Raw genomic sequence first — 103,541 nt, 5'->3', positions numbered from 1 at the left:
TTCCCCTTAAAAAAAAAGAAGACTTGAAGCATTTGCATACTTTTTTTGCTCAGTCACAAAAATAGCAGAGTATGTTATAAATACATTTCATGCTTTCACAAAGCTAGTTTTGATTTTTTATTGTGCATATAAATACATATTTTGGGGAATGTACATTTGTGTTAAAAACATTTTAAGTGCATTTTAGAGCTACAAGTCCTCTGTCCATTTCGTCGCAGAGGCTTCATAACGTACTCAGAAAATTAAGTTCCAGGCACGCTTTTTGCATATCGCGTCTACCATTGCAGCATTTAGTTGTGAGAAATCTAATTAAACGCCTGCATACATCACTGCAGTATGTTATACGAGTACCTAGTTATCAAAAGCAACTAACTAAATGACAGATTTAAATAAGTCAAATCTGCGATGCTAATAAATAATAATGAAGATTTCAACCGGCTATATACTATAATATCAACTTATAGGGAACCTTGTATTAAATTTTCAATCTTTTGGACTCAACGAATAAGATTTTATTGACATTTATAGAATACAAACTAAAAAAAAATGAAAATTGTATGGTGTATTCCACATGCTAATATAAACATTACGTGAAAATTTAATATACCTATCTATCATAATTTGTTTGAGAGTTTCACCAAAATCGAATATGTGTAAAAATTCTCCTTTTTCAATTTTTTTCCCACGGCGTTTTTTAAAATTATTGAACATTTTAAATAATGATCTCCCCAATACTAAAACTATACTCACTTACACACCTGAAAGGATTCTGAAGTTGAAAATCAAAGCATTATTTCGACAACTTATCGTGTTTACAGACAAAAGAAAATGATTCGAACAGAAATTTACTAAGGTTATGCATAAAATTTAAAACGGTCTCTCGAAACGAACAAAAAATTCACAAAACAACAATGTGGCTTCCGAAAAAATCATTCAACCCATGATGTCTTAGCTACACTCCACACAGATATAAATGAATCAATAATTAAAAAACAACACCTTGCCCTAATTGCTCTCTACATAGAAAAGGCCTATGACATGGTATGGGTTCCTCACCTCAAAAATCTAAAAAATGAATGCAAGAAGAGAATGAAAGTCATCAATACGCTGTCCCACCATACATGGGGTTCGGAAAAAAACACTCTTATCACCATATACAAATTACTCATCGCATCCAAAATTGACTATGGTTCTTTAATTTACAATTCAGCCAACCACGACATCTTAAGCACAATTGACCCAGTTCACAATGAAGGAATAAGACTTTCAATAGGAGCTTTCCGCACTAGCCCAGTTTCTAGCATTCTTTGCATCGCAGGCGAACCACCTCTTCAGATCCGAAGAAACAAAGAAATCTTAAAATACGTGGCAAAAAAAAACCTTGAATAATGTGATATTGCATCACAGATATTCACCCCTTCTCCTAGTCTCAGAACACCAATGAAACACAAAAAAATCATTGATACATACACCATGCTGTGTAATAATTCAAACTGCATCATTAACACAGACACTTTCTTTGTTCTTTCCTTTTACGTCAACTCCCTACTGGCAATGGTCCCCTAAAATCAATACGCAGCTTCTCCATTTCAAAAAGGATAGTACCTCTCACACAACTATTATAGCAAACTTCAATGACATTTTACACACCGAAGTTCACGATTTTAATCATATCTACACCGATGCCTCTAAAACCTCTGACGGAGTAGGATTCGCTTACTCTACAAGCCACTTCTCAAAACGATTTAAGCTCCTCCCTGAAGCCAGCATATTCACAGCGGAAACCCAAGCTATCAAAGAAGCCATAATGTTCGGAGAGTCAACAGTATCAAATAAAATCTTAATAATCAGCGACTCTCTAAGCGCCCTTCTAGCCATCGAAGCACCGAACCCCTCAAATGAGATAATCTTTCAAATACACAACATCATCACATCGACCCATAAAGCAATCGAATTCATGTGGGTTCCCTCACATACAGGCATCCCTGGAAATGAAAAAAATGGATATACTAGCAAACGAGGCAATCACCTCATCCTCGTCCTCAACCATTACCACCCTTCCATACCAAGACGTTAAAAGATGTATAAATATACACACTTCCAATATGTGGCAAACATCCTGGGATAAAATACCAATCATCAATAAGCTATAATCATCACTAAATGGTACACTCAGCCCAACGCCACCAGACGATCCGAAATCATCAATAACAGAACAAGAATCGGTCATACCAATCTCACCCACATCCACATCATGAAACATGAAGAACAACCTCTCTGTAGCCAATGTAACGAACCGCTCTCAATCAAACATATAGTCCTAGACTGCCCGCTATATGTCAACGCAAGAAAAATCCTCAACCAACCTTCAACGATGGAGGAAGCTCTATTTGAACACAACACGCACTTGATCCATACCTTCTTCAAATCAAATCCATCGGCATTGACACAAAACTTTAATGTCAAGATAGAACTACACTGCTAAAAATACAATGTAAATATACAATATCACTGTAAAATCCACATATACCACAACTGTAATAAAATCTTAATTTAGAACTTAATTATTTACTTGTTTAATTTACTTATTAATGTAACCACAACCACAGGCTAATGACCTAGCTGTTGAAGCCTTTAATATCAATAAAAAAAAAAAACAATTTAAAACAATTTAGTGGCAAACGAAAATTAAATATCACAATAATGCATTATAATTGTGATTGAAATTAAAAATCCAACGTGCTTGGCACCCGCATACATGGGTGTTTAAAATCCAGTAGAAAAAAAATTAAACAAACGTTTCGGTGTTAATAACCGTTATTATTCGGGTTAATATTGCTTAATACGGATATTTAATAGTAGTTAAAGAAAAACATTATTTTTTTAGTTAGCTATATTTTTTAAGAAAATGTCCCAATATTGTAATTATAATTAAATAATATACTAAACAAATAATAACTATACAAAATCAAACTATAGCTATATAAAATGCGGTAAAACCTCGATAAGACGGAATCGCATGGGACCATGAAATGTTTCCGGGGTTTCCGTCTTGGTGAGGTTAAAAAAATTGAATTAAATTAAATTAAAGATTTCATATTTATATTAAACCACTTTTTACTTTGCCGTAATTTTTACGTATTTACTATTTAGTCAAAATTTGAACTTTAAATACTCATAAAAAAAATCGTGTCTAGATATGTATTTTTAATATTTTTCAACTACTATTGTTACAATGTGTTAGAAGCCTTGAAAAATAAATTTTTATCGATATTTATAGAAAAAAAAAACCAAAAAAGTTGAAAAATTAAAATGTCAGTAAATAGCTTAAAACAAATCTAAATATTTTGAAAATCATATAAAATGCCTATATAAACATTCAGAGAAAATTTCATGTATCTGCTGTCATTTGTTTTAGAGTTACACCAAAATAAGAAAATCCAATGTTGTAAAAATTTAAATTTCAAACGCTCATAAAAATTTAATTTGAATTTCTGTGGACATTTTTTTTGTGATAAAGATTGATAAACTTGTAAGGAATCTTGTATTAAATTTTCAAATCTTAAATTTAAAAGAAAAGTTTTTTATGAATTTCTAGTTTAAAATAATGTGCGAATTTTTGTGATTTTTACGTAATTTGTCAAAATTCAAACTTTGAATGTTTATAAAAAAAAATTGTAACTATGAATTTATTTTATTTTTCAATTGCTATTGTAACAATATGTTAGTGGCCTTGTATTAAATTTTCAAGCTTTTTTGCCCAACATTTTTATCGGTTTTTATCAATATTAATTTAAAAAAAAAAAACTAATAATGATCGAAAATTGCATATGCTTATAAATAGTTCAACTTAAGTTAACATTTTTTAAAAGTTGCATGGTGGATAGAATATACTTATATAAATATTCAGTGAAAATTGCATGTACCTATGGTTATTTGTTTTAAAGTTACATCAAAAACCAAAATCGATTTTGTCGAAAACTGATTGTGCGTAAAATTTTCCGTTTTCGCCTTAATTTTTAGTTTGTTTATTCCGATTATTTAGAAACATATTGATAGAATTTTTTACTTTTGACCCCCCCCCCCCCCCAAAGTACCAACTAGATTAATTTGCTTATCGGACGAGGTACTGAAGTCAAAAATCGAATCACTTTTACTGCCCCAAAACGTGATGACAGACAGAACAATAAAAAAAAATAAAAAATCACACATCATGGTAAAATCAATACATTCATCGCTCCGCTCAGAATCTAAAATTATTTGGGTTTCAGAATGTTTTATTCTGGTTTTGATTAATTCGTGTATTTAGAAAATAAAATCATTCGGGTTATATTGGTTTCTGGTGTTTGATTTTTAAGGGCGTTACGAGTTCCAATTAATTCTAACACAACTGCGTGGAAGACCCTGCAAAAATCTGAAAAATCATGATATGCATTAGCGTCATAAATAGATATTCATTTATAAATATACACGGAAATGGAGATAATTTAATATATTATAGCGATCAATACTTCTTAAAATTAGAATTTGGTTTTCACAAGCATTGAAACATATTTGTTAATTGTAAGTATAATATCATAGTATTGTATATAAATGTAGTAGTCAATACTCATCTTAATAATTATTTCTTTCAACTTAAATATGCCTAACTAATTTTGTTTTTTAGTCGCAATTTTTTTTTATAAATATATACCTAATTAATGATGATTGCATTCAATACATAAGATCATTTTAGAATATTATCAATAACGTCAACTGTGCACACAACCTGAACAATTTTAAAGAACGTAAATTAATATTATCCGATTATGATCTAAAATATGATGTAGAATGTGAAATGGTATAGTTATACATTGAAAATAAATTTTAACACTAAATTCACTTTGCTTTAGAAAAATATGGTAAAAACTTCTAAGTAATTATTATTTAACAATTTAACATCAATTTATTTATTTATTTATTAGTTAACTCGGTTTTTTTTTTTTTGAAATTTATAATTTGAAATATTTGAATTATTTGTTCTATGCAGTTGCTAGCAATCGATGACCGAAATGGTATGACGATAAGTACCTACCTATTTACTATTTAGTATTAAGTTGGTAGATAGTAACTTACAGAAAGTTGGAACAGATGCGCTATCAAAACTAGCGGATTAAATTAGTACTAAAATGTCCTCTGTAAGTGCCAAGCGGACTAGCCGGACACAAGACACAATGATAAGCTGAGAGTCTCGACTCTCGAGTCTCGACCTTATCTTCTTAGGCCGTGGTTTATCGTCAAGACGTCAATCCCTCAATCCTCTTGTTGTTGTTAGTCTTGGTCGTCTTGGATTCCCAGTCTGGCAGTCTCAACGTTAGTGAGTTTTAGAAATATCAAATTATATGTTTCAATTAATTAATAATTTGGTATAATGATAAATTATCTACTACCGAGTTCACTGAAAGCTTTTAATTATTAATTACCTACTAACTTGTATGTTAGTCGCTAAAAAACAATAATCATTTAGGCTTCACCGATAATTGTTTGACGAAATATGATATGCAAGATGCCGGTGGCTGAAGAAACGTTGTCGATATCTGATGTAATTGTACAACTCCAAGACTATAGCCCAACTGTAAGAAATTAACAGTACCTAAATAATAACCTTGGATATATTATTTCCATTTTTAACATCACTGTTATAAGTATTAATTTCATCTATATTTACAGATACCCGATTCTATAACTTCGTCTATATGTTCAGAAGCTGGATTTGAGACAGATGACCCTCGAATGTAAGTTAATAAGTGCTCAAGGCATTTGTACAAAACATTTAAACCTTTAACGCCTACCTTTGTTGGTTATCATTTGTCAAATCAACAGATTGAATAGGTCTTTCAATTTTATGTGTATTACATTCACTTTAGCGATCGACAATACATTTTTATGATCACCAATTCATAAAATAGCTAGTTAGTAATTTGTGGAATTATCATAAGAAAAAGGTTGTCAATAATTTTGGTGAAATATTAAATGGTTGCGGCTTCAAGTAGATTAAAAATTACTGGTCTAAACAATGAAATTAATGCATGTAGCCTTTCCAGTGATCAATTTGATGTCAAATTTTACAAACAATGCCCGAGTTATGTAGAAATGATCGTTTATTATTAATAAGCAAAATTTATAATAGCGTATGTGTGTTCATGAGGCTGAGTGCTATGAAGGTGCTCAGATTTTAGCGGTTATGGTACATCGGATTATGCTGTGATCTAGGCCTCCTTATAGTGCTGGACTGGAAGGGTTTTGGCCTACTATTCTTTATTAGCAACTAGCCCACTTACCTAAATTTAACGGCACAACTTAAAATAAAAAATATTACATTTTATTCAATAGTATTTTTACCTTCATCCAAATTTTATAAGGATTCAGGAACTTTTCTATGTTGATTACAAAAAAAATTTAAAATATATCAATACATAGGTATGAGTAGCAGTAGACCTCCTCTGCTGTCTGTTTTAACAAGAAAAAAAAAGTAGCAGTATGACAAATCAAATCTTTTAATCATACATATATTGATATATAGAGTGTCTCGGTGAATATACCCATTGCGATATCTCCCAAAATAATGGAGATATTAAAATCTGATTTTGTAATAAACTTACTTCATTGTTTAATGTGATGGTAAAAAAGCTTAAAAATATGTTTTTTTATTTAATTATTTACTGAAAATATGGACATTTTAAAATTTCATTTTCACTTATTTCCTGATTTTTAATATTTTTTTTCTAATTTCGAGAAAAATTGCATATTATTATTTATATATGATTATTCTTGATGATTGCTAGGCACACTGAAAGTGTTTGCCGACCGTACAAGTACACTTGTAGTGGTCACATGTTTGATAACACTGCAGTGTTAAATAATTCGCAATTTTTCTTGAAACTAAAAAAAAGTATAAAAAATCAGGAAATTAATGAAAATAAAATAAAATGTTGAAACATCAATATTTTCAGAAAAATAAACTCTATAAAATCGGTATTTTCATTTTTTTTTTTTTTTTGGAAATCATTAAATAAAAAAAATGTTTTAATTAAATAATTGTAGTACATATCTCTGCGATCTATACATTTTTTTTTTTCATAATCATAGTCTGCGGGCCACTGTGCTGTAGAATAGTAGCAAAGTGGCCCAGTCAAGCCCTGCTTCTCTATATATGATGGTGGTTTTTTTTATCTGGCGGCTTGCGTACTTGCAGGGTGGTGTTGTTACGATAGAAAATTGCGAATTTAAAAGGTCCACTGGTTCAGGATTTCTAATACATGCACCTGGCTACACAACCTAATCTCTATAGTTTTGTTTTAAACATGGTATATATTTTATAAATTTTGAAAGGTCAGAAACTTAATTATATTGTTATACATTATTATACACTATTGTTCTTATACAACTTGACATTTAAAATAGCACAACATTATAATTATAGTCAGTGCTGTAGTTCTAAGAAAAGCAGAGGGTATACTATGAGTTATAATATTAAACATTTATACTATCATTAGGTATCAGTGGTATCACTTTGGTAGAGAATAAATAACACAACACACATACATTAATTGTACAAATTAAAGTTAAAACTATACATTTTTTTCTAAAAAAATTTATTGAAAAATATTCTACAGTACATAATTTCCGTCAATCGCCGAATATACATATTTAATTATATACAAATATATAAATTATGTTTTATACAAATTGTCTATCTTAAGTGATTCTTAACATTCTTAGTTTTTCTATCAAAAATATTAATAATAATTAATAATCTAATGACTTTTATCTTTATATTATTTGGTAATTTCACTGCATCAGAAAGTATATGACCTTAATCAGAAGGTATACGGAGTTTATTAGAATTAATCAGAAATTATACCGCCGTATACCCTCCACTAAAGCACTGATTATAGTGTACTCTCTAGTTTTATATATCCTCAACAATTTTAACTTATACTGATATTCTTAAAATTGTATGACGCATATTTTAATAAAAAAGATTCATCTTAAATTAGCCAATGAATGCAATATTACTGAGAATCATTTTGAAAATTTTAATGAGGTGTCAGGTCTTTTTTGCCCAATTCTTTAGAAGTTATTGTATATTTCTGTTTACTTGCTTATTTAGATACACATATACATATTATATAATAATATACTTTAATAGAGACATTGTAAAATTAAAGACCATCCCCAAAGCCCAATCTCCTTCCCTACCTTGTTGAAACATTCTAATTTAATTTTTTATTAGTTACATTAATGCTATGGGTCATTAATTTATTTTTAAAATATTTTGTAGAATCAAGTTTCTATGTATTCATTTTAATTTTTCATATTTAATTATTAACTAATGTGCATTTATTTATTTTATTTCAGAGTTCGATTGATATCAATTGCTTCTCAGAAATTCATTGCCGATATAGCCAACGATGCATTGCAACATTGTAAAGTGCGTTTGGCTACCTTGCCAACTAAATCTGGAAAAGTTCCTAAAGACCGTAAATTCACATTAACTATGGAAGATTTAGCACCAGCACTCAATGATTATGGAATTATTGTTCGAAAGCCTCCATATTTTGTTTAATTTTTCTGTTTATTTGTACTTAATTATGATATTCTATTAATTACTATTTTAAATTATTAATTAAAAATTTGTATTCCAATCTCTATGCTGTAATTAAAAGTCTCTCCTTTATTCTACACATGTTTTATTATGTACTAATAATTTTAAATAAAATTAACTTCTAGATATTTTATAATAAAAAAAATAAATACATCAAAAGTATTAATATCATTTTGACATACTGTAGTAAAGGTGAAAAGTATAAATAAATAAAACTGTATAATAAAAACATATTTTATACGTTTTATGTTATTTCATTCCCAGATTATTTTTAGTTTGTACTTTATAACTGAATAAAATATGTGCTTGTAAACCTGTACAAAGGAAAATGTTGCATGATTATATAATAATAGACAGAGATTTATAAATTATAGTTTTCTCTTGTAATTGCTTATTTCATAAATAACTTATTATTTAAGCTATACAAGAATCTCTTAAGTTATTAAAAAAGTTAAACAGAAATAAGCAACATATTTTTGAGCGCATAAAGTTAATATTTGACAAAACATGTCAAAATTTGTAAATTATTTTGAGTTATAAATGTTTTATTTATATCTTAGATTTGAAAATTTAATAGTGTTACCTCTGGGTATCTTCCCTAATCTCATTACTCATATTATTCTTACTTGTCACCTATCAAACCTACATATTATACTAAGAAAATTTATAGATTGTAGATTACTACAAATAAATTTTTAAAAAAAATATTTGAAAATTGAATACAAGATTCTTAAATTTTTTTCTAAATTTAACAAAATAAAGTTTAATGGTAAGTTCAAATAAATGTTTTATGAGCGTTTAAGTTAGTCATTGAATATTCACCTGTAAATTAACAAGATCTCAGAACGATTTTCTCATTTTCTTGTAATTCGTAACTAACCTAACTTATAACCGTAAGTTCTAGGTTGTATTTAAAATTTATTCCAAATTTTTATTTCATTTTTTCTATACATTTTAAATATAGCACTTTTCACCAAATTTTTATATTACACATTACACACTTTGGGAAACACTTACTTTAAATTATTTATACCTTACAAAATAATAAATTTGTCATATTTAAATTATTTATCCGTTTTATAAAGCCATTTAGCATTACCCAGAGGCCAGAGAGTACCACGAGGAGGCGACTTCTATTACTCTCCAAAAATGTATTGTGTTTTTTTACAATTTTTGTACATTAATATAATTTTTATATAATATAAGAGTAGGTTTTTATAAAAACTATAAATCGTCAAAATTTTGTTAATATAGTATTAATAATAGAATAGTTAAATGACATTATTTATGTCTAACATATATCTACAAGGGCCGCTCAATATCTTAATCTTATCTTTATAATATTCGGAAACTATAAGTATATTATTTTTACAATAATGTTCAGCCGTCTACAGTGACGTATTTAACCTTTTTGAGGCCCTGGGCCATCATATTATAATGTGGCCCCTTCGATGAATGACCAACCCGTGTCGATTGTATTATTATTATGGGCGGTACTGGTTTGCGCACAAATACCAAAAAGACAACTTGTTTGGGCACAAAACTACCACTCTTTTGGGAACAGTTGAACCGTAATCAAGCACATGGTTTGGGAACAGTTAAAGCGTAATCAAGCACATGGTTTGGGCACAGTTACCTTTTATTATGATCCAGACTTAGGACTGTCTATGAATATAGACATAGGTATGGTTAAAAATGCATGTTAATACTTGCTTTTTAATAATAATTGTTAATAAATTTATAATACCTATGTTAAAAATGCATATAATATAATATTTGTTTGTGTAAATTTTAATTTTAATATAATATGATTGGTAAACGTGTTTTTTATTTTCCGTAAAAACAGTTTTCCATTATTTTTATGTATTTCATTTGGTCTATTTCGCCAGATCTATATCTTGTCCATAAGTTTATGCGATGTTCGACTGATTCTATTGACTCCTTACTCCTTATTTTCGTGTGCGCAAACCAGTTGTACATTTAATATAACTGTGTGCGCAAACGAGTTCCGATTTTTCAGGTAAAAATTGTAGAATGTGCGCAAACAAGTTGCAGCCATTATTATGACTATATTAGCGATTATCCTTTGATTTTTCTCGAAATAAGATTATTTATCAGTAATAAATATCGATTATTAGTTGGTGATCGTGGGGCCCCGGGCATGTGCCCAAAGTGCCCAATGGGAAAGAGATGCCTGGCCGTCTAGATAATATCGTTCTCAGTGTCATCTGCTCTTATTATTTTACAAAGATAAGAAGATAATAATTGTATACTAGCCTTGTAAATACATGTGAAGTTTCGTTCACTTACTAATCGAAGTGTTCCAGTGCGTTTTTCGACAGTTATTTTTTATTAAACATTGTTAACGATTTTATTAAAGCTGTAGAAGATATTCATATACGACCGAAAAAAGTAGTATTAAAGGAAATTGCTCATAATGACCATTGAGCATCAACATTTACTGTAAATGATATTAATAGGCTGAGAAAAAACATTTCTAATAAGCTCATCGTAAAAGTGTTATCCCACTTAATCCGACTGGCGACTAATATTAATGAAGTGCATACCCTTATTGGCACTTGGCACAGAGAAAATAATTACTACTAATACTATACTAGAGGAGAGTCGTTTTCATAAGTCAACGATAAAAATAATAACAATAATAATTGGATGCCGATTTAATTTAACTCAATCGTGGAGGAGAAATATTCAAAAGTGTAGTTTAGTTTTTTTCTACAAACACGAATCTTCAGAAATTGATAAGTGGATACGGTATATGTTTGGTTTAGTATTTTTAAATCCAGATGAAGTATCAAATTATTGTTTTGTTGTAGACCTACTAATCTACTATCCGACCGCCCAGTAAATAACAAATTAACAAATTACAGGGACTATTTAACCGATACTTACATCTCTGAAGGTAGTTTATTTCCACAGAGTTTTTGGGCATTTAATACGTCGGAATTAATGAGAACAACTTTTTTTTTTTTTTTCTGTAGTATCGAGAACCGGAGCGGGTACCGCGTTAGCATTGCTTCCACTAATTAATGAGAACAACTAATGCGTGTGAATCTTTTCATTCTCTTTTTAACAAAAGTTTTAATCATATTTCTTTACTAATAAGTGCCTGGTTAAGTGTAATTAATGAAATTCAAACTGAAGTATTTGAAGTCCCGAAGATAAAAAAATTGTATAGATTGACACTGAAAAAATGAAGTAAAATTCACAAAAATAAGAACAATTAACCGGTATGATTTTATTAAATCAATGTCAATTAACTATTCTATTTAATATTATATTATCAAAATGTTGACGATTTATACTTTTGATAAAAAACTTACTCTTATATCATATAAAAATTATATTAATGTACAAAAACACAATACATTTTTGGAGAGTAATAGCTAGAAGCCGCCTCCTCGTGGTACTCTTATACTATGGGTAATGCTAAATGGCTTTATAAAACGAATAAATAATTTAAATATAATAAATTTATTATTATGTAAGATGTAAGGTATAAATAATTTAAAGTAAGTGTTTCCCAAAGTGTGTATTATAAAAATTTGGTCGAAAAGTGCTATATAATATTCTTGGGCGAAAAGCGAAGGGTCATTTTTGGGCGAACGGGGTCTTGTCCGTCCCTAATCAGTACCTGTTTCCCCACTTTTTATATGTAAATTATAGTGCGGTTGCATTAACCTGAGATTTATCTTAAAAATAATGAATATAATATATCCCTTACCTCCAATAAAAATCCCTGTTTTTACAATTGAGCTATTGCTGACTGCTGTACACAACTCACGTCTCATATTGTACAAAAACGTACGGACTTTAAAATTATTAAGAAAGAATGGATACGGAAGAATTGAATTTAGTTTTATGAAAGGAAAATATTTGCAGTGTTGGGCAACGTGTACGGCACGAGTCGCAGTCATTCAAGGAGTTTATAAAAATAATATAAATATAAAATGTACCTTAAAGTTTATGTTTTGTAAGGACCGTGGTATTCATTTCAGTGTCTGGTTGTGCAGGGGATACGCTCAGCACTTTTGGGAATTTCCACTTTACCATCACCCTATGGACGTAAAAAGTTGGCTTTCAAATTTTTTCAACAGTTATCAAAAACTAAACTTACGTTGCAAGCGTGACAAAATACTATTAGAGGATGGCATTGAATAAGAAACAGTACTGCAAAAAGGTCAGATGCTAATACTCTACCTATGTGGCTATGTGTATAAGTGTATTGATCGTTGGAACTGTGCCTGCTAGAATATAGTAACTATACTAACTTAGACGTATAAACATTATATAAAGATAAAGTCATCAGTGTTTGTTCGAAAAACTGTTTTGATATAGAATTTAAAAAAAAAATGGTGAACACGAATCATGGCGCTAAACAGTAGAATTACAAATAACTTTTCTTTTAATAATAAAAATAATATTTATCTTTATTTACGAAAATAAATTTCCAATAAACTGTTTTTATATAAGTTATATAGCACAAGCATTACAACTTAATACTTATAAGCTATGATAAATAATAATTTACAAAAATTCAAATAAATCAAAAACAAGCAGGGGCAAAAATGCACTTTACTAATCCTCTCATGTTTTTCAATTTTTATTTTCAAACGGCTTGATTTTTTTATACTTACACTGAAGGTGCTAAAAACTTTTACTGGAAACTATTATTTTAGAAATTATAGCCTTCCAAAGTTTGCAATTTTACGATTATATGCATGCACGGCGCGCGCAACACTGGTCGGCTTAAAAAACATCATATTATAATTATATGATAAAAAAAAATCATAGATATGCGTTGCGCGTGGCAATATAAAGTAGTGTTTAGCTTTTGCGTATAAACGTAAAATCACAAATTTTAAAAGGCTGTAACTTTTGAAATAATAGTTTCCGGTAAAAATTTTTTGGTAAAATGAATTTTAGCCAAACCTAGTAAGTGGCGGGTCACTATAATGGATAATATTACATTTGAATTCAATGATATAATATCATTGCATATAAAAAATGATTTTGAGCTAAAAAGGTTTATCAATCTAGGATATTTTAATCAAATAATTTGTTTATTTTCAATTAATTCAAAATTTGAACCTTAAACGGGTTTTTTTTTTAAAAAAAACATACCTTTTTAGGTATGGTTACTTAAATATAACAAATTAAACATTTTTAGTTTTTAGTTTTTCTTATAAAATACTATCAGCATCTTTGAGATTTTGAAGAATATTGAAATAATTTGAACTTCCAATATTTACAAAAATAAATTCTAACTGTGTATCTTTTATATTTTTAAATTACGATTATAACAACTTATGGGAAACTCTGTATTATATTTTCAAATTGTTTGACCTAATAAAAATGTATTTATTGACAATAGAAAAAAAAGTCTCGCATATACTTAAATGTGTCAATGTCTTCAAGCATAAAATAGCTCAAAATATTTGGGTATCACGATCGGATTCTCTATAGTTAGGTCCTGTCTCTTTGATAAGATCATTATAAGAATACGTTTTACAAGCAGATTCTACTGTATTCATTAACAATGTCATGCTCATTGCTCAGCTTTTTTGAAAGGGTATATGAAATTTATTTACAAATAATCTGAACTTATGTATACAAAAGTCAGGCACAAAAAGTTGTATGTGTTATAATGTGTAATGTGTAATGTGTATTAATAATTATTTTGTAAATTTAATTTTAGAACAATTTGTATTTTACATTTAATTTTTCTTATGATGTCTATAATGTCCTGTATTTATATTTAAAAAAAGTGTTGGATCCCTGAATTTATATTTGTATTTGTTAATTTGCCTTGATAGTTGTTAATTTTGGTAAACATAAAATTAAGTTACGATCTCACTTATTAAACATACCTATATATACTACCTATTTTATATTAAATTATAAATAAGACAATTCCTAAAAAAAAAAAGGCAGGTAAGTCGTGGATGTAGCTCTGCTGTACTGCAGTAGGTTACAAGTGGGTTACTGTAATGGATGGAATTAAATTTGAATCCAATGATATTATATCATTGTATACGAAAAACGATTCTGAGCGAAGATGGTTTATCTGTCTAGGATATATTATAGATTATTAAAAATTTTCAAATCTTAGATTTAAAAAGAAGATTTTTTATGAATTTCTAGCATAAAATAATTTATGAATTTTCGTGATTTTTACGTATGTTGTCAAAATTCAAACTTTGAATCCTTGTAAAAAAAAATTGTGACTATGAATTTATTTTATTTTTCAACTGCTATTGTTAAAATGTGTTAGAAGCCTTGCACTAAATTTTAAAGTTTTTTTACCGAACAAATAAATTTTTATCGATATTTATAGAAAAAAAAACTTAAAAAGTTGAAAACTTAAAATGTCAGTAAACGGCTCAAAACAAATCTAAATATTTTGAAAATTTTATCAAATATAGAAAATATCTATATAAACATTCAGAGAAAATTTCAAGTATCTGTGGTCATTTGTTTTAGACTTTTAGAGTTACACCAAAATAAGAAAATCACTAAATGTGAAATCCAGTGGAAATCCAATGTTGTAAAAATTTAAATTTCAAATGCTCATAAAAATTTAATTTGAATTTCCGGTGGACTTTTTATTTGTGATAAAGATTGACAAACTTGTAAGGAATGTTGTATTAAATTTTCAAATCTTAGATTTAAAAAGAAAATGTTTTATGAATTTCTAGCTTAAAATAATTTGTGAATTTTGATAATTTTTACATAATATGTTGTCAAAACTCAAACTTTGAATGCTTTTAAAAAAAATTGTGACTATGTATTCCTTTTATTTTGCAACTGCTACTGTGAAAATATGTTAGGAACCTTGTATTAATAAATTTTCAAATCTTAGAATTAAAAAGAAAAACTTTTTTGAATTTCTATCTAAGATAATTTGAACATTTCCGTGATTTTTACGTATTTAGTCAAAATTTCAACTTTAAATGCTTATAAAAAAAAATCGTGCCAACGAATTTTTAATATTTTTTAACTGCTATTGTTACAATGTGTTAGAAGCCTTGTATTAAATTTTCAAGCTTTTCTACCGAACAAATAAATTTTTATCGATATTTATAGAAAAAAAAACTAAAAAAGTTGAAAAATTAAAATGTCAGTTAACAGCTCAAAACAAATCTAAATATTTTGAAAATTTTATAAAATATATAAAATGCCTATATAAACATTCAGTGAAAATTTCAAGTATCTGCGGTCATTTGTTTTAGAGTTACACCAAAATAAGGAAATCGCTAAAAGTGAAAATCCAATGTTGTAAAAATTTAAATTTCAACTGCTCATAAAAATTTAAATTGAATTTCCGGTAGACTTTTTATTTGTGATAAAGATTGAAAAACTTGTAAGGAATCTTGTATTAAATTTTCAAATCTTAGATATAAAAGAAAAATTTTTTATTAATTTCTACCTTCAAATAATTTGTGAATTTTTGTGATTTTTACGTATTTTGTCAAAATTCAATTTTTGCATGCTTTTAAAAAAGAATTGTGACTATGAATTTATTTTAATTTTTAACTGCTATTGTAACAATATGTTAAGAGCCTTGTATTAAATTTTCAAGCTTTTCTGCCCAACAAATAAATTTTTATCGATATTAATTTTAAAAAAACTTATAATGATCGAAAATTTCAAATGCCTATGAATAGTTCAACTTAAGTCGAAAATTTTTGAAAATTGCATGGTGGATAGAATATACTTATCTAAACATTCGGTGAAAATTTCATGTATCTAAAATTACATCAAAAACCAAAATCGATTTTGTCGAAAAATGAGTGTGCGTAAAATTTTCCGTTTTCTCCTTAATTTTTAGTTTGTTTTTCTCGATTATTTAATCGATGATACATTTTTCATTTTAGACCCCCCAAAGTACCAACTAGATTCACTTTCTTATCGAACGAGGTACTGAAGTCAAAAATCGCAGCATTTTTACTGCCTCAAAACGTGATGACAGATACAAAAAAAAATAAATAGGTTTAATATATTGGATCGGCCATCACATGGTAATCTATACCCCTTTTTTATTGATTACGGAAATAGGTAAACAATAGAAAATATTATCTACCTATCTTTAGTTCATGTAGGTATGTTTTTATTTGTTTTTTTTTTTTAAATTATTATTATTATTAGTTATTACTTATATTAAGTTTGCAAGTCTGGGAAAAAATCATATCATTTTGAAAAAAAAAAAGATTCGCTATAATTGTTTTTTTACTGCTAAAACCTTTCGCAACTTATTCTTCGTGATTTTAAAGTTTGCGATTATTTTCATATAAATTCTTCTTTTTTCCGTTGGACTTTTCTTCAGATAAGGAAGGTGGCCGCTGCTTTACCTGGGACTAATACCAGCCGTCCGTCGCGGGTGTACCTACAACAACACTCGAGCCGATCGCCTCGCGCATAATCGAGGTCAAGGGGGCACATCAGCTGCGCGCGATCAGCCTGCGTACGGACCGCTACCGTAGTTTGTACACGGTGGCGTCGCCGCGGACCTCTGCTCCTGAGTATGTCGCGTTACGGCGGCGCGGACGGCGGGCCTAGTCAATCTGTAGTGCCTTGGCAGCAGCGTTGCGCAATCACAACACACGCGCGCGCCGAACACACACGGTGGTGCACACCCACACACTGAAGCGTAGAAACACGGCCCCGCGCACGCACGCGCCGAACGGCCGCACACCATGGCCACCCCGCGGTGGACGTGCACGGCATAGTGTCTGCAGCACGCGAGTATAATACGAGTGCCGGGCACGCGTTTGAAACGCTTGACGATACAATGCGGCTCCCGTGACAACGGACCGCCAGCCGCCCGTCGGCTACGAACGCTACGACGACGGCCGCATGGCGCCCAACAAGAGCTGCAGTAGGCCCATATTCGAACTCGTCGTGAGTATTTCATAGTGTATTCATATTGTTATAAGTGGGAGTGGTGAGACCTCAGTACCCTGTGGGTCAAGTCGAGAATCCTGATGTCTGCATTCGGTTAACACCAATAACCGACTCTCATAAATTATGTCATAATATTATTTCGCTCGCTTCGTTTGAAATTTACTTATCATCTATTACATGGGTATCACACGTTATGTATTGTAGATTTTGTAGATTTAAATATAAATAGATAACTTATTTGCCGTCCAGACTTTAGGTACATTATGATGTACAATCAGTTTATACAATATTCCATTCGTTGCAATTTAATTATTTATTTCATTTATTGTATTTCGATAAAGTTTCTTACTCGTACATAAACTTTTTAAAATACAATCTTCACTTGTTATATCGATGTATTAATTACTAATTATTTTTAAATCTATCGCGAAAACTAACGCACAAGCACAAGTTGACGTTCACCTTTAAGCTATGTAATAGGTCAACTTATTCGAAAACACTGCGATATTTGTTATTTTAAACGCGTATTTTACATATTTTTCATAATTTACAAGACGGATAAAAGTTTATAGGTTTTAACACTCATGTGACGTTTTCTTAAATATTGTAAACTTATAGTATATGATAGAGCATACAAATTCGTCATACGTTAGCAATATTTAATTGACCAACAAAGTATATTATTTATATTATATTGAGCTGTCTCCTAAACTTTGAGTAATTATCTAATAGACTTTTTGTGAAATAAAAAATAATAAATATCAACTTAAGCTATTCTCTACGGCTCGCGGCTTATATTTGTGTATCACAAATATTGAAAACATTAAATTATAGTATAATTATATTATAACTTCTTACAATAATGGTAGTATTAGCTTGATGCTTGAACACTATATAATTTATATGATGTATATTTAAGATCAATTTATTTATTCTTCTTAAATCAATTTGCTTGGAAATTACAGAGAGCTTTTTCAAGAACCAATTAAATGATACTATTTTACAGTTTTGTAAGCCGATTCCACGGTCGGTTTTGAACTTCCCTAAAATAGCAGTGGCCAGTGGGTACCAATTTTATAGAGGTAGTAATAGAAGTATTACAAAATTGCACCACAATCACCAATGATTAAAATTAGGCGTATAAAATAGTTTCTTTTATTTTCAGTCGTCGAATGTAAAGTTAATATACATGATAAAAATTAACTAATTATCAAGCATAATACAGCAGTATCTGAGGCTATATAGTATATGTGTTATTATATTTTAAAATATATATAATTATCTTTCTGTAAAAAGTGAAAAATCTAAAACTATATACTATAAAGATTTAAGAGATTCCTTCTATTATGCACAACTGCCTCATTTAAAATAATTATTAATGTACATATTATAATATAACATATTTGTTCAAATACATCGTATAATGTTGTAAGTTGTAACTCATGTAGAATAATGAAAAAATAATATTGAGTACCTAAATAATTGTGAATCAGCTGACATCCCTCAACCGAGTCTATCACATTATTATCTGTTTAACAGAGTGACAGGGTATTATATAAATATAATGCCTATATGCCTATATTATATGTCCATTGAATAAGTGCTAAATACAGTCTTAAGACAATGTGCGCAGATATTATATGTCGTTTTTTTTCATTTACTATCAATCTGAAATTAATCAATTCATTATACAACTCAATGAAATGAATATCTTTCGAATTCCTATTTTTCAGATTAATTTCAAGGTCCTTACAATATACATTTTATTAAATTGTCATCATAATATATACATCGTAATTTTATAATACGAAATAAAAACCCAAAATAATCTTTGTAGGATTCGATTTTTTTTTAAATGATTTTCAACTGAACTAGTTGCTTGATCTATAACTAGTAAGAAATGTTCTTGTTCTTTATTGATTATTTCATCGTTTCCTTCATTGTGAAAATTTTTCTTTTTCTTTCTTGATAGGTTTTTCTCAAATACTGGTTCAACTTCAATTTTTTCTGCCAAATTATTAGCAATAATTTTAGCATTCAAAGATCTTGATTCTCTGTACAATTTCAAAAAGCTAATAAACTTTTTAAAATTGTCATTTGAAATATTAATATCTGCATCTCTCCCTTGTAAACTTTTACTTATTATGTTGACTTGAACTACTACCTATGTCATACCAAATTATTATAGACTTATACTGTATAAATTCATTGTGCCTATTTCACTAATTAAGGATCTATCAGCACTTTTAGCAATTGAGTCATTAGCTGTTTCTAATACTTCTTCTAGTGAATATATTATATTTGATAATTAAAATCGTAGCGCTTTAAAACAATTCACTCGGATTTCCCAACGTGTTTCCGACCATTGTTTGACTGTAAAAATACTTCAAAATTTTTGAAAATGTCCCAACGATTAATTGATGCGAAAAAAATTGTATATATTCGTTGTACTGTCACAATAAATTTTGATGCCTGAAATTAATTTTTAGCTGCGTCTCGGAGCACTAAATTTAAACTATAAGTAAAAATACTCTTGGATTTTGATTGGTTACTCGTGTTTGTATCATAGATAATAATATATTATCTATGGTTTGTACCCCTTGATATTTATACCAAACATCATGTTTGATACATTGTCGTATGTTTGCCCTCTGCAGTTCATAATGTCAATACCAAATTAATTTCATTTATCAATAAGAACATTAGACAAATTTAATCCAGTAGTAGATTGATCAGGGATAAAATGTAGAAAGTATTCTTGAATTTCTGGACTATGGGAGTTGTCATCATTCATATTAACTATTCTAAATAAAAGAGATAGCTGTTCATTGTTAGTTGTTACTGACGTCAGGAGTGCAATTCATTATGACAGAAAAATATTTAGCCTTTTTAATATTATTAATGATAATATTGTTTTTCAAATTTTTGTTGCCATTTATAAAATTAATTCCTTCTAAATTTCATGCCCTAAATAATGTACATGGGTTTCATGGTTTTTATTCGTTTTAAATGTTCAAGCAGTTTTTATTGCGTATCTATTACTATTGTAGCCGAACAACTCGATTTTCCATACATATATAATATTAATTATGCTATTATTTCTAAAAATAATGATTCACAAATCCTTAAAATTAAAAATATTAATATTACATTATAACTAAATAATTTGTAAAAATTAAATGCGTTTTTCAAGTCAACTATAACTAAATTGATGTATTTTCTAATAAAAACAGTTTTAATTTTCTGGCAGTATATGCTTACAATATGATATATGAAAATGGAACATAATTGCGGATACAACTGTAAAAGTATTACATTATAAAAATAAAAATCGTGACGTTTTGAGGCCAAATTGTAATTTAAAAATGGTAACACCCTTTAAATAAATTGCGAGTGAAAAATACACGCCATAAATATTTAGTAAGCAAGTATACAACTTTAACTTAATTCAATATAATTATATATTTACATAATATATACATTTCTATATTTAGACTTTTCCCCCTATCGTGATAATATATAATGTGCCTTCATATAATATATTATACACCTTCACAAAATATTATAAGTTATAAATTATAATACATATATCTAAAGCAATATGTGCTATATGAACAATTTCATTTAAGTCTGCTCCGGCTTGGTGTGATAAATTTTATCCGTATTACGTTTCTGAGAGTGTTTGGCGATTTGCGTTGAAAGGACTGATTCTTATGCATTATTATAATACACCTAGCTATAACCTATACGACAGAATCACGAAAAATCTGGCGACGCGTGTGCGCTTGGTATTTTCACGGCAGAGTGATTGAATATCATGATGGGAATGTTAAATGTTTGTCACTCATAGTACCCATAAATCATGAGCGTTTGTACTGTTAGTAGCAATGCAATTTACTATACTACTATAATAAATAAAAAGTACATTAAAATATGTATATACTGGGTGGCCTATTTAACGCAAGACACTCCTTATTTCAAAAAATATTTATTTTTTCCATAATTTTTAGTTATTAACAAACAATATTTTTATAGTTATCGCTTATCAACTCCTCCCTAACTAGGTATCGAGCAGTAGATTACTTAAAAAGTATTATAATTAAGGTAGTAACTATAATATAAAATATACATTTTACATTTTACATTTTATATAATTGGAGATAGTTATAAAATCCGACACCGACCCCCTTAGTAACAAATGTTAAAAACATTAATGTTTCTTACATTAATACATTATAATATAATTATTATATATTATTTATTTTATGTCATTATATTATAATGACATAAAATAATAAAAACTAGAATCATTTGCGTAATTTCAAAAATTAAATTACTTAGGATAATATGCAGTTATATTTGAATACCAAAGTTTTGGCGGCCAAAACTCTTAGAGAGTACTAAGTGCCAGAGGAAGAAGAAGAAGATATTTGAATAAAATACCTACATGTACCAATCCATATTTTTTTACAGGGTTATATTTTATGATAATATACTAACTATTATAATGTTTTGCTCTCTATAATGAGTAAAAAGTATTATTATTCCAAGCACATAATTTGCCGCCGTAAAATAATATTATTGTTTCATTAGATGCTACTGCTGTATAAATTGTAAATATTTTTTTTCTATCTGTAATAAATAAAAAATAACAATATTGTAAATAACAATACAAATATATTAAGAGTGTATTTTAACAAGTACCTATTAATTATTAGTTATTATTACTTTAAACTTTTTACTACATTTTTTAATCCTTTTTTATACAGTTCAAATATCAAACGTAATCTAAATTGTTTAATGATTATTAATATAGGTACATTAACACAATAAATTATGAATTTTTCATTAAAAATTAACAAACAGATATTAATAATATCATACAAGCACGAGATACCTAATAGATACAATCTACTTTGTTTTTAAAAGAATGGTATAATAATACATAAATTATTATGGACAAAAAAAACCATTACTAACTGGTAGCTATAATTATAGGTAACTTTGTATTTTAATCATATAATATTTTTATATTTTTTTTTGTATTGATCATTTACAATTTCGGCAACAAAGGCCATTAGTTATTTTATTTTTTACATTACGTTTGCTTGAATGTTTAGATTTGGTTATAAATATTGGTTTGTTTGAGGAAGTTAATTAAATCTGCGTTGAGTTGGTGATTGGCTCCAAGGGCTGCATCGAGGTTGTGTGATATCCCGTGTTTGATCCTTTCTTGATTATACTTTATGCAGTCCGATATGATGTGCTTGATAGTGAGATTTGTTCCGCAGGTTGTGCAGATGGGGGGTTCCTCTTTGGCCATGAGGAAACCGTGTGTGATTCTAGTGTGTCCTATCCGTAGTCTATTTATTAATCATATAATATATTATGCGTGTATATGTTTATTTATGAACCGCAAACACATTTAATAAAACAGTTGATAAATAAATATAATTTTATATTCACTTTTCAATCTCATATACTCCGTATTTCCAATATTGTAATTTAGAACGGATTATTGATTTAAACACTATACTTATTATAAAAATTTGCCTAAATTTTTTATATAGTGTTATTGTTAGCCGTTAGGTATTTATTTAATATTTATAAATAATTTAGAACAGTAAAGTGCAATATTAAACATTCATTTTTAAATTTACATGACCAAGGTTATTTCAGTCCCTACCTATGCATTTATAATTAATTATTGTTAAAATGTATAGGTACCTACCCAGTACCCAACATAATAATGAGATGTAACTTTTAAAATATTTCCTAACAGGTACAATATAATTTTATTGAAGGATACATTTTATATTGTTCACAGCATCATATATGAAGTTGAAATAAATGTTAATATATATTAACAAAAAGTTACCTAAGACACTAATACGTTTTTATTTAAACAAAAGTGGGTTTATTAATGATCAACAAATGTAGTTTGTTGAAACTGCAAAATATATTTTTCTGGGTGTAGTGTGGCATGGGGGGCTAAGTTGTCTATGTACATAAGTAATAATAGATTATTATAGTGAATTGCTTAAATTTATATTATGGAAAAATTTACTTATTGAAGCAGTGTTCTCGTTTTTGAGGGCTTGGTAGAGTGAAAGAGTGGTTTTGAGTATCTTGATGCGAGCTTTAATGAATTTGGCAGATTTACAAGTATCACATCATATTGGCGCTGGTTCCTTATTGATAAGATAATCATGTATTATTTGAGACTGATGAAGTGATGAGGAGTGACCTATTCTAGTACGAGACTACGATTGATGATCGCTTATTCTCCTCTACTAACGTACTATATCATGGATTATAGAAGCTATCTATATATATATAGCTAAAAAAATAACTTAATTTGATTACTTGTTACATTATAGTTTTGGGATATAGGCTGATACGTTTACTTGTATGTTGTATACCTGTAGGTACTTACCGTATACATCTATAATATTGTCCAATATATATCCATCTAAATAAAATATTAATATTAAAATACATGTGACGTTTTTATGCAATATTATATTTAGTGTGTATATCTACGTATTCATATTAATAACTGACAAATATTTGTTTTTATGTTTAATTTTAATATTACTGACATTACTGTAAGTAACACTTTAAATAATGAACATATGAACTATAAGTATAGGTTAGCTATTATTTATTTTGAGAAGCCATAGTAGTGCTTTAAATCAATAAATAGAATTTAATATTTACACCAATATTATTATTATTAAAATAATCGCTTTTAAAGTTTGGTCTTTGTACAAAATATTTATTGTTATATATTTATATATTATGTACACAACGGGTAATGTAATTTGTTATTGATGATGTAAAATGTTTGATTAATGCGAAATACTGCAACGAGTATGCCTATATAGTATATATATATACCTATACCTATATATAATTATACAATATATATTATATATATATATATATATATTTTTTTTTTTAATATAAGGGGGAACCCGCGGAAGTTTGGTTTTTGGGTGTGGGGTGTTATGGTCGTAGAGGTTATTTGAGTACATTTAGTTTATGTAGGTTTTTATGTTGGTAGGGTTGTACACGTGTTTGTGTAAGTGTGACAAGGATAGTACAATGTATTACAGCAACTGTATCGAAGTTAAATTATATTTTATAAGTAAATACTTAAAATATCGTCGATATTTTCGTCCCCGTATAATTATGTTGGTACCTATACTCAATTAAAATAATCCATAATATTATAGGTAATATGCTTTAATAATAATAACAGTAATATGTAAAAAATGAAACAACTGTATAGTTGTTAGGTACCTACATCAGTATAATAATTGAATACTCCTGTTTTATCATTATTGTTAATTGTTATAAAGCTTATAAATTCAAAAAGTGGATAAGTACCAAGTGGGTAACACTCTAGTGTCTAAAAATGTGTGAATTGTGCGCATAAAATAAAATAATAATATGCTTTAAAAGTTACACATACCTACAAATAATGTTTTTAAATTTCAACAAAATAACAAAGCAACTTCATGCAATGAAAACTACTCCATCAAACACATAATCGTCCACTGCCCAAACTTCAATGAAGCTATAGGAAACACTTCGACATCCCCGACAGTTTGTACGAAGCAATAATTAGTCCATGTTTCACCTACCATAATATAATCTTATATTTAAAAAATATCAATTTGCATAATAAAATGTAAATTGTAATTATGTAAAATTTTTGTAAAAAGCTAATAACCTGTGTAGTTGATGCTTAACAAAAAAAAAAAAAAAAAATAACAAACAGATATCCTTGATTTTAGTATGTAATTTCATCTAAACTTAAACTTAAAATGTAGCTACCTATGATACTTATGAGAATACTTTTTTAGATTCTGAGCAGAACGATGAATGTATTGATTTAACCATGATGTGTGTGTTTTTTTTCTTTTTTTGTGTCTGTCATCATGATCGGGGGCAGTAAAAGTGCTTCGATTTTTGACTTCAGTACCTCGTTCGATCAGATGCAAAATATACATTTTTATAGAATAAAAAACTAAAAAATTTGAAAATTGAAGTAGGTATGTTTATAAAATGATAAAATGAACATTTGATGACAATTTTAATTTCTTAGGCACCTAATATTTGATACTTACATACCTAAATTAGAGGTTAAATTAAAATTTAAGAAACTTATGTATTAATTAAATTATTTTATTATGATCCATTTGATGAGTATAATTACACTAAGTCACACAATGAAAAACTATAGTAATTACGTACAATTTAAACTAAATATATGACTATATCAATATAACGTTAGCCTTGCAAATTAATTTTTTATGCATGCCGCTAACGAAATAACAAGTATTAATACTCCAATAATTATTGCTTATACTTAACTTATAAATTATTTCAGAAAACATTTAACTTTTAAGAAAAGATTTTATATCAATCACTTATTATTTTTTAAATTATTCCAAACCCACCTAAGTTTTAAACATGTACAAACCTACCAAATTAATACAATATACACATAAAACATCCTCATCGAATAGGTACCTATTAAAATCAAGTAATTAATCCTAATTCCTAATGTTAAATAGTAGCTTTGTACTGAGTAGGTAGGTACCCAAAATTAGATTATTATGTACATAAATAATAATTTATTAATAAATTAAATGTTCAGAGGATTGGGGCGTTGGCAGTCGTATATTATTTCATAATTTAAATTGAATTTTTTAAATCAAGATGTAATTTGAATTTGAAAAGTGGAACTATAGTTCGTAAATATTAATTAGGTAACGTCTAAACTGTAAATGTATTTACTATTATAGTAGTATACTTGTAAAAACTACAAATAAAGAAAAAAAATGTATTTGTATTATTGATTTAACTTAACAACTATATCTTATAAATAACTTGGTGCTCAGCCGTCTAGGTATGGGTATAATCATGGCCTATGCATATGACATATTCACATCATAATATCGACAGTGTGTTCCTTGACTTAATATTAGCTTAATAGGTTGCTCATATTGTATCATTATGTATCTAATTATATATACATGTATATGTAATTTATATAATATGTACTAATTAGCAATTATTCATATAAATAAACAAAGTAACAATTTGTAAGTCATTATTGTTCTTGCTTTCTTGGTCTTGTATTGTTGTATATTTGAACCTTGCAGTCCTTGAAGTATTAATAATTTATTAATATGTCTTGGTGTTCAGTAAAATACTGTGAAATAAATTAAAAAAAGAACCACAAAGATTCTAATGTACGGTTTCATAATTCCCAAAAAGTCCGGTTTTTGAGAGTAAATGGATTTTAGCATGTGGCAAATCAAATGTGAATGCAAAGTCTGGTAAATAATACATATTGTTAACTATTTATTGTTTATAGTTTATAATATTCATACAAATATATATTAAACTTTTAAATACATAATATAGTCTTTAGTAGGTAGTATTTATTATAATATATAAATTTTAGTGTCGCTTTTAAGCTACAAAAACTTGTTCTCTCAACTTGTGATGTTAGAAATTTAGAATATTATGTTACAAGATGTTTTCATTTTAGATTGTGAATCACAACTCACAAGACAAATTAAAAAATACGCGGGTATTGATAAGAATTCCTTCCGGCTGACGTCATCGACATGCGTATCACGGAACTAAGATCATACCTAGTTATTTAGCCATGGGTATAATATTCTGAATTTCTTACTATATAGTATATACATATAGTTACTACAATGTTTATTAAATTATTTTCTTTTATAAAACTTAATGCGCTATCTGTTGGTGTAAGCACGTTGTATACAATAGTTTTGGCATTATGACTGTATACAGAATATTATTTTAAATGTAAAACAATAATATCATATTATAATAAAATTATGAAATAATATTTTTCTCGTGTAAACAACATACTATTTACATATTTCTAACTCAATTGTTTTATTGTTAATTGTGTTATTAATCCTTTATATTAATATAAAGCGATATAACTATTATGATATAAGTGTACGATAAATCGATAAACTATACAGCTCAATATCGCGTTTATTTAATAACATAATGTTTGATATTGTAATCTCAAAATTGACAGTAGATTAATCAATAAATTATGTTAAAATTACAACAAGTTTATCACTACGTATATTATGTAACTGCAACTATGAACTATAATAACTTATTGTTATTTGGAGTTATTTAGATAGGTATGTATAATAGTAGGTACTTGAATATATTGTTGGGATAATGGGATGGCTAAATATTCCTTAATGTATAATTATTCGTATAACAAAAAAATCTAGTGAATATTACTAATAATTATTTATTGTAGATAACCATAATATTTTTTATTTTTATCTCAATAATAAGTTCAATATGGTTAGACGGTCAGTACAACATAACTATTCTAGAATATTACAATAGATATGTGATTCTGTGTCTCAGTAATCACTTGATGATTTTTGTGTATTGTGTTAAATGAACAAAATAAGTATAGCCATAAAGGTAATTGTTAGAACAAAAACATGATTAAAATATTAATTTAGTATTTGTGTTTTGTAACATAGTATTAAGATCGTCCCTAATAAAGAGAATATTGCTAAAGAATTAAGAGGACGTAAACACAACATTGGCATTTGTTGTCTCTGTAGACTGTATTATATTACAATAAGTCTGTAGCATAACAAATTTATGTTCGGCAGATCATGGGTAGAGTCGCTAGTTTAAAAATTAAAGAGAATCGAACTCTTTTGAAACTTAATGGTAAGAATATAATCAGTGTTTATAAGTGAGTTTTTTACAATAATTTAGTTTTGAAGTGTATTATGAGCATTTTTAATCTATGCTATACTATATAGGTACGTAAAATCCGACGATCGACGACGGAGACAACAAATTCCAGTAGTACCTACGTCCTCTTAAATTAATGGTTATATAGGCTTATAACAGTTATAACTACTTTACATTTTTTTTCCCGTGTTATACTTATAAAGTTGTCATAGTGGCTAGGGTCATTCAGAAGAAGAGAAATGAGACCATTTTGACCCCGGGTCCCGTTTTTGTGACAATTTAAGTCTCCTAAAAAGTTCTAGATGGAATTGACAGTATAATATTAATTATTAATACACATAATATGTTTTACTCTGTGTTATGGTTATCTAATACAGCTTATCATTGCTAAAATCTTTTTCTTTTTAAAATTACAATTTTATTTCGATTAAATTATACAATAACAGCATAACTCCCAGTACCTAGGTATCTTTAATGTTAAACATTTTAAATTGTCATTTGTTTTATCGCCGTCAAGAAAGCAAATTTCTTTGAAGAAATTCGTTGTCGCAATTTTTTCTATTCTCTATAATATTCCGTCCAGTGAGATAACACGCTACACACCAGTTCTACACATCTCTCGCATCACTGGGTTACCCTTTCACCCATGCGCACACCTATTATATGCACGAGACTATTTTTTAATTATATCGTGTTATCATGATTTAGAGATCCGGGATTTGTAAAATATTATATTATATCTTGTCATGTGGAAAAACAAGTAAAAGTGTTAAGTACTTGCATTATAGTTATATTTATGAATTATGTACATTGTTAACAGCTGGTAAAATAGGTTAATAAGTCACATACACGAAGTGATGATTTTTGGATTTAATGTTAGGTATCATGAAGTAATCTAAGTAATCTAAAGTAATATTTTAACTAAATGGACTATATTTTATAAAATTAAAATGGGAAAATGGGAAAATGAAAAAAAAAATGTTGTTCGTATTGTATATTAGGTATATTAATCTGATTATTCATGACTATGAGTTACGTAATGTTTTATTAGTACCAAAAGGCACGAGAGAATCATATTATGTTTATAAAAATAACCGACCATAATGTAATTTAATTTTAATGAAGGTTGGTAGTTTTTAACCCTTTTTTATGAATCCCATTGCTTTATATTGAAAATAATACCTACCTCGGCTAATACGCACGTTGTCACTTAAAATTAAAATCTAAATATTTATATTAATATTTCTATTCGCGGGCATTCAGCGGATACTCTGAATAATATGCATACAACTGTTGGAGTACCTATATATTCAATATTCTGTATGTATAAGGTAAAACACCGTATACACAGGCGTTATTATGTACTTAATTTTTTTATAATGGCAATGGCCGGACTCAGATTATTTTAGAGGCGCAGAAACATATAATGAATGATGGTTAGTGAATAAAGTATGTGTTTGCTCTTATAATTTATAGTTTTATCTTATATCTTAACTATTAAATGTTATAATTTAGATACCTATACTACGCCAATAATTGTCCTCCACGTGGAGTACCAAATGGCAAATGGGACTGGTGTAATGGTAGAAAAGAAACTTTGCAGTGCTCTAGTGAATTGTAATCTGATATTTGAATAATACTTCAGCCATGATAGCAATGGATCGTGATTCATCAAAGTCTATACAGGGTTAAGAGCTAGGACGCTATACACACATATTTGTGGTCTCCATTTTTTAAGAGCATAACATAGCAAATTTACGTTCAGCACATCACGTTTAGCTTCGTTAGTTTAAAAATTAGAGTGATTCGACCTATTATGAAACTTGATGTTAACAAAATAACAACATTATCTGTGTTTGTATGTGGATTTTTTACGATGGTTCAATTTTGTAGCAGGTTAATATGCGTATATAAAAAAGTTTATAATTCACTTAAACCCTTATTAGTTATCGTAAGAAACCAACATACAAACACAGATAATGTTTTTAACCTCAAGTTTCATAATAGGTCGATTCACTCTTATTTTTAAACTGACGGAGTTAAACGTGATCTGCTGAGCGTAAATTTGCTATGTTATGTACTTGTAAGACAGAGATAACAAATGGTTGTGTATAACGTCCTATCAATAGTGCAATAAAAAGTAATTTGTGGTAAAAACGATCGATGGATTTTTCTAAATATATTTAATTTTTAATTACAATGGATAATATTATTATAAACTAATTAACAACATATTTAAAAAGTATTAAGTTGGCCTAGTTTTGATTTATCTACATTCTATAGAATATTTAATTAATGTGATATAGAAGACAATTAAAATATTGAATCAATCGAAATTATAAATGGTTGTAGCCTTGTAGGTAAATGTTTAATATTACGTTCGTTGCGGTAACGGCATTTATTAATTTTGTTTTAAAAAAACCATTATACTCGTGCCTCGTATTAAATCAGTAATCCTACACAAACGTCAATAAAAATCAACAGATATTATGGAAGTAAAAAAATGATTTAGATTAACATTATGATTTCAATAATCATCTCGAATTGTTTAATTTTCATCTTGATATTATGCATAAATTATATATTTTATAAAACTATAAAAATAACCAAAAACAAATTCATTGCTGGTTGCTGCTACTGGCCTACTGCAATAAATATACAGCTATCGCATATCTAATGTATTTCATGACATAGTTTTGTAATTTGTTCATAATATTTTACTGGTATTTTTATGAAACAAGTCGAGCTATTGAATAACTTTGATTAAGGATAAAGGCACTACAATCTTTTTTTTAAGTTTACCTACATATTGCTAGGTTAGCAGTTGGCATATAGATCATAAATTTGCACCTCCTGTCAATATCACACTCAGTTATCAATTATCCCATATAAACTTCAAATATTTTTATCAAGAAATTGTTTTGCGTGAATTATCACGGAAGTCTGATCCGGTCATCCGGGTGTATTGGGTGTAATATTGCAGGTGTAATCCACTAAGCATGCTCACTATTCCCTTCTCTTTCTCACGATGGAATCCTTTAATACTGTATTTATTATAATGCTGATTTTTGGAGTTCTTGTAGCGCTTGTAGGTATACGTACCTTATATAATTTAAGAAAAAAGAATTATTGATTACTTTATCATATAAATTATTGGAAGAAAAGTTTGTATGGATATTCGACACCCAAAACGGCCAAAACTTCTTAAATTTTATTGAAAGTCTAAATATTTTGAAAATACGCTTTTAAGTAAATTTTATATATTATATAGTATTTGAAAATTCTGAAAATAAGAATTTTAACTAATTACTCGACGAAGGAAATGCAGGTATATTGTATGATCAATCAATTGTAAATACACTATCGATCCGGGCGAGACTGAACATAAGAAAAAACAATAATAATAAATAATATAATAATGTAGGCAAAAAAATAACACAAAAATCTAATAAAAACAAACACCGTGGCTGCTGTTTGCGTATATAGCAATAATAACAAAAATAATAATACGGTCGTGAAACCGCGCCAACGTGTATTAGATACATCTTATATTATTATAGGAGTTTGACCCCGTTGACAGCTGAAGTCGGAACGAGAATACGCGAGTACCTAATATTAAAAGAACCAACGCACTATATAATATATAAGCGGCCGTGAATATAATAAGCGTACATTACACATCACTGATCACTCGGTTGGGATGTAAATTCGTACATAGGTTTTAATGTGCAATAATAATAGTGCTGCGAACCCTCCTTCTAACCATTATTAATATAATGATATATATTGTGCGTACGCATACCTAATACCTATCGTACCGATTATTTGAATTCGGTTATAGAAAAATGTTACACGCTTACGTGCCTGCTAAATAGAATATACCTACTACAATAATACCTTAATATTATTATATTATACTGTGTTACTGTATACCGAATATAATTATTCTACTATTCGTTCCTCTCTAGTCTCTAATCAAAGATTTAGGCATAATGCTAGACACTAAACTACTATTCAACTTCCATATTATTAATAATCCAAAATTACAAGATAAAGCTGTATCTGTGATTCATATTATTCACTGTAATTGCTCCGAATTCAATAATCTTTTAACTTTCAAATGCCTCTATACTTACTTCACTTATCTGCTCTTTATTCGAATATTTACTGATAATTTTAGAAAATAATAACATTGAGTATAGTAACTAACTTGAAAAAATTAAAAATATAGTCTTTTACTTTATATGCTATAAATATCGTATACGTGATGTAAGCATCAAGAATTCTTCACACGCTGGTTACGAAAACATTCTAGAAATCTAAAAATGGATTTTTTAAAAGCCCGTAGAGTTACTGCTTATATAACTTTTTGGTTTTTTCTCTCTTCAGATTATCAAATAATGAAATCGATGACTCTGTAAATCTATTAAGCCTGATAAACTATGAAGTAACTATAACCACAAGTCACAACAATCATAATAATCACCAATTTTATATTTATAATTTCTCCTAAAGCTATAGAAAATATGTCTTACCAGAACATTAATATTTAAAACTTGTGTAACAATAATCTTGATGTTTATAAATAATAATCTATTTAGGTAAGTTATCCCTCGTTTCTTCATATTAAAGTTTTTAATTTCACTGTTAATACTATCACATAGGAGGTCATTAGACAATAATATCCATTGACTATCTTTTTATGTAGGTATATCTGTTAGTTATATTGTTTTTATTCTATATTTTGATCTCGTATATCGCTAAATCACTTACTAAACTTGACATTGTTACTTATTAATTAATTATTACTTATATATTCACTATTGTTATGATTACTACTGTTCTTGAAATTGAACAATTGTCCGCAAAATAAATAAATAATATAGAATACTGCACGTGTTATACACATCATATTTTATATTATTATATTATATTTTACGGTGGCCCTCTACGATTTTTCAATTTTGGTTTCAATAAGTTTCACGCAAACATTAATCAGTAATCTGTATAATAGTTAGGTATTATAATATGTAATATAATGTAACTATATGTATATATGATTATCGAATACCACCATCTTATAACCATATTATATTATTATGCAATAGTATTTATGATGTTTCGATTATGATAATATTTATATTATTTTACTGTCCGAGTACATATTAATAATAATTGGTATAATGTTACCTAACGATTTTAAAATAAACTGCACCACCTTTAACTATACCACAGGTGGTTCAAATTTCGGTTTGAAATTTGTTTTTTTACTCTCTAGTCTATACCATATTTTAAATTTCTAAACCTACCAGGAATCAACAATTAGTAATATTAGTATTCTTATAGACTAAAAGTGCTATTTTTGAATGTAATGTAATTTGAATAGCGATTAAAATGTTATGTACTATATTTTTATCTAAAGAAAGTAGAGACAAAATAAAAAAATCAAGGTTTTCATATAGATTCATAAAAAACAAAAAATTATCGTCTACTGGTCGGATAAAGCTTTCTACGGGACTTAATTTGATTACCATCCGTGCCCTGTATACTGATTAAAGCGTGAATCCAAAATATATTAGGGAGTTAAAATGCCAGCTTAAAAAATGTTTTCAAAAACGATATTAGTTTTTGAAATAATGAGCGTTCTACGTTAAATGGGTCACCTGGTATATTATTATATTGTGTGTACCTACCTTTAAACCATAATATTTGATACTGTTACATTATTATTGTGCGTATGTGCAATAAACCATAATATTCGGGCACTACGTGCGGTGGCCGCCGTGGAAGGCACCGCGCCACCGGCGGCTGCGGCGGCGCGTCGCGCACAAGTACTTGCACCACGCACACACTACTATTATACCACTTCCGAGATAACACACGACGGCGGCGGCCGCGTCGGACACCGGTCACTCAGCGAGTGTCGGACGTTCGTTTGCCCGGATCGGTTTTATTTACATTTACAGTAATTATAATATAATAATATTTTTTTTTTTTTTTACTTTTTTACACTGCAAGAATCGTCGTTTGTCAATTTTTTTCATATTTCGCCGAGATAATAATTGTCATAGTATTGATGTTTTAACGAGAAACGCACGCCAGTAACGAGAACTTCGTACATATTTTTGAATTTTTTTATTGTTAACGTGTTGGTGTTCTTGATTTTTTTTTTTTAAGACGAACACGCGTTTTGATCACGACGCTATAATATAAGTGTACATTTAATATTATTATTATATTACACATCGAAATAGTTCTGGCACACGCAAGACACAACACCTAATAATAATAATTATGTCTCTCTGGGACTCTGTGCGATCGCGCCGTAACCGTCGTCGTGGTGCATCAGCGACAACACGGTGAACGTTTTGTACTGTTGTTGTTTTTAAAACGACCTGAAAGTTGTGCGTGCAAAACACCGCGTCTCAGATAAGCTATTAACCGTAATTATTACGGTTATAATTACAACTTATCGTCGTCGAATAAAATAATTGATCATCGGCCACGAGTTCGCGTGTACCGTTTACGACCCGCGCGGAGTGCCGAGTCGACGACAAAATGAACAACTTTATGGACTATTTCGTGACCAAAGAAAACTACACTAACCGCGGACATTGGGCCAGGGCCAGACACGTTTCCGAGGTAAGCTATAGGGCCATAAGGGGTGCACCGACAGGACGTCGCTAGAATAATTTTACGAGCGTTAGGGGACGACGGCGGTCTGTTCTGTACGACTCTCAAGTCTGCGTTGAATTTTATATTAATATTTATTGTCATTTGTCTTCTTTGTCGTCGTCGTCCAAAATAACAACAACAACAATAATATTCCAAGACGGCGGCAGGTGCCGCGTGTGTGCGCGTGTGTGCGCTTGTACACTGACATCAGAGTAGTTGTATCACACATGTGTGTTCGCGCACTATGGCCACTATGGCTGTTGCGCGTGTGTACGACGGCGGCGTGCCCGATCCCGTTACCTTGGTTACCGCCGTATACGGGAATCGTCATCGTTCTCCCGGCGACGTTGCCGTATTGTGCGCGCTGAAATCCGAAACCCCCCGTCAGCGGTGGAGGTTTTCTCGGATCGCGCGCGCGCGCGCGCCCTCCTCCCGGTAAGTCGTCGGCGGGGGCGCAATATACACGTGCGCGTTGTTTACTCGGACGACGTTCAGCGCACTGCGTTTGCCGCCCCGTTCGCTGTCCCGTCCCGCGGTATGGCTCGGCGGTGGAGGTACGATGAGAATTTTCGTTCTTTTTGTGGAATCGTTCCAAACTTCCACTTGGTAGAGAGAATAGAGCAAAGATTTCAAAATACTTGTTTTCGTTACGTCGGTGCTTTTTATTGTTGAATGCTTGAGCGATAATCGTTATATGGTTATTATATATATATATATATATAAGTCTTGGTTGTTACAAATGTACCGATTAGCATTTAACCGATATCATCGTATTCATTTCTGATAAAGCAAATATTATTATGTGCATCGTAAACGTTTTATTAAAGTGTACCTTACATTACCTAGTCTTATTATGTAATTATTATGTGTAAATATTTTAAATTTTAAACGTGTACTCATTACTTTTGGTGTCTAGTGAGAACCACTCAACCACGGTTGGGTATGCTTTGAGTTAATGTAGTAAACCATCATCGTGTTGACTCTTCGGGGAATATATTTTGTACTGGTACATCGTGGTATCTAGTTTCCTATTGTTTGGGACGATTTGGGTAATAAGTAACTTTGTTCCGATGAAACGAATGTGTAACGAACAAAAGTATTTTTTACTAATCGTTCCATCGACGTACTCGTAACTCTGTAACGAATCTGGCGTAGCGCATTAACGAGTAACCAATCACTTAAATACGCACGATGCACCTTGTCGCGTTCGAAGACCCTGCTCTTTCGATCTGAACAGTTTTGAGTTCGCAAGCGATTGATCGCAGAATTTTATCAAACTTATTTGACATCGATAGGTAAGTCTCACGTGCAACACGCGCTACATACTAGTTTTGACGATAACGCGCAGAAATCGCCATCGCTATCGCATTTTCGCAATACCTTTTTAATCGTTTCTATAGAGGGGATAGCATTTTTAAGCGAATATACATTAAATGCAGCATTTAATATACCTAAACTGTAAAATAATATCGTTTTTAGTGTTTTTCTCTAGCACTTCATTCACAATAATAGATACCTACTAGAGTTAAATTAGTTTGAAACACTTGAGAATGGAGCTTAATGCATTTAGATATAGTTAAAAATGTCATGCCTCTCCTTAATATTTGGCTTTCCAAAATTATTACAACTAATTATAAGTCTTTGAAAAAAAAAATATATATATAAACATTATATAGGTACTTAATGTGTATATCAACCATTTTCTAAAATACTGTTATCAATATGGGTGGTCATCGTTTCCGCCAGAAATGTGATTTTCATTTCCACCTAGGATCGTTTCCGTCAAAGTGAAAAAGGTTCGATTTTCGTTTCCGCCAAATCTATTTCTACTTATACAATTGAGATGGTGTTTGAGAACCCTTAGAATCTATTTCAAGTGCTATCGATCATCGATGATGTATATCAGGATTCGGGATAAACCATTAGATATTGAAAATATAATTGATTTCACGCGTAATAATGCCTACCTATTATAAATAAATATAACTCGATCTAATTTATATCACGTGTAGATAATGTCTACGTTATCGAGATCAGCACAATTTCACGTATATTTTAATCACATATTAATAATAAGTTTAAAAAAAAATGTATTTTCGAATGTTCATATCAATGTATGTTTCTAAATAAGCCTTAAAAATGTAAATGCTACAATTATTCGAAGTAATAAATAATTCACGGAATTATCAGAAATATTTGACTATATATTTATTAAATACATTAATTTGATTATGATCAACTTAATTTAATATAAATTTAAATTTTTGGAAATTCAATCACAAAATAAGGTCAAAAAATGTTTTGGGGATCAATGGAAACCGCCTCCTCGTAGCGGATCTAGGATATCCCTAAATGGTTTCCAAACTATAATTCAAGAATCAATACTGGTAATTAAAAACAGATTTGGCGGAAACAAAAATCGAACCTTTTTCGGTTGGGTGAAAACGATACTTGGTGGAAACGAATATCAAGATTTTTGGCGGAAACAACTGATCCCATCAATATAACTTCAAGTGACATAAAATAATGTAGAATAATTTTGCCTATAACCATGGAAAAAGTGTGACAAACTAAAAATATTACAAAAGCTAAGCCATTTTTTTTAAGATTGTATTTATTGATTTCTGTCTATGTACCATTTAAATGGTAAATTAAAAATGTAATGTATTGTAAATAAGGCAGCGTAACCAACGAATTCATTTCAATTGAGCGTATTTTTAACACTAATGGCTTTTGTACAACCAAGTAACTATAATACCAACTACTAACTATAGGCAACTAACATAATATTATAAACCGATAAAATCAGACAGTATCTATAATTAGTTATTGTTTATTTGAGAGATCTAACTATCTAAGATTCCCCAATTCCCCCTAATAGCTAAGACAATTAATGCCTACGCGCTCGCAACCACTTGATCCGAGTGTTCCGGATACTGCAAAAGCGTCTACGAATGTATTATAATATGTTTCTTCATTAATAATTTGTTAATTATTAGGGGTTTTTTTTTCGTAACGCTTAATATCATTTCATAATTTTCAGATCAGAGTTAATCATCCTCTCTTGACGCATAAACGTGAATTAATGTTTTATTTTTAAAGAAAAATACCACTGTTGAGACTTTGAAATCTGTGATTTGTCTAAAAATATTACTTACCTAGTTATTAAATGGCTTTTTAACAAATAATGAAAAATTTCAATTATAATGTTACTGCAGTAATGTATACTGTATGATCATTATTGGTTGATATAGTGTTTGGACAGAAATTCTTACTTATTTTATATACACCTAGCATGTTATATTAGCTGATTACGTTTTCAAAAAAGTTGAATTTCTTTTTCAAATCCCATTAGTTTTAGAAAAAATTAAAATGGCGGATATTTTCATTATACCTAACTATTTTAATAAAATGCAATAATTAATTGTTATGATCTTTAAAAGACAAAATATCTGTTCCAAAATCTATTACATACGTGCGTAAAAATTACCAACCTATCCTAAACGGACCCTCAGCTAGTATTATAAAAAAATAAAAAATGTATAAAATATAGAATTATATTTATATATAAAAAATATACTATACTAGACAGTACTACAGTAGATACATACTTTTAATGTCATCTATATTTATTAACTAGGTGTTTACACTATGTAAGTATACGTAGTAAGTACAAAATTTGTATTTAATTTTAGACTGTCGTTTATAGTCAGTAACAAATATGCAGAACTGTAGAAGGAAGAAAAATGTATAAGGTTTTTACCTTGGAGTCATAAATATTTAGTATAATTCCTATAATTTTCTCAATTATTGGAAAAAACTAACTAAAAACCACGGAAATATTGTACGTGAAGATTGGAATTGCAATTTAATTTATGATATTAAAATTAGTATTTTAATATTTTATACAAACATAATATAATTTTGAAAAGGTTTTGGCTCTTTTTCGAGGTATTTATTGTATATATTATTCTTAAAAATTTATGTTTCCTGATTCACACTACCTAATTTGCCCAGAATCATTTTTCGTATAATATGATTGTATTTATTTAAAATTCAACACATCTATTATTACTATAGTGACACAGTGACTTAAGAAAATGACGAGGTACACTCAAAACCACTATAACAGAATCTAGATGCCCAGTTTTTTTTTTTTTTTTTAGGTATTTCGTTGAATAATGAATACTTAATCAACTAATTTTAAACAATCATATGGATATTAAAAATTATTTTTATAGTGTCCGTGAGGATAAAACCAATCTAGTTTATTTACGTCTGTTAATGTTGCCAAAACGTTTTTTACTTTAACTAGGGCAACAAAGTGTGTTAAAATTAATTGCATGTTGCATTTGATTTGTTTTCGATTCCAAAATACTTTAAAAAAATAAATATTGTACAGATTTATGTGATAAATTGTTTAATTTTTTTTTTAATTTCATACCTTTATTGTTAGATTACATAACATATAACATGAACTGTATATGTATCACATGACTATTAAGTTAGATCTTACGATCATTCGAAGACAAATATAAGAAAGTTTCTATAATTTTGGATAACAGTTATTTACATTGTCACATATTCACATTGCCACGTTGGAAGCCAGTATGATACTTAGTAACCGTAACTTGGTTTACCCATAATATAATAATAATCATTGACTATTGTACTCATAAACAACAACAATAATAATAATTTTATTGCTAAAATAACAGAACTGAATAACAATTATTTGCAGAATACTCTTCACTAAAGGGAGAGTTTTTTTAGTGTAAAAGTATTAATATTCATGTTTTATACATTTTATAATAGAAGAAAAAAATTAAATGGATGTAAAAAAATATTATTTAATCATAAATATTTAAGAATTATCAATATTTTACTCTGTTAATATTGAATAATATTTCTTCTTTATACGACTGTTTATGAAATTATCATTATTTTATTTATTTATCTGTTTATTTACAACAAGTCATAATATTACGAGTAATATTATAAAATTATCATTGCCTAATTCCGTAATTCAAAATTGTTTTAGTCATATTATTATTATATTGTTGTTGTTATTCACTCATGCCCAATTTAAGTACTTTATTCAGTTCATAATTCATATTAAATTTAAATAGTATAAATTAATATAGGATATTAGAACAGTTATGATTACATTAATTACTTTAATGAATTTAACTTTAAGTTAAAGTCGAGGCTATAATAGTTAGTAGTTAATACTCAATATCTATACAAGTACATCTATAGTATTAAATCCTGTACTATATTATAGTAGGTACCTTTTTTTAGAATAATTTTATACAAATATGTATGATTTACCTAGTTTTTAGGTTTCTAAATAGTTTATTTTGTTATTATCATGTTATTATAATATTATTATTGTTATTGATTATAGAATAAATCTATAATCAATGTTATTTTATGCATTTTCGCAAAAATACTGTACCTACCTACCTTAGTAATTTAGAAGTCACGTTGTATATCCGTGGAATCATAAATATTTTTTTAAATTTAAATTTTCAGTAAAAAAAAAACTAACTATCAAAGTTTCTTCTATGTTATTACAGCAAGTGTAAAGACAGAAAGTGATAATGTAATACTCATACGTTACTGTAAATATAATATATAATAATATTAATATAATATAAAGCAAGTATGATACGCGTAAAACGTGTATAATAGAGACTTATTATTGGAGTTATACGAATCAACTTTAAAAAGGTTATCATTTATCAAGTTATCGTGCAGTGTTGATTTCTTCCGACATGAATGTTTTGATTTTTAACACAATATGCAATATAAATATGATGGCCCACGATTCACACGACATGACGTCTACATATATATAATACAACGTATTTGAAAGCTCGCTTACATAATATGCAGCAACACGTGAATTCGAAAATTAACTTTATTTTTCAAATACTTCGTGAAAATTAGCCATTGTAGCTTTTAGCAAACAAACGGACCGTATTGATTTCCAATTGCCGGATGTAAACGTGACATTTGACATCCCAGGAAATTGAACTTTTGGGACTCCACCCTTAAGTAGGAGGTGTACATATATAGTATATAGTACATTTATTATGTATAATATATATTGTATAAATTTTACTGTTCTGGATTTTACAATTAATCAATTTTCTTTAAACTGATTTCTAAATATGAAAACATGAAAACATGAAAACTAAAAACTTATATTAGAGCTCGTTCATTAAAAGTGACACTGGTCGTGCCACTGATATGCCAACTATTTCATTATGTATTTGAATAAGAGCGTTACCCAGTCCGACTTCTAATGCTTAGAAGCCTCAACAGTGCTAAACATTAATAATCGATCTATTTTAATCACCATTGTTTATCAACTACCTACCTAAGTCACACAATGCATATTATTACCGATTGGGACAAAGTAATGAATCTAAATAACAACGTTATAATTGCTGGTGATTTAAATTCAAAACATACTAATTGAGGCATACATTTGCCGTGTCATAAATTCGAACGGTTTATACAAATTGCCAAATACTGAATACACCAAACAAAATTAAGTAAATTACTGTAAAAAAACTACCTAATAAATAAGCGCTGCAGGTATATGATAACATTACTAATATCATGTTCAAAATATTTCCTGCAAAAGGATGTATCTGGCCACATATTTTTACTTAACTTCAACTAAAATTCAATTTTTCCAAAATTAAGTCTAAAGAATAATAAGTAATAATTAATGAACTTTGGTTCATTTACTTCATAGGTAACAAAAACCTATAAATTAAATCTTGATCATAAAATCACCGTAGTCGTAAATTTCCATAGTTCACTAGTTAGATTGACAGGCTCAATTCACTTCGATTTACGTATACGTTATACGTCATATGTCCACCACATTTATGATGCTTTAAATACGATTGTCCATAATATGATCTTTTTAGTTAATTATCATTTATCATCATATAACTATATAAGACAGTATTAAAAAACCATCTAAACAATTTTTGTTCAATCCAATCATCTTCTCTGTATATTCTCTGCTGTCAGTTAAATAGGAAAAAAATGGTTTTAAAATCAACAAATTACTTAGTCCCAAATCCAATAATCCAGTTATTCCAAATTTCCAAATGCAATTTGTGAATGAAGCCTCCCGACCCCTTATTTTCGCTTACTTCTTTCTAACAGATAATTAACTGTTAAATAAATGATAATATTTTTATTTTCGACAGTCAAAACAGTTGGTGTTCTTCAAAGACCCGTACTTGGTCCTAGTTTATTTAATGTCTATATAGCTGACATCCTGTATTAGACGACACACACAAATTGAGCTCTTTTTAATGATGATACAACAATCTACACTGAATCTCGTGACATATAGAGGCAATAATAGTCAATTTACAAAATCGATTGTACATTTTTATTAACTTGGTGCAGTATAATAGGAAAATATCAATAAATCCCTAAAAAAGTATATTATGCCGTTTTGTTCAGTTAACGCCGTAACCTGAATCCACTCGCCCAATTTTAACAATGTTTACCGATCCGTTAGAAGCCAGCCGTTAAGTATTTTGTCGTAACGTTGGAAAAAGATTAATTTTGCGGCGCACTTATCATTTTAACGTCAATAAGTTTATCAACGCTTAGTTCTCCATTCTAAACAGGAATCCCACATTATAGGTACAGAAATAATTGTACTGCGTCCATTGCTTACATATTACTCATATTAAATTATTTTTTTATTTTTTTTTTATTAACACGAAATATACCCTCGGCGACGTAGACCATTGGGTTACAAAATTTAAGTTCATTGGGTTGTATTTACATCGACAACTATATTATTTTACAGTATTCATATTTTATTTTGTGGTTCTGCCTCTGTGATGAACTTGATGGTAGCTGAAAGTAATGAACTGTTTTGGCCGAGTGACTCCGATAAATTTTCTTGAATGTTTGTGGCCATTCTTGATTCGGAGTATGCACGCAATTGCATATTAAACTATTATTTGGAAAAAATTTGTAGAAACTCACTTAAAAAACACCAAATATTTCAAAATATAACCTTAAAAATAATAACAAATACTCCATGGCTTGTGGGAAACCTAAATATACACAAATACATTGAAATTCCAAAACTCCAAGACTATAGCTATATAAAAAATTTGAATGAAAGTTTCTTCAAGTTATTACAGGTTAAATGTACGACGTACGTGTACTAAACCATCTTAAAATAGTACCACCACTCCAATGCCTCCTAACACGATAGAACGTCTTCATGACTTAATTATTTAAACGTATATTATAACATGAAGCTACTAAATCACTATTAGTCTCTACTCTCTACTCTCTAGTCACTACTCCATTATAATGTATTAATTTTAGTTGTCTTAGTTTATAAAATGAAATATGTATGTATATTTATTATACCTAGATATAGAGATACCGCATAAAAAAGGTAATAGTAAACATTTGGTAATACAAATAATGTCAGTACATTTAACTTAATTTAGGCTAAAGTTTAGCTGCTAAACAGCAATCAATCGATTTTAACTTTTAGTAGTATATATATGTTTCAAAATATTTTATACTTACAATACTCATAATTACTATACAAAGTATCATATTATGAATGTGAATGAAAGAGTGATACAATAGACACACAAATGATTGGATAAGCCTATTATAAACTATATAGGTAAGGAAAAACAAAAATGTTGGAATTAATACCTTTGTGTTTACAATTTAATTTATTGTCCTTCGAAAAACTGTCAATGTTAGCTACGGGTGTATATTTATTGCTGTTTACTTTCTTTTATGGACTGTACACTTTTTTTGGCAAGTGTATTATATTTCCAATAAAATATTTTTTGAACTATTTTTGTTTCAAAGCACTAATTAAATCTTGGCCTCTTAACAATTTACAAATTTAAGCACTTAAAACTTTTAGGTGGCTAAATACAATTAATTTATATTTTATAATTATTATAATGTAGGTATGTTGAAATTAAGTTTTACATAAATAATAAATATATCGTAAAAGTATATTATGATGTCAATATGTCGATATAGGTTAATTTCCCTATAACACGTAGGTATATGTAATTACGTTTTAAGTTTTTCATTAATTATATTGATATATTTATAATAATTCTTCTTTGCAGTAGTACAGCATATAAAGCCATAAAGGGTAGAATCTTATAAAGTTATTAATTTAAGATTCTTAATATATTACTGAAGTGTAGATGTTTTAGACACAGTGATTCCCAAGTTCTTACAAAATCTAGGTAGTGTTAATTTTCAAATTTACGGAATAACAGCTAGTGTGTACGTAAAATTTTTTTAACATAATAATAATTATATTTACTAGATTATTATTATTATTGTTTAAAAGATTATAGTTGTTAAATTAAAGGTGTGTGTCATTGTATTTATAGGTTTATTTTATTTAAAAATTTTAAAAGTTTACACTATTTAAAAAAAAGAATTTCAGCAAGTCTAATACCTAATTTGTAATAAAATATAATTTATTGCTTTTCCATTTATAATTAGCTTATAAAATAATATTTTGTTTGCATTTACGTCAATATTATGAAATAAATAATATGATATTATTTAACAAAATAAAATTATAGTTTATTATAATATTATTTATTTTATATAAGTATTTTATAAATACTGCAATAATAGTATATATATTTTTTCTTTGATCTTTTTTCCTTTTCTACATTGCATATATCAAAAATAATTATATTGTAATATTGTAAAATGTTTTGTAAATTGTACCTTAATATAGAAGTAATATTTAAATATGTAAGCTAATAACCTTAGTTATTGAGGCTTTAAAGTAATAAAAAAAATAATAATAATATCCACAGCATATTTGTAAGTGTCTCTGAAATCATTGAAATATTTTTAGAATTCGTTTATATATAAGTAATAAATATAGGTACTACTTATTTTGTATTACTTCGAGAATCCAATAAATATCGATAAATTTTAAAATCTATGCAAACTTTTTAAAATTTTAGATAAACTAAAATAATTTTATGTTATATTGTTATAAATTTATAGAAAATTATATTTATATAACGTTAAATGTTTATAGTATGTATAATTTAATAGATTTTAATAAGTATTATTGACGTTTAGAAAAATAATGAATTAACATAATATTTTTATTTGCTAAACAGTATATTTGTCATTTCCACAAAAAAATCATTCAAATTATAATTATGCATATTATTAAACGAAAATGTTTTTTTTTTTTTTAAATACATGCACAAATTATTATGAAAAAGTATTTATAGTATTAAGAAATATTCTTTTTCAAATATTCTCAATTATAATAGTTAGGTGCCTACAAGTTTTACTTAAACTATAATTTCTATTTGTTAGATATTTAGAATACAGTAAAAATGTATAAACTAATTAATTTTTGAACACATTTTTCATTATCAGTTGAGTTGTATTTTTATTTGTTTGTACCATTTTGTTATTGGATAATTTTTTTTTTTTATTAAGAAAAATCCCGGTATCACGGTATCAGGGTATTAAATTATTCGTTCAATGTCTATAGATAGAAAAAGAACTGATAATCACATATTAATTACTGTTCGTTTCAACATTCAAATATATTCATTTCTTTAAGGTTTCTATAGGTCAATGGTTAAATAAATTCAGCATGCCTGTTTACAGATGTACATATTCTAATGAGCTTTTAATAATTATGATTTCCGTTATAAATTATAGTTCATATTTTATATTATACTGCTTGTTTGATTAACTACTTATATAATATAGCTTACATTTACCATGACGTAGACGTCATACAAAAATCATAAAATGAAAATTACCATGAAAAAATGTAATTAAAAGATAATAAAAAAATATAGATTATAATAACTAATTTATTTAATGTTATGTGTTGAATGTTTTTAATTTTTTTTCTTGTATCCAAAACATTTGAAAATTAAAATTAAATATATTTTTCATTTGATATATAGTGAAACTATTTAGACTACCTAAGGTTACATTTTTAATTTTTTAAATTATAATTTAAATTACAATTTTTTTCTCATATACAATTTGTACTCACGAATATCTTTATATCTATGGAGGGATTTATTTATTGTTAAATTTTCTCTCTGGTTAAATTTTCTGAATTCTATGAACATTTTAAATATTTTATACGCGTAAATAAATACACAAGTAATAAATTATATTATTTGTCTTTTATCTAGTTTGTTGCAGCGTATGAGAGTTGAACGCATATAGGTAATAAAACATTCATCACATCAAAAGACATAATTTAAAGGACGCTAGATGCATATTTTATGTCTCCGTCTTATAATTGCGTAATATATAGCAAATGTACACATAGCAGATCACGTTTAACTTCGTTAGTTAAAAAATTAGAGTAAATCGACCTATTATGAAACTCGATACTAAAAAATTATCTGTGTTTGTTTGTGGGTTCTTTACGATAACTTAATTTTTAAGTGAATTATGAGCATTTTTAATTTACGCTTTTTTATATACACACAACCTGATCCAAAATTGAACTATCATAAAAGATACACATACAAACACGGATAATGTCGTGAACATCAAGTTTCATAATAGGTCGAATCACTCTAATTTTTAAACTAACGGAGCTAAACGTGATGTGCTGAACGTAAATTTGCTATGTTATACTCTTATAAGATGGAGACAACTAATGTATGTGTGTATAGCGTCCTCTTAATACATAAAAGCTTGATTCGAATTGATATTATATATACATATATATATATATTCAAAGCATATTTAGAATCTTAGTCTGTATATTTTAACTTTTTACTATTTTCTAATTGAATTGCTAATAATCTCGAACTGCAGTTATTTAAATTGTATGATCGTAAACCCGCTCAGCCAAATGCTTACTAGTTTAATAAATTGTCGTGATCCTTTAAAGTTACATTGAAGCGGTATTAAATCGTAAATAGATCCATATGAAAATTGAAGATGACAATATAGCAGATTAGCTGCAGATAACCTTGAGCCTTAGCCATTGAAATGACCCAGGTTAAATTCCCCTTTAATAAACTAGCCGAGTCGTGTAGTATTTGCGCAGTTGGGTTTTTGTTTATGCCCATACTTATTTTATTTTATTCAACAAATTTTTGTATGAAAACAATAGTGTACGATTTATTAAAACTATCAAAATAGATATTAGTTATCATTATATAAATAACGATAAATAATATTAAGTAGGTAGGTACAAATATTTTAACGATTTATAGGCTTAATATGTTGCATTATTTTGATTTGATAGAACTAAAAACGAAGTGGAACAATATTATTTGATTCCCTATATGTTTCGTCCTATTTTTAATTGTTTATGTAAATTGTGGCCTAATATTTTTATTCATACGTATGTTACGTCCAAGGATATTTTAGAAGAATAATGGTTAGATATATTGGTTTTGCTATTTATGTTGTTTATGATGATAAAAATACCTATTATCAAAATTTAATCATCGACAGTAATTGATAAAAATGTGTATGAATATTTGATAATTTCCGTGCAAAGTCTAAACGAATAATTTGTTTGTTTGCAATTTTTCATTTTGCTTCCTGACTCTTCAAATTAATATAATATGTATAACAATTTACATGTTTTTTTTTTTTTTTTTTTTTTTAATGTCTCCTACGTTTCCAAAATACCCAGATGATTAAATTTACTAAGCTTAAAATTATTACGAATTTACGATTTTATTTCTCCAACATTCATATATTATCGTTATCCACGTCTCCAATAATACAACAATAATATTATATTATTGTATAATAATATATTATACAAAATGATAAAATGATTAAATGAATCAACTTATTATAAATATTAAGTAGGTGTCATAAAATAATGTTATATACTTATAGTGTTAAATCATATTAAGTTATTTTATGTTTGTGCAATACAAATTCTACGAGTCCTCGACGTATATAATACAATTACTATAATAGACGTTCATTGATATATAATTTGCCAATTTAGGCAGCCATACCTACCTACTTTATATAAACTAGTTAGTTGAATTAATAAAGATCAACAAGTTTCAAACAAAGTTCATATTGTATTTTATGAGCAAGTACATATTATACTTAATAAACCAAGAAATGTATAGCACGATAAATTGCTATCTATTTTTACATACATTTAAGTTACCTATATGGCTATGTACTATGTGTCAATGTATATAACTTTATATAATTTATTAAATTTCTTGCTTGATAATTTTATAATAAATTGTCAAGGTTTCAAAATATTCAATTGTTGAAAATTATTGAAATTCTTATATTGTATTACAATAGACACCGCTTATAAGATCATATCGGGATCAGAACATAGTGAGTCTTCAACTTATTGAACTATTTGTAGGTGATTTGTGAAAAAAATTAAGGAAAATTGTAATAAATTACCTATTGACTATTTTGCTTCTTTTACATAGTATAAAATAAATATGCAACAATAATTGCGATTAATAGTTAAATTAAAAGTGGTTTTAAACCTTTTTAACTCGTGACTCACTATAATATAACGAAAAAAGTGTTCATAACTCGTGTCACGATTACAATACCCAAATTTGAATCTCTACCGTTCTACCGGTTAAAAATCGCTGGTATATGGCATAATTAGAAATCAATAATTGCCAACTGAAAAGTTTATTTTCTATGAATTTTCTTATGATATTTAAACCTCATAACTTTTTTTTTATGTAGGTATTTGAATACGTGTGGACTGTTTCAGATAATTTTAATTCTGATTAGCTATATTGAATCTCCGCGAGTGTTATGATAGACGTCTACTGTATTTGTTTTGATGACTGGTATATTATGATACGTAAAATACAATATCACTATATTATAATATGTCGATGTATGTTATTATTTTTTTTATTACTTATAAGTAAGGTTTTACTGTTTTAGTTGTACACAGATTATGTAAGACTAATATTTTTAATTTTAGCATTTTTACATTTTGTACCAATTTTCATTATTTAAATTAAATAGTTTAGGATCAGTTAGGTTGATCAGTTTGAGTTGTTTAAAAATATTTATGTGTTTATTATTCACGTGTGATTATTATTCGTCTTCTATAGTCTCTGAGATTGTCGGTGATGGCATCAATGTTGTACGGTGTCTATATTATTATAATATCTACTTATATTAATGTTCAATTTAAAATAAAATAGGAGAATATTTATTTTTCTAATGGTAATTTTATGTTGTATAATATACGATGTATATTAATTAGTAAATAAAAGTTGCACTTAAAATGTTCGATAAAAATTCACTTCAAGTCTTAATAGTTCACAGATAAGATTACAGAATAAATTTATTTAATTTTAGATAAAAAATGTATTCAAAGCAAATACAATTAATGATTTTCATAAAATCATTTCATATTTTCAACCACATTAGAATATTATATAAAGCAGATGAATGGTATTATAATAAGCGCCTAGGCACTATATAGTCTAGTTTTTATTTAAAACGATAATTCTAACATGACAATTTAATATCACAATCGAATATACGATGCTGAATGGAGCTGAATTGACGAAAAATATTATTTAATTTATTAAATTATAAACACATCAAAAAACCTCTTAGAATGAGTTTATTCTAATAAAATATATTATTAAATGATGCTGTTAAATCAATATAATTGTAGGCTGCAGCCTGTAATCATTTTTATATAATCATTATGTTATCGATTGTTTCCAATATAATATTATATTAATATTCATCACTTCATTTAATATCATTATGTTTTCTAACTCCATCATTGATGCGAATTGCTGAACTCGGAACTTCATAAATAAACGAAATCCCATCAAATCAGTACTCGTCTAGGTGTACTTCATCTATTCCTTTTTTCCTACAATTTAAAATTTAAAATCAATAAAAATAATCGAAAAATGTATACCTTATAAATTATACAACTATCTTATAAATAAAATATTGTTATTGAAAAAAATCATAATTCTGTTTTAATCATTATGTCATTTTTATACACGCTATATTGATGGGAAATCGAATTTCAAGATTAAAAGTTCACCGCCTTCAATAAGCCAGCATAGGGGGGAAGATAGTTTGTGAATGTTTTTTTTTTAATTTTGTCTTCAGTTCAGATTTATTTTTTTCCAAAACTTAGTGGTCTTTTTACGAGGAAATTCCCTTAGTTAAAAAAATATAATCGTTTACTGACTAGTAACGTCAATAATTATCGATATCAATGATATCATTTATTATTAGTGTTATGTAGTTAATTCTAAATTTCTATCATTGATCATGGTTTAGGTTATTTTTGAATAAATATCGAAATTGTAACGAATTAGAAAATACGATTTAGTGAGCCATCTATTGGACTTACATACAGACACATAAGACATTATAAAACATCGTCTAGAGCGCAGCACGCATTACTACTTGCCATTATTTAGATAATTCTATTAGAATATATGTTGTAGTACATTGTCTTATTCTGTGGTACTACAATAGCTATTGCATAATATTGCATTTACAGTAATATTTTTTTTTATTCAGAGTAAATTCCATTTAAACACGATACTTAATAATCATTTTCGTGTTCAGTTTGTTTCCTCCGAAATGTTATGTTTATAACATTAAATAAACGTATTAACTATACCTCTTGACACCGCAAAGATATTATTTATATAAATATATAATACTATGATAGAATAGCATTATTAATTACACCTGCATAAGGTAGGTTTAGTGTAGTGTATGATTTTTTTTCACAAAAAATGTAACTTCATGATCAAACCCCATGGGCATAACTCGTAACAATAAATACTTGAATTGATAAAATATTTAAATAAAAATTATTTTTAATTGGAGTTTATTGGGTGTGTTTTGAGCCCCGTCAAAAATAACATATTAATTAAAATGTTTAAAGTTTTAATTAATTAGTTTTTTTTTTTTTATGTAACAATATTTCAAACTCTGAAATCCGTTGTTATTATTTTATAACATATTATCACGCTATTATGTAATATCAGACGGAGAATAAAGAAACAAAAGATACGAAATAAAATCATTTGTATATAAGATTATAAATTATAATGTTATATATTTGTATACCATTATTATATTTATGTTATAACTCAATAACCACCATACTAAAAAGTCATAAAATGTACAAAACGTATTCATATCCATCAGTATTACATTGTAGGTATACATATTATACAAATATGTAATTGCATGTTTGTTCCATTTAACATCATAATTTTTTTAGATATTATAATTTAAAACATATAATATTGTAATATGTTTAAATATACATAAATGTTTTGTTTTGTTAATTGCTTATTATTTTATTATTATGATAACTGATTTCCGAGGTGAATTTTTGCTTATAAAAATACATCCCATACATTACTTTTTGCTGATTCTGTTGAAATTTGCTAACAATCATTCTAAGAATTACGAGTACCAGGTATATATTATAAAACAGTTATTCGTATTTACACACTTAAAAAAATAAAAATAATTTTTGTAATTTCTATTGAATTTTTTCTTGAATTTATAATCAAAATCATTATTCAGATGTTATAAGCATGCATTGCATTTTGTTGATTTATAATTGGTATTGGATTTCATATTTCATTTTTATACCGTACCCACCTATTTATATATTTATAAAATCTGACGTGGATCAAACATAATATAGCCAATTTAATAATGTGTACACTATACTATTATAATATTAATATTATTATATTTGTCATTTGTCATGTTTATATAATATGATTTATACTACAGGTAATTCACATTATACTGTATTATTATACTGAAATATTTATAACTGTTTATAGAAATATAGGAATTATAAAATTTGAAGTAGGATAATCCGTTTTGTATAGTGAAATATTGTACTATTTTCACCTATACGCATGGTATGTAATATATAATTATGAGTATTTTAAATACACATTATTACAATTAAAAAATCACAGACTTATCTAAACATTGTATAAAATCTACGTAATAACACGGCTAATATACTTAGCTGCGAGTTTGGAAATAAATAAATTCATTGTTATTTTAAAATTTATAAGTTACAACGCAATATTGAATCTGATAAACGTAAATTGTCTATAGAAATGTGTAGGACGTAGGTATACCCCAAGGTGGATATATATATATATCCACCTTGGTATACCCATACCGTATTCACTTGTACACGTAAATAACACAATAATATGTAGGTGAAACATGCCTTATACTATAAGACATAGACTTATAATAGTACCTAACTGATAGGTATTTCTCTAATTTATATGCATTAACATTTGAATATTTAAATATAGTAATAGTTTTTTTTCTTACTAAAGCACAATATATTAGTTTATAATTTATTTTTAAAAACAACCATGAACTTGAACACATTTCTTAAAATAGAAAATTTTAATATAATAAAATAAAGATATTATGCATTATAATATGTGACATAAAATCTCAATTGTATGTGAGAATGGAGCTACTTTGGAGACGCTATTAAGTTAGTATAATAGCATGTAGGTTAATTAATTGCATAAATTGCCTGACCGCAATTTTCGGTGTTGGTTATACAATTTTGTGAATAGCATATTATAAAAAATTTAATTTTTCATTAAACGTGTATATGTTTGAAACTGCATGTTTAAATTTAATAATAATATAGGTGCATCATAATTATTTTAGAATACATAATATAATGATGTTTAATAAATTATGGCATGCAATTTATAAATGTAAAAGGGGAAAAATATTTTTGTCAGACCTATTACTTGTTCTTAAAAACTAATTTTTCTCTTTCGAAATCCAATTTTAACTACAAAGTACGATTCGTAACAAGTAACAAGTTATATAAAATACTAAAATCTTTTAATTTGTTCTAAACAATAATAATTTATAAGTGTGTTGTGTAATTTTATAATTTGTTCAATTCGTCAACTTTATTTAATAGACATAGTATTTCTCAATAAAAACATTGCGATTAATTAAAATTTATGTGAGTGGTGATGACGTATGTTAACCTTGATCTTTGTTCACTTGGTAAGAGAATATTTCAGCTATTATAATACCTATACTGCTATATACAATATACATTATACAATAAATCGGTTTATAGTTGTATATATATATATTAGTATATTACACTATCGTCACTATCATGTATGTAATATATAATATGTATATTCAACAATCAAAACGTTATGAAATTTTCGTAATTTATTTAGATTATTTATCCGTTTTTATTGCTCGTTTTAATTATTATTTGACACTTTAGTGTTGATACCGATTTATATAGCACGTCGCCTGTTATAATAGCTGCTGCAGGTTATTCATTCCTCACATTAATTTTATTGATATTAGTATATTTATGTATATGATTATATTAATATGAATAACGCAGATTATTATTTACTTTTTATTACTAATCTATTTAAGTATACGTAGCCATTATAATAATAATGATGATGATGTTCATTCATCAATTGGATATTATTGTTTACATATTAGAATTTTAATATTGTTTATTATTGTACCATATACTATATTGTATATTAAGAGGATATTCCCGCTATACTCGCAATGTGTTACAAACGTACAACATATAGCAAAAACTATTTTACGCGGGATAGAACCACTCAGACTGTAGTCATAACTAGGAAACGAAATTTTCTCACTAAAAAGGAGAACATTTACTGTGCAACATCGTTTTAATTTTTTTGATATCATAAACACAAAAAAAGTTATTCAAGTTTGAAATAATGATTATCTTTTGTCTGCAATATCGAAAAAATAAAAACAATGTTGCACAATAAATATTCTTCTTTTTACAGTGTGAAAATTTCGTTTCTTAGTTATGACTACAGTCTGGAGTGGTTCTATCCTGCATAAAATAGTTTTTTGCTATGTTGTACGTTTGTAACACATGCGGGTAAACCTCTTAAGTATATTGAAGGTATACACATTGTTTAATATATATTTTGCATAATATTATAAAGTTACTTCTATAACATATTAATAATAATTCAATACTTTTGCTATTACTGTTTTTGTGCTAGATGTCAGTATAAATGATTTTGTCATCGCTATACCTTTTTAATTTCACATATAAGTAGTTTTTTTTGAATATTATGTAATATTCGGGTTGGTTGTTGGATACATAATAACATTGAACCAAGGTGCTTATTATATTAAATCATTGTAAACGTCTGATAACTTGAATTCAATATGCAATGTTAAACACAAATTATATGAATACAATATATCAAAATAAAATAATATTGTATTAATATTGTTAACCTGCAGTGAATTTATTCACCTGTATAGTACGCTGACCTTCATATGATTGATATGCAGTAAAAGTTAAACATTTTTTCTTGTATTAAAAATGGTTTTAGGATGTTGACATATGTAAATTAATAAATTATAGTTTATTAAAACAATCTTTAGACGTATTTATCTATACTAGGTATTAGACATATACTATACATTTCTAAAAATTGCTAAAAATTATAAACTTAAATTGAATATTTATATTAATTTTTAATACTAAAATAAAGCACCTAATTATTTTTTTTGGCTCATTTCGAAGTTTAGAACAGAATACAGATACATTTAGTTACAACATTTTATCAACAATTCTGCATAAATCTTGTGTCTACAACATAATATATTTCATACAGTTCAAATATAATTATATGCCCTGTAAAATTATTAAATAATTAATTGTAACTGTAAAATCTAAATTTTGTAGTAAAATTTAATCTGCAGTTTGTGTAGTTCAACACTTGCATATTTTTTTACATTCAAAATACTAAATTTAAACCCTATTTTTATCTTGATATGATTTTAATATATTATTTTTATAGATAATTTATTGTATGTAATCTGTTCTATAACAATCCAAAATTTTGTATAATTTCAAACATTTTCCACCTTATCTCGTACGTAAATTTATACAAGTTAGAAGTATATGAACTATTTAATATATTTTATATAAAGTAAATATATGCTTTTTAGCATAACTTTTAACAAAAAACATTTAATCATTTTTATAATAGTTATTATTTTAAATATACATATACCTATATTGTTTTTATTGACAAAATGTACCCTCGGTGATATTAGGCCATTGGGTTACAAGGGTTATTATTTACATCAACATATTTATAAAGTGTTTATGTATTTTTTTTAAGTTCTTCCTTTGTGATGAACTTGTAAGTGGCTGAGAGCGATGATCTGTTGTGATCGAGGGATTCTGATAAGTGTTCTTGAATGTTTGAGGCCAATCTTGATTCGGAGTATAATAGACATTCGGCCATTATGTGTTTAATTGTTAGATCAGTGCCGCATATTGGACATATTAGGGGATCAGTTTTACTCATTATATGGTTATTATGAGTGATTTGTGTATGCCCGATACGTAGTCTAGTTAGGATAACTTCGAACTTTTTAGGAAGGTATGTTGGATGTTGCCAATCTTGTTTTATTTTGTGGAGTTTTAAAATATTTTATTGAATAACAAAATATAAACTATAATTGATCAATCACATAACTTAGGTATTTTTATTTATTTATTTTTTTTTTTATGAGGGGGATGTACTGATGTACATGTTACTGAAGATGTTCTGATATTATAGGGTATAACTTAAAACATAATTTTCAAATTATATCCAAAAATAAATTTGAAAATGTATTAAGTAACTTAAACAGTAAAAAGAATAGTAGGTAGGTACATTTAAAGTTAAAATGCTCTAAAAGATATAGTTTGTATACTATTATAATATTTGATGAGTTATCAGTACTAACCACAAATGAAAACATTTTATTCTATTTAGGGTGATATGACGTACTTATTTTAAATCAGAATTGAAAAATCCGAATTTAATAAAATTATATGTAATCTATTTACATAAAAATACGTACCTACCGTAGTGAAGATTCGATTTTGAATTGGGTTATTTATTGATTTATAATTTAAATATCCTTAATTATTAAATAACTCCAAAAAAATACATTTATTTAATCAATATTTGGAATATGTTGGACCATGGGTGAAACTTGGAAAATTTTTCTGGATGGGAGACTAATGATATATACAATAGTTTATGACGAAGGACGACTCTGAATGTTTTTATTTATTGTTCTGAGCTTAACCATAGGGTTAATAGTCGCAGATATTAATAGAAATATTAGAATCTACATTTCATAAAGATATTTTATCAATCCATTACCTATATATAATAATGAATAATGACGTAATATCATCCTTGATAAATATTGGAAATGTGCAAGCAAAAGGTACCTAATATAACATACCTATAATTGTTCTTAACAATTTATGCAACTCTATATATATATATCTTTGCGTTATAGGTACTGAATACTGATAAATATTTTATTACAATATTTATCTAAAACACTAAAACTATCTAAGAAATTCCTATATTTGTACCATCTTATACATTTAATGTAAGCTTATAATATATTATTCTACTATTCTATGTTCTATATGCATATAAAGAAAAAGATGCAGACACACACAGTAAACATGTTTTATTTTTCAACTGCATTAGTACCTACACTATGGTATGCGAGTATAATAAGAATATATTGTTCAAGACAAAAGTATAATTAATTATGTAATAATATAATATTATTATCTATATTTTAATTAATAATTATTAATTACCCTTTACCATATTTTAAACGTGTAAATGTCCATTCCTATTAGTGGGTAATACGTTAACTCTCAAGTCTCAAGTCTTAATGCACGTTATTATCTTTATTCTTTATGTTTGTTTTAAAATAAGCTAAATGTTCACGTGCAACAAAAATGCAATATTTAATAAAAAAAACCATCTTCAAATTATTGTGATTTATTAATTAGGTATATAATTATAGTAGATTTTAAAGCGCTTATAAATGTCCTGGTACAGCCATAAAAAATGGTTACACAATCGATAATTCAACTATTGATATAGATGTATAGACTATAATACCATTTCTATGTTAAATTATATATCTATGCGATTATTCATAATGCGTAAATGTCACTAAATGATATCCATGTCTATGTGACCATTTACGGTATATTTTGTTTTATAATTTAATGTAATTTTTTCTTAACACTTAAATTTTAGATATTTGTCAAATATACCATGTATTATATTGATATCAACGTATGCATTGGTTTTGTATATTTTGTATGCATAATGTATATAATATGTATATATAATTTATTTGGTTTGTACAAACTAAACTATATTTATTCATTATTGACTTGTAGATAGTGATTATTGGATCTCATACGATTTTTTTTTCAAAAATAGGAAATACATGTTTTTTTTATAACCTATGACTTTATTTTAGAAAATATTACAATCTATAATAACTAATAATTATGGTAGAATTGTGTAAAACTATAAAAATGAATAGAATAGATGGCTGGAAATCTCCCATTAGACTCATTAGAGACACCTATTGGTTTTATACATTTACATCATATAAAATTTATAATTTATACAATTTCAAGGCACCAATTTCATTTGAGTCGCCTGGTTGGATTTCCGGGTAGTGCTGTTATGGCAATGTTCCTGATGAGCTGGTTGAGGGTTGATTCTAGTTTTGCATGGAATCGTATGGAGTATAAGGTATAGCAGTTTCATTGGCGGATGTGAACCATTTGCAGAAAAAAAAAAATTATTTATTTTGGGTACAGCACGTTTGCGCCAAAATAAAAACGGTATGTTTTTTCAGATAGTCCATTTGTACCAAATTTACCTGGTATAACAAATTATATAATCAAGTTCTATATTTTTTTCTCAAATAATAATTAATACAAATTGTTTTAAAAAACTATATACTTATTACTAACTATTATAACTTATAATAAATAATAATAGTTAATAGTACTTACATATTTTTTATTAATTATAGTAAACTAATATTATTTTTTACAATATTTTCTTCTTCTAATAACAATCTATTAGGTATACAACTAATAATATCTTCCTAATCTTTATTGTAATTAAATGCAACTATTTGTACGTATTCATAACGCGTACCCCACTGTATCCTGATCGTATAACATAATAAAACTGGTATAAAACTTGTTTGGGGATGTAGTGGCCGGGCAGATTCAGGTGTCGGTTGAGACGCGCACCGTCGCGTCGCCTGTTCGAATCCTGATCATGGGCGGCATCGCTTTCCGTGGAGTTCACGCTATCTGGAAAGAGAGGCTGCCGCCCCCCACCCGGGCAAGGCAAAAACCTATGGGTGCCCATTCGAAATTCTCTGCCAAAAACACTCACCTTTTCCCTCCACCACCATTAAAAAAAACCTACAATACCACCCTCATCCCAACGATGGCCTTTGTTACCGCTGGTTAATAACAAAAAAAATTGTTTGCCTTTCAACGCAATAATATATAAAGCTTTAAAATCTATAGACTAAAAAAAATAACTTTACTATACTTTACAGACACGACGTCTTTAAAATTTAATAAATAACCAAGTCATTAATTTAAAATGTTTAAGCAGGTAAATTTGGCGCAAATGGACTGTACCCAAAACGAATTAATTTTTTTTTGGTACAAATGGGCGATGCCCTCATTTGAAAGAGCAGATTTTTAGGTCAAAGATTGCATTGTTTGAGATAAACCATGGCGTTCCAGTGATTATATGACACCAGATATTCTGAAAGGCTTTGAAAGATATCTTATTTGATATTTTAGCAGAACTCCATATTACTACTTCGTTTACACACAGAGTGGTTATAGGAGAGTTGTATATGGTATGAGTTAAGGGGTAATATGTAGAAATACCTATGTACAAAAACTAAATATAGGTTAGGTATATATACTAAAAAAAAGAGAGTGGTTCGTAATAGATAATAACCTACTTAAATAATATATTGTATATAATATGTTACATGATGTTAAATTGATAATGATATTGAATAAACATTTTATATGCAGATAATATTAATTTATTAATTCTTAGAAATATATAAAAATATTTAAAATTCTACGTAATATATACGTAACTACGTAAGTAGCATATTATTTACTAATATTTTTACATTAAAATTATTATATAAGTAGCATATTATTAGCATCTCGTATTATTTACCGTTCATTTATATTTTATTTTAAATAAGCAACTTATGTCAAGCTAGGCGCGTCGCTAGGACACAAGCAAGTCGTGCGTTTTTTTGTCGGGCGGCATATTATGTTAATGAAATTGAAGCCAGCAAAATTAAATAAATATCGATAAAGAAGATCGGCATTAAAGTTTCCCTTTAGTGTGAAAAATATCTGACGACGGGCCTGTGTCGAGCGACTTTTTTTTTATACGACACGTAACTTGCAATAATTTAACTTACTAATTTACTATACTTGAAAGCGATCATATTTAATAATTCGCTGTTGCAAGAAATGATTGACAAAAGATACATGCATATTTAAATTTTAAATTTTAAATGTGGTTTGACGTAAACATATTACTCAGGATTGATTAACTTTTTACTATTATAAATAATTAAAGACGTGCAAAAATGTTGACGATTTGAAATACAGTTTTTAATTCTTATCGGACAAATTTTAGTGTTTGTACCTAAATATAATTCAACGGTTCTTAAAATTTTTTTAAAAATTAATATTACCTTGTGTATTCATACCCTAACAGGCCTAATAAGTAACAGCCAAATTATGAAATTCCTATTATCTTTTGTTTAGAAAGAAAAAACAAGTTTTCAGTATTATTTTTTTGTTTATTTAATGTACGTACCTACATTATTTTTGTTTTGTTGTACATGCATGATCACATTCATCCATTACTTTAATGTGTTTATTATGAATTATCATGTTTGCGTAAATGAGTTAAGTAAATATTTTTTAAATACATCCATACATTTGTTTGTGTTAGTGAATTGTAACATCTAATTAGATTTATTATCTAGAAATCAACAATATTTTTTTATACATTTGCGTGACCTACGTCATATATAGTATATATGCGCATATTATAATATATGATATTTTATGAAAAGTATTCGAAATAAATTTCTTTTAAAATTCAAATTGTGTTAGTTGCCTATTTTTTAAATTTAAAGTTCGAAATATTTATAACAATGTACATATTATAATGTATTAACGAAATCAATTTATGTCAAATTGCTGTGACTCTAATTATTACGAACAAAGTCAAACACAAATGCTATCTAAACCCTCAAGTTTTGTAGCAAAAATTATGTGGTTGGGTTTTTTTTTTTAATCAGCTGAACTCGTGAGCAGTAACATGGGCGTTATTGTATTTTAGTACCAACATAAAATATACAGATCATATCCAATGCGAGTAGTATAGCAGCAAGGTGCCAGGGGTGTGTATTAAGTATGAATTGGTAGGTAGTCTGAAACAAAACATCTTGAATTCCGAAACACAATATCACAACATGTAGACAGTAGACATCGTCTGTGTATTTGAAACGACTGTACCACATAATTTGTGAGTCGGGTAACGGCGGGGATGGATTATCTCCAGTCTGATCGGCCGCGCTATAGAAAATAACAACCACTAAAAAGCGAAATCCTACTTCGAAAACACTGCAACAATAGCTTCAGAGACAACCACCACCGTTGTTTCGATCGACCGAGTGTAATAATAAAGTAGTAGGATCTACCTATACATATAACACTCCTATAATTCCATTGGGTAGGTAGACAAAGTATTTTATCATAATATCGTATAGTACAATAATATAATTTTATGTTGTGACGTCGGACAACCCTATAGGCATACACCGTGTTCAGCGAGAGAATTAATGAATTCTGCGCATCCCCCTGCGTTACTCTACTACAGAAACCGGTTCTGCTATGACTGTGCGTCGTCGTATGGGGATGCGCAGAAGAGCTGATTTCGGTCGGATCGCCGCTCGTTCTCTCGCTGAACCTCAGTGTCTGCTGGTATGTACCGTGTTGTTAAAAAATCTGATGGAAGAGGTAGGAGTGAAATATAACTTAAATCGTAGTATTAACATCGTTTACTACACTTAGGCTAGATGAAGTTGACGAGGTGAAGTTTGGAAATATTTGTGGGGAAGAAGTAGCTGAACCGTCGAATTTACACATATGCATAATAACTCCCTCCGACCACTCCACTGAAATATTTTTAAATGGAATTCATGATCCAAAAACTACGATGTGTGTGTAATATCACATAATCTATCAATATATAATATTATCACATGTATATACTCGTAGTAAAGGAGATTAGTGTGTGTGTGTGTGTTGCTGTGATTTATAGACTCAAAAACTATGCACCGTCGATTTTAACGAACGTTTCAGAAATAGTTTCAAAAGGTTACTCTTAAAGGGTAAAAATTCCATAAAGGTTTAGAAAGTAGTTGAAACTACGTTCGTTAGGGGGAAGTGTGGGACCGAACGGCGAACAAATTCCAGGAGGATTACCCACATCGGTGGGAATTGTCCACTAAGCGCGAGGTACACTGCCGGAGACGATATACCCGCGAACTGATTAAACTAAAACAAAAGTATTCAGAGCGCCGTATTAATTGTTAATTTCTTTTTCGGTTAGGACAATTTGGACGAATTCGTGTAATAAAAAATGACAATATTATAAAAATATTAACGTTAAATTTACGACCTAGTTAATCGATCTGTAGCGCCCATTGGTCGTAGGTAATAATAACTGCCGCCTCCACCAACAATCGATGGAAAATTACAAACGACCCGACGGGGAAAACGCGTACTCAAACAACGTCGTATTACAATTTCAGACATGTTGAAATAAATTATTTATAACATAAATTCTATAACGCGATGAGCCCGTTGGTACTTGGACGATGTGTTTGAATAAGCAAAATAATAATAACGACGGAAGTGGACGGTTCACAGATATCGGCGGCCAGAGTCGTGACGTCACCGATAGATAACAATATGGCTGTTGCTCCGCCGGCGCCGTCGTCAACGCTCTACTCGACGCCGTCCTGCGTGTTGCACACACTTGCACGTCCCACCCGGCACCCACACCGGTGTAGTAATAGTGTACACCGCGTGTACTGCCGCCGGTCCACCGACGCGGCCGCGTCAGTGAGATCGGTAGCGACTAGCGTTTCGTGTCGCCGATCGCTGGCTGGCTGGCTCGGTCGCTTTGTGGACGCACGCACGCACACGTATCACTGCGCGTGCGCGCGCGTCGTTCACACAACGGTTTCTGTCGCCCGACCGACGTCCCGTCCCCGTGTGCCCGTCAGTCGGCCATGGTTTCTTGACGTGCGAGTAGGCTGCCGCGCTACCACAGCCACAGCACACCACCGCTGCACACTGTGCGCTCACACACACACACACACACGGTTCCTCTGTTGTGTATTGTTGTAGTGTACCACCACCGCGTACGTTCTTCGACGCTGCCGCCAATAGTTGTTAAATATTTTAATTTTTGAAAAATATCTCAAACCGTTTCGGTTCCGCGAACGCGACGCATCACGGGAATTCATTTCGTTTTTCACCGGCACGAGCGGTGACGGCAACGGATTTAACAACTTACGGTGCATCGTTCGCAATCCTTGTACGGGACACATCGTTGTTACGCCACAAGGGTGTGCTACTGTTTTTTATCCCCCCGGAGAGCACACAATCGTACCCGTGTATACGGCTCGTTTGAAATGTCTACGTGCCAGACGACGCCATCTTACTGTCGCCATTGAAACGCGTCGGTGTCTGTATCGCGCGTTTGTGTTTCCTGTCCACCCGACGCCACCGGTCGCACCGACGTCTCGGCTGTCCGGCTTCTGTTGCTGTTCTGCCTGCACCTCTTTAACACCGCCGCTGTCGTGTCACTTCAAGATCCGATTTTAGTGGTCGTATACGCGTAACGTCTCCAATCGCCGCCATGTCTAAGGTCAGTTTGAAAACGCGCCGTTACCATCGCCGTTGGTGATGGGGGGTGGGGGGGGAAGAGTGATATGTCATCGATACGACGATGTTTTAATCGGTGTGAGGCTCTTAAGATTTTTTTTCAATACCCAGTTCGCTCTAGTTTTCAGTGTACCATTACTGTGCTATTGATATCGATAACCGAATCAAAAAAAACGATTAGATTTCTGAAGGAGGGTCGTCCCGTCTTTCGCTTCCCGCGTCCCATCTTCGCCGGGCGTGCGTGTCGTCTGAAGGATACGAAATTTAGGGCGCTCGCATAGGTTGATCTTTTTTTTTTTTTTGGCTCCCGGTCAATCCAAACCGAGTCCATTGGCCGTTGTTGGGTTCGGGTACTAAAATTAGACGGCGTGGCATACGCCAACCACGGAACCGGTGGAACTAGGTAAAAAAAAAAAAAGTATACCTATTGACAACCGTGTGTGTATCGTATAATATTTACAACCGATTTTTGCGACCATCCAACGCCACCCGCATCGTGATAACAGTTATCGCGGTCGAGACTACGAATTTTTTTCGCGCGAGTGGGCCGTCAACGTCGTGCTTTCGGTTAAGTGGGTTGGTGGGCGGGTGGGAAGTGAAACGGTGAAAACACCTGAGCGACGATAATAGTAATAATAATATGTTCCACGCCATTTGTTTGTATGATATTTTGGTCTATCCAACCGACAATGACGAAAACAACAATAATTGTTATCATAATAGAATGTCTAAGCCAGCATATAATTACAACTGGCTTGCTGTCACCCAGAAAACCATGCGAATATAATATTATGTGATCTAGTATTCTAGTTAATGTACAACATAATGATTGTGGTTGCGATTTTTTTCAATATTTACGATACAATACGTTTTCAATATGATAATATTCAAGTATTTATCAAGCATGAGACCAGTTATACCGTCCTATCGCTAAATTAACTGTAGCTATTTAATATTTAGTAGGTTACGGTAATATTATAATATGACGATTTCATTATATCCACGACAAATTGAAAACCCTTTGGCGTATCCATGATTACGCTTATCAGTTATTAAATCAATGACATCTATTCGAATTATAGGTCGAGTTGAGGAGACCACAGGTATCGTTAAATTCGAAACCATTGATAAATCGTTACATTTTTTAAACAATTATGTTGAACCAAAATTATTCAAAACTGTATTTAGGTTGGTACCTATTATTGTTTTTTCTATTAAGTAACTGATTTTTTTAAAAGCCATAGAGTCTTACGACTTATTATATTTATCACTAAATCAAAAAAAAATTGTTTGAAGAAAAAATATAATATATAGGCGTGTCAAATGATTTTGTCGCCAGGGGAGGGGGGCGTGGCCGAATTTTTAACATGTACTATTTTATCATTAAAAATATGATTTGAGGTTACTGTTTTAAAAATATGTAATGTATAATAGTTACCTATTTGTTAAAAATTGAAATTCATTTAATTATCGATTGATAGTTTTTAGTTTTTTATGGAAAATTTCATTGATGGGATTCAGTTAGTGGAGGGATGTGGAACTCGATAGGTATTTATGACGTGTATCACTGACTACTAAGTATATACATATATATATATATATACACACTATACTTTAAAACTAGCTTTTTTGTTTATTCTTTTATGCATCAAATTCTTCATTAAATTAATTTAAAATAATTGTCCTCTTATCTACTATATTGCTTTTGAATAGATTGCATCGGCCAAAAGATGTGCGTATACCCGAATTACCGACGTCAAACATGTTGGTTTATATTTATCTTTGAGTGGGGATGATGTGTTTTAAGCCATTACTAATCGTAAAAAACATGTTTCATTGAATATTTTTCTTCAATTTTCTTTGCCAATTACTCAATTATTAATCAATAAATATTGACACCATTAAAAAAAAAAAAAAAATCATGCGAGAAATAAATATATAGGCTTTATTATAAATTTATAGTATACTTAAAATTTAAAATTATTAAAATTACATTTGATTTTTTATAAATACTTTGTTTATTATTTGGTATTGAATTTACGAAATTGTCTGTATAATATTGTATAGGATGTGAAATGATAATTTATCGAGTAATTTATTCATCTATCTCTCGATCTACCTATTCTTGTTCCTTACATGAACTTCTTCGAACTTAGACCATTCATATTTTATTGGACAACGAATTCCACTGGACTTAATTTTGGTGGGTGTAAATAAAAAATAATATTTTATTAATAAGTAATAAGAATAAGACTCAGGGGTGGCACTAGACATTTATTTCTGGGGGAGGGAGGCAGGATCCGGGCAAAAAAATTTTCGGTGGGGCAAATATATATTTGTAATTAGTTTATTATTGCTCTATATTTGGATTTTCCATAATACTTTTATTAATGGAATTTATATTTTGGTATATCGGCTATTAAAGGCATTTATTGTAATCATATAAATCAGACACTAATGTAAAAGAGAGGAGTAGGTAAACTGATAAAAAGTAAAAATTTGTATGGATTTTGGTTTTATATTATTTTAAACATTACAACATAATTCGTCGATTATTATGGATGGAGGCAAATTTATCTACAACTATATCTAGATATAAACTTTTGGATATTCTTGTTTCAATTTTTAATATAGCAACAGATGTTAGTTTTTCATTGAACATATGGTTTCTTAAATAAGTCTTTATTTGCTTTGGACTTGAAAATGTTCGTTCCACTCCTGCGCTTGAAGGTGGTATTATAATAGCAATTTTGCATAAGATAAATGTTTCTGAAAAAGCCATTTTATAGTTGTCCAATAGTTTTGCGAAATCAAGTATAGTCTTTATTTCATAATTATTTTCTTCTTTTTGTCTTTTTATTAATTTTGGTAAAAGTTTTAATTCTAATCTGCGCCATGACCGTGGTTTAAACAGTGAAATAACAATACTACCACGAATAGCAACTTCTCCGAAATTATATTACTCCAACATTGTGATAAGCAGTTGTCCCATAATTGATAAATTATAACCATATTTAATACTCCGTGTGGTGTTTAACTGCTAATCGGAGAAGAGAAATTTCACACAATATTGTGATGGGTAATATAAATATATAATAAAACATAATCTTAATCAAATACATATGAAATAGATGGAATATAGCGAGAAAATGGTATTATTAAATACTTGAAATTTAAATTTTCATTTGGTCTCAAACAGGTAGGGCAAAGGTGGGGCTAAACCAAATTTGGGTTGGGCACTAGCCCCACATTGCCCCCCCCCCCCTTGGCGCCGCCACTGGCTGAATAACTAACTATTTGCACCCATGCATTATGTCCCAAAATACTTGGTATTTTTTTATACAAAATGGTCGATTAACATAATATTTTTCAAAAAGTATAAATCGAATAATATTCTTTAGTCGATTATTGACTTTACTATCAATTAATTATTCATTGGTCACTACACAGACTAAGTCTGTAGGTGTTGATTATGCACATCAAGTCATCATCAAATTTATTCTAGAATTTCCCAGTATTTTCCCAATTTTGAGTATTCCTATTTCAAGCATCTTTCTGAATTTAGAGAGACTTAGATTATTCAAAAGCACATAATATTTTTATATAAGTAATTATGTAAGAGTTACATTTTGAATAATAATAATTATCGTAATTTTTAGTTTACCTTTACAACTGTCTGTATTAGCTAAAAAAATCATTAGTTTTCTAATTTCAATAATTTCATGTACAATACTTATCAATTCAAATCACATGTTATAGGTTAGTAGCATGATTTATCACATATTTTATCATTTTATTAGTCATAGGAGATCAGTAATTTATTTAGAGGTGAGAGAAGCTTACTATAACCTCGTGGTGAAATTTGATTATTTATGTATCTTTTGACACGGGCGAGAGCCGAGAGAAGCCGGATCCGGCTTCGCGTATACAAATTATTGATTCAGATTTATCGATAAAAATATATAAGTACGATGTACGATTTACTTAGGTACCTACTATTTTACTACTGGTGAATCAGTGAATAAACTCGATAAAAACTTCTACATTATGTTTTATTCTAACCTAACCTTATCGACATTTACTCGGAAATTCGGCAATTAATGCAAGTAATAATTATGATATGTGGAGCAAAATATATTTATATACTTACTATTTTTTTTGGTGAACTCACTTCCGTTTAAATATTCAAAGTCCTTATTTATGTTACAATATAGGTTCATACTATAAGCTTATTTGTGTAATCCATATTTAAATATTTGATACCTCTCGTGTAGATAAACTGTGCTCGTTTATAGGTAATAAGATGTAATTATAATATATTAATTATAGTTTTTAAAAGATAAGAATGGAAACCTTTCTAATACTATGAAAACTTGTTTGTGTATTGACTATTGAAGAACTTGAATTAAATATCTATATTATTGTGCATTCTTTGAAACTATTCTTTGCAATTTATGTAGAACATTTTTTCGGTTACGTCTGTATTCGTTTTCCTCCGATGCCATGATAAGACTGCGAAAAATTAAAACAATTTTACAATTTTAACCGTCATTATTATGTATATTATATCAGTCATCAGTCCATTGGTGTGGCGAACTTTATTAAGTTATGAGGCATAGTTACTATATTGTCAGACCCACCACCCACCCCACCCATCACAAAAAAAACATTGAACATTTTTTTTTTAAGATAAAATATATTTATTCATTTAAATAATAATACTTTTTTTAACACATCAGATGATCTTTGAGGACACCCACCACCCCTCAAAATGAGGCCGTGCCTCAAACATAGTCCTTCGTTACGCCACTGTATCAGTCAATATTAATTTGAGATACGAATGGGTATATAACAATTTCTTTTTGTATTGCAAGTAGTGAATATTGATTGTAAATAAACCACTGTCAATAAACAAATTAATAATTGCTTCGCAGTAACACTTAATTTATTGTCTTATAATTTTACGAATACAAAAATTTAATTGATGTTCAGCATGATTATCTAAAGTGAAATGATAGAGTATCAATAAAATGAAAATTAATATTATATAAATCGATTTCAATTTTTTTATTTGTGTCATGCTCTGAAATAATAATAATAATAATATCAACCTAACCTATAGTGCCACACTTTTTTTTATTGAACTGACTTCTAAACGAACTGCTAAACGTATTAGACACTTATGTAGTTATATAATATAATATATTATCTTAAATTATTTTTCTCACTCGATATACAATAAATTGTATTGTCTGTGTTTGTGTAAAGAAAATCATTTGTTTTTCGCTTTAAAAAATAGTTTTAGACATCCCATACATTTTCGAATGCATGATAAATTATTAAGCTTAAGCGCATAAAAACAATCGTGCGACGCAACTCATTTTTCATGTAATGCAATACTTGCCTTGTATGCGTATAGTGCACTGATGTCGATACTCAGAATATTAAATTTATGTTTATATCTTTATTCAGTACCTCAATGTTATTGGTTTTTTGTTTGCTTGCCATTATAAATTATATGTATGACTTCCTCTACCTAATCTTGATTAAATAATATATGTATATAACACATTGGGCTAAAAAATTTCGAGTTTTTTTTATTATTTATAAAATAACGGTTAATGAAAATACCTTTCACATTAATCTTAAATTATTTTTGAGAAGGTCTCTGGGCCAATTTCGATTTAGACGTCGGGTAGGGTTGCCTGGAAGAGATTTTGAGCGTGGTTGAGACATGAGTTGGTTTGAGTGGCCTTGCATTTTGAAGTGGAGTCTTTGACAGAATGTGGCTGCAGGAAATTTTGAGTTATAATCGAATTTTATAATATGATAATGTTTATCTTTTTTCCATTGATTATTATTTGTTTCTATATCATCATTTAAATACTTTTAAAATGCTGACGTTAAACACTACTATATTATCTAGGTGTAGAGTATAGTATTGGCGTTAATTTCGACAAACATTTATTACGACTTATACCTGGCCTGTTAAGTAGTGTTTCGACATTCTTGAGTTACAACATTGCCGTTCCTTAATAGTTACTGATCAATAGATGTAGATAAAAATTTACGTTTTAAACTATACATATCGTTTACCTATACAAGTTTTCGGTTTTTTTTCAAAAAAACCATAGTTGACTAAATATTTTACGCACAAAAATAGTAGTGCGTTGCAGTTAATATGTGCATCCAACCAGTTTTGTCAGCTAGTTGTCAGCCTAGGCATTCTTTAGAATTTCAATATGTCCTAAACCACTTTTTTATTTTATATTCTTAGATAACGTTCCCAAGAATACGCTTCAGATGTACATGATTAAATATATACCCGTAAAATTAAATATGAAATAAAATCATTATGGCATGAATAAAATGAAATATCGTTAACGACTTATAATAAATAAATATTAAGTAAATGCGGACAGGATGTATGGAAACTGAATGTTTCTGTTGTATAGTTGCAAATATTCGTTTGACTTTACTGGTCCTTGGTTAAAACAGTTATTGTTGTCATTATACGTATTTTAAAATCGAAAGTAACAGCACATTGTATGTATCAGATTTTGGTTACCTTATGTCTTATATAGTTATCTTACTTTGATTTGTTTTTAATTTCTATATAGCGAAGTGATCGTTCACTTTTCGAAATACATACCTATTATAATATGATTATATAAATACATAATCAAAACCGTATAGCCACGATCAAAGGTGTCCAAATGTCCAATTTTTTTTTTTTGAATTTAAATTGGCTATTATTTCAAGAATAATTTTATGTTATCGTCTAATCATCAAGAAATATTGTATTTCCTTTCCCAAAAATCGTTTTAGGTACAGCTTTTTAAAAATGTATATTATAATTAAAATTATTTTTAAATAAAAGTCAAGTTAAAAATTTATGATTTTAAAATATGCAAAAATGTGAAAATAATTATTCTTTCCCTAATAGGAATGGAATTATTAAAAAAACATCACATTGTTGTAAAATCACTTTGTTAGATATTTTTTAATTCTTTTTAACATAAGTATTATGATGATAATAGATAATATGTTTATACCTGGGTATTTCTGACATTTTATAAAGTTTTTTAATTATCTACTTCTAATTTTTATTTAACCTCTTTCCAACTTTTGGACACTTAAGTACTGTTTCATAGAATTGTAGTTGCTATATATTATATTAAGTTTATATTGAAATTAAGCAAGTTTTAATCGGTGTTAAATTTATATATCAAACTAGTTCAGTGCCGCACATAAAGATATATGTAATAAAATAACTTACTTAAAATACTATAAGAAAATTCAGTTTTTTGTATAATTCAACTTCGAATTAAACTTATTTAACATTATGGTAATAAATAATAATCAAACATAAATGTAATAGACGTTCTAATCATAATATACTTCGTCACAAAATAAATCGATGTCAACGCTAGAATGTTAAAGTACCTAACCATCTTCATGGTTAATTTTCAAATTATAGTAAATCTCGAGAAAAAAGTCTGGAGGGTGGAATTTTATGTTATTTTCAAAATAATACCTTATATAGGATTTATTGTAAATTAATAGCTCTATAGGCTGGTTTGACAGACCTAGATTTATAAATATTCAATCGCTACACAGTGAATTATACTTAGCCACAAAAATGTAGGTGCCTCATATTTCTGTATAGAACTATATATTTAATTCATAAAAAACAATTTTTTATAATCAGCTGTATTAATGTTCAATAAACCAATAGAGAATAATGATTATTTTATCGACTCTGTGTACAATCTCTTCTTTATCTAGTACCTGTACTTGAAAAAGAGAAATCTTACTTTATTGTTGAGGCGATATTATTCAACGTTTATTGTAGATACTACATGGTACAAATAAGCCTTAAGCGTATTGTTAGACTTATTTGAAAATTATTTCTCTACGTTAGTTTAAATTTTGGAAAGATTTGGGGCGCTTTGATGTAGGTACTCACTGTCATTTAGATAGATGTTTATACTAATTTCTTTTAATCGGGCTTTGTCCGGGTTATAGGGTAGATAGTAAGTACATACCTACTACATTACCTATTACACAGGTACAAAGCATTTGGTAATAAGTATGAAAATAATATTAAGCTGCAAGACAGCTATTAATTATCATAATAAAATTCGAGATAGTAAAACTTAAATTGAAAATTGAAATACCGTAAAACGTAAAAACATCAGTTGTTGTTCCATCTTATATAGTTATTCACGGTAAATATTTATTATTAAAATCAAACTGAACAATTTAAATGGAAGTAATAATTTTTATAAAAATTAATTGTAATAAATTAAATAAATTGGAGCTTTTTTCTAGAAAATATTTTATACAAACTTAATCGCATATAAGTATATTTCCCGGATTCTTGTTTCCTAGGCACTTTTAATGCAAAATTAAATTAATTTTTCATTTAATTGAGACGTTGATCAATGTGAGCTTTATTTTTATGTAGATAATCTATTTTTGAAGGTCAGTGAAAATCTATTCATTGTTACTAGTACATTTATCTACCTATATATTATGTATGATAATAATATGATATACCTATTATACTTTTTACTTTATCTGATTACGGTAAGTATACGATGTTAGTGGTTTTCCTTGGCATGGCTAGATGCGTCCGGTTGATTGCAATGAAAATACTTAAACTTATTTATTTACCGTCAAGTGGCCTCTATATAAGAAAACGCGTTGAGCATAATATGTGTATACATATAAATATAATATATTGTTTATAAAAATTAGTGTCTTAAGATGTTCCAACTTTGTAAAATAAAATTCGTATAGTATCGTCCTTGATCAGATTAAACACTTTTTTCTCATAAATCGGAGTCATTTGTCAAAGGAGTAACACTTTATTGGCTTAATCAATACCTAGCCAAGGTTGGTGCCAAAACGTTTATTAGTTTAATAATATTATTTTAATATAAGTTTTTAATTTATTTATTTTTTTACCTACCTATCTTTTTGAAACTTCACGTGACCGGTTTAAGGTTTAACTGTCAGTCTGACCCACAGACCGTAATATAATATTTTATGCAACACGGTGTAAAAGAACACATTTTTTCCTCTTAAAATTAAATTTTCACAACGTTTATTATAGTTACTCTTTAGTCTTGCTTTTAAGGCCATTTATGATTGATTTAAATTGTATTTTGTTCAAGTATAATTCATGATGAATTGATGACTATATCTTTTGACTCAGTTTAATATTATTTTCTATGCTGGTACCCAGATAATTTAAGTAAATTAATCGTATACAAATTACAAACACAATTCGACATTTAAAATACTGGTTTTCGTCCTTTGAATGACTTATGATATAACTTAACAACTCTATTCGTTATATTATTATGCGCTGGAGATAATTTATAGTTTATACAATTATACCTGAATAATTGATGCAAAATATGTCAGTCAATACATCTTTACGAGATTAAATGTTTTGTTATAGGTTTTTAAATATTTAATATTATTCAAATAATATCATTAAAAATTTTGCTCAATTAACCAATTTACATTTGTTTCAAAAATAAAAATATTCAAATTTAGTTAAAAACTTGTAACTAAAAATGAATTGACCGTCTTGTTTATGTTAATTCTTAATTAAATAATAGGTACATATGTTATTTTTAATTAAACCCGATTTTGAATTAAATTATATTTTATTAAAATTATTTTTCTCGCAATCATAATGATTGATAAAAGATGAACCTGTTAATGAACCTGTCTTACAATAATTTACAACCCAAAAGAAAACTGAAAGAAATTTGTTATTCTTTAAGTGTAATTCATACCATTAAAACGTAGAATGTAGGTTATAAATATTGTGTTTACCTGCCAACATTAATTACTGGTATTTATCATACATATTTGTAGAAAAATAATTTTTCAGGCACGTGTCATGATGGTCATTACTTATTAAAGATTATTTACATTTTCGATCGCTGCAGTGCGTAGTATAAAACATTTCCACTGTAAATGAGTTATGTAACCGAGCTCAATGTGGACATAATATGATATTGTGATGTGTTGATGATAAGTTGACGATTTTATCATGCGTTAAATTACCACGAAGTTTTAGTATTGCGCGCAGTCCGTGTATTTATTTGATTTCTTAATGAGAATACTCCAGCGACTAGGTTCTGCAGTTTTTCAACGCGAGTAACTCGATTTCGCCAACCGACGACGTGGTTATTGTAACGAAATAGAATATTGTGTTATTACTTATTATAATATATTATATTACCTATGTGCATAGCATTCCATGCCATAAAGTATAAAACGATGCCAACCAATAAACCAACTCCCACGCACTTATATTAGGTATTATACATACAATACATAATAGTGTTGGAAGTAGAACTGTATGTCTGTCTCATATTATACATCAACATAATAATATATGTATCATGTATGTATAAAATCATTATTAAAATAAGATGATAATAAAGATTTCGAAACAACGAATATTATACACTTTATATTATATCGTTTCACGTGCACACTATCAGCAAGGACTTTTTCAATGGAACTTGTCTGTAAAGAGTTTTGTGCTTAATCGTCGCATAATAATATAATATTAATGTGTAACATTAAATTTATCACGTATCAATATTGTGCAGCGGTTGTTTGGTTGGCTTAGGTTTATGAGGGATTCATTAAAAAAAAAAAAAAAAACATGCACGCTTAATTGATAAATTATTTGTCTTGAAGAATAATTGTCAATTGTTAATGCATACCTATCTTTACAGGTACTTTAATTTTTAATTATTGGAACGATTAATCCGTGTTACATATTATGTTTTTATGTAAGTGTAGATCAAATAATTAGAATAATTTAAGTGAATTGTTTTTTTTCCTAGGTAGTTGTAAATAATATTTATTGTTTATCTGTGGTATATGTCTTTAAGTGGCAGTAAAATGTTTCTTAGAGTATAATTTGATTTTAAAAACCTAAAACGTTATTATGGTTTGAATTGTACAATTGTATAACTGCAGTCGTATCTACTAAATTACTTAAGTCTTGAATTTTTTATTTGAATACAAATAACCAGATTTTTACAATAGAAGAAATCAATAGAAAAATTATTTTCATACAAAATCTTAACAACATGTTCTATCATATTAATTAATAATTTCTGTATATTATATGTTTGTTTAATATATACTTAAATATATAAGTATTTATTTAACGCTTTTATTTTATATTTGGTGACAATTTTCAGTTAAAAATCCATCTAATGTAAAAAAAAATGTAGATAGTTACTTAGTTTTGACGAAATATTTTACTTAAATAATTTAAACCTAGACAATTATAAAATACAATTAGCTAATTAGCTACACATACCATAGTACGTATAAAACCAAATGTCATTATTTACGCATTAGTTGTAAGTGTAACTTTATTGTATAAATGATTTCGCTGAATTATTCATTAGAAGTCCTTAAACACGGTGAATAAAAATATTTATGGAATAACTGAAAATTTTTCATAAAAAATACGTTACTTTATAATACTTATATGTTTTCAATATACTTGGTTATAATTGAGATTTATTAAATTAGGTGCCTACCTATACTATATAGCATATTTTATACCGATAATATATATCATTGTTTCAGTTCTCACTAAATTTTTCAAAAAGTCGAACAAAACAAATCTTATTCCAATTAACAATTAATTTTGTTTGATAATTAATGTCATCCAAAACATGCAATTATCCGTTATTTAATGGACTTTCATGTGTTCAGTATAAGTTATCGAACTGTTGTATAAACATCTTGTCCAATTCTTTTGTTATTATTTAACAGATCATTTTATTCTCTCCACATTATAATAGTACAAAATAATTTATTAATTTTTCTCGAGTTTTTTCAGTATTTCTAAAATATTGTTATTTTTAATAAAAAAAGTCAAATTATATTATATTAATATAATATTGTTGCTGGATTAACGTCTTTAATACTATAACAGCCAGTATTTTCTACAAAATTATATTAATTACCAACTATGATATATATTAGAAAATTACAAATACTTAACCTACATATAAGTAGTAATTTTAGCACTGCGCCATTATGGCAATTATGCATCACCTATATCTTTTTTATTACGACCTAATAACAGACGACGTGATGAAACATTGTTTTGAATTATGTAAATATGTACGTTGCAGTTATATGGTTAACAATGTAATATAATTCGGTATATAGTCGTTGTGATAAATATTTTATCAAACCATTCATTATATATGTATATTATTTATTGTTCTGTTTTCTATTTGTTTGATTAATAGGGCATAAAGTATTATTAAAATTTTAATTGATGTAGATGTATTTTAATCATTGTTCATTAGATTTTTTCAAAATCGTCATAAATTACATGATACACTGCCCGGTGTCGGTTCGGAAACGTCATCACATTTCATTTTTGTCGTGGTTCATGCGGGGTATCACATTGAATCGATTACATAACAATACTATAGTATTAAAATGTTACATTTATCGTGAAATATAAAGTATCCCTAACAATGAGATGAAATTCTGCCTACAGCTGACGTTAGGAAGAATCCATCGTAGACAGTGACGTAACTAAGATTTTAGGGCTCGTAGCAAACGATTTTTCCTAAGGCCTCTTAACTTTTTAAAAATAAACAAATATTACTTTTCACTATTTAAATTTGACATTTATTTCAACTACCAAAACTATATTATTTCCATATTTTGTTGCGAGATCTGTAATCTAACACATAAAGAAAACGGTATTTTTGGTTAGGCTAGGGTCCTCATCAGTTTTAGGTCCTTACCCAGCTTGCCTATCCGGAACCGTACGCCACTGATCGTAGATTTGTCTCAGTTCTCAGACATGTTGTATGCACGCAATAGATATACACATAAAACTAGGTTATATTCGAAATACTGATACTGATTGCTACTAAATTAATAATTTCTCTTAAATTTTCTCAAATGAAAATGCACTATAATGCATGAGGCTTTGGATTGTGTAAATTGCTTAAAAAAAAGATTTTTCGCTCATAACAATATTTTACGAAGCAGCTTAATATACTTTTTCCCCGAATTTTTGTAAAGTATGTTAGAACTTAGTAATGTATCAATAGGTGGTATTCACTCAATCCTCATTTATTATACCTACTTATTTCTAAAATCTATAAAAATTTAAATACTGAAATACAGTATTACGAAGCGAAACGTTTATAGTTCGAATGCCATATTTGATATACCTATAAAATATCGGTATATATTTTAAATGCGATTAAATTATAGGTAACGGATATAAATGTATTATGTATTATAATTGCCTCACGTGTCGAATATATATTTTGATTAAATATTTGCATTAGAATTAGAAGAAAATCTCACAGCGTATTATGTGTTTAGTATTATTTGCCGTCGTACATACATAATATGTTATGCTTCCTTTTTTTAAATATATATTTTAGTCTATAAAATAAGTTTTGATTATCGTTCAATCACAGCTCCGTCGTATATTACATTATACTAGTTATGTTTTTTACATCTTCTAAAAATCAAATATCTCGCCCAAAAAAAATTTTCGATTTCATTAGTAACAAAGTATTAATTCTCCATGTCTGTAGTTTTTTGACCTTGTATTGGTTATTTGTTTGTCTATAGACTATACACGTGTATTTAGTACCTACGTTGAACGTTTTATCAGACTCGTATACTATAGAATAGGTATATACGTCGGTATAAATGTCCTAAGACTCACGTTAATTGGTTGTGATGTCTATATACCTACTAATATTGCAGTGAATATTGTGTTCTATAAACAGCTATATAGAATTAGTATTAAACTATTAATCTTATCTTCTTCGAGGACTTATTCGCGATCGTGTGATGATCGAGCGAAATGCTTCGAAATATCACATGATTCGAAACACATCTCATCATAGTCGCGGAATATTCGTTAGGTACAATCTTATTGTCTCGGTCGTTTTTTTCTTTTTTTTTTTCTTAGTTTCGATTTTAAATTGATGAACGTTAGTGATTCGACTCTATGAGACAGTTCTTCAATTGCGTTAACAAATAATTTGGCGCCAGCTCGCCAATGCTCGCAGTGAATGTTTAATTGTACACGACTGTCGAAGCGGCATACTACACATTGTATATATAAATGATAAAATTGAAAACATGAATGGAACTAAAGTATATACTACATTTATTTGACCTAATGTCATTGAAACTATTTGACTTTATAATACATGTGCCATACTGTTTTAACATTAAATATTTATAGTGTCTCGTTTATATATATATATAAAAAAATTATTGTTTGTTTATTTAACTTTACTCAATAAACGTTGCCGACGAAGCGAATTCGTTTCGTACTGTCTGCCATTTGTTAAAACGTGTTTCGTCATTTTTTTTTACATTTGTTGGTTTCTATCGTTTCAGACTGAAAGCGAATGTTCGGCCGTCGACCGAGCCGATGAAGCAGGCCGGCAAAATGCCAGTTCCCCGCCTTTGGCCATGGGGCCAGTGCAAAACACCGATGACGACGGCATTTCGTTTTGCGAGTATCACGATCTTCCGCCTCCTCCTGATGGCGGATACGGTTGGGTCATCGTGTTCGCCAGCTTCATGTGCAACATGGTTGTTGACGGAATCGCTTACACCTTTGGAGTGTTCCTCGGCGAATTCGTCAAGTATTTTGGAGAAGGCAAGGGCAAGACTGCTTGGGTTGGCAGTCTCCTGTCCGGAATGTACCTCAGCGCAGGTATGTTGTTTCGCACTGCTCTGTTGAGCGGCGTCCAGACTAAAAGAAAATTTGTCTGAAACACATGTCGACAATGTTTCTTGGTCTGGACCTGGCATTAGAGCGATGTTTTCGTGAAAACCCGGCTAAAATCGAAACTATTTAGTGTTGAGTAATGACAATGCTGTTAATCACGAATGAGTATAGTTGAGTGGGGTACAGGGTACATGGTTAGTTTAAAAGACTTGGTTTATTCTTGTTAATATTATGTAAATATTAAAATAAATAATTTATTGTTAACCCTAAGCACCTATTATAAAAGTTGTAAGAAATAACAAAACAATCTAGTTGGATTGTCTTATAAGTCTTACAGTGATGAAAACCATTTTTTATGAAATGGTACTAAATTTCCCCATTCCCTTGAAGTCAAAAGTATTAAATAGTGTATTGCCTATAGACATAAACTAAAACTAATTATTATTGATTATTTGATGTCAATAATATTGATATTTCTGTAGCCATCGTACAACTAACTTAAAAGTTTTGAGTATGACGTAATTGATGCTCCGGTATTTTGTAATAATTGTAAACATTAAATTGTTTGTTATTAATTTATTATATTCATTAATGTTTTGTGTTGTCATCTTTAATTAAATTTTTTTTTTAATATTTTGATAATACATATAATAATAAAATAAACATAATGTTGTCATAAAAACTGTCTTACAAGTTAATTAAAGAGAGATTACTAAAGAGATTGTCCACAAATTATTTATTTGAGATAAACTTTTAAAACGTTAATCTTAAATTTAAATTTTGGCCAGGTTCTTACAAAAATCCCATTATGTTTATCTTTCAACACACCAATAATTTTTAACCATCATTTTTTCTTTTGTAGGTCCTATAGTCAGTGCTTTAACAAACAAATATGGATGTCGTGTAGTGTGCATAGCAGGCAGTATCATCGCGTCTATTGCCTTTGCGCTCAGCACACTATCACCAAACGTCAATGTCTTGATGCTCACTTATGGTTTTATGGGTGGTAAGTTATACAATATATTGTCTGGCTACCTCTAAAAATGTTGGTGGCTGGACAGGTAATAATGTACTAGCCGTGTATGAAATCTGTCGGCCTGTGATAACCTAACCTAATTGAGTAAAGAATGTTACATTGCCTTGTTTATAGGTGGTACGACATCCCACCTCAACGGACATCAGCTATCGTCATATCAAAAAATATATATGATTACTCTAAAAAAAAAATTAGCCCATGGTTAAAATAATTGTTTAGGACAAAAGGTATGTTAGGACAATTTTTAAGTATCAATTGTTTTGTTTTATTTTTTTTTATCCCTATTCAATTAGATTTGTTTGATACACTTTACTTTCTTAAATTTTTAAAAGTATTTTTTTATAATTACAAAACCTATGTCATAAGAGGAGTTTTTTCATACATTGATTATATTTATTTCGATTCATTAAATTTCCAATGCTCGTGATCAAGTATCCATATTATGTACTTTTTTTTTTACTTTTATTTATGCCTTATAAAGTATTTAATATAAAATATGTCAGTAATATCAGAACCTAGAATTATAAACACAAAACTGATAATTAAAAAATAAGTAATTTTTAATAATTTTGTATGAATGTGGTGATATTTATAAATTATAAAAAGTTATTTTTTTGAGAAATCATGTATATTTTGGCGCACACACTTAATATTTAATTTTTAATAGCCATTAAAATAAGAATAATTTTTAAATTTGAAGGTTTATTCTATATTTATGTACTAGTACATAATAGTCGAATATTTAAATATAATTTACATTCACAATTTGTAAACTAAACATTCATAGCACAAAAATTTGAATTTAATTTGCTAAGTAGTCTAAAAAAAAAATTGAGTACGACAGAAGTAGAAGTACATTTTTGTTATTTTTTAGAAATTGTGTTGTAAATCACAAAAATTAAGATATTATTTGATCAAACTTAAATTTGTTCTGAGACATTCAAAATTCACATTTCATACCTTATCTCGCATTAAATGTCTGTATTAGCCATAAAAGTTATTTATCCTCTATTAAAATATATTTTTAAAATGTACAATTAGAAGTGAAATTATTTAGATATAAAGCATATTTGTATTAATTTAAGATACAACATATTAGTCTCCTGCTATTTGATGAATTACAGTGAATATATTCTGTTCCACGAGAGAACATACCACGTCTGATCAAAAATCGATTTTTCCCTGCTGCATCTTATCTGCCATTAGGGAGCTGGTTTTGATATCAAGTGTCGTGATGGAAGATGCGCAGAAATGGCATGTTCTTGTGAAATAGAGTATAAACACACATCATTACACCTAATATAGGTACTAAAAGTTAAACAAAAAAGTACTTTAAATTAGAAATTTGCACTATTAAGAAATGTCTGTAAATAACTTAATACAATTTAACTATTTAGTGGTGAAATACTATTATGGACATTTTGTATAAAAATATTTAAATATCTTAATATTTTTAATTATAAAGTTTTTAAAGTAAGGAGGACACCAAACCTGCATATAATGTCTATTATCCCATATTTATATTATTACCTTTAATATTAAAATGGATTGGCTTATTATCTAATTTTAAGGTGAGTTTTTAACTATAATTTTAAAATGCTCTTAACTCTAATCTAAATATGAATACTAAAAACCCTATTACTAGTTTTCCTTTAAGTCTAGATAATATTCTTACCTTTAAAGTTGATTTTAGATCAATTTACTTCATATCTAAAGCATAATACACAAAATTGGTTCTGCGCTTTTTGTGGTTCACACTTTTTGTAAGAATGCGAGTCTAGAATCCTCTTAATGAGTACATGACACTTTTTCTCCATCTAAATTTGCTCATAAGTATCAAGTGTAGCATCTTTTCTGAAAGGTAATGTTCTTGAGCTGGTACTTTAGAGAGGTCATTTTTTCGATTTTCGAAACTGTACTTGAAATAAAAGCGGTTAAAGGAGAAAAAACATACGATTTTATAATGATAAATAATAACGCCGACTTTTTTTTTATATATAACAATATAATTAATATAGTATAACATATCCTAGACTGATAAACCATCTCCACTCAGAATTGTTTTTCATATATAATGATATTACATCATTGAATTCAAATTTAATACCATCCATTACAGTAACCCACTTGTAACCTACTGTACTGCAGAGCGATATCCACTTAATTACCCGCTTTTTTTTAAATTCTTTCTACTGTTATTTCAAATGTGCAATGAAATTTCTAATTTTTTCATAAATGAATAAATTAGTGTGTACGCCAATAAATTACTAATAAGTAATAATATTTGTTGACTGTTAGTATATAAAAAAATAAATTGTTTATGGAAGATCTGTATAGTAGACTCATTTAAACAAATATTAAGACACCTATATTTTTTGTTAGTTTTGTAAATAATTAATTTTGTCTTGGTTATTTTATTATTTTTTAATTGTTTGTTGTTTATGTTAAATAGTAAATAATTCTGTATATATAAGAATTATGGATAGGTAATTATAAGTTAGGCTAAGGCAAAGGCTTATGTGTAACATAGAACCGTAAAATATGCAATGAGATCACCAATATTTTCCAAATTATCATTAAGTAAAAGAGAAGTTTCCTATAATTTAAATTGAATTAAGTAATTTTTTATCCAAACAAAATCATTATTATCAGTTTTACTTTTTGATAATTGCATTGCATTTTTAATATATTTTAAACATTTTTTCTCCCAAAAACAGCATTACTGATTTTAGGAAATTGAAATTGAAATTAAACTGTATACTAAAAAAAATAAATAATGGTATCAGTATGAAAAGTATGAAACAATTGGTAAACATAATTAATTAAATTTGTAAAAAGATTTAAAAAAAAAAAAACAGTAATGCATATGTTGTATTATAGCCCTAGTGGAATTAATTATATACCACTATAAATTCTTTTGTTCGAAATGTGATAAATATCACACATTTTATAGATGCCATTATTTTTAACCATAAGATTAATTTATGTTAGAATTCATAGACTGCTATAATTTTTTAAAAGACTGTTTGATTAATAATATTTAACATTAGGCAAACTAACCCTATGTTTACAATATTTTTTTAATTAATTCTATTTAAATGCATGTATTAATTACTAATAGCTAACTGACTTAATATTCAATAAGTGTTAAAAATGTTCTACTCTTTTTTATTGATTTACTTTCTTACTTCAAACATTGTATAAACCCAAGTTGAAGTGGATTATAAATTATTTTAATTCATTTTATTATTAAAATATGATCAAGTATAGAAAACAGTGATGTAAAATAAATTATAGTTTATAAATTATAGTTTATAAATTTATTATAATTTTTTTTTTTTTATTCTGTATTAAAAACCTTGAGTCACTACTGATAGAAAAGTATAGTATTACAGTTTTGTATCATCGAGTTTGCCGTTTTTATTTATTTAATAAGTATAAAGTAATAATAATAGTAATAATTGTCAAAAACAACTTTTACTTTTAATATTTATCTATACATAATGTATCAACACCACTTACACTTACACACATGCATACTTTATATATCTTTAAAGATATTAATACAATAATACACCTATATGTTTTTATTTAATATAAGTAATACCTATATTATGTTGTAATATTTATTAAATATTATTTATTTAATGTTTTTAATAGTTTGTATAATGTATTGTATTTAGGTTTAGTTTGATTAAGTCTGGTAAAACAAGGATTCTTGTGGTTTTACTGAGCTGTTTTTTTAAAATGTCTTTAAAATTATATAAATTTACTTAGATTACCTTATTGGGATCTATAAACTTTAAATATATATATATCACAACTAAGAAATAATGTTGTTTTTTTAGGTATTGGATTTGGCCTAATCTATTTACCAGCTGTAGTATGTGTTGGCTACTACTTTGAAACAAAACGATCCTTAGCCACCGGTATTGCTGTATGTGGTTCTGGTTTTGGTACCTTTGCTTTTGCGCCCCTTGCCACAATGCTTCTCAGAAACTTTGATTGGAAAGTCTCAAATTTGATACTTGCTGGGATGATTCTATCATGTGCCGTAAGTTATTTCTTAATTAATTTATCGTTCTTTTTTTATTTAACTGCATACTGTTCTGTTGGATGTACATTTAAATATTAAATTTTTATTTTAGTTATTTGGTGCTTTAATGAAACCTCTAGAATATCCAAATGAAGGCTGTAAACCATTACTCCAAAGAATGGCAGATGAAAAGCGCATGCAAATGGAACGTGGATCTATAGGCGGATCTTATTTCATTGTACAACTTAAAGATGGGTCATTAGAAAAAAGACAAAAGTTACCACTAAACATTGATCCTGGCGTTCATTCAAGTTTTAACTTGGATGAATTGGTAGGTGGCACCGGATCTCCTATGACGCCAATACCAACCATGGCAGTTTTACCTACAATTAAAGAAGTGAAAGCTCCAGAGCAAAGTGGATCTAGCAATAGTTCTAGCAATGCTGGAAGTGGAGAATTTAAATCTGATAAAAAAGACAATAAAATAGAAAACTCAAAACCAGAAGTACTTGAACAAAATGGCGAAACAAATGGAAATGGAGAGTTAGCTGAAATGAAGGCGGCCATTCCAAGAAATGCTTCTCAACCTGCATTTACTACTCATGTTCAAGGCTTACCAAAAAATGGTTCAGTACCATTTTTCGATCGTATTCGAAAAACAAGTGCCAGCGAACGTTATCGACCTACTTTGGGACCAATTAAAGTATCTCGACCTAATCTCAGTTCAAATGGAGATATTCGTAAATCTATACATTTAAGATTATCGAATGTATCAATACTTGGTAGTAAAAATAATAACGCTGAAGATATGTGGTCAAATGTTAGTATTTCAATAACTTATCTATTTATATATAATATAATATACACTATCAGCCGATAGAATATAATTCCATGGACATCTTGAGTTAGGAATCTACCAATTTCAGTTTCTGTGTGCTTGATTCTCTTGAGGGATGACATATATATTATTTAGAAATAAAAATTATACTGTATAGGTTTTAAACACATGAACAAAATTAAGCTAAAATGTTTTTACTTTTAAAATGTATAGGTGGATACCGACAGCATTGGATATACTTCATCTAAAACAAGCATAAGAGGAAAAGAAACTGTGCGTCCAATGTCTAGAAAAGATATCTTTTACTCGGGTAGTGTTTTGAATTTGCCCGAATACCGATCACAAAAATCACTCGCTAGCTATCGCCAAAGTATTTTGTCATTACCAAAATCCATGATGAAAGATAACGATAACGATAAAGATGATGATGAAGAAATAGATGGTCTGTTTAATATAATCTACTTGTAAAGTGAAAGAACGCTACTTAAATGTCGATTATTTATTGCAGAAGGTTGTTGTCCATTTTTACCAGAATCTATTAACTCTGTATTGTCTTCCATGATGGACACAAGTTTACTTAAAGATCCTGTATTTATGATAATTGGCATCAGCAATGTATTTGGTATGGCTGGACTTTATGTACCTTTTGTATATTTAGTAGATGCTGCCAAAGAATCTGTGAGTTTTGATAGTTCATTAAAAAATACATAGTTATTAACATAGCTAAGATTTTTCTTTTATTAAATTAAATTTTTTTATATGATAATTCTTTAGAGTTCAAATATCGACTCAAATCAAGCATCATTTCTGCTGTCTATTATTGGTATAACCAATACCATTGGACGTGTGGTTTGTGGTTTTGTTGCTGATTTCCCTTGGGTTGATTCGCTGTTCCTCAATAATGTATGTTTATTAATCAGTACTGCTGCTGTTGCCGCAACACCCTTCTGTGTCACCTATACGCATTATGTTATAATGGCAGTCTTCTTTGGAATTGCAGTCTGTGAGTATAAATGGACCAACATATATGCCCAAATTATACAATCTAATAAAAAATGTATAATGTTCTAGCTGGCTACATATCATTAACATCCATTATTCTTGTGGATCTATTGGGCCTGGACAAACTCACCAATGCCTTTGGTCTTTTGATATTATTCCGTGGAGCAGCCGCAATTATTGGATCGCCATTAGCTGGTGCAGTTTATGACTACACAAAATCATATGACTGGCCATTCTTTATGGCTGCTGTATTCTTCCTGTTGTCTGCAATAACTAGTTTTATGGCAGCTCCGTTAAAACGTTATTTGGACCAGAGACAGATGGCCCTACCTCAAGATGATGATGATGCGCTAACTCCAATTGATGAGGATGATGAAGAAGATGATGAAGAGGAAGACAACACGCACCATCATCATCACCAGGTCCCTACTATCATTGAAACGGCTCCTACGCCAAATAAACCACCATTACAAGAAATTAAACAGATAGAGTCAGTGGTTTAAATTTTAGAAAAAACTCTTAATTTTTATTTTTATTTTTTACTTAAAAATGTACGTCATCTAATTTTATAAGCATTTACATTTACACAATTTTTTTTTTCTATATTTAGCTATTCTCAAATAATAAACTATGAGAAATATTTTTAAATATGTAAATAATTGTTTTATTTCTTAATTATAAAAATATTTCCATGTTAGTTATCAACTACTTTAAGTATGCCCAAATGTAGATGAACATTATTGTGTAAATAATAATAATTAAGAAACATTTGACTAATTTAAACATTGAATTATATAAGTATTTTTTTATTTTCTCTTAATGTACTTTAAAAAGTAATTTTACATTGAAAAAAATATGTGTAGAATTATATATTTAAATTATAATAATTTTTAAAAGCGTAGGCACACCAGAATGCCACTTAAAACACATGTAGAAGCTGTGATAACTTCTTGATTTATATTTTTATCTAAGGGGCATTTAAGTTGATAGGAGACACTACATTTGTTTTAACAGGTTTTTATAAACTTGCGTGTTTTACTTTAATATTAAACATATACTTTTAATACATTTCAATTTGCTTTTGTAAATAATAATATAATGATTTTGAAAACCATATTATTTTAGTAAATAATTATATTTATTATAAAAGAATACCAGTTATTATTATTATCATCATTTTATTTTCATTATTACATATATATATATATTTTTTTTCTAAATAGAATTTTGAAAAATGAAAACCACTATATATATTGAAAAGAAAAAATTTACAAAAAAAATAAATAACATTTTGTGTATTTAATTTTCATTACTTGTCTGTTGCTTTTCTTCCAGCTTCGGTTTGAATTTCATGTAAAGCAATAACATTCCTAATGTTGCAAATGTAGCACAAGAAATCTATATATAACAGAATAATAGAGACCCAAGTTTGATCATGATCTAATTCAACATAGGAGACCTAAAGTAATAGTATAATACTTTGTCTAGTCATCTAATGTCATTTAGGTTTCACAAATACACTTTTAAATTTGAATACTAAACATTTTGTGATTTAGTATTATAACAGTCATACTTTTTGGCTTGAAGACTGTTATGTTTTTGAAACTACATATTTTGGTTTAGTATGTTATTAATAGGGCTAGGATTTATATGTAAATACATATTTTTACTGTGACTTGATAAATTAATATAGTATACCCACATCGACGAACCGGACGTGTGTTTATTTAGACGTGTAATTTTGAGTTGGCCGTGTTAGTGTTAGCGTTAAATTATGCCGAAAGTTCGAGTGTCCAAAGTTGGAAAAGCTAAAAACTATGTACTAGAATTTCCAAACGAACATTTTCAGAGTGATGGTGAGATTTTGTACTGTTCTGCGTGTGAGAAATCTGTTTCCATTGAACAACGTTTTTTAGTAGTACAACATATAGGGACCGCCAAACACAAAGAGAGTAAAATAAGACGACAAAAATTCAAACAGCAGTTTTTTACTTCCGCCAGTACTTCTTCAGGTAATAAAAACTCGTTTAATTCCGAACTTTGTCGTGCTTTTATACATGCGGATATTCCAATCTCCAAGTTGGAAAATAAATCATTGAATGCTTTTTTAACAAAGTATACGGGGCAATTAATTCCTGACGAAAGTACTCTTAGTAAAAATAATATGACAGAAATTTACCAGGAAACACTTGATTCTATTAGAAACATCATTCAAGATGGCCCTATATGGGTTTCGATCGACGAAACAGTAGACGTTGAAGGTAGAATGGTTGGAAATGTTATTGTTGGAAAATTAAGTGAAATCTTTTCTAAACCATTTTTATTAAATTGTACACAGTTAGAAAAATGCAACCACAAAACCATAGCCAAACTATTTAACGATTCGATGAGTTTATTGTGGCCAAAAGGTGTGAAACACGAAAATGTATTATTGTTTTTAACTGATGCAGCGCCGTATATGGTGAAATCCGCAGTTGCCATTAATGTATTTTACCCAAAGATGATTCACTTGACATGCTTAGCTCATGGACTTCATAGAATTAGAGAAACCATTAGAGCTAAATTTAGTAAAGTAGACAAGTTAATTGCTGAGGTAAAAAAAATATTTTTAAAATCTCCAAGTCGTGTAGAAAAGCTGAAAGAAATGTATCCAAATTTGAGTCTTCCTCCAGAACCAATAATTACTAGATGGGGGACATGGTTGAATGCAGTCAAATACTATTGCGATAACTTTGAAAAAATAAAAGATGTTGTATCAACGTTGGATTCTACTTCAGCAGTCTCTATTCAAAAAGCGAAACATTTATTAAATATGGATTATATTAAAAATAATTTAATTTATATATCTGTTAATTTTGGATTTTTAGAAGATACAATAAAACAACTAGAAACAAGAAAAATGACTTTAGTTCAAAGTTTAGGACTTATAGAAGAAGCTGAAAAATGCATAGAACAAGTACAAGGACCCTTGGGAGTTGCAGTTAAAGAAAAAATGCACAGCGGTATTACATAAAAATCCTGGTTTAAACTGTCTAAAATTAATTAGAGATACACATTGCGAAATGAATGGGGTAATATTTCCGGCTGAACTCACTGCTTTGGACATTGCAAATATGAAATTTGCACCCATTACCTCGGTGGAAGTCGAGCGCTCCTTCAGTCGGTACAAATCTGTGTTACGACCAAATCGTAGATCATTTAACTTTGAAAATTTGAGCATGTATATGGTATCTCATTGCTTTCAAGACCAAGATAATCAAAATGAATAATGAATAATAGTAGTAAAATAAGTAAATTAGTTAATAATGTCATTTATAAAGCAATTTTTTATATTTTTTTGTAATTTTTTTGTATTCCATATTTTCATTTTTTTATCACATATAAAGTGATTTATTATTACATATATATTTACATATTTTGGTTTTTTTAATACATATAAATCCGAGCCCTAGTTATTAATAATACTTAATAAAACTATATTATTTTTTTTTTTTAAATGTAAAATCATTTTTAATATAGCATATTATTATGATAGGATCCTTGAAAATTATGAAGTTCTTGTGATTAAAAAATCATTAGATTTTAATTTTAATTTCAATGGTAGAATGGTTTGAAAATAAGGATTTAATTCATGGTTTTGCATTTTTTTTCCTTTCAAGAGTTTAGACATTGGTTGATATACAATACTAACAGATTATTTCTGCACTGAGTCTTTTCACTGTGTACAATGATGCTTTAAATTCAAACTTAATATATATCTATTACAGTGGTGAACCCACAGCATGCATACCAAAAGTGGCACCGTTTGTCAAATTTCAATGGCACGCCAAAAATTAAAATCGTGAAAAATTATGCTATTCATTACATTTTGCTTTTAATAAATTCAAAGAAACAAATTAAATACATTTTAAAAATTGTAATAGTCCTATGTAAAATTGATTGTATTATTATATTATAACTATATTTATTTATTATGTTCTATTAAAAGTTGACAAACTTTGGACACGTGAAAAATGTTCGAAACTAGATCGCAAAAATTTGACACTGAACCCAAAAAAAGTTTGCCACCCGCCCACCTCTGCACTAGACCTATGCATCTATGACTTATGGGCTACTATAGAGTGACTTCCCAGATTTTGAAATTAGTTTTATTAAGAGAACGCCACACCCACATGTGTTGTCTCTGTTTGACAAGTGCGTAACATTGCAAATTTTACGTTCAACAGTTCCAATTTAGCTCCGTTAGTTTAGAACTTAGAGTCAATATTGACCTCTTATGAAAGTTAAAAATTAGGTTAACATTATTATTTAGGTTATCACAGACGCTTTTTATTATATTTAAATTTTAAATCGAATTATTAGTATTTTTAAAATTGTAAATTTTTTGTATATCTTAAAAGTACTCATAGCTCGCTTTAAAATTACAATAAAATAAAAATCCTCAGTGATAACCTAAATAATAATGTTACCTTACATTTTTTAAGAAGTCAATTCACTCTAAACTTTAAGGTAAGAGCGCTAAATTGTAATTGGTACGCGTAAAATTTGCCATGTTACGCACTTGTCAGACGGAAACAACATATGCGGGCGAGGCGTCGTCTTGAGTTAATACAGTAGTATAATTTAATGATTGATGACAAAATCAATTATGATTTCCTACTGATTATTGATAACATTGTATAACTATATGATGGTATGTGGAACATAACGATTTAATTAATTTATGAAAATATTTACACTTTAGAATGTGATGGCTTACGCTTTCCCATTATATTATATTATATAAGTACCACATATATCTAGTATATATAGGCAAGTAGGTAAACCATTAGCCACATATTTAATATATTGTCATATTGACGAGACGCGATGCATAGAATATAGGTTTACTCACGTTCACCCGACCATTTATGGTCGTTGTGTTGAAATACTTTGAAAATCCTGTTAGGGGTTTTTCTTCAAGCTTTGTATCAAGGGTCATTTTGTATCGATCCGTAGGAAATTAGACTATAATACTATGTCAAATAAATATACGCCCAAGTTTTCTTCTCTCGAAAATAATTCGGTCACAGACGCACAAATGCACAATGAGATCCAATTTAGAATAATTCAGAGTTACGCGAGGCTCTAAAAAACCATTGAGCAAGGATATAAAGAATAAAATGAAATACCATAGTAATTTACTAGGTAACTGTTTAATGAGTGAACAAGCATTATTACGCGATTCGTCGATTCACGATTTCTGCATAGATTCATCCTCAACGATGGCTGTACAACGGCTGCGATGGTGATGGACGCCATAATGAATTGGTACAATGGCAGTGCCACGTTAAGTTATTATGTTGCCGCCCCGGGGAAAATTAAAATACACTTAAGAAAATTTTAATTATAATTTTTTTTATTAATTGTAGATCTTCAAAAATGTATCACCCCAATAGCCCATCATCAAACACCATAAATTCTTCCTCGCCGGGGCAATTTCCCCTCCCCACCACAATTAAACGCTGCTCTGTGCAATGGCAACGTTTGAGTTTTTAATGGCGGAACCAAAATTTATGCAGACCAATTATTTCACCATCATTTCGATCATCGTAGTAAATACTAAATATTACCTACAGTACCTACCTATATATAATGGAACCTACGGTATTTTATTCAACGGTGCACAATTGGGGATATAAGAATATCGATATTATACCTATACAGGTAATATAGTTTTATACAAAAAAAAAAAAATTATTTATATCCAGAAAGTTATAACCTACATTTAAAAATATTACGAGTATTCTACATATATATTAATGATTGAGAATATAACTTTTAATTTTTTAGGCATAGGTGCGTCTAGCTATAGTTTGTAAATGTTATGGAATAAAACACTGCAGATAAAATAATAATAGCTAAAAAAGTCACTTTTTAATATACGAGTGAATGTAAATTCCTATACACGTGACCTAGTAATAGACAATAGTACAAGAAAAGAAAAATGTAAGTTCCTGCACGATATAGAAAAATTAAAAAGGTACATATTATGAAAATATGAAGTTCCTACAAGGTAGCGAAAAAGGTACGTACACCTGCATATTATGTATTATTATATAATAGCCAATAGGTATGTAAATTCTTTAACGATAAGAAAACCACTTCTTCGATCTAAAATCTCCTTAAATAATAAAACACTAATATATAAATAAATATTACGTCCAGCAATGACTTACGGAATTCAACTGTGGGATACCACTAAAAATTCAAACCTAATCAAATTCCAAGCGTTCCAATCAATATCTCTACGTGTCCTCTCTAATGCTCCCTGGTACGTCAGCAACCGCACCCTACATCATGATCTCAACATACCACCAATATCCACACTTGACTCTTATCATTATAACAAATTTCATAAAAATTAAAAATACCTTTAACCATCCAAACCCACTCATATCTAAACTTTCTTCTTGTACAATCCCTGATCACCCCCCTCGTCGACTCAAACGCAAATGGCCGCGTGATTTATTAAAAAATGCCTAGTGCTATTATCATAAAGTTACCTCCCCACTTAGTTTAAATTGGAAGTAGTGTCACTGGACTCCCTTTCCTCAAGATTTTCATGTCCTGTAATATATTTCATCATATTTACTTATTATATAAATTGTATATAGATTGTAAATTTTTCTTAAATAAAAAAATAAATAAATAAAAAATAAAACAATAAGAAAAAAGTTTAAATGACTGTAAGTGTATACTTAAACTACAATGATGGATTAGGTAGTTATACATTTATTATTGAACTATAGGCCTATTTCAAAATATTATGTAATATGAAATAGCTAGATGTACCCAAATTGATTATTGACCTAACCTAACGAACCAGACATCGCAACATTAGCAGTTATTCACAGAAATAGTCATTTAAGAGTTGTAATGAATTATTCTTTTTTTATATAAAACAAATTAAATTAGAATAAATCGTTTATTCACTACACTAAACATAACATGTTTGTATGAACATTTTTTGATTGGTTGGAAGAGCGAGCCGTTAGTTATTTCGTTGAACAATCGTAAACAATAGAAAAAACTAAGGACTAACAAAATAATAGAGAATTATAAATAGTTATTAATTCTATATGTAATTACTATAGAAACCAAAAAAAAAAAAAAAAATGAATTCATGAAAAGATTATTAAACTGCAAAAATAACGGTTACAAATAGTTTTCTAAAATTGAGTGTATACTAAATGTGAAGCGCGATCTCGCCAAGAACGTCAAATAGGAAGATAATTAAGCACATACAGAGCGCGCCACGATGTCAGTGATCAGCGAAAGACTCGAGCTGAGTCATACACCTGGTTTTTCTTGATTATTTTTCGTTTTTCTCGGCAAAATTGGAAACAGCTAAGAATTTTCAATTTTTACCTTCCGAATGCACTAAATAAATTCTAAGCATCTATCTTTGATATTTTTATATTGCTATTAAAATTAATGATGAACATTGTATTGAGATTTCAAGCTTTTTGACCAACCAAACCGCAAACATAATAACTTTGATCAATATAGGAAAAAAACTAAAAAAAATTAAATTTGTACAATATCAACATTTTTAAAAATATTATCGTGTATGGTAAATAACAAAAATAAACATTTTGAATATACTTATTTATACTGTTATTAGTTATTTTTAATTTTTAATTATTTAATTACACAAAAAATCTAAATCGATTAGGTATGTAAAATATTAGTTTTTCGCTAAAATCCCATTTTTCTTTTCTTTTTTTTTTTTTGGTGATTCCTCCTTAAAAGTTAAAACTGCTTGAATTTTTTTATTTTGGACTTCTCAAAGATTGAATAGATTCACTTTCCTATCAGAAAAATCGAATGATTTTCCCTACCTTTTTGGGGTGATGATTGATGAGCGATGACACACACAAATTATGAAATCATTAAATTTATTGCTCTACTCAAAATCTAAAATCGAACGTAAATATAATTCACCGTTTTTTTATAGGTACCTACATTGCTACATTAAAAAAGCGAAAATAACTTCAAATTTATTCAAAGATCGACTGATGTCACCAACAATCACAGTCTGATGTTTACTAGACAGTGCCATAGTGGACAATGGACATAACAGAGTAGGCACCGTATACTTCGTCACAAAGAAGCACCGCACATGAAATCTAATACGTTTAATCTAAAGTGGTATCAACATGACTTACTGAACGTGTTACCTTATGTACCTATTGAATTGTATTTCATCTGTTTTATTTGTCACCAACAAAATTGCGAAATCGATAGGTACGTAAACATATTTTAAATAAGTATGTCCAGAAACATGAAAGCAAAGATCGAATAAAAAGTGAATTTCGTAAAAACAAACTTATATGTACTTAACTGCGTTTTTAAGGGCGATAAAGTTTATTATAACTTATAAGTTATTGTACCGCGTATGACTTTGCTCTTACCTATTAATGTTAGGTATTATAACTTTTATAATATAAGAGTAAAAATATATGAATTATGAATGCATTTAGATTATTGTTTATTTTCCTAAAATTATCTTAGTGTTAAATTATTGAAATTTAAAGATATGTTTAAAATCTGTGGTCTATATTTTCCCAGACACAATCTGCATTGTCTTTAAACATTCTCAGTTCTGCTTGAACGATTGAACGTACAAATCAAATATATTAAACGACTTTATTCAAAAGTTTTGACCTTGAAATATTTCTTTAATATTTTTATGTTCGTGTAATAGATTATAATTATAATTGAATACATAATATATTAGATATTAGAACTTCCTTTCTGTGTTAATCGTGAGAAACTGAGAAACAATATACTAAACAATAAATAGTATGTATATCCATCAAAATAAGCCAACCATTAATTTAATATTATTCAGTACTTAAATTTTGAATACATGCCTAGATATTACAAAAGTATTTACTTAAAAAAGACATTTTAATAAAATATTTATTATACATTAAGTACAAGCTAAAATGATTTTGGAGAAGTTTCGAGCGAGTTTAGTAAATACTACAATGTTCATTATTTATGATTTTTATACAGATAGCTATATTATAGTCAGCTTGATGTAGAAACAATATACTATGAAAGCTGTACGCTGTACCTATACAGTATAATATTATTGTATTTTTTATTATTTTTTTCTTTTTATTGTTTAAAGCATCAACTACATGGTTATTGCCGGCGTTACATATTTAATTTACATTTATTTCTTGCATACTTACTTAATTTCTACTTATTACCTATATTTATAGATTTAAATTTTAATCTAAGTTTATTATTATTAATATTGTATTATCAATCATTTATGAGTGTTTACTGTGTATATAAAAATTTTCCGCTAAATTCAAGGACCTGTTAAACCGATTTGTAAAGAGTCTGTAAAATGTAAAGAATGTAAACGTAAACAAATCATAGAAATTTAAATTCGACTACAAAATTGCTTGTAGCTATTATAAATAGTACCGACGCGCGACGTGGCTATATTATATTGAACACATCAGTTGAATTACGGTTTTAATGCTATTATAGTTTAAGAAATAGACATAGTGCGCACGTAGAGCAAGTGCCTACATATTATTATAATTATACATCATAATATACCTATTATATTGTATTATAAAGAGGTGGAGTTTGTGTCACTTGTGAGGTTGTAGGTGGTTACATCTGAATTTACTAAATTAAAATTCGTTTACCAATAGAAAAATGAACATTATTTGTGAGTGTCATAGACATAGGTATTAACACCATTAAAACGGAAAATAAAAAGACTTTTCATGGTAGTCAAATTTGACATTGCACAGTAAGTCGGAGAAAACCGGTCGAACTTTTCTTACGAATGCTGCCTATAAACGATGAGGTAATATATTATGATATAATTGAGTTCTAGAGAGAAGTTGCAATAATTTGATAATGCCTAGCCTACAAAAATTTCAGCGACACCATATGCCTATAACTTTTATATATCTTAGTCACAATTGTCAAAAAGTAGTTTTTTATATCTATACCTATACCTAGATACTTTTGTTACGTTTGTAGGAATAGAATATTTTGGTATGAATTTTCCTAAATGGATCTATATGGGCTATATTTGATATATAAGATAAATGGCCCTTCATTTTGTTTATTGCAAATTTAAGATTTTTTATAAAAATAATAGATAGGTACAACAATAATAATAAATATAAATATATTTTTTGTTTATTATAGGGTTGCTATTGGTTATACAATTTAGTATATGGATGAATATGAAATTAGCAATTTGTTATTTCTTTATTAGTTACCAATGTTTTACAAAGATTTTAGTCCTGTATTTTATATAAGGTACTTGTTTGTTATCGCCCCGCCAGTACACTGTATAAAATTTATCTCCCCCCCACTCTTGTTTGTTATCGCTCCTCCATAAATAAAATGTATTATAATACAATAAAAAATTTTAAAAATTTATTATAATTATAAATTTAAAAAAAAAATATATAAATTTACAAAGAAGGCCAAAATTCAGAAATATCTTTTAATATAGTTTCAAATACATCATTTTTTCCGAGACGTATTCTATACATAAAATCTGCCAAATAAGACTCTTAAACCTTAAATAAATACCTTAGATAAACCTTAGATAAATTGTATACTGTGTACTGGCGGGGCGATAACAAACAAGTACCTACCTTATATAAATAAGTTAAAAAATTTTAATGTAGATTAAAATGGAGTAAATCCGCGGGAAGTTTTGAACATGATTAATCGGGTATTAAACGACGAATTAAACAAACATTTTGAATCATATAGAATTGGTATTCTTAACGGGAAACGAAGTGAATGGAGATCAGCTAGTATCATATATTATATTGCTGTATCAAATTTTTGGTTGACAGTTGACACACATATTATTATATACATTGGGGGGGGGGGACACTGTGATTTTGAGATTTGTGTGTCGACATGATGCGTAATATAATTATAATTTTGTAAAGAACTCTGAGTGTACCTATACAAATATAAAATAATAGTAATATTGTAATAACGAAAATGCTGAGATGCGATCAGTTGCCCGTAACTAATCACTGTTTTGTATACACAAGACACAACTGTTGAACAGCGGGCTATAATGTAATGTGTAACGTCATATACCTACAGTGCATCGTCGTACAATAACGGACATCCGTATCGGATACGCAAACGGAAGATTCGACATTGATATTGGTTAGTGTGTTTACTGTTTAACAATAACATAATATTATATTGTCTTATATACATTGCACATTTACTATATGTATTATATAGTTAGATGACTATCAGTATCGCCACAGAATGAGCGAAACGTGAGACGAAAAACATTTTTTTTTTTTAATCGAAACGAAATCACGTGCGACTATACGACGATAGAAAAAAGTAAGTAATGGAGACATAAAAAAACAACAACACTATTTTCGTAGATGTAACTTAATAATTTCAGCTCCTTGCCCGTACCATCAAACAACATAAACATCCGATTATTATTATTATATTATATATTATACAATTTGAATATAAAGACGTTCGATTATAATACGACGAGACTCGCAGTAATCTCTTCAGTGCATCTACCTACTTGTATAGTATTATTAATATAGCTGTATAGTATATGTATATATAATATTATTGTAATGGGTCACCGCTGCGGAGAATAACCGTTAAAGAACAAGCCGGACCGACGACGCTGGATAATGCGTGGCAAGCGACTGTTCAACTGCTGCCGGATTATTATTGCGTTCTGTATCAGGTTTTACGAGAATTTATTGTACACGGTGATAATAATATCTATATATGTATACATATAGTGTATGCATAAAATATACAAAACTAACGATATGCCGGGTGACACTGAAAAGAATGATATTTAAGTATAACTGGTATAAGTCTACCTCGATTGTTAGGTGTTGAAAAACCCGAATTAGATGTGCGCGACTGCTGCCGCACTTGTTTATGATATTGTATCGCCACGGACAACCAGTGCACTTATATTGTACAAGTATTTAGTATTTACTGACACTAAAGACGTTTCATACCCGACTTTTTTTGATAACAGGACGCTTGTTCCGTAGTAGTTTTTTAAATCATTGATTTGATTGATTTCTTTTTAATTTTTACTGAATGTTTACATTACTATGCACCATAATATTGTCGAAATTCGAAATATTACAATTATTATTCTTATTGAACTATTTATAGCCATATAGGCCTTAAACAATTTCTAACAGTTTTTCTACATTTTTAACAAAAGTTTAAAAAATTCTTACACAACGATCTTAACAGTTTTATCATTATTCAAAAACTATTAACCAAATATCTTGACACGTTTTTCCCTGTTTACAAATATTCGATATTTGAATTTTTGTTTTTTCATTCTATAAATGCCAATAAAATTGTATGCATTGAGTCGTCGAAAAGCTTGATAATTTATTACAAACAGATTCCTTATGAGTTGTTATTAATTGATATATATCAAAGATCCATTTGCAAGATGTTAGTACCTACTTATTTAAAATTCAATATTTTACAAAATTGATTAAAACCTTTAATATTTTTAAATTATTTTATAATAAAAAAAATCATACAATGTTCAATTGTTATAGCTAAGAATTGAAAATTCAAATCAAGGCTTCTCAGAAATATTTCATACTGTAATCAAAAAATAATTTTAGATGAAAAACCAACAGCTCCAAGAACTACAATTTTAATTATTTTATTGTAATTTGACAATATTATTCGTGGTTACAGTCATCAAATTTAATATACTGAGTAATAATATTAAAGGCTGATAGGCTCAGAATCGTTTTTTGTGTACAACGATTATTGATTTCAAATTCAACACATTTGTTGCAGTGACTAGACAGTAAAAGACAGACAGTTAAAGTCTAGACAGTAAAGCAGATGCCTGATGTACCCACAGCAGATCATTATCCGCACTTACCTGCTTCTTTGAATATGATAATTCAGATAATTGACAATCAATATATTTTTCCATCAATTAGGTGATATCTATATTGGATAATGGATACAAGTTTAAAATGTTTTACGTCATTCATAATAAACCATTAAAATGTATTTATTTTAAACCACAGTACCTCCACTATTCTTGGAGGCTCCAGGCTGGAGCTGATATGTCTGACTGAAATGTTGTGGACATTTATAAGGCCGACTCATTCCAAATATTTACTCTTCTGAATACAGTAGACGCCGCTTATAAGACTAACTTCGGGACCAGCACAAAATGAGTCTTATAACTGAATAAATCTATTACATAGGCGATGTAAGAAAAAAAACACAAAATACTTGTGAATTTTATTTTATTATAATAAATATACATAAATAAATATGTAATAAATACAAATTATACTTATTAGTGAATAAATGAACAAATTACAATAAAAATGTTGCATACACAGTACACGCATTATAAAGCATGAATCGAAACCAGTAATAATCAACAAAAATTTTATTTTTATTTTTTGAAAACAAATTTATTTCTAAATTTTAACCAAAATTGTTTATTTCTATCATATTTTTTTACGAAATTTGTGTCTTATAATCGAAGTGGTAAGTCTTATATAACCGAATTTTTTTATAATGTATTTGGATGCGTTCGGACTATTTCAGAAGATTTCGAGTCTATTATCGGACTAAATCTTGTATCTGTGAGTCTTTTAAGTGGTGCGGTGTCCACTGTATTTATTATTGTATAGAATTTAGAAAAATATTCAGATACTAAATAAAACACAGAGGCATGCTTGTCACACATTTATTATACCATAAATTGAACTAAATCATGATTTACACTAATAGTATGATTGGTTGAATACTCAACCCAAAATGTATTGGTGTGCCGTATAATATGTAAATATTCATTGTTTTTTAATGAGTTAAATATTTTTTTTAAATATATAATAACACAGTTTGAGTTATAAATTATAATTTTATAAAGTTATTTTTAGCCGAGTATAAGAGAAAATAGCGGAGATCTTGAAACGAAATAATTCTGTATATCTTATGCACAGATCTCATCGCACCATTCTCATTGACGCGTGCTACTTTTTAGGAGCTATTGCAGGGTTGGCCACAACGAGGCTCGTATATGCGGCTATTAAATCAATTTCATGAGGCTCTTGAACCAAACTTAGACTAAAATTAAAAGTAAATAAATGTTCCTTCATTTGTTTTAAAATGAAAAATGTATCTTTATTTTATAAATATTGCTTTACAATGTGTGGCTCACCTCGAATTAACCTTATAAATTTTCGGTTCCCAAAGTTTAGGTTAGTCACTGGCCACTGGCCACCCCTGATCTATTGTGTTCGCACGTGTGGAGTGTACTTTAAACGACGAAGAATGATTAAAAAAACAATAACTGCATTTTTGTATATCGGGACGTTTACTCGTTTTTGATAATTTAACAACAATAACACCGACATTTTGGGTATAACTAATAGATATAGATGGCAGCTGCTATAGCCTATAAGTGTAATCCTTTTTAGATTATAAAAAAATATTTGTGTTTGAAAAACATAAAGGCGGAACAAATATCTTGTTGTGTTTGGTTCTAAATTAAATGTTATAATAATTAAAAACTATATTTTATTATAATACAATACACTTGTGGGTTACGGAACAACAGCATTAAAATCAAAAAGCGATCAAACGGCACCTCGTATTATTTTATTACGTATTATATACCTACGTGGATGGCCTATAGGTACTTTAATGTATACGTAGGTATATGATATAGGTATAGGTATTTGGTGTGGCTACGCGTGTTTGAGAACTGAGAAATCTTTCTATCAATTACTTAATAATAGCCCCGGTGGACGGCTATAACAACAGTATATATATATATATATATATATAATATAATATACCTAGGTACGGTTTAATTTGAATCCGTATGAAACCGGTTCTGGAAGTCTGCAGCACTCAGCAGCGTAGAGAATCTCGGACTTGCAGGTAAATCGTTCTGTATTTTTTAATAATGTTTAAGGAGGCACTGCTGTACACGCACACCATCATAACCCGAGCATATTAAAACCGACCGAACGATTTCTCGACGATTCTGGTTCGATCGCGCGTCCTGAACACCGATATTATATACAGGTTAATATTCATCAAGAATATTCACCGGCAACCGCCACCCCTTTATTCTTTATAAATGTATTTATTGAAATTTTGAATTTTTGTATCATCAGGCATACTGTCTTGAAGATCATACTTTTGCCGCAAATAATACATACTTTGATTTTTATTCGTTTTTAAAAATATTCGATGGTGACACAAGCTTAATATTTTGAAATGAGAACAATCACCTAGATTATGTTTTGATAATTTTGATTTGAAATGAATCTAAATGGAAATTTGAATGAACCCTTATAGTTTAGTGTTTAGTATTTTCTGAGTATTATACAACTTCATAACTTGTCTTCTATTGATATTTAATAATAATTTTACTTTAAATATAAATTAGATATAGGTTATACAAGATTACAAGATTCGTCATCATATCATACTAAATAATTTTTACAAATTGTTGACTATATAATTTTAACTATTAACATTTTCAATACAATCATTTGGATCTCGATTTATAGGTAGGAATTCATATTACATCAAAAGTTTTCTAAAACATCATCTACGTATTCATTTAAAATGCTATTATATAGACAGAGTGCTTCACATTTGAAAAAAGTTTGCTATTTTATTGTTGGCTGCACAAGACATTTCTTGAGTTGCATAAAGAATAAGTAAGTATACAAAAACATAGAGTAAAAAAAACTTAGTAATTAAATAATAAGAATTTCAATAAATACATAAAAAATATGATTATTGAGTATTGACTATTGATTGATATAGTAAAAGCGGTAAAAATTAATTCAACGACCGCTCATGATCGTTTTACGAAGGCAATTATTTCAAATTTTAAATAATAAACAATATTTTGACTTGAGGTATTGATATCGATATGATAGATGAGCGAGATATTTTCCAATACAGGCCGACCTGCTGCTGTCCGTCTCCTGTCCATATATATATTTTTTTTTACTAGATAATTAATTTAGGTGGTAGGTATACCCATGTATTTTTAATTTTATTTCGATTATCTTTATCTCGGTGTCCTATTTAATATTTAATATTTATCTAGCTGAACAGCTACAACACAAGTTCTGATTTAAATATAAATAAAATATATGACAGTATATAGAAAATATTGTATTATTTGTATTTAACCTACGGAAGTAATATTTGACATATTTAAAATACTATTGTATGAAGTATGATTGTCATTTATTCGGTATTACCGATATACGTATTACGTATATAATATTATGCGTAAATAAATAAAACTATAAATTTATTGTAATAGTTGATTCTAAAAAATAATATACTGTTATAGGTACATTTATACCAAAAGTTGATTTCAAAGGAATACCACATCTTTGACAATCGAGAATTTTTAGTCATTAGTATCTAGTTTTATAATTTAAGAGAGGTATTTCCCATAGTTTTATACAATATTACCATATAATATATAGGTAATATGTACATTGTACATATATGTATAGTAAAATACTAAAATAAAATACAAAAAATTACCGTATTTTAAACATTTTAGACCGAAAGCATATTATAGATATAACCACAGTTATTTTACTGAATATAAACTATTATTGTATCATAGGTAGAGAAATTTTCATTTTTAAGCACAGATGCACAATAACATGCGCCAATGATTTCAAATGATGACAATGTATTATGTATATAATTACTAGGTAATTTCTGTGCGGTATGCGCTTCTCATTTGTTTTCATGGTGGTCTATTAATTGGTTTACATCGTTCATAAACAAAACCTCCGGAAGTATGACTCAATAGATATTTCACGATTATGTCTATATAGATGTGTCTTTTTTCTGGAGGGTTCGAAGATGAAAGTATAATATAACGAAAGCAGGATAGTAAAAGGGGAAATGATATTTGTGCATGTTACTTGAGGTTAATCGATAGACAAATGGGTTTCCTTTCCCCATTTGCCATTAATCATGGCACCCCAAGTTTTAAAAATAATCAGACGAAGAGGGAATACTGTACGATCAAATGAAACTCCAAACAATAGCAAATTCTACAAAATATAATACCTACATCCTACAAATCGCTGCAGTTGATAGGTATAGGTACTATTATAAGTTGTATATACAATTTGATAGTTACCACAAACTTAAGATATAGTTTATAACAACGGTTGGAAGCTGGCGGACGGCGGTCCGTATCCAGACCGTGAAAGGCAGAAAATTGGACCACAAACACGTCTTAATTTTTTTTTGTCTTCATAATATAACTATTATAAGAATATAAAGATTTGACAAAAATTGTTTTCATTGGACCTCATTTATTTAATATTTTAAGCATCCGGACTCTATTAAAAATTATTACTTGCCGACCCCGGACCTCTGGTTTGTAGTATACAAATATATACAATATAGTATATTACTATATAAATTACAATTATAACAATTAACCAATATACGTATATTAGTATAACAGTGACGATTATCATTTATCTATATTCTATAAATTGTATACATTATGAATGGCGATATTGTATCGTATTAATATGTTCTATGAATTTATAGGTACCTACCTACGTTATATTATTATATATCCTATCATTCCCTAAATTTAGCTGACAAATATAATTGTAACTATACTATAACTACTGATTTTTAGTATTTACATAATTTTAAGATAAAAAAATAAAAAGTATACATACAATTATTCGCTTAATATGAAAAAGTTGTTGAACTGATCTATTTCAGTAATCCTTGTAATAAATACAAAATTTAAAATATTATGTTAAAATAATAGGCATGTTCACAACTGCGTATTAGGTAAATAATGAATAATCATTTAGTATTTTACATTGTTAGGTTTAAATTATTACTATACAATGATAAAATAATTATAGCATTTTCCACCATTCCGCACTATTGCACCAAGGTGGCACTGGTACAGTTCAGTAGTTCATTAATAATCGTCCTAGCGCGGGCTGGTGCCAGTGTAGATGAAACATAAAATCTATACTTATCACTGATATATAAAGATAATAAAATATTTAATGGGTATTGTAGTACTTATCATTGCACTGGGTGCAAAAAACTAGCGTAATGCATTGAAGTAAAACATAAAAAAGTCCACTCAGTGCAGCACATTAATCTTACCGATGAAACATAAAAATATGCACTGGTGCAATCAGTATAGTGTGGTGGAAAACGCTATTAAATACATGTATCTCTTTTAAATTTTTTTAAAAATTAGTATTTTGTTGCATACATAATGTGTATGAAATAGTATTATTTCTAGAACGAAAATGGAATAGTTAAATTACCTACCACGGGTCCACGGCAGCAGTTAACATTAAAAACAAACGCATAAAATATATATAAGTGTAAATGTGTCATAATAGTTAGTCGCTATATGAGCCAGGACTCAGGACTTATTCAGTAGGAAAAATTAGCAAAATACATAATAATATAGGTAATATATAATGTTCAAAACTATACTTTACTAGCTATCAATTATAATAAAAATAATAATAATAATAATAATAATAATAATAATAAAATAAAAGGATCAAGACCATTTCAGTTCTTATAGATTGGTTTGTGCTAAAACACAACACTAAGGCAATGCATAATATCTCTGACGGATCGAATTCCATACACGGTCCATTATGTCTGACGATGATGGA

The 103,541-nt window shown here is 28.5% G+C and overlaps 3 protein-coding genes and 1 pseudogene across 7 annotated transcripts; 3 read left to right on the top strand and 1 right to left on the bottom strand.

Annotated features, from left to right (window-relative positions):
• Positions 1-5,182: 5,182 nt before the first annotated feature.
• Positions 5,183-8,880, top strand: Taf10 (TBP-associated factor 10). Of its 2 annotated transcripts, none has more exons than XM_015513896.2 (4): positions 5,183-5,356; positions 5,507-5,614; positions 5,710-5,774; positions 8,401-8,880. In XM_015513896.2, exons 2-4 carry the CDS (start codon positions 5,534-5,536, stop codon positions 8,606-8,608), a joined length of 354 nt encoding a protein of 117 aa, XP_015369382.1. In that variant the 5' UTR covers positions 5,183-5,356; positions 5,507-5,533; the 3' UTR covers positions 8,609-8,880. The 2 variants fall into 2 exon arrangements, with proteins under 2 accessions (XP_015369382.1, XP_015369381.1); XM_015513895.2 differs by having other exon boundaries at positions 5,184-5,352.
• An 8,533-nt stretch (positions 8,881-17,413) lies between these two features.
• Positions 17,414-85,902, top strand: LOC107165597 (monocarboxylate transporter 9). 4 transcript variants are annotated; one of them, XM_015513913.2, is made up of 9 exons: positions 17,414-17,566; positions 77,502-77,823; positions 78,701-78,844; positions 82,723-82,928; positions 83,023-83,730; positions 83,962-84,190; positions 84,257-84,426; positions 84,523-84,751; positions 84,820-85,902. In XM_015513913.2, exons 1-9 carry the CDS (start codon positions 17,522-17,524, stop codon positions 85,251-85,253), a joined length of 2,487 nt encoding a protein of 828 aa, XP_015369399.1. In that variant the 5' UTR covers positions 17,414-17,521; the 3' UTR covers positions 85,254-85,902. The 4 variants fall into 4 exon arrangements, with proteins under 4 accessions (XP_015369399.1, XP_015369398.1, XP_015369402.1 ...); XM_015513912.2 differs by lacking the exon at positions 17,414-17,566 and adding an exon at positions 34,243-35,005; XM_015513916.2 differs by lacking the exon at positions 17,414-17,566 and adding an exon at positions 62,369-63,027.
• LOC149057742 (ATP synthase F(0) complex subunit k, mitochondrial-like) lies at positions 85,091-89,967 on the bottom strand. Its single transcript, XM_089222069.1, has 2 exons — positions 89,645-89,967; positions 85,091-86,148 (listed from the first exon to the last, which is right to left on the bottom strand). The coding sequence occupies exons 1-2, from the start codon at positions 89,729-89,731 to the stop codon at positions 86,050-86,052; spliced, it is 186 nt and encodes a 61-aa protein (XP_089078195.1). The 5' UTR covers positions 89,732-89,967; the 3' UTR covers positions 85,091-86,049.
• On the top strand, positions 86,145-88,050 carry LOC149057743 (uncharacterized; annotated as a pseudogene).
• Positions 89,968-103,541: the final 13,574 nt, after the last annotated feature.

This window comes from Diuraphis noxia, unplaced genomic scaffold, assembly GCF_037042655.1.
Source record: "Diuraphis noxia isolate RWA-SAM2 unplaced genomic scaffold, SU_Dnox_SAM2 contig0003, whole genome shotgun sequence".
In the NCBI taxonomy this organism is placed as follows: Eukaryota; Metazoa; Arthropoda; class Insecta; order Hemiptera; family Aphididae; genus Diuraphis; species Diuraphis noxia.
This window is presented reverse-complemented; position numbering and strand designations above follow the sequence as displayed.

Excerpts from the sequence above, each read along its gene's own strand:
- LOC149057742 (XM_089222069.1), bottom strand. The coding sequence starts at position 89,731 with ATGACCCTTGATACAAAGCTTGAAGAAAAACCCCTAACAGGATTTTCA. Across the intron at positions 86,149-89,644 it reads CCATAAATGGTCGGGTGAAC|ATTTCTTGTGCTACATTTGC; the intron begins GTGAGTAAACCT and ends TGTTATATATAG.
- LOC107165597 (XM_015513912.2), top strand. The coding sequence starts at position 34,922 with ATGAACAACTTTATGGACTATTTCGTGACCAAAGAAAACTACACTAAC. Across the intron at positions 84,427-84,522 it reads TAGATGCTGCCAAAGAATCT|AGTTCAAATATCGACTCAAA; the intron begins GTGAGTTTTGAT and ends ATAATTCTTTAG. Across the intron at positions 84,752-84,819 it reads CTTCTTTGGAATTGCAGTCT|CTGGCTACATATCATTAACA; the intron begins GTGAGTATAAAT and ends ATAATGTTCTAG.
- Taf10 (XM_015513896.2), top strand. The coding sequence starts at position 5,534 with ATGATATGCAAGATGCCGGTGGCTGAAGAAACGTTGTCGATATCTGAT. Across the intron at positions 5,615-5,709 it reads TCCAAGACTATAGCCCAACT|ATACCCGATTCTATAACTTC; the intron begins GTAAGAAATTAA and ends CTATATTTACAG. Across the intron at positions 5,775-8,400 it reads GAGACAGATGACCCTCGAAT|AGTTCGATTGATATCAATTG; the intron begins GTAAGTTAATAA and ends ATTTTATTTCAG.